General features: G+C 46.1%; 2 protein-coding genes across 2 annotated transcripts; one reads left to right on the top strand and one right to left on the bottom strand.

Moving 5' to 3' along the window:
* Positions 1-1716: 1716 nt before the first annotated feature.
* Positions 1717-3933, bottom strand: sowahab (sosondowah ankyrin repeat domain family member Ab). The gene has a single exon (XM_038796022.1). The coding sequence runs from the start codon at positions 3729-3731 to the stop codon at positions 1899-1901; it is 1833 nt and encodes a 610-aa protein (XP_038651950.1). The 5' UTR covers positions 3732-3933; the 3' UTR covers positions 1717-1898.
* Positions 3934-77339: 73406 nt separating this feature from the next.
* LOC119965355 (septin-8-A-like) lies at positions 77340-143865 on the top strand. Its single transcript, XM_038796014.1, has 10 exons — positions 77340-77486; positions 124132-124246; positions 127575-127770; positions 129262-129448; positions 131372-131533; positions 132050-132146; positions 132959-133127; positions 135170-135302; positions 136104-136294; positions 139138-143865. Exons 1-10 carry the CDS (start codon positions 77457-77459, stop codon positions 139139-139141), a joined length of 1284 nt encoding a protein of 427 aa, XP_038651942.1. The 5' UTR covers positions 77340-77456; the 3' UTR covers positions 139142-143865.
* Positions 143866-144179: the final 314 nt, after the last annotated feature.

Here is a 144179-nt window from a genome sequence, read left to right as displayed (position 1 = left end):
ACATGTTGGATTCTGCAATGAGTGACGAACCAACAATCATGATTACTCTGACAAGTAAAGAAGAATCTTTCAAATAGTGATGGCAATACGATGGAATTAGACACTAGGTTTGAAAGTGAGAAGCAATAGTCACAAACCAAGTTCACAAATTAAAGCAAACTTTGAAGGCATGTGAAATAATTTATCCACAGTAGTGGGTTGAACTATCAGCGGCATCAGCAGCGATGGTTCAATTCCCGTAACGGCTGAGGTTATTCATGAAGGCCCCACCTTCTCAACCTCGCTTGAGGCATGGTGACCCTCAGATTAAATAATAATAAATGCTTGTCACAAGTAGGCTTCAATGAAGTTACTGTAAAAAGCCCCTAGTCGCCACATTCCGCGCCTCTTCGGGGAGGTCGGTATGGGAATTGTACCCGCGTTGCTGGCCTTGTTCTGCATTACAAGCTGGCTGTTTAGCCCTCTGTGCTAAACCAGCCCCTAATGATCGCCAGTCAGCTCTCAAAAGGGGAGAACAGCCTATGGTCTTCTGTGACTGGCAACACTTTATTCAAAAATAGTATCCAGAATGACACAAAAGCAGTACAAAATAAAATTTCCACTGGTGAATTGTCCAATATATATCCTGCTTTGGGATTAAGGTACCTCCAAAATGACAGTTTACAGCAGAAAAACTGTATTAAATCAATGCTCCTTTGGAGAACTCAGTAATTCAACACAAGCCAGGTTGATCAGCGTTCCAGAACACTGACTCAAAGGGACCAGATTTATTCCCTCTCAACTCAGAATCACCATGAAAGCAATAACCTAATGGGTCAGGTGGTCCTCACACAAGTTCACAAGTGCTCTGTGCTGGTAGCAAAGGGTTTTTATCTGGTTAAACACAAACAGTTATTTCTGTACATGCTTAGGATCCATAAGCATGCGCTATTGCCAACTTGCACTAAGCTCCCTGGACCTGTGCAATGGACCAGTGAAAGTAAGCTGTGTTCCTAACGATAGAGAGCGTGCAGTTCATAATCAAATAAACAAAAATCTGCTGTGTGGATATCACTGTAACCTGAGCCGAAGATCTTTAAAATATATGAGGCTATGGGTTTTGCAAAACCCTTTAGTGAAAAGGCAATGGGCCGGCTGAGGGAAGAAGATTGAGGGCATGGGGACTTCTGCTCAGCATTATGGTCTCCCCAAACAAAAACTGCAGGGATGTAATCATTTGAAGATTCTGGGTTCCTGTCCAAAGCATCTTGGATACTCAACGCTGCTGCAAATGATTTTGGGGTAGGGAGCCCAGGTCATTATTCAGCTAAACATATAAATTTTAAATATGTCCTCCTCATTGTGGTTGGGTTTTCCATGGGGAGGGCAGTGTTTTATATAAATATAAATCCCCACAAGGAATGACAGGCCAGCAGTAAGATCACTCTGGATCTGAAAAACGCCCTGACCAAATTTATGGAGTTCAGAGATCACACATCAGAACTCATTCCGTGTGTTCTACTTGGACTAATCGGCAATCTGGGAGGCATGAAGCCCTCACCCCACCAAGCCATGGCTATAATGGCAGCCAGCTGAGGAAACAGCAGCCCCCTACCTTGGCTGCAGTCTGTGGGGCTATACTGCAACCCACCTGTAGTAACACCAAAATTCTGATACATGCCCCAATCTAGTAACATTTTTACATGTAAGAGATAATCAACTGACCACAAAAACGTCTACAAATGAAGTAGGTTTATTACAAGATGCTGCTGCGCATGAAGAACACAATAATAATTTTTAAACTTTTAGTTAGTGCATTAGATTACATTTTGACCCACATAATCACCCAAAGATCACCTATTAACACAGCACTAGAAGCAGCTGTCATCTGATCGACTTTACAAATGCCTAAAAAAAAATCAGAAAAACACTTCAGTCACAGGTCGGCGTTTCAGAACAATCTCTTCTTGCTCCTCTTCCTCTTCATTCAGTGAAGTGAAGTTCATGCGCATTTTAGTTCTTTTCTTGTGTCCAGTTGGAGCAGTAAAGAACTTACTTAGATTACTTGTTTTTTTCAATGATTTGGAAAACTCCTGGAAGCTCATGTCATCAGAGAATGCACCCAGAAGAGTGTTAGTGCTGCTCAGGATGGAAGATGCCACCTTTGACCCCCTTTTGTGAGGAATTGATTCAGTGTTGAAAGTCTCTGGGTCCCCTAGCAACTGCCTCACTTTGAAGGAATTATCCTTGTTTAGATAATGATATGGCCTCTTGCCACTATAATCCCTTAGAGTTGTTTTTGCTCCATATGTTTGCACCAGCTCAGCAATGATAGTCTCTTTGCCATGTATTGCAGCAATGTGCAAGGGAGTATAACCACCATATGCTTTGGAGTTGACATCCATCTTGATGCCATTTAGCTCAGCTGTGTTAATGATCCAACACATAATCTCACTGTTGCCAGACTTTGCTGCCCAGTGGATGACGGTGAAGCCAGACATGAAATCCTTCTTCTCGGCCAAATAACTGTCGCTCAACATCAGTCCCGACACTTGCGTCCAGTGGCCCAAGGCTGTTTTCACAATCCACTCGTGCTCAATAGGATCCAGAGGGACCTGGTCAGAGATACGAGCATCTTCGGCCAATTTCAAAAATCGAGAAACTCTCTTTAAATTAGGGGAGCTGGTTGGTTGATTCTCTGATGGTTGGCTCCTTTTCATTTTAGACGTCTTTGGGACATCTTGGTCATCTGAAACTATTGGGCACACATTCTTGATCGGAACGACATCTTCCAAACCTTTCTCCCCTGTATCTGGATGGTTGCTGTGACACATACCATATCTCCTGGAATCTGGAGGCAAGCGAAGGGGGTACATATATGGCTTGGGTTTTTGGGTTGGCGTAGTTGTTGGAAACTTTGGAGTGTTGATATCGCCATCACTGGACTTGGCCTCAAAGTTTCCGATCTTTTGTTCAAAACTTAGATTGCTGTCGTCCGTGGGGGAAGGGGAAAGAGAAGCCAGATGCTCACGTTGAGGAACAATGTCTGTGGCAACCTCACCATCAGCGCTGCCTGGAGCTGGTCCAGATGAGTCAAGACAGGCAGAGGTTGGAGCACCCTCACCAAATAGGCCCTCGTCAACAGGGACTTGTGGCTCCAAGGGGAGATTGTCCATGACCTGTTCAAGGCTACCACTCTTGGCAGGGTACAGACCGTGAAGTTCAGTCAACCTCTCCCACCCCTGCGCCTCTGAGGGGGGCCGTTTGGTAGGAGGGGGGTCATCCTCGGCTCCTCTCTGCTTTTCCAGAGGAGCTGGTAAGCCGCCCAGGGCTCTGACCTGAACGGGTGTCAGTGCAGAAGGGGCAGAATTCCTCCGAGCCCCCGGCTCAGGAAAGCCCCCCCTGGCCTGGCCAGCTTCCACCAAGTTGCCCAAACTCTCCACCTTCCCCAGCGCCGCGACCTTCCCTTCCTCTTTCTGCCGCCCTGCAGCCGGGGGGGAGGCGGTTGGCTGAGCGCTCACCAGGTGCTGCAGTTTTCTCTTCAACACCACAAACTTGACTCCTTCCTCTTCGCGCACCACGGCCGCGTTATTAATGAACCTTTTGAAGAGCTCCCGGGCTTCCCGCTTTCGCCCTTCATCGTTATGTGCCAACTCACTCCTGAAGTTCTGCAGTAGTTCCGAGTTCTTGACTTTGCCTCCAGCTTCCACTAGAAACTGAATCACAACCTCTTGGCTCAGAATTGGCTCCATTTGCCCTTCACCTGGACTGGGGGGAGGGGTGAAAAATTCCCAGTTACTCGGCTGCTCCCCACTTCTCTGTCATGTAAAAGGATTGTACTGCCCTGCTGACCAAAGCTACCATGAGACTGAGTTCATCGACACTGATCTTCCCTCCCTAGACCCCTGTCTTTCCTGCAGTACCTGTAATTTCCGGAACTGGACCTCATTTGTCAGAGAGTGATTATGACACATTACGTGCCAGTGGGAACCAAAGGGAGGAGACTTGCTTTGGAATAGGGCTCTGGGACTTGTAGTCCTGAAACGTTTAATTAAACAGAATAGGTGCGTTTCAAAACTTGTGATTGTTGTTGCCCCAATAACATTGTCGTCGTCGCCCCCCCCCCCCCCCCCCACTTTTACTAATAATTATTAGGGGGGAAACTGAATAGGCAATGGCAACAAAATTAAAACATAAAGGGTTGGACCTTTGCAGATGACTCTCTGGTTAACCCATGAAGGAAAACTCCAGATCATGTCAGTTCATTGCAAGATGAACGTCTGGAATTACAAAAGATAGCAGGGACCCACTGAAGGATGTGTGTGCACCACCATCAAAAGGGATCCACACCAACAGTTCTGCAATCAAACTTGTCAATAGGTAGATGCACAACCAGGCCTGTGGGTTCATCTTCAAAACAATCTTCAGAGGGGTTCACGTGATGTGAGTGCGGCAGTGGCTGTGTTTTCGCAAGCTCGGGCTCTACTCTTCGTTTAATCTTCTATTTTATCCTAAAGCACATTCAAGTATTATTTTTGGGGGGGGGGGGGGGGGGAGGAGGGGGGATATATGTCTTGCACTATGTCCCTGGATGATCCTGGTTGGAGTTTGGTGATGAGGAGGAGAGATAAATCAAAGATAATCCTCGCTTGATTGAGGCAGTCAGAGGTGGCTGGGGTGGGGCTCAGCTTGCAGTGATGGTTTCGCTGGTGAGCGGGCCTACATCTCGGTGGTACTGATGGCACCAGGATGATGGCTGCAATTGAGAATAAGGTTCCGGATGAGGATCTTGGATCCATGGTTCAGGTTTTTGGTGCTCATTTTGATGAACTGCAAGGTTTCCTTGAGTGAATGGCGGAAGTGCAGAAGAGAATCCTGGTGTTTGAAAGAGCAATTTCCCTGGTTGGGGCCCGCCTTTGGTCCTTAGAAACCCTGCTGCAAGGTGGGTCGTCTATCCTGACCAAGCCGGGAGTAGAGGCCGGACAGGGAGTGCTCATGAGCCCGGTCTCTTGCAAGAAGTGGGGGGCGAGTTTCCAACTGAGTTTGAAAATTGGCTGTCATGCTTTAGCAATCTTGATTTGGAGGTGCCTAACATCAGGTTTGACGGAGCACATTGTACCTGGTCTTCAAGCCGTGAGGTTGGTTGTGGTCCCTGACCACTGGTCTTATATTATCGTGTTCTCGATGCTCATCATGAGGGGTTGGAGGTGGCTGGTCATGTTGAGGCATCCCCCCTGATTGGGTCCAAGGTTTCTAGTTGCCTGGGCGTCAGGGCAACGGATTGGTGGTTCAACGATCCTGTCATGGCTTTGGTCTTTCCGAGCATCATTGATATTATCCTGCATTTCATCAATAATCCTGAACTTTACTCTCTTCAGATTATGCTGTTGGTTTCTTGTTGCCTTTTCTCCTAGCAAGGGTGTGCGATGTGTGAACTCGAGGGTGAGAGTTGTCTGTTTTAGAAAATGATATGTGACTGTGAAGTTTTGCTCCTTTTTTTATGTGCTGCAATCCTTGCCATTGTGCGAAGGGAGTGCATTTTAGACACCCCTTATCTCGTTTATAGGGAAGCTGAGCGGAGCCACGGTGGAGTGATGGGTGGTTGCTTGGTGTGGTGGTGGGGTTAGATAAGTCCCCACTTGGATTGAGAAAAGCCCGCAGTTAGAGCTAATTGCATCAGGTTTATATTTTGCATTTTGTTACTTTGAATTTTTAGAATCTGTGTTTATCTCCTTCAAAGTCCCATCCAGATCGTTCATCCTGGAGAGGATTGGGTTCCTTCTGGTTCTTCCTTGTGGTTGGTGTTTTTAGAGCTATTAGAGTAGGAGGAAATGAGTGGTGATGCATGCCGGGGTGTGGTCGATTAATCCATATTAAAATTATTGAAGTAAGAGTCTGTATGTTATGCTTCTACGCTGCTGGAACCTTTCTTTGGAGTAGTTTGCTGGAAGGAGTTAGGAGTTCTCCTCCAAGCGGTCTTATATAGTGGTTTCCTGAGCATCCTTCTCATTGTGGTTGGGTTTTCCATGGGGAGGGCAGTGTTTTTGTCTCTGTTGAGGCAGCAATGCTTCATCCCCTAGTATCTTTCTTGCAATGGCATAAAAAACGATGACTAATGTTCCTGAATTAATTTAAGCATTCCTCCCTTAGGGAGGTTCTTGTTCTCTTAATCTGGGTGAGCAGTGTGCCTTTATAAATTTTGTTCAGTGCTTTCCGGAGGATTGACCCTATTGTTCTGGGGAGGGAGGGGAGAATCGGCCCCTACCAAAGACGCCTAATTGTTGGATGCCTTGACGATTCTTCTGCTATTCAGTGGTGGGTCTTCCAGGTTGAGGCTGGTGTGATTTTGCTAGTATCAGTTGGGTTGGTGCACTGTCCTGGATATGGTCGGTGAGGTGCAGGGCCGGCAGGGTGGTAGGTCTTGGTGTGTGTTGGATGTCCTAGGGGCACAGACAGCTGTATGTTAGAGAATGTTGGACTAGACTAGGTCTTATGCTGTGGTTGATGTGGTGATTGTAGATCTGAGGAGATGCAATACAACTGAGCAAGCACTAGAGGGAGCACGGGAGAGCTATAAATACACAGGAACAGGAAGTGAGGACACACTTCACAGAAGGCAGAACTGGGAGCAGGACACAGACACACAGGCAGGCAGCATTTGAGGTAGCCGTAAGTTAAGCTCTGAAGACAGAACGAATTCACAATAAAGCATCTTCTCCAACTTTGAGACTACGAGCTTTATTAAGACACAAGGAACAACACATGGTACCAGCAGTGGCTTCAGACGCTTACTACAAGACAACTCAGCTGCAGACACAGAAAGACCAAAATGGCAAGAAAAACTCCTACTGGACATTCGACTTGGGAAGACATCGTTTATTTGAGGATGTGGCTTGGAACCCCACCTCAGCTGGACATGACAGGCAATGTAAGAAATGTCTGGAAAATGTTTAAACAAATGTTCAATTTTTATATCATAGCTAATGATGTAGCAGCAGCCTCAGACGAAATTAAAATAGCAATGCTCATCGCAGGACATGAAGATAGGAAAGTATATAATGGATTTAAATACTCAAAAGATGAAGACAGCAACAACTTACTAATAATACTAAAAAAAATTTGAAGAGTACTGTATGGAATTTGAACAGCACGGTATGCTCAGAGGCCAAACTGCACAGAGACTGAGTGATGCAAAACTCAAACTATCAAAATCAGAACAGAAAGGGTTCAGTCAAGAAATCGCGAGTGAAAAGTACAGATCAAAAAGAAGAAATAACTTGAATTTTACACAAAGCCAAAACACTGAAATCCAGTCCAGATCGAAAGGAAAAGGTAACTTACAACTTTCAGAAAGGAAAAACGCTGAAATCTGCGATAAAATGGCATCGGAGCACATATTACAGTGTCTGGCAGACAAAGAACTAAAATCTGCGTCTGCGCATGGGCAGGAAACAGAAGCCGCGCATGCGCAGTTTAAAAAAGTTTGTGTTGCTGATCGTTATGCGCATGCGCGGTGGACACAAAACCTCACAGTAAAGGAAGGTCGATTTGCGCATGCGCAATTGATTCCTACGCATGACGTCACAAGCGTCATGACATCTGAGCATCCGGACCACGCCTACTTAAAAGGGAAATGCCCGAAAATTGAAACCAAGATACTTAAAGCTGTAAAACCAAATTTTCTTGCCTCAGAACACAGAAAAACGCCTGAACTTAAACCAGCAGTTGAAAATAACTCTCACAACATCCTGGAAAAAGCAGTCTGCACCACCCAAAGTGAAGAGAACAAAAAGAAATCCGAAACAAAAAAAGATGATTTGTTTTTCGAAGAATACTACTCAGACATGGCTGAGTTATTCGGATATGCAAAAAAATGATGAAGACAACGATACCAAATCCGAAGCAAAAAGAGATGATTTGGTTTTCGAAGAATACCACTCAGACATGGCTGAGTTATTCGGATATGCTGATCACAGCATCAGCGACACGGTCGCAAAGCTCAACACGAATCTACTCATGGTAGATGAATCCAACACCATGGTGCCATGGCAGATCGTCGATACATTGGATGACAGCAATACCCAAGACGAAGGCAATGCCACACAGAGAGCACAGAAAGACTCCACAGAGAGAGCGATGACAGGCTCCACAGTGAGAGTGATGAAAGACTCCAAAAGGGAAACAAGCAAACACTCCCTGGCGAATACCATGCATGAACAAGACCATGAAGGTAAACCCGCCGTATCTGAGCAACTGCAAGCAGACTATGACAGTCTACAAAGCTCACATAATCAAGAAGAAGACAATGTACATCTACCCACTGCATGCGAAAACAGTGACAAGGTGATCACACTCGACATACAGGAGGTACAGGATCACAGCGAGACTGATAGTTCTCAGCTTGTCTGTACAGAAGCACAGAGTAGGGCCACCCAAGAGTCCAGAGAGACCACGCCAATAGAAACCATGCAGATTTTGAATTCAGAAGAGGAGCACCAAGAGTCCAGAGAGACCACGCCAATAGAAACCATCCAGATTTTTGCTCCAGAAGAGGAGCACCAAGAGTCCAGTGAGACCACGCCAATAGAAACCATGCAGATTTTGACTCCAGAAGAGGAGCGCCAAGAGTCCAGAGAGACCACGTCAATTGAAATCAGGAAGATTTTGACTCCGGAAGAGGAGCACCAAGAGTCCAGAGAGACCGCGTCAAATGAAATCGTGAAGAATTTGACTCCAGAAGAGGAGTACCAAGAAAACAAAGACGACAAATCAAATCCACCACAAATGACTGATGTCACCAGCATCAATGCAACATCAGATCATTCTCACCATTCTCGAGACGAAACGTTCAATGTAACAGATTCCACAAAGGACACTCGCACCAATAAGTGTGACAATGGCTCAAATTATCCACACGGGACACTCATTGAGCATAACAAGAAAAACAAAAGCCACAAGAAGCACAGCAGAAACGAGAACAACAACAGCAAGAACAAAAGCAACATGAAGCACGATAAGAACAACAAAAATCACAAGAAGCACTGCAGAAACAAGAACAAGCACAACGACAAAAACTACAAGAAGAACAACAAAACCAACAAGAAGCGTAACAAAGATAGCGACAACAACAAAGACAGAAACGACTAAAACAGCAACAAGAACAGCAACGAAAACAACAAAGACAGGAACGACACAAACAACAGCAATGAAACAACGACTTGTACAAAATGGTACAACTCTGCACATGAAGGACAATGCCACAGCACACTGCAAAACAATGACAAGACTACAAACATGCCTTGGGATGACAACGAATCACACAAAATCGCATCTGCTCCAGAACAAGCAAGCACACCAGCTTTCAAGGCAGATGACATACTAAATCGATACCACAAGCACAGAAAAAAGTACATGTCAGTCATCATCAGTGGTTCGACCATGCAAAAACTATGGGATGACGTATTGGTTACTTAAAATAACAAGAATACCGACAACATTCACAACGGAGTTGCAATATCAATATCACCACGTCAACAACAACAACAAAAGAAAAAACTCAGTGAACAAATTCATCAAGTTTGGACTCATAAATGTTTTTATTAAGATTGGACTCATAAATATAAATTGGCTTTGTAAAATATGCAATAGCACCATCTCTTGTATAGATACACATACCGTAAGTAATCTAACTGTTTTGTACAATTTTCTTTAACGATGTACAGAAAATATGTTAAAAAAAGGGGGGGATGTGGTGATTGTAGATCTGAGGAGATGCAATACAACTGAGCAAGCACTAGAGGGAGCACGGGGGAGCTATAAATACACAGGGACAGGAAGTGAGGACACACTTCACGGAAGGCAGAACTGGGAGCAGGACACAGACACACAGGCAGGCAGCATTTGAGGTAGCCGTAAGTTAAACTCTGAAGACAGAACAAATTCACAATAAAGCATCTTCTCCAACTTTGAGACTACGAGCTTTATTAAGACACAAGGAACAACACAGTTTATACCCTGTGGCCCCAATTTACTTGGGATGTCCCTTCTCGAAGGGCCTTATTAGGGACGTCTTGAGAGACTGTTTTCTTGTTGTGCTTGAATATCTTTGGTTTACTGACTCCTATGTGCACGAGGGCCTAGGGTTGAGCCAGTTCCTGTACTATGGTTGATATTCTGTTTCCCCCATTATGGCTGGGACGCTCCCATGTCTGAATGAGCAGCTTTTTCTCCTCTTCATAAGTTGGTGAGGGCATGCGCTGGAGGAATACAGATCCTTGGTTGTGTCCTAGTGTTCCTTTATCCTGTGACCTTCCGCTCCTGGTAGTTCTCCCATTGTTTTGTATCCTGTCTCAATCGGGTTATTGGAAGGCGCTGACATTGCTGACCATAATCTGAATTTATGTTCAAATATGTGAAATGATGATGGTTCTGTACTGGGCCTAAAGTTATAGTTATGTTTTGTTGTGTGGCATATGTGTAACATTCTCTTGGAACTTGATTAATAAAGGGATCAGGGGTTATGGAGAGAAGGCAGGAGAATGGGGATGAGAAACATATCAGACATGATTGAATGGCGGAGCAGAATCGGTGGGCTAAATGGCCTAATTCTGCTCCTATGTCTTATGGTCTAGAACTGGGGTTCTCACATATTTTCTTTGTATTTTTCCATTTTTGTCATGGTGGGCCTAAAGAATCCATGATTGGCTCCCACAGGGGTATAGATAGGTCTGGTATCTGAGGGCAGGAGGTTACAGTGTTTCATTGGTGCCTCTGGTGCTGCTGGAGTTAGGCAGACATGTGCTGGTGCGTACCAAAACATGGCATGAAATATGTATCCTGAACTCTCGTTGTTATTTCAAGAAATCACTGCGTGGAAGGATGCGTACTATTTTACCATGTTTACATGGCCTTATCCTCCTTGTTCTCTGATGTTGTATATAGAGCAGTGTTCTTCAAACTTTTTTTCTGCGGATCCATTTTTACCAACCGGCCAACCTTCGGAACACAACCCGGCCAACCTTCGCGACCCACACCGACTGACCTACGCGACCCACTATTTTCTCTTACCTTGTTTGCTGCTGACAAAAATGAAGGAAATGGTTTTGGGTCCCTTTGGCCCTCATACATGATCCTCCAATGGGACCTGTTGGATGAATGTGAAGCCTTCCTGTGTTGGGAAGTATGGAGCCTCCATCTGTCCAAAGTTCTGAATTTTTTTCCTGTAAAATATTATCAAATAAACCCCCCCTGAACTTGTAAAAAAAAAAATCAATAAAATGAGTAAAATAAATGAAAAAAATGAATAAAACCCCCCCCCGAACTTGTAAAAAAAAAAGAATAAAATGAATAAAATAAAATGAATAAACCCCCCCCTCTGGAACTTGTAAAAAAAATAAAATGAATAAAATAAATGAAAAAAATAAAAATTAAATGAATAAAATAAATGAATAAAAACCATTGCAGAACTTGTAAAACAAAAGCTGCAACTGTTAAAAAAAATAACGGTCGCTCTGCGCATGCGTACCCGATTACCGGCGCACATGCGCTGTGCGGCCGAATGTTTTCAACATGTTCGCGGAATGCGCATGCGTGCCAATCATCAAATGCGCATGTGCAATGGGGTCAAAACATTTTTTAAACATGTTCGCGGCCGCTTGCAGCCGGCGTTATGAAAAGCCGGCTGCTGCGCGGGGATTGCGCGGACAACGGCTCCGCGACCCTCCCGACACCGGCCCGCGGGTTGCGTCCCCGACTTTGAAGAACACTGATATAGAGGCACCAAGTTGTGTCAAATTATTGTACTGAACCAGCTATATTGCCGTTCTCCTGTTCCCGGGATACAATATCCATGTATATTGAGACATTTTTTCTCTTGCTGATGTGTACCATTCCTGTGGTTACGTTGCATTGTTTGTTAAAATGAAAGACCTCAATACAAATACTTTAAAAAAAAACAATTGCCTATGGGGATTCCACATTCAGCAGATAACATTCAAAACAAACAGGGTTCTTGGATTTCTGAGGATGAATCTTTAGCATTGTAACAAAAACATCAGAGTTTTTTTTAAAATTTAGATTAGCCAATTATTTTTTCTAATTAAGGGGCAATTTAGCATGGCCAATCCACCTACTCTGCACATTTTTGGGTTGTGGGGGCGAAACCCACGCAGACACGGGGAGAATGTGCAAACTCCACACGGACAGTGACCCAGAGCCGGGATCGAACCTGGGACCTCAGCGCCGTGAGGCGGTTATGCTAACCACTAGGCCACCGTGCTGCCCTAAAAACATCAGAGTTAAGCTTACCAAACACTTATTCACCCAGAGTGAGAATATTAGTATACAGGTTATGTGTGGGATCTTTACGTGGCAATAGATATAAATAAGACTGAAGCGTTCCAAAGATGTGATGCACGTTTCTGCACAAATTAGTATAGGAAATGCACCAGTGCACATCCTTGATGGGAATCACTACAGCAAAGGAAGGAGAAAAATAGACTGACCACATTTTACAAAATATGGAATAGACTGGTGAGAATTGACAGAAACACGGTCCTGGGGCGGAATTCTCTGCTCCCCATGTGGCGTGGGAGAATCGTGGGAGGGCCTCCCAACATTTTTTACGCCCCCCCTGGCGGAATGATCCTTCCCCCCCCCCCCCCCCCCCCCCCCCCCCCGCCGGCTCGGTAAAATCGCCGCTCGCCGTTTTAAAGAATTGAGAAGATTGTTGTCTCTAAATTAACAAATACTTCAACCAGTTTATTAGTAAAATGTTTTACCCAGGTGCCCTTATTTGCGAAATGAACAAAAGCCAAACACAGGTTCACGATTCAACCCAAATTTATTCACAAACAGAATAAACTAATTATACTCCCAAATTATCTCAAATATAATCTGCCCAGGATTCCAGTACTACCCGTGTCGATGAACTTGATTGAGCTACGGGTGCAATCCTCTAGCCTCAGTCATCTCAGGGCCCTCTTCTGTGAAGGTGGATGTCGCACGCCTCCTCTGCCCACTCTCTGGTCCGCTGTTGAGTCTTCTCTGCTGTCTTTGTCAAGTCTTTGCTGGGGAGGGTCTCTGGGGGTCTCTTCTTATCCCCCTCTTCGTGCCCTTCGAGATGTTTCTCTGGCCCTCAGCCAATGAGGTCACTGGGCAGGGGTTGCAATACCCAAGAGAGTTGTCGATTGCAAGTCTGAAAGACACCAAGAATTCCTCCAACCCGCCCCCCCCCCCCCCCCCCCCCAACCCCCAGAGTCCATCCTCAGGTGCATTGTCTGCACGTAACTTTATCCCATATACAGTAATGGCGGGATACCAAGATGCCGGAAAGTCTGGCTGCATCTTGGCAATCCACAACAATCGATCTATCTGAATGGAACCGATTATCTCCGATCTCCAGTTTACAGGACAAGCCCAGACTTGCCCTGGCTTGTCTGTGTATGCCCAGTATATTCGAACTTGGCTGTTTGAGTTCCCATCATGCCTTTCTATGGTTCTGACTCTTGTTTAAATTAAAATTTCCAATTCTGAATTAAAAGTGTCAGTTCTGTGTCAGGCCCAAGAGTCAGGTCGTTGGCCATTTTACCACAAGATTGTGCAATTGAAGCCAATAGCAAAGAAGCATTTATTAGGAAACTGGATAAGCACATGAGAGGGAAAGGAATGAAAAGTTATGGTGATGCAGCTTGGCAATGTAGTGTGGGAGGAGTTTTGTGTGGAGAATAAACACCAACAGACACTAGATGGGCTGAAAGGCCTGTTTCTGTGCTGTAATTTCTGTATATTTCAATAAAATGTTCATAGAATCATAGAATTTACAGTGCAGAAGGAGGCCATTCAGCCCGCCGGGTCTGCACCAGTCCTTGGAAAGAGCACCCCACTTAAACCCTTACCTTCACCTTATCCCCATAACCTTTTTTATTTGGACACTAAGATTAGCATGGCAAATCCACCTAATCTGCACATCTTTGGCCTGTGGGAGGAAACCGACGCAGACATGGGGAGAACACGCAGACTCTGCACAGTCAGTGACCCAATCAAACCTGGGACCCTGGAGCTGTAAAGCGACAGTGCTAACCATTGTGCTACTGTGGCGCCCTGTGTTAAATACATACCCATTATGGAAACTGCAACTGTATAACCAGATAGCATCTCTAAGAAGCAAAATATTGCTCAATTTTCACATTTAAAAAGTAACTGAAATCTAGAATATTTTCAGTGTGTGATTCCTCTTGGCAGCACGGTAGCATTGTGGATAGCACAATTGCTTCACAGCTCCAGGGTCCCAGGTTCGATTCCGACTTGGGTCACTGTCTGTGCGGAGTCTGCACATACTCCCCGTGTGTGCGTGGGTTTCCTCCGGGTGCTCCGGTTTCCTCCCACAGTCCAAAGATGTCCAGGTTAGGTGGATTGGCCATGCTAAATTGCCCTTAGTGTCCAAAATTGCCCTTAGTGTTGGGTGGGGTTACTGGGTTATGGGGATAGGGTGGAGGTGTTGACCTTGGGTAGGGTGCTCTTTCCAGGAGCTGGTGCAGACTCGATGGGCCGAATGGCCGCCTTCTGCACTGTAAATTCTAATTCTAATTCTCTCTCACCTCTAACAACATGAAAGAGCCTCATGGGCTTCTTTATCACTAAAATTAAAACCATCCATTCAGCCTCTGCTCCTTTCCCCTTCTCCTTGCCCACCTGGTCAAAGCTTCCCCAGGCTCCCACCTAATCTAAACCTGAATCCACATCTTCCTCCTGTATTTCCTGGAACTCCCCTCATACTACCTCATTGTTAATCTTGTCCATTTGATCCACCTCCCATTCCCTTGCTCCAATTCCTACTGAACAGTAGATCTTAAAAGCTCCTTTTTTGGCCCCCATGCTCACTGATGCTGTCAATGGTCCTTCTTACTTTCAAAACTTGCGTCAAAATCCACCTCCTCAAATAGCCCATTAAAAATCCTCTGTCCTGACAAACTACTGCCCCATACCCAAACTCCCTTTTGCTCTCCAATCTTTTTGAATGTATGGTCATCTCCTAAATAAGAATATAAGAACATAAGAACTAGGAGCAGGAGTAGGTCATCTGGCCCTTCGAGCCTGCTGCGCCATTCAATGAAATAATGGCTTTTGTGGACTCAACTCTACTTTCCCGCCCGAACACCATAACCCTTTATTCCTTTATTCTTCAAGAAGCTATCTATCTTTATCTTGAAAACATTTGATGAAGGAGCCTCAACTGCTTCACTGGACAGGGAATTCCATAGATTCACAACCCTTTGGGGGAAGAAGTTTCTCTTAAACTCAGTCCTAAATCTACTTCTTATTTTGAGGCTATGCCCCCGAGTTTTGCTTTCACCCACCAGTGGAAACAACCTACCCGCATCCATCCTATCTATTCCCTTCATAATTTTATATGTTTCTATAAGATACCCCTGCATCCTTCTAAATTCCAACTCGTACAGTCCCATTCTACTCAATCTCTCCTGATAATCCACCCCTTCAACTCTGAGATTAACCTAGTGAATCTCCTCTACACACGCCAGTACGTCCTTTCTCAGGTAAGGAGACCAAAACTGAACACAATACTCTAGGTATGGCCTCACTAACACCTTATACAGTTGTAACATAATCTCCCTAATCTTAAATTCCATCCGTCTAGCAATGAAGGACAAAACTCCATTTGCCTTCTTCAGCACCTATTGCACCTGGAAACCAACTTTTTTGCGGCTCATGCACTCGGGCACCCAGGACCCTCTGCAGAGCAGCATGTTTTAATATTTTACCATTTAAATAATAATCCCTTTTGCTGTTATTCCTACCAAAATGGATAACCTCACATTTGTCAACATTGTATTCCATCTGCCAGACCCTAGCCCATTCACTTAACCTATCCAAATCCCACTGCAAACTTCCAGTATCCTCTGCACTTTTTGTTTTACCACTCATCTTAGTGTTGTCTGTAAACTTGGACACATTGCACTTGGTCCCCAACTTCAAATCATCTATGTAAATTGTGAACAATTGTGGGCCCAACACTGATCCCTGAGGGACACCACTCGCTACTGATTGCCAACCGGAGAAACATCCATTAATCCCCACTCTTTGCTTTCTATTAATTAACCAATCCTCTATCCATGCTATTACTTTACCCTTAATGCCATGCATCATATCTTATGCAGCAACCTTTTGTGTGGCACCTTGTTAAAAACTTTCTGGAAATCCAGATATACCACATCCGTTGGCTCCCCATTGCCTACTGCACTGGTAATGTCCTCAAAAAATTCCACAAATTAGTTAGGCATGACCTGCCCTTTATGAACCCATGCAGCATCTGTCCAATGGAACAATTTCCATCCAGATGGCTCGCTATTTCTTCCTTGATGATAGATTCCAACATCTTACCTAGTACCGAAGTTAAGCTAACTGGCCTATAATTACCCGCTTTCTGCCTTATCCATATCCATCTTGCCTACAAACCAGGTTTATCTCCCTTCAACAGAACTGAAATAATGCTTATCTCATAGAATCACTACAGTGCAAAAGGAGGTCTATCAGCCCAGCGAGTCTGCACCGACCCTTCGAATGAGCCCATGTCCACTCCCCTGTCCACCCCGCCCTATCCCTGTAACCAAACCTGCATATCCCCTAAGGGGCAATTTATCATGCCCAATCCACCTAGCCAGCACATCTTTAGACTGTGGGAGGAAACCGGAGAACCCGGAGGAAACCCACATGGACACTGGGAGATCATATGAACTCCCCACAGATAGTCACCAAGGCCAGAATTGAACCCGGGTCCCTGGTGCTATCAGTGCTAACTATTGTGCCACCGTGTATCTACCTGAATCTCCCTGAACTTGTCTTCTCTCTCAATTAGTTTCATTCCAACAGTAGCCAACGTACCGTCACTCAGTTCTACCATTCCAACACCACCTCTCTCACCTCATTCATTGCCATGTGTTGTCAAAATGCACGTCTGACCCTTAGCAGAGTTGCAATTTCTTCCCATTAAATACTGAAAAGACCGCAGAAAATTTTGTATGTGCTCCACCGCAAACACCACATCCTCCCCATCAATAGCATTCACCCCCCCCTCCCCCAACTACCATCTCAGGTTGGAATCTCAGCCCATTCCTTGAGTTGAACATCTGGATCCAGACACTAAAATTACCTGCTTCCATCACTGTAACCTTTCCCTTAACCTCAGCCTTAATTTTGCTGAAACCCTCATAGATGCCTTTGTCACCTCCAGACTCAATTATTGCAATGATCTGCTCACCGGCTCTCATTTTACAACCTCTGCAAGCTTCAGCTCATCCAAAGCTCTGATGATTGTCTCCCATCTTTTATCATCCTACGCACGTGCCACTCCTACCCTTGTTGACCTACTTAGGTTCCCAGTTTCCTGTCCTGGCCTTGACTCCTGTCACTGTCATCTCTTGCAGCCCCTCAACCCCTACCACAAACTCTTATCTTTCTGATTCTCCCCCCCCCCCCCGCCCCCACCACAGACACACACACACACACACATTTATTTTTCTCCCTCTTGTGTTCATTTTCATGTTATTGCATCTTGGTGAAGTGGCTTGGGACATCTTTCTATATAGAGCTGCTGTATAGATACAAATGATTCTTTTCTTCACATTAAATACCAGCATATAAATTACACACACTGCCAGATTTGTTGCCTGGAACACTTGAATGTAACATATTTAACACAGGATTAGCCTTCATCTGCTCTCCTGTGATTATTGGATCATATCTTTAACCCACTCCTAAGCTCTACTTGAAGTTTCCTTGTAACTTTGTAATTTAATCAGCCACAGCAGATCATTTGCTACATTGTTGGTTTATTCTGACTGTATACACTCGCTGCACTTTTTTAATGCCAGCTAATATAAAAATGTATTGTAAAATATGGCATTGCTTTTTCTTTGTGCTATCAACTATTAAGCTCAACAATATTTGGAATACTATCTGTTGACTATGCTTGTAAGCGTCCAAAGATTTACACTTTATACTGTTGAAAGTGATATCACCAGGAATACACCATTTGCTATATAAAGTAAGCATTTGTAGTTTTATACAGTGGAATGTTTTTTGTTACTTTGCTGTTGATCTCAATTGCTTGGAATACATTTAAAATGAGATTAATTCCTGGAGATGTAAGATATTCAAGGTCAGTAATGATAAGTAGCTTGTTATCCTGCAGCAGATCATTATACTTATCTGAATTGGAACTGCAAGATTTGGAGGTCATAGTGCACAACAGCACAGTGAAATAAATTAAAGGACAATGCAATGCCTTCATGAAAAGATAGGATGAAAATACTCCCTTTCCACCTGTTGCCTTAGCTTATCTGCTGTTGAAATTTACATCTATGCCTTCGTAACCTTCAGACTCAAGTGTTCAATAAAAATCTGGAATTATGAAACTATTATCACAAATACCCTTTCGGGTAGTGTTTTTAAAATAATTTTTCCGGGGACCCATTTTTACTAACCGGCCAACCTTCGGGTTCCACTCCGGCCGACCTTCGTGACCCAGGCTGGCCGACCTTCACGACCCACGGAGGCTGACCTTCGCAGCCCACGCCAGCCTACCTTCGTGGCCCACACCGGCCGACATTCACGACCCATGGAAACTGACCTTCGCAACCCACGCCAGCCAACCTTCGCAACTCCACGAAGGCTGACCTTTGCAACCCCATGAAGGCTGACCTTTGCAACCCATGCAGGTCGACCTTAGTGACCCACGCTGGCCGACATTTGCGACTCACCATTTTCTCTTACCTTTAATGCGGGAGGTGAGCCTGCTTGGTCCTCATTTACTTGTTTGCTGCTGACAAAATGGAGGGTTCGCAATCGCGCCCAAAGCACGTAACATCAGCGTTCGGGGCGCGTGCCCTACTCTCTGTCTCGCTTCAGGCAGGAAGATTGCATTGAATTTTAAAATAAAATCTCCTGGGTCAGCACGCTGACGTCAGGAGGAGGTGGTGCTTCTCGCTGGGCTCCACGCATGTGCATTGATGAGCGGGCACGCATGCGCAGTGTGCCACATTTGGGTTGACTCTTAAATGCCTTCTCAAATTGCCTGGCAAGCCACTCAGTTGTGATGTTCTCTGTTGTGTCTATCAGGATGTCTTGAGAACATAGTGTTAATAAAGAACATCAAGCTGAGTTATTGAACAAAGCTGATTTATTTACACTACTAAATTAAGATTTTAACCAGTCAACAAGGAATACGTTATTAAATGAAACTATACGACATCTCTTACTACAGAACTCTATATTATGCAACTGATCTATCTCATGACGGAACACCTTCTCCCAGAATCCCAGGATTCACATGATATTTATATGACTGCTCCTTATCTCCATCTGGTGGTGATAAGTATTAACATCATATTGTTAACCCTTTAATCCCGATTTGGGATCACTGTCCATGTGGAGTTTGCATATTCTCCCCGTGTTTGCGTGGGTTTCACCCTCACTCCCCAAAAGATGTGCAGGATAGGTGGATTGGCCAAACTAAATTGTCCCTTAATTGGAAAAAAATAATTGGGTGCTCTAAACGTATTAAAAAATATATTATTAACCCTTAATTGGAAAAAATGAATTGGGTACTCTAAATTTATTTAAAAAAATATTATTAACCCTTTGTATTCCTTAAAATACACATATTGTTACATCAGTTAGGAATGGTTAATAAATGCTGGTCCAGTCCCACATCCCATGAATTAAGGGCGAAATTCTCCCAAAACGGGAAAAATCGTCAAACCGCCGTAAAACCCGGGCGGGTTTTACGGCATCGCGCCCCTTCCCGACGGGGGACCGATTCTGGTCCCCCGTCGGGGCTAGCAGCCCGACGTCGGAGGCCCCGACAAGTCGGGCTTAACGAAAATCGTTAAACCCGCTTGTCGGACTTAGCGCCGGCTGACGCGTCATATGACGTCAGCCGCGCATGCGCAGGTGGGAAGACGCCACCCGCGCATGCGCGGGTGACGTCATCGCGTTTTTGCGCGAAACCCGCGCATGCGCGGTCCGGGTTGCCCCTCAGCCGCCCCGCGTATTGATACTGCGGGGCGGCGGAAGGACAAATAGTGCGCGGGCATCGGGCCCGCTGCCCGCGATCGGTGGGCACCGATCGCGGGCCCATGGCACCCTTGGCACGGCCGTGGTACTGCCGTGCCAATCGGTGCCATGGTTATTTTTTTCCAGGTGGTCACGACGTTTTTACGAACGGCAGGACCAGGTGGGCGAAATTCTCCGCCCCCCACGACGGGTGGGAGAATAGCGGGAGGGCCTTCCCGACTTTTTTGACGCCCTCCCGCTATTCTCCCACCCCCCCGCCGAAATCCCGACACGAATCGCTGCCGCCGTTTTTTTACGGCCGGCAGCGATTCACAGCTGTTAGAAGGGCCGAAGTCCCAGCCCTTTACGACCTTTTTACGAACGGCAAACACACCTGGTCCTGCCGTTCGTAAAAACGTCGTGACCACCTGGAAAAAAATAACCATGGCACCGATTGGCACGGCAGTACCACGGCCGTGCCAAGGGTGCCATGGGCCCGCGATCGGTGCCCACCGATCGCGGGCAGCGGGCCCGATGCCCGCGCACTATTTGTCCTTCCGCCGCCCCGCAGTATCAATACGCGGGGCGGCTGAGGGGCAACCCGGACCGCGCATGCGCGGGTTTCGCGCAAAAACGCGATGACGTCACCCGCGCATGCGCGGGTGGCGTCTTCCCACCTGCGCATGCGCGGCTGACGTCATATGACGCGTCAGCCGGCGCTAAGTCCGACAAGCGGGTTTAACGATTTTCGTTAAGCCCGACTTGTCGGGGCCTCCGACGTCGGGCTGCTAGCCCCGACGGGGGACCAGAATCGGTCCCCCGTCGGGAAGGGGCGCGATGCCGTAAAACCCGCCCGGGTTTTACGGCGGTTTGACGATTTTTCCCGTTTTGGGAGAATTTCGCCCGGTGTGTTTGCCGTTCGTAAAAAGGTCGTAAAGGGCTGGGACTTCGGCCCTTCTAACAGCTGTGAATCGCTGCCGGCCGTAAAAAAACGGCGGCAGCGATTCGTGTCGGGATTTCGGCGGGGGGGTGGGAGAATAGCGGGAGGGCGTCAAAAAAGTCGGGAAGGCCCTCCCGCTATTCTCCCACCCGTCGTGGGGGGCGGAGAATTTCGCCCTAAGTTTTAAAAAGTCCCCCAAATTTTAAACTCTGCTGACTATATTCAATTGCTGTCCTATTTTGGCTTCCAAAGTCTTAAATTTTAAATGTTCATTCTATATAAATGCCTTCATGTCCTCACCCTCCCTGCAAGCTTCTCTCGCTCACTACAATCCTCTGAAAACTTTGTGATCCTCTAACTTGAAAGAGCTCATTATTCAACTCAATACATTATAAAGCCTACAAAAATTAACTAGAGAAAGGTAATAGATTCCAGAGAAGATTTTTTTTACCCCCAATAGGTCCTAATGCTCCAATGGGAGGAGATAAGGTCATAAGATATAGGAGCGGAATTAGACTATTTGGCCCATTGAGTCTGCTCTGCCACTCGATCATGGCTGATCTCATCCTGGCCTTAACTCCACCATCCTGCTCGTTCTCCATAACCCTTCAACCCATTACCAATTACAAATCTGTCTAACTCCTCCTTAAATTTACTCATTGTCCCAGCATCCATTGCACTCTGGGATAGCGAATTCCACAGATTCATAACTCTTTGGGAGAAGTAGTTTCTCCTCAACTCCATTTTAAATTTGGTACCTCTTATCCTAAGACTATCCTCTCGTTCAAGAATGCCCCACAAGAGGAAGCATCCACTCCACGTCCACTTTATCCATATTTTTTACCATTTTGTACACCTCAATTTGATCTCCCATCATTCTTCTAAACTCCAGAACGTATAGGCCTAAACTGTTAAATCTCTCTGCATACGACACACTCCTCATCGCTGGAATCAATCTTGTGAACCTCCTCTGAACTGCCTCCAATGGCACTACACTAGATGATTTTTAAAAGCAAAGATTCACCTTGGGATCGTCTAAGGTCTCCACTCCATCAAACCTCAAATAACTCACAAATTTCAGAGGACAAACTCCCAAACTAGAATTCAAATATAATTGACAACTGGATTGCCAGGGTTATATATATTTTTTTTACAGGGTTACAGAGTGATCACCCCAAAGATACAGGCTGTTGGCAGCCCAGGTCATTAATTCTCGTTGTCTTTCTCTTAAGCTACCAGATTCACAGGTCTAATTTCAGCTGCTCCAACACACCAGGACTACAACTGATGATACCAAATTCTAAAGCTGCTGTTGTTGTTCAACCCGCCTTCCATTCTTTGGGACAATCCTGATGTCAGGAATACGGTCGATAGATTATTGGTGAAGTTTTTTCTGGGTTGATAAAACAAGACAGGATGATAAGATTTTTTAACAGTATGTGTAAATTGGCATTACTGAGTCTATGAATTAGGATCTGCTGAAGAAAAAATAAAGTAAGATCAATTGTACACTTGAGATTCAATGAATCACTTTTGACGTATGGTTACTGTGGCTATGTAATCAAATGCAGCAGCCAATTGGTACACAACAATGTCCCCAAAATAAAACATTAGTTGAATTACCAGACAATCAGCTTTTGTTGGTTGCTAAGGATGGAATAATGTCCAGCATAAGAAGAAGGTGTCCAAGAGTAGAACTCCCTGTTCTTCAACTAGTATGAAATAGTATTTTATGTAGTATAGATATACTAGATTAGTTGTTTTGGGACTGAGCTCCTGACCTAGATGTTATAAATGCAAAATGAAATTATATGGAATCATTATGGCACAGAAGATGGCCATTCAGCCCAATCAAGTCCATGCCAGCACTCTGTAGTGCAGTTCAATCAGTCCCATTACCCTGTTCTTTCCCTGTAACCCTGCACATTTATTTCCCTCAGTGCCAGCATCGTTTTGAAATCATTGATCATCTGTGTTTCCACCACCTTCTTAGGCAGCAAGTTCCAGATCATTCCCACTCTCTGCATAAAAAGGTTCTCCCCACATCCCCCTGCATAAATGGAGTGGCAGAATTCAGGGTCACAGCCACTATTTGGTTACGGTAAGCTCCTAATGTCAGGGGAAGAGCTGTTCCAAGGACCAGTTGGCGGCTTTTCCACAGATTCGGGGATGGGAAATCAGAGCGAACAACAACCATGTGCAGATGCAACCAACCCCTAACATCTGGTTCAAACCAGGTTTGTGCCAGAAGCCTGGGAGCAAAGTGTCTCATAGTTAAACAATCGTGTGCAATTGTGACTGACCTGTAGGTGGGTAGGATGAAAGAAGAAAATACCTCAGCGAAGTAAGATTATTTACAGTCCTTTGAGTTTGTATTTATCTTCAAAGATTACCCCGAATGAATTTCCACACAATGTATAGTAGCAAGCTAGACTTGCTTTCATTCTGACATTTGTGATTACTTTTCTACACAATTCGTGTGATGTGTGTTAAATCAGGACTTTATTCAGTTAAACTTAGCTCACAAGGGTCATATTCATATGAACATACAAAGGATACGGCCATTCGACATCTTGTGGCTGCTCTGTCATTTAATAAGAGTATGGCTGATCTGATAATTGTGGTAGTCACCACTGATGTACATACTGTATATATATGGGTTTTACGGTACTACAGGTACGGGGGTAGATCCCTGCCTGCTGGCTCTGCCCAGTAGGCGGAGTATAAATATGTGTGCTCCCCGCACAGCAGCCATTTCGTCAGCTGCTGTATTATATCTCTGTGTAATAAAAACTCGATTACATTCTACTCTCGTCTCATCGTAATTGATAGTGCATCAATAGTTACCTCAATACTACATCCCACCTACTCCAATAACCTATCACCCCCTTGCTTACCAAGAATCTAGCCATCTCTGCCTTAAAAATATCCAAAGATATTCCAACACCTTTTCAGGAGGAGAGTTGCAAAGAGTCATAGCCCTCGAAGAGAAAATAATTCACCTTATCTCCATCTTAAATGGGCGACCAGACTTCCGGTTGCGGCTATGACCAGCTAAGTCGCACGTTTGGCTGCTCCTGCTACAAAGGTGTTTTCGGGCCGATTGGAGGGCCCCAACGGCGCTGTAAGGACAAATCCCGGTGGGGGAAGGCTCCCTGAAGAGAACCAGACCAACTTTATGGTCGGTACCCGGAGTGGGGTGGTAAAGAAAGCAACAGCAGCTCCCAAAAAAAAGCGGGGGAAGAAGACCAAAATGGCGGCCGGTGGCGCACCCGAGGAATGGAGGAAATGGGCGGAGGAGCAGCAGGCCGCTCTCCTGCGCTTCTTTACGGAGCTGAAAATGGAGCTCTTGGAGTCAATGAATGCGACGACCACCAGGCTGATGGGAGCCCAGGCGACCCAAGAGGCGTCGATTCGGGAGCTGCAACAGGAGATGACTGTGAGGGAGGAGGAGGCCACGGTCCTCGTGGGAAAGGTAGAGGTGCACGAGGCACTCCACCTGAAATGGCAGAGCCGTTTTGAGGAGCTGGATACCCGAATGAGGCGGAAGAACCTGAGGATCCTGGGCCTGGCAGAAGGCCTGGAGGGGTCAGACCTCCCGGGATATGTAGCAGAAATGCTGAGCTCCCTGATGGGGGCAGGGGCCGTCCCCTCGCCCCTGGAGCTGGAAGAGGCCTACAGGGTCATGGCTAGGAGGCCAAGAGCAAATGAGCCCCCGAGGGCGGTGCTGGTGCGGTTCCAGCGACTCAGCGACCGTGAGAGAGTGCTGGAGTGGGCCAAGAGGGAAAGGAGCAGCAAGTGGGAGAATTCGACGGTGAGGGTCTACCAGGACTGGAGTGCGGAGGTGGCAAAGCGGCGGGCCCGGTACAACCGGACGAAGGCGGTGCTACATGCAAAACGGATCAGGTTCGGAATGCTGCAGCCAGCGCGCTTGTGGGTCACCTACAGGAACCAACACCACTATTTTGAGTCCCCAGAGGAGGCGTGGGCCTTTGTACAGGAAGAGAAACTGGACTCGAATTAGACCCAGGGGATACTTGGCGGCCGTAGCCGCTCGGGTACTTTCAGCTGAATTCTCTGTTTGGATTTTGAACTCTTGCTGTGGTTTTTCTTCTGATGTTTTTTCCCCCTTTGCCAACTTCCCTTAGTTATTGTTATTGTGGTTATTCATGGTTATTTATGGTTATTTATGCTGTTTGGTAGAGGGCGACTGTTAAGTACATTGTTATTTGTTATTTATCTGTTATTTATAATGTTAAGTTGGGGAGGTGGGACGGGGGGGAGAGCAGATCGGGGATATGGGCCCCTAGGGGGGGTTCCTTTACAGGCATGGACGGGGATGGGGGTGGAGCTGAAGATGGCGGGGTGGGGTGTGGCAGGGCGAAAGCGCGGGCTTTCCTCTGTTTTCCCGCGCGCGGGGCAGAGGAGGGGGGAGGGGAGGAGTGCGGGGCGTGGCTAGCAATGGCGACCTTTCCCGCGCTGGAGCGGGGCCAGGGAGGAGTGGCAAGGGGGGGGAGGCCCCCCCCCCCCCGAGCCGGGGGGAGTCGGAGTGGGGCAGGAGCAGCCGGGTCAGCGTGAACCAGCTGACTTACGGGAGTACGATGGAGGGTACATCGCGGCTAGGAGGGGTCCTAGCCTGGGGGGGGGGGAGGGGGGTTAGGGAGGGACACCGGGTTGCTGCTGAAAAGACCAGAAACGGGAAGTGGAGGACTGGAGAGGTGGGGGGAGGGGGACATCGCCATGGGGAGCGGGTCAGAAGGGGAGGGTCGACCCGGGGCGAGCAGGGAACAGGACATGGCTAATCGGCAGGGGAAGGGGGCGGGTCGTCCCGCGACCCGGCTGATCACTTGGAACGTGAGGGGGTTGAATGGGCCGGTCAAGAGATCAAGGGTATTCTCACACCTGAAGGGACTGAAGGCTGATGTAGCAATGTTACAGGAGACCCATTTGAAGGTAGTGGACCAGGTTCGCCTGAGAAGGGGGTGGGTGGGACAGGTGTTCCACTCTGGATTGGACGCAAAGAACCGGGGGGTGGCGATTCTGGTGGGAAAGAGGGTGTCGTTCGTGGCGGAGGAGGTGGTGGCGGATAAGGAGGGTAGGTATGTGATGGTGAAGGGCAAGCTGCAGGGGGAGAAAGTGGTGATGGTCAACGTATATGCCCCGAACTGGGATGACGCGGGTTTTATGAGGCGCCTATTGGGCCTCATTCCGGGACTGGAGGCAGGGGGCTTGATCATGGGGGGGGACTTTAACACAGTGCTGGACCCCGGGCTAGACAGATCGAGCTCAAGGACCAATAGGAGGCCGGCAGCGGCAGAAGTGCTGAGGGGGTACATGGAGCAGATGGGAGGAGTAGACCCATGGAGGTTTGGTAGGCCGAGGGCGAGGGAGTATTCCTTTTTCTCCCACGTCCATAGAGTGTACTCCAGAATCGATTTCTTCGTGTTGAGCAGGGGGCTGATCCCGAGGGTACGGGAAGCTGAATACTCGGCCATTGCGATCTCTGATCATGCACCGCATTGGGTGGATGTGGAAATGGGGGAGGCGCGGGACCAGCGCCCGCTGTGGCGGCTGGATGTGGGGCTGTTAGCGGACGACGAGGTGTGTAAAAGGGTCCGGAAGAGCATTGAGAGCTATCTGGACTTGAATGACACGGGTGAGGTGCAGGTGGGGATGGTCTGGGAGGCCCTGAAGGCAGTGATCAGGGGAGAGCTGATCTCCATAAGGGCGCACAGAGAAAGAAAGGAGAGGCAGGAGAGGGAGAGGCTGGTGGGGGAGCTATTGGAAGTGGATAGGAGATATGCGGAGGCACCAGAGGAGGGGCTGCTGGAAGAACGGCGCAGCCTGCAGGTCAAGTTCGACCTGCTGACCACCAGGAAGGCAGAGACGCAGTGGAGAAGGGCACAGGGCGCGGTCTATGAGTATGGGGAAAAGGCGAGCAGGATGCTGGCACACCAGCTTCGCAAACGAGATGCGGCTAGGGAGATTGGGGGAGTGAAGGAGAGGGGCGGGAAGGTAGTGCAGAAGGGGCAAGAAGTGAACGGGGTCTTCAGGGATTTTTACAAGGAGTTGTATCGGTCTGAGCCGCCGACGAGGAGAGGGGGAATGGAGGACTTCCTAAACAAATTGAGGTTCCCAAGGGTCCAGGAGGGGCTGGTAGAAGGGCTGGGGGCGCCAATAGGGCTAGAGGAGCTAGTCAAGGGAATAGGTCAGATGCAAGCGGGGAAGGCGCCGGGGCCAGATGGGTTCCCGGTGGAATTCTATAAGAAAAATGTGGACTTGGTGGGACCGGTACTGGTACGAGCCTTTAATGAGGCGCGAGAGGGGGGGGTTCTGCCCCCGACAATGTCGCAGGCTCTGATCTCCCTGATATTGAAGCGGGATAAAGACCCCGTGCAGTGCGGGTCCTACAGGCCTATCTCGCTTCTGAACGTGGATGCCAAGTTGCTGGCAAAGATCCTGGCAGCTAGAATAGAGGATTGTGTGCCAGGGGTAATCCATGAGGACCAGACGGGGTTCGTGAAGGGGCGGCAGCTCAACACGAACGTGCGGAGATTGCTGAATGTAATTATGATGCCGGCAGTGGAGGGGGAGGCTGAGATAGTGGTAGCGCTGGACGCGGAGAAGGCATTCGATAGGGTGGAGTGGGAGTACCTGTGGGAGACGTTGGAACGGTTTGGGTTTGGGGAAGGGTTTATTAAGTGGGTGAAGTTGCTCTACTCGGCCCCGACGGCGAGTGTAGTGACAAACGGGAGGAGGTCGGAGTATTTCGGGCTCCACCGAGGGACCAGGCAGGGATGTCCCCTATCCCCCCTACTTTTCGCACTGGCGATTGAACCGCTGGCGATGGCACTGAGGGGTTCAGGGGGGTGGAGAGGACTGACTAGGGTAGGGGAGGAACATCGAGTATCGCTGTATGCGGATGATCTACTGCTGTACGTGGCAGACCCAGAAGGGGGAATGCCGGAGATAATGGAACTATTAGCAGAGTTTGGGGACTTTTCGGGGTACAAACTAAATTTGGGCAAAAGCGAGGTTTTTGTGATACACCCGGGGGACCAGGGAGAGGGTATTGGGAGACTCCCCTTCAAGCGAGCAGGAAAGAGCTTTAGGTACTTAGGGGTGCAGGTGGCAAGGAACTGGGGGACACTCCACAAGTTGAACTTTTCCAGGCTGGTGGAACAGATGGAGGAGGAATTTAAGAGGTGGGACATGGTACCGTTGTCGCTGGCGGGGAGGGTGCAGTCAATCAAAATGACGGTCCTCCCAAGGTTCTTGTTTTTATTTCAGTGCTTGCCCATCTTCCTCCCTAGGGCCTTCTTCAAAAAGGTGACGAGTAGCATCATGAGCTACGTGTGGGCGCATGGCACCCCAAGGGTGAGGAGGGTCTTTTTGGAGCGGAGTAGGGACAGTGGAGGGCTGGCACTGCCCAATCTTTCGGGGTACTACTGGGCGGCAAATGTGTCAATGGTGCGCAAGTGGATGATGGAAGGGGAGGGGGCAGCTTGGAAACGAATGGAGAGGGCGTCCTGTGGCAACACAAGCCTGGGGGCCCTAGTAACGGCACCATGGCCGCTCCCCCCCACGAGGTACACCACGAGCCCGGTGGTGGCGGCCACCCTCAAGATATGGGGGCAGTGGAGGCGACATAGGGGGGAAATGGGAGGTCTGTTGGCGGCGCCAATAAGAGGGAACCATAGATTCATCCCGGGGAACATCGACGGGGGATTTCAGAGCTGGTACAGGGTGGGCATACGGCAGCTGAAGGACCTGTTTATAGAGGGGAGGTTTGCGAGCCTGGGAGGGCTGGAGGAGAAGTTTGAGCTCCCCCCGGGAAACATGTTCAGATATTTACAAGTGAAGGCATTTGCTAGGCGGCAGGTGGAGGGGTTTCCCCTGCTCCCCAGTAAGGGGGCGAGTGATAGGGTGCTCTCGGGGGTCTGGGTCGGAGGGGGGAAGATATCAGACATCTACAAGATAATGCAGGAGGCGGAAGCAGCATCAGGGGAGGAGCTGAAAGCCAAGTGGGAAGGGGAGCTGGGAGAGCAGATAGAAGACGGGACGTGGGCGGATGCACTGGAGAAGGTCAACTCTTCCTCCTCGTGGGCGAGACTGAGCCTCATTCAATTTAAGGTGCTGCATAGAGCTCACATGACGGGGACAAGGATGAGCCGGTTCTTTGGGGGTGAGGACAGGTGTGTCAGATGTCTGGGAAGCCCAGCGAACCATGTGCATATGTTCTGGGCATGTCCGGTGCTGGAAGGGTTCTGGAAGGGGGTGGCAAGGACGGTGTCGAAGGTGGTGGGGTCCAGGGTTAAACCAGGATGGGGGCTTGCGATCTTTGGGGTCGGGGTAGAACCGGGGGTACAGGAGGCTAGGGAGGCCGGAATACTGGCCTTTGCGTCCCTAGTGGCTCGACGAAGGATATTAATTCAATGGAAGGACGCGAGGCCTCCAAGCGTTGAAACTTGGATTAACGATATGGCTAGCTATATTCAGCTAGAAAGGATCAAATTTGCCCTGAGAGGGTCGGTACAGGGATTCGCCAGGCGGTGGCAACCTTTCCTGGACTTTTTAGATCAGAGATAGACGTTTGGGGTCGTGGCAGCAGCAACCCGGGGGGGGGGGGGGGGGTGGGGGGAGGGAGGGGGGGGGCAGCAAGGGTCGTGGGGGGACATGCACGACTGTAACGCGGGCAAGTCTGCTCGCTGCTCATGTCTGAAACTGTAGGCTGCCTTGTTTGTTAAGGTTGCCTGGGGGGGGGGGGGGGGGGGGGGGGAGGACTGGTGCGCGCGAGAGGGCGGGCGAGGGAGGGACATTTGCCTAGAGGGATTGTGTTGTAAATAATTTAAAAATTAGTAGGGGTAAATGTCTGTATGGAAAAACTCTTTCAATAAAAATTATTTAAATGGGCGACCACTTATTTTTAAACAGTGACCCCTGGTTGTCGATTGTCCCACAAAGGGAAAGATCTTTTCCGCATCTAAACTGTCAATAATAATAATCTTTATTAGTGTCACAAGTAGGCTTACATTAACGCTCCAATGCAGTCACTGTGAAAATCCCCTAGTCGCTACACGGGTACACAGAAGGAGAATTCAGAATGTTAATTTCACCTAACAAGCACGTCTATTGGGGCATGTGGGAGGAAACCGGAGCACCCAGAGGAAACCCACGCAGACACAGGAAGAACATGCAGATTCCGCACAGACAGTGACCCAAGCCAGGAATCGAACCCGCGTCCCTGGCGCTCTGAAGCAACAGTGCTAACCACTGTGCTACCGTGTCAAAACCCCTCAGGATTTTATGGACATGATCTAATGGCCTCGGTGCGCCCCACTCAGTGACGGGACAAGGCTGTTAAAGGCCTCTCGGGTGATTTCCAATGCTCGGAATGCCTCGCGAGACGTCGCAATCTGGATCTCGCCCTCAATTGGTGAGGTCCCGATTAACTTATTTAAGTGAGTCATTAGGCTCATTTAAATACGTATATGCCGGATTCTTCTGAGGTCCGTAACTAACAGCCTCACCTGGGAGACCTCGCCACATAAACATGGACCAGGAGTAACAGCACTGGGGGCAGCTCCCAGACTATTGGAGGCCTCCAGGCGTTCAGGCTTTGGGCAGAGTAGTACCCAGGCACTCCCACTGGCACCCAAGCACTGCCAGCCTTGCACCATGGCACTGCCACCTGAGCACCCTGACAGTGCCAGGCTGGTAGGGGCACTGCCAGGGTGCCAGGCTAGCAGTGCCAAGGTGCCAGGTTGTTTGTGCCAGGGATTGGGCCTGAAGTTACCCTGCCCTTAAGAAATGGGGTTGGGACGGGCTTGAGGATCCCCTAAGAGGTATGTTGGAGCAGTGGAGTGGGTCTGATGGCACTGCGGAGGAGTGGGGGCGGGTTAAAGGATCAGGGTGGCATTTACAAATGGTGTCCCGATTCGCGAACTGCACTCACAAGCTCGTCAGTGTTGAAAATTAGGTAAGATCAGGGCAGCATGGTGGTGCAGTGGTTAGCATTGCTGCCTCACGGCGCCGAGGTCCCAGGTGTGATCCTGGGCCTGGGTCACTGTCCGTTTGGAGTTTGCACATTCGCCCCGTGTTTGCATGAGTTTTACCCCCATAACCCAAAGATGTGCAGGCTAGGTGGATTGGTCACGCTAAATTGCCCCTTAATTGGAAAAAATGAGTTGGGTACTCTAAATTTATTAAAAAAAAGAAAATTAGGTAAGTTCAGCCTCGGTGGGGTGTTCAAAACCGAACTCTGTTTTTTGCGCGATAAGTCACGCCTCCAAATGTTTCCGTCATGAATCTTCTTGCTGTTCTAACTCAAGCAGATACAAATCTAGCCTATCTATTCATTCACTGAACAGATATGCTGCACATTATGTAAGATTCAGACCATCCAACTTGTGGAACGGTGCTGTTAAAAAATTAATTGATAATTTGTGGGTTTGCAGTAAATGACCATTAGAGTTTAACTTTTACGATAAAGATCCACCTGGTTTACCAATGTCCTTTAGAGTAGTGAACCTGCTGTTCCTGCTTGATTTAGCCGACACGTGACTCCAGTTTCAAACTATATAATTGACTCATAATGCCCGAAGCTTAACCAGAGATCAATAATAATTACTACTTTGTCAATTTTGCCCACACTCCAGGAACAAATCAGAGCTATCAGAACATTAATTTTCGACCTTGGTTTAATTTTTCATCTGATGGATGAATGAATAATTAGTCACTAAATTAGTGGTGGACAGCTTGCAGCCCGGGGGACACATGTGGTCCATCTGGGTTCTGAGCGCAGCATTTTGCTCGGCCCGGGACATTTTGTTGACCGTTGCTTATGCGCAGGGTTGCTACATTCCATTGGTTTCCTTCCAGGTAGATTTTTCCTACCGGTATAACTGAAGTGATTCCTACATAAAGCCAGGGAAATTAAGTGAGGTGCATGCTGATTGCTCACAGCATTGACTGTGAGAGCCATGCACGCTAAATATTTGTGTTGTTTTTACCATTTGAAGTTGTTTTATTAATATATAAATGATTGAGCATTTTCTATAACTTGTTATGAAATATCCAATATGTATTTAATCTTATTCATGAGGTCGCAGTTAGTGGACAAGCCTGATTTCAATCTTGCTGCCCAATGAGACAAAGGAGGACCACTCATGCGGCCCACTCACTAGCTTAAATTATGACTCACCATCACTGCTCTCAATGTTCATTCACTTGAGAGGCACAATTACACCCTGTAGTTAAGTTACATGCAGCTGCAATTTCACAGCACAATAAGTACATTGTGTGCTACATGCTCCTGAGCTTATAAAACAGTGTATCCTTAACATAGAGTATGTACACCGTAGGAGATCTGTTTTTGTATCAGTCAACTGTGCATTTATTTCTAATGGTCTGATGAACCTGTGAGAACTGGGTGGCCAACTGGCGACCATGTGATCTTGTGTCCAATTGGATATTTTCCACTTAAACAAGTATTATTAATAGAAAATGATCTAATTTTAGATGCTGAATATCTTAGCTGTGGCTCCAGTCGTCATTGACTCCAAATGTCTTCAACCTTTTCCCAGGGAATATCCCAGTTCCTAGTTTATGTATCAGCCATGTGTATGCAGTATATCCCAGCAGGGATGACGCACAGGTATTATGAACCACGTTCTGAGGGTCTTTCTCGCCCAGGACCCCACTCTGCGTTGGGCAGTGGTCTCATAAAGCTCTGGGAAGCTCACAGAGGTCATGAAGGCTCCCTGGGAAATTAGCACACAGCTGCATACACTAGTTGAATGTTAAGGGAGTCACAAATGTAGTTGGCTGTTGCTAAGGAGCTCTAATGGTCACATGGGTGTAGTCAATGATACCTTGCACTTGTGGGAAACATGTTATGACCACAAAGCCCTCTGCCCTTGCAGCCTGGCTCTCAGAATCAGTTTTAAACTTTCTGAAATTGTAGGCCCTTCTGAATGGGCTATTGGTCACCTTCTGATGCATCTATGTGTTGCAGTCTGGTACATGCCACAATGTCCCCTGAAGAGTTCTGAAATGAGACCTGGTATAGAAATTCAGCAGCTTAGTCACCTTGAGAGTAAGTGGCAAGGGGTTCCCTCCACATCCATGGGCTTCAGGTCTTGTTGAAGGAGTGCACAGAGATCAATAACCACCTCCTGTGATAGTGTCACCTATCTCTGCATTCACTTTCAGATACTTGAAGATAGCTGGTGCAAATTCCGAACACATGCTGACGTGCTAATGCTTGTCAATGACGATGACGGCTGTGGTTGCCTTCGTCTTGACCAGTTGATGGCCTTGTGTTGTTGTTCGGCCCGGCCCTCTTCTGGTGAATTTTCTCCTCCTCCTCCTAATTTTTCAAAAGGATTGTGTGTATAAGATCCATCGTGAATCCGTAAAGTGAAATGTGGGAGGATGGAAATATCAGAGTATCTCTGGGTGGCCTTCATTCTTGAAGCAACTGCAGCTGACCAATCGCAATACTTGAGCCTCCCAAGGACCACACCCAGAATTCCTCCTAACCCACAACAGTCTCCTCTCACAAGAATCTGGGCTCCTACCAGCTCAAGCTATGTTAGCAGCGACGTCCACAACATTCTATGTCTTTGTCACCCTCAGTGCTTCCAATGTGGCCCTGCCACATTCAGCCAACCACCTCCCCCCTCCGTCTGTAAACCTCAAACATCCACCCATCACCGTTGAAACTCCCAACTGTGCCTTCTCTCAAACATCCCACAAACTCCCACCATCGCCCTTAACCCAGTGTCATTGACCCTCAACCTTCCATCTCACACGCTCGACCCTTCCGCCTCACCTTTGACCTGCCGAGTGTAATTCTGGAATCTCCCTCCTTCATCCTTGAACTGTTCATGGTAGCCCTCAACATGTCCTCAGACACCCTTGATCTGCTTGCCCTTACTCTTACACAGCCAACCCCACTCAGCTCACAGCCATGGTGCCAAGACAATTGACCCAGGGAGGCACTTTAGATGCAGTCTAGAGGCCAATAGGGATGTCCTATTACCCAAGGGTCCTGGAGGGTGCTGCCTGGGATGAAGTGGAAGCGGCCGTCAGCTCGGGCAGCGTGACGTGGAGGACAGGTCACGAGTGCCGCACGAAGGTCAACAACCTACACTGGGCCACACCTGTGAGTTGGCATCCCCAGCCCCTCCAAAACCTTCCCATCCCCCCAAGCCTCCCTTCACCCCCTCTACCCTCCCTTCACCACCCAACATTTTGTTTTCCCCTAACCTCTTACTTTATCCCTTCCAACCATTCCTTCATCCCCCCATTCCAATCCTTCCTCCCCCCCCCCCCCCCCCCCCCCCCCCCACCACCACCGCCAACCACAGTGAACCACACGTGCGGTTAATGATCCCTTCTCTGCGTCTCTGCAGGAGAAGCTGTCCCAAGTCCGTCGGGAGAGGTCCTAAACTGGCGGCGGTGTGCCGGACAAAAGACAAAGTTAAAGCGTTTGTAACCATCTTCAGTCAGAAGTGCCAAATGGATGACCTCTTCCTGAGGTCCCCAGCATCACAGCTGCCAGTCTTCAGCCGATTCAATTCACTGCACATAATATCAAGAAACAGCTGAAGGCACTGCATACTGCAAAGGCTGTGGGCCCTGACAACATTCTGGCAATAGTACTGAAGAGTTGTTCTCCAGAAGAAGCCCTTTCCCTAGCCAAGCTGCTCCAGTACAGCTTCAAGACTGGTATCTACCCAGTGATATGGAAAATTTCATAGAATTTACAATGCCGAAGGAGACCATTCGGCCCATCGAGTCTACACTGGCTCTTGGAGAGAGCACCCTACCGAAGCCCACATCTCCACCCTATCCCAATAACCCAGTAACCCAACCCAACACTAAGGGTAATTTTGGACACAAAGGGCAATTTATCAAGGCCAATCCACCTAACCTGCACATCTTTGGACTGGGGGAGGAAACCGGAGCATCTGGAGGAAACCCACGCACACACGAGGAGAACGTGCAAACTCTGCACAGACAGTGACCCAAGCCGGGAATCGGACCCTGGAGCTGTGAAGAAATTGTGCTAATCGCTATGCTACTGTGCTGCCCACAGGGGCCATCCTGTGAAAGAAATTGCCCAGGTATGTCCTGTGCACAAAGAGCTGGACAAATCCAACCCGGCCAGTTACAGCCTCATCAGTCTTCTTTCAATCAGCAGCGAAGTGATGGAAGCGGTTGGGCGACAGAGTAGCAATGGTAGTTGCTCAGCAATAACCTGCTCACTGACAAGCAGTTTGGGTTCCCTCAGGGCCACTCAGCTCTCCACCTCACTACAGCCTTGTCCAGACATGAACAAAAGAGCTGAGATCGTGAGGCGAGAGTGATTGCCCTTGACATCAAGGCAGCCTTTGACCGAGTGTGGCATCAATGAACCCTCACAACATTGGGTCCATAGGAGTCAGGGGGAATATGCCCGCAGCCAGTACTGGTCAACCATTCGGTCCATCTCTTGCTGGAAGACCGAGACCCCATTGGTGACGCCGAAGGGAAACCTAAGGAAGTGATAGAGGCGGCCAGTTGCTTCGAAGGCAGTGTATTGGCGGTCCTCCGGGCGGAAGGGGGGCTGGTGGTAGGCAGACTCCAAGTCTACTGTGGAAAGGACTCGATACTGCACAATCTGATTGACCATGTCAGATATGCGTGGGAGGGGTACGCATCGAGCTGCGTGTACCGATTTCTGGTCTGACTGCAGTCAATGACCATCCTGTGCTTCTCCCCAGTCTTCACGATCACTACTTGAGCTCTCCAGGGGCTGTTGCTGGCTTCAATGATCCACTCCCGCAGAAGCCGTTGGACCTCCGACCTGATGAAGGTCCTGTCCTGGGCACTGTACCGTCTGCTCCTCATGGCGACGGGCTTACGGTTTGGGGTGAGGTTCGCAAACAGGGAAGGTGGATCGACCTTAAAGGTCGTGAGGCCGCATACAGTGAGGGGGGGGCAGGGGTCCGCCGAATTTCAAAGTCAGGCTTTGGAGATGGCACTGAAAATTCAGGCCGAGCAACAGGGCAGCACAGAGGTGGGGGAGGACGTAGAGCCTGAAGTTGCTGAACTCTACGCCCTGGACGGTGAGGGTTGCGATACAGTAACCCCCCAATTTCCACGGAATGGGATCCGGAGGCCAGAGAGATTTTCCGGGTGACGGGGTGTACCGGGAGGGAGCAGCGCCTTACCGTAATCGGGTGGATGAAACTCTCTGTGCTCCGGGAGTCAAAGAGGCAGGTCGTCTCATGCCTGTTGATCTTCACCGTCGTCGTAGCGGTCGCGAGGTTGCGGGGCCAAGACTGATCCAGAGTGATGGAGGCGAGCTGCGGATGATGCTGGGAGATCCCGGGCTGATCAGCAGTGACGGAGGTAGCAGTAGGCGGCGAATGGCCAGACGAGCAGGGGTCCTGAGGCGCGGTCCAAAATGGCGCTAGAGATGGCGGCGCTCACAGGGGCGCACATCGCGGGCTTCATCAAAGATGGTGGTGCCCACAGGCCGCATGTGGCTTGCAGAGGGGAAGATGGCGGCGCCCCTGGGCCGCACGTGGGGGGTGTAGAAATGTCGGTCCTAGAAACAGCAGCGACCGACCTGGCCTGGCAAACGGAAACAAAGTGTTCTTTCTTCGCACACCCATTGCAGGTTGCGCTCCACGCTGGGCAGCGCTGCCTGGGGTGTTTGCTTTGTCTACAAAAATAGCACTTGGGCCCCCCAGGGTTGGCTGGCTGCCGCGTGGTGCAGGCTTGCAGTGAGCTGGAGTCGGCAGCTCACGATGCCCACGAGGGTGGCGCGCGGTCGGGGGTGTAGGTCTGCAGGTTATGGGAGGCCACTTCTAATGAATTAGCGAGCTGCCTAGTTCCTGCAAGATCGAGCGTATCCATTTCCAATACTCACTGGCAGACGTATGTAGACTTCATGCCTGTTACATAAGCGTCTCTAATTAAAAGTTCAGTGTGTTGGACTGCTGAAACTGACTGGCAGTCACAGTTCCTACTGAGGATCTGTAGGGCCCACACGAAATCGTCCAGAGTCTCTCCAGGGAGTTGCTGTCTCGTGGCCAGGAGGTGCCTGGCGTACACTTGAGTCACCGGTTTAACGTAATGTTCGTTCAGGAGCGTCATCGCTTTGGAGTAGGTGGGTGCATCCCGGATGAGGGGAAAAATGTCAGGGCTCACCCGTGAGTAGAGGACTTGGAGCTTCTGTGGGTCTGAGGGTTCTTCAGTGGCTGCTCTGAGGTAGCCTTTGAAACAGGCTAGCCAGTGGTCGAAGGTGGACGTGGTGTTGGCTGCGTGAGGGCTCAGCTGCAGGCGATCAGGCTTGATGAGATGTCCACCTTTTAAAATCTTGTTCAATAAATTGATGTACCGTCAATTACCATGAGACGAGAATGGTGGAACAATCGAGGCTTTATTGAACAAGATGTTGTGCCTCCTGTAGCTGGAACCAGAATTGCTGCAGCGCAGGAAAGCACACACTTTTATACGCCGTCTACTGGACGGAGCCAACAGGCAGGGATTTACCGTCATACCTGTAATATATGGGCAGTGCCATAATACATACAATAGACCACTGGTGGTGTTTACCACACCGATCATGACAAGCGCCCCCAACCCCCGGAACCTCACCCCTTAAGGCAGCACACAGGCTAAATCCCTCTCCTTCAAGTCCCTCATTTCCATATTCAAACAAAAGCCAAACATTTCACAATAAAACAACAATGAACAAGTACTTTAACACAGGCTATCATAAGCTCAGCTTGTTCGGGGACATTCTCTTCCAGTGAGAACTATTTAATTCAGCAGGTGGAGCCTCCACAGCAGAGGTAGCTTTGTTTTAACTTTCAGAAATTGGACTCTCAACTTGTAAAGGTGTATCTGTGCTTCTTGCTTCTTCAGTTCCCACTGGAACACAGCTTGGCCCTTCCTCAAGTTGACTTGTTTCTATACTTCTTTCACTCACAACAACATTACTGGCAGGTATAATCGGAGCAAGCTGCCCCTATGTGACTCCCTTTTTATCAACATCTAGGACCCAACTATGGCCAGTCCCAAAATGTTTTACATATGCTAGAACTAGATCATCTACTTAGAACGTCCTTTCAATTCTTGTTGAATTGTGATTCTTCTTTGAATACTTTACTTTGCCTCCCCACCAAATTGGGAAACGCCAAGTCCAACCTATTCCTCATATGCCGACCCGTCAGCATCTCGGCAGATCATGTTCAGTGATCATGTATGGCGTCATCTTATAGTGAACGAGAAAACATGCCAATTTTTGTCTGCCGAGATGCTGGTGGCTGCTTTTTCATGGCTGCCTTAAATGTTTTGTACAATCCTCACAGCGAGTCCATTCAATGAGGGGTGGTAAGGTGCGGTACATATATATTAATGCCATTTGATGACATAAAATGCTAGATCTTCTCGCTGGTAAACGCTGTTCCACTGTCTGAAACCAACACCTCTGGCAACCCATCGGTGGCAAAGCTTTTCCTTAACTTTTCCACTATTTCAAAAAAAGTTGTGTATTTAATTTCATAAATATCCAGCCATTATGAGTGTGCATCCACTATATGTATATATTATAGGTCCATTTATGGGTATGATGTCCACATGAAGTCTCACCCATGCCCAACCTGGCTATTCCTAAGGGTGCAACCGGGCCGCAAATGGTAACTTTTGTTGCACCTGGCATTGGTTGCACTGCTTAACCGTGCTCACTATGTCTGCATCTATCCCAGGCCACCAAACGTAGCTGCGAGCCAACCTTTTCATCTTGGATACACCTGGGTAAAAGCTGTGTAATTTCTCAAGTAACAACTTCCTGGCAGGCATGGGATGACTACCCTCACTCCCAACACAAGGACGCCACCTTCACAGCTCCGCTCATCCTTTCTTTTATGAAATTTTTTTTAGCTGTTCAAACATTCTATCGCAGGGGTGGGCAAACATTTCCGTGCAAGGGCCGCATTCAGAAATTCACAATTCACAAAGGGCCGCATAGTATATTAAGTAAAATAATTACTTCACCCGGTTATGATTCTGGGCGCCTCATATAGAACATAGAACAGTACAGCACAGAACAGGCCCTTCGGCCCTCGACTTTGTGCCAAGCAATGATCACCATACTCAAGTCAACGTATCCACCCTATACCAGTAGGTAACCCAACAGCCCCCCCACCCATTAACCTTGAAAAAAAAAAATTTAAAAAAAAAAAAAAAAAATGTTTTTCAAAAAAAATTTTTTTTTTTTTTTAATGACTTGGTGGGCCGCAGAAATACCTTTGGCGGGCCGCATGCGGCCCGCGGGCCGTAGTTTGCCCACCCCTGTTCTATCATATGAAAATGAAATGAATGAAAATCACTTATTGTCATGAGTAGACTTCAATGAAGTTACTGTGAAAAGCCCCTAGTCGCCACATTCCGGCACCTGTCCGGGCAGGCTGGTACAGCCTAAGGGACATATAACACCAGTCATGAAGAATTATGTTTGGATAATACAGGATCTCTTTGAGCTCAGTATTTGATCTGCTGTGCAGACACAGCTAATGCATCGGGAAAATTCAAGGCTAAGATCATTTCTTACGGCACTGCCCTGGGCAGCGTACTTTCCGGCAACAGGAGATGGCTCAAGGCATCTGCAATTGAAACGTGTGTCCCTGGCCAGTGTTGGAAGGTGTATTCACAGGTGGCCAACAATAAAGCCCAACTGTATCATTGCAGACACTATCTGAGGGATTGCCTTATCTTCTCTGAACAGTCTTAGTAAGAGTTTATGATCCATGATTACAGTAAAATGCCGTCCGTAAACATACTGGTGGAGTTTTTTTATCCTGAAAATGACAGTCAAACAACTCTATTGGGATCTGTGAGTATGCCTTCTCTGCATCTGTTAGGGTCCTTGAAGCGTAACCAACGGGCATTTCTGACCTGTCATTCATATTTTGTGACAGAGCAACTCCAATTCCATAAGGAGATGCATCACAAGTGAGTGTGATTTCTTTAGAAGGATCGAAGTGGACTAAAAGGCAGGTTGACTGCAGGGCTTGCTTCGCTTGTCTGAAGGCTTCTTTTTGCTGTACCTTCCAGTACCATCTTCAGTGTTTTTTTTAATAATGTCTTAATAGACAGTTTGAAATGAATCTCCCATCATAATTTACCAGTCCAAGGAAAGATTTTAGCTCGGATGTATTCTTTGGGGCTGGTGCTTCCTTAATGGCTCGAACCTTCTCTTCCATCAGATGCAATCCTGGTGCATCCACTCTAGAAATCCAAATACGTCACCTCACTCGTCTGAAAACTTTACAGGCTTACTCCAGCTTTCGAGAACCGTTTTAAACCCTCCTCCAGGTTAGTTATGTTCTCCTGTTCTGTGGCTCCAATGATTAGCACATCATCCAGATAGACGACTACCTTATGCAATAGGCTCTCCATTGTGCACTGAAAAATTTCACAAGTCGATGAGATTCCAAATGGGAATCTGGTGTACTGGTACAGGACCTTTTGTGTATTAATAGGCACATACGCAAAGGTATCGTCATCCAGCTCTAGTTTCTGTAACACATGACTCGTGTCTAAGTTGGTGTATAATAGACCCCCAACCAACTTTGCGAATAAGTCCTCTATTTAAGGTATATAGAGCGGGATTCTCCAATAATGGGGCTATGTCCCCACTCCAGTGTCAAAACATGGGCGAATCACTCTGGACTTTCCTGAAGAAAGTCTAGAGTGATTCTCCTACCTGAAGGGGGCTAGCAGGGCCCCGGAGTAATCCTTGCAGCTCCGGCTGCCGTTACGGGGCCCTGCTATTAGTTGTTCATAAGTTTTAGTATCAGGGTGTCTGGAGATGTCAAGCTCCTTATTAAATTGTAGGTTTGGGCACCACAGGCTGTTAGCAACCGTTATCCTCCCCTTCTCCTCCCCTCCCCCATTTTGTTTCATTTGAAAAAATATTGTGAGCGTTCGAAGCATCGAACCCAATCTTCTGAATTAGGGTCGAAGGGCTTGAATTTTCTGAAAAGAGGTATTGTTGTGCCTTATTGAGTCTTGAATGGACCTACTTTGAATGATTTGCTCACGGGTTCTGCTCTGTCTTTCTTGATCCTCGTCGCCAACGTAATAATTCAAGGATGGGCGATTACCAAGTTAAGTAACCAAACAAGCTATTTATTGTAAGGAATAAATTATGTACCGAGTACAAGAAATTCTCCTCCCGCACTGGAGGGATTCTATGGGACTACTTCGACACCAGTCCCAGACTAGCTGAGAAAACCCGTGCTCAGCTCCAGGATCCGTGCTCTCCGGCTCAATTGACCGATCGGTTCACATGACCCCAACAACTCCCCCACCCCATCCCCCTCCACCCCCGATACTACGCTTGATATTGCACTCACCTTTAACGCATGTTGTATTCAAAATTAGGACGGAACCTGGAAAATGCAGTCAGGAGGCAGCATTGTCGCAAGGGCAAATTAAAGTCCCTGTTTTCCATATTTCCAATAGACCAAAGAGAATCCAGACCATCTTTTAAAAAAAAAATCAATGAATAATCCACGGGATTATGACATTTTCCAGCAATTCTCGAACCAGAAAGAAAATGAGTTTTTACTTGTGGATTTTGTTTACTCTGGGGGGAGGTCCAGTGAGAGTATACTTTTAATGACCAAACAATTTCCATGTTATTTCAGGAAAAAATTACTTAGGAAACTATTCATAAAGCATCCCAAAAAACTTTAGTCAATGAGGTATTTCTGAAGTGTCGTCCCTGTCTTGATGCAGGAAATATGGCAGCCAACGTACAGACAGCCAGCGCCCATGAACAGAATTGTGATAACCTGTTTTGTTTTTGTGATGTTGATTACAGGATAAATATTGGCAAGGACACCCAGCTGACTCCTGCACTCTTCTTCAAAATAAAGCCTTTGGACCTTTTACATCATCCGAGAGGGCGGGTGGGACTCAGTTTAATGTCTGATTGGGAAATGGAGCACTCCGTCAATAGGTGCAGCCTACAATTGTGGGACAGTCGTAGGAGAGGGGATGCAAAAGCATACAGAGTTTGAGGAACAAAGAATTTAGCATGGAGGTAGAGGGCAGGGGTTGGTGAAGTTCTCATTATTATTATTAAGTACTGTGCTGGAAGAGGTAGAAACAGGCAGGTAGACCCATGAAGGGATTAATAATGAGAGTGAGATTAAAGTGTTGGGGGACTGAAAGCCATTGTAGGTCATTGAGAACAGGAGTGTTGGTGAGTGTGAAAAATCAATCAGAAATCACTTGACACAGCTACTTGTTTTATGCTATGATTGGTCATTTGAGTCAAATGGAAATAGGTGACAAATGTGTTCAGCATCTATTTTGAATCTGCTGATACAGCAGGGGGCAGTAATTCCCTGCCAGTATAGGTCCACTGAAAATGCCAGGCATACTTGGAACTTTTTTTGAAATTGATGAAAAATATTGGGTGGGATTCTCTGATCCTGAGGCTAAATGTTGACGCCGTCACCAGGCACCAGGATCAGCAATTCTGGCCCCTACAGGGGGCCAGCAGAGCACTGGAGTGGTTCACGCTGCTCCAGCTGCTGATCCGACCGTGGAATGGGCGCCGGGGGATACGCTTATGCGCAGTGGGTCCGGCGCGAACCCGCACATGCACAGTCCCACTGGTGCGATTTCCGCGCATGCGCGGTGTCTCCCTAGTCCGCTCCGGCCCAAACCCAATATGGCGCCGGAGTACAGGTGTCGACACGGACGAAAGGAGGTCGGGAGACAGAGAGGCCGGCCCGCCGATTGGTGGGTCCAGATCGTGGGCAAGGCCACATCGGAGGCCCCCTCCACCGGGGTCGGACCCCCCCCCCCACAGGCCGACCCCGGACCCTTCAATGGGGAGGTCCCGCTGGCTCAGAGCAGGTTAGAAGGGCGGCGGTGGGACTTGTTTTTTTTTACGGCCAATCGGCCCATACGGGCCGGAGAATCGCGGGGGGACGGGGGACGGGACGCGTAGAGCAGCCCCCGTCCGGCGCCGCGCCGACCACGCCGGCCCCAATGGCGCCGAATCTCCACCCCGTGGAGAATCACGCCTGGGGTCGAGACGGCGTGACGCGATTCGCGCAGCCCACCGCCAATTCTCCGACCTGGTGCGGGTTCGGAGAATCCCGCCCATTGGCTTGATGTCCTTTTATCAACAATAAATTTAAAGGAAAATGAGGACTATATCTGACAGCAGATAGCTGCAAATCACAAATTATTTCTGTTCTCTGGTACTGGAGCTTGTTTGTAATCATGTTTTTAGCATGTCCCCATCCAAGGTAAGGTAAAGCCACCATTGTCCCAGATGACCATAGGCTGCTTTCCCCTTGAAGGGAGGGAGCTGACTGGTGGTGATTTAACCTGAGGATCACCACACCTTAGGCGAGGGGCAAAGCTGTGAAGGTGGGCCTTCATGAATAACCTCAGCCAGTACAGGAATTGAACCTGCGCTGCTGGCCTTGCTCTGCATCACGACCACTGTCTAGTGAAGTGAGCTAAACCGGCCGCCTATCCATCATCCAAGGGCAAGATAAAGGGGGAGCAGCTGCACCTGCTCTGTCATTGCAGGTTTGTCGCTGTGAGTAAGAGTTGTCCCTAAATTTCTTAGCATTTTGTTCGCCTTTCAAACCTGCCTTTCAGCATTTCAGGACCTGATCTTCCCTGGAAGGTTCCCCTAAGGATTGTAGCACAGTGTTCCGCCATTGGCGAGGCACAGGTCCTCTGCTGATCTAAGGATTGCAGCAGTGTTCCGCCATTTGCAAGGCACAGGTCCTCTGCTGATCTAATAGGGATAGTATATTCAGCTGGTGCAAGCTTCTCTGAAGAGGAAAAGAGGTAATGGAGGGAGAGGTGATCAGGTGAGCTCGGGCAGCATCCCAACACAAGACCTATAAGATGAGAGGAAAAGGCTCAGTTGGTGCAGGGCCAGAGGGAGGCCAAAGCAGGAGGGATCTGGGTGACATTTCTCAATCAGCTACACACAGTTGCATCAAGCTGGTGATAGTCGCCATCTTTGGATACATTCACATTTTAATCCGCTACCAGAAGGACGAGGTGAGCCAGGTGGAGAGAGCATAAGGCATTGTTATGATGGCTGGGTTCCCCGCATCCATGTAGACATCACAGCCCCAGCAGGTGAGCCAGGAACTTTCAGAATGTGAAAGGGGTTCCACCTAATTAATGTTCAACTTGTATATGACAACAGATAAAGATTCTCCAAGTTTGTGCCTATTTCCCTGGGAGTTCACACGATGCTTACATCTTGCAACATTCACCAGTACCAAGGCTATTTGTGGTTCCTGCACGGTTGGATGGATGGCTCCTGGGTGACAAGGGCTTTCCTTTAAAGATATGGCTAATCATCCAAGAACTGAGGCCGAAAGATACAACAGGAGTCATGCCTTCACAAGGGCAGTGGTGGGGTGAACCATTGGCTGCTGAAGGTGCCTGGACCAATCTGGGGGAGCATTGAAGGATTTTCCAGACCATGTTTCCCTTATAGCTGTGGTATGCTGCACCCTGCACAATCTGGCTCAGGCAAGGTGGGACCCAGTGGAGGCTGACAAAAGTAAGGGAGCTCCATAGTCCCGAGAGGATGACTCCAGTGATGGGTCAGTGGAAGTGCCTGGGGAGACACAGGCTGAGGACCTAGAAGCCTATGATAGGAACCTTCAGGAAGGCAGGGACACCAAGTAGGCTTTGATCCTGTGAACCTTTAGCTAGACATCCAAGGCATCGATGCTTCCTTAAGTCAATGACATGGTTTCCTTTACAAACAATCATTAAATGAGATTCCAACCCAGAGCACCAGCATCAGACAACGCCATACCATTACAAGACTGTGCAGCATCTGGCACCAACTCAAACCATCTAACCAATGCAACCCATTAAAGTAAAAAAAAGTTTATATTACTTCACGCAAACAGAAAAAGAACAGACAAAGTTACCATCCCTAATAGAAACTTCAAAATAATGAACACAAATAATGTCACCAGTGACAAGTCCTGTTGTGCTCAAGGTGCTTTCAACTTACATCTGCAGCTGGTTCCCTCCCCCATCCCCCTCTGTGGCAGTGGCATTGGAAGCAATCTGCTAACTTGGGTCTTCTGGTGTCCACAATGACCTTGGCGGGCATCCTCTGACTGCCGGAACCCGGGAAGACTGCACTTGGGAGTGTGCATCGAGCCCCATGGGTGGGCACACCTCAATCATCGCAGCATCTTCAGATGCAGCGGCCACTGACAAAGGGGTGGAGGAGGACCTTGAGAGTAGCCCACCGAGCCAGAGGTTGTGCATTTGTGTTAAGGATCAATGCAGAACTCACACTCTGAGTGCTCCATGACAGAGACCATGGCATGCACATTCTCATGAATCGCCAGCATTCTGCTGAACATCCAGCATCTGCCACCTGATGGATGTCTCCAGATGCTCGTCATTGCCTTGGACTCAGCATGGTCCTGGTCTCCAGCAGTGCTCCCACTGTCAGCGCACTGGGACGTCTCGTCCTCTGCCAGCTCCTCACACAAGTGTGATGTGCCCTCATCGCTGTGCATTACCCACGCACCTACAACATAATGGCCATTGGCATGAGTATCTGTGCTCGTGCCTGGAACCAAGAGATGTTGTGATGCTAATGCAGATGTGATGTCATCCTCTGATCTTAACAGGGGGTCTTTGGGGTAGCTGACAGCTCATGTGGTTGGTGCTTCTGTGGAAGGAAGGCAGAAGATCAATAAATTCAATCATCATAGTCACTGTGCATGCTCGGTGGGCTGAGGAGACAATGGAGTGCTGTTGCATGGTGCCATCTACATTGGAGCTTCAATGGGCATTCTGGCTGCGACAGTTCAGTTTCTGGTGAGAGCGGAGGCAGTAATGTTTCAGTACCTGCTGAACGCACATCTGTGACCTGCAGTTTAACCTTCACCCGAGACCCCACCACACCACAACTGGAGGAGCGAACTGGCCTGAGGCACTCCAACTGCAGTGCATCGCTCTCATGCTTCATGAGGACTACCAGATTTGGCACTCTTCTACTTGTTCTTCGTTGCTCCTATGTTATGACTTCTCTTCTCCTGACAGGAAGTAATAGAAAGCCATCACCTTAGGGATTAATGGGTCCTTTTCAAATCGGCAGACAGTAACTAGTGAGGTACCACAGGGATCAGTGTTGGGACTCCAGCTATTCACATTAATGATTTGGATGAGGGAACAAAATGTAACATCTCAAAGTTTGCATATAATACCAAGTTAGGTGGGAGGGTGAACTGTGACGAGGATGCAGGGATCCTACAGCATATCTGGACAGGTTGGGTGAGTGGGCAAATCAATGGCAGATGCAGTATAATATGGATAAGTGTGAGGTTATTTATTTTGGAAGCAAAAACAGGAAGGCAGATTACTACCTGAATTGTTGTAAATTGGGAAAGGGGAGTGTGCAGCGGGACCTGGGTGCCTTTGTGCACCAGTTGCTGAAGGTAAGCATGCAGGTGCAGCAGGCGGTAAAGAAGGCTAATGGTATGTTGGCCTTCATTGTGAAAGGTTTCGAGTATCGAAGCAGGGATGTGTTGCTGCAATTATACAGGACCTTGGTCAGGCTGCACCTGGAGTATTGTGTGCAGTTTTGGTCTCCTTCTCTGAAGAAGGATGCTCTTGCTCTCGAGGGAGTGCAACGAAGGTTTACCAGACTGATTCCAGAGATGGCGGGACTGTCAAATGAGGAGATTGACTAGGTTGAGATTGTTCTCACTGGAGTTCAGAAGAATGAGGGGGGATTCTCATTGAGACTTATAAAATTATAACAGGACTAGACAGGGTAAATGCAGGGAGGATGTTACCAATGATGGGTGTGTCCAGAATCAGGGGTTACAGAATGAGGATTCAGGGTGAACCATTCCGGACAGATAAAAGGAGAATTTCTTCACCCAAGGAGTGGTGAGCTTGTGGAATTCATCATCACAGGAAGTGGTTGATGCGAAAACACTGAATATATTCAAGAGGTGGCTGGATATAGCACTTGGGGAGAATGGGATCAAAGGCTATGGGGAGAAAGCAGGAATAGGCTATTGAGTTGGATGATCAGCCATCATCGTGATGAATGGTGGAGCAGGCTCGAAGGGCCAAAAGGCCTCCTCCTGTTCCTATCTTCTATGTATCTATGAAACCAGAGCACCCGGAGGAATTGCGTTGCTGACCTTGCTGGGCCGAGCGCCGGGAAGCTCGTGCCAATTCCCACGTGCTACCACACTTCGAATTTTTTCCAGAGGATTGCGCCCTTTGTTACAGATGGTTGTCTTTGAGCAGACCTTCCTTCAAAGTAAGCTTTCAGATCCAGGTCTCTGTTTCCAGCCTGTAATGGTTTCACGGTAGATTCATTCATTCAAGTTCTCTGTGGGATCAGAAATATGGCAACCCACAGCTTCTCTGCAGAGAGAGAGAAGAGAGCACATGCTTGTCTCTGTGGGACAAGGTCTCAACTCTGCTTTCCTTAGGTCTCTGGAAATCATCCCACTCAGGCAGGATCCAATCACCACCTGTTACCCAGCACCAGCCAATCAATCAAACTGAGTCACAGCCCATCTCTCAGGTGCCGAAAAGTCTGAGTCTTGTTATCCAAAGAATTCTTGAATTCCTCCTTCTCTCTGCTGATTGATTTGCAGATACATGTCCATTAAACATCCGTGGATCAAAATGATCCACGCTAAAAAGAAAGGGGAATTAAGGGATTCAACAGGAAGGGCATTTACATATGACACGCCTCACCCTCCAGGGCATTGAGCTCAATCAAGCTGGCATCCCAGCAGGTTTCAGTGCTATTTGGCATACATACTCAGACCCCTGACCACACAGAGGAACGGGCACACAACTTCACAGGTACACGTCACCTCTGCACCTACCTTCGCCAGCTAGCAAAGATCATTGCCCCTTTTGTGGCACTAAGTGCACATTCAGCTCACCATGTCATGCCCACTGACCTGGCGGTGACCTCTGCCCAGGCTTTTTTGGTCAGGTGGGGTGGCCTTCTCTTGCCATCCCTGGGCATGAGAATTTTTCACTTGGCACTGCCCTGTACTAGGATGTCCTGGTACCTATCAGAGAAACATCCATGGATCAAAATGATCCACGCTAAAGCGTTGTAGCATTGGGGCAGCACGGTAGCATTGTGGATAGCACAATCGCTTCACAGCTCCAGGGTCCCAGGTTCGATTCAGGCTTGGGTCACTGTCTGTGTGGAGTCTGCACATCCCCCAGTGTGTGCGTGGGTTTCCTCCGGGTGCTCCAGTTTCCTCCCACAGTCTAATGATGTGCAGGTTAGGTGGATTGGCCAGGATAAATTGCACTTAGTGTCCAAAATTGCCCTCCTAACCTCTCCGCTCACACCCGATCACTCCCCTTCCAGCGATTGCCCCTATGATCACTTTCCAAAAATGCATTGTCTCCCCTCCGTTGCACCACCCCACCCCATTTCTAATCTCCTCCAGCCCCATAACCTTCAGATATCTGTGCTCCACTAATTCTAGCCCCTTGACCATTCCTGATTCTAATTGCTAGCTGAGGACAAGTTTGCTGACGACACAACCATAGTGGGTTGGATCTCGAACAACGACGAGTCAGAATACAGGAGGGAGATAGAGAACCTAGTGGAGAGGTGCAACGACAACAATCTATCCCTCAATGCCAGCAAAACTAAAGAGCTGGTCATTGACTTCAGGTAGCAAAGTACTGTACACACCCCTGTCAGCATCAACACGGCCGAGGTGGAGATGGTTAGCAGTTTCAAATTCCTAGGGGTGCACATCACCAAAAATCTGTCCTGGTTCACCCAGGTCGACGCTACCACCAAGAAAGCACAACAGCACATATACTTCCTCAGGAAACTAAGGATATTCGGCATGTCCACACCCACTCTTAACAACTTTTACAGATTCACCACAGATGCAAGAACAGCTTTTTTCCCGCTGTTACCAGGCCCCTAAAGGACCCTCTTATGGACTGACCTCATTAACACTACACCCCTGTATACTTCACCTGATGCTGGTGTCTATGTATTTACATTGTGTACCTTGTGTTGCCCGATTATGTATTTTCTTTTTATTTTCTTTTATTTTCATGTACTAAATGATCTGTTTGAGTTGCTCGAAGAAAAATACTTTTCACAGCACCTCGGTACACGTGACAATAAACAAATCCAAATCCAACAACTTTTAAATCCAGCCTTTTGGCCAAATTTTGATCACCTCCCCCGATAAGTGTTTTGGCATCAAATTTTGTCAGCTTCTGTTTCTATGAAATGCACTGAGACTTTTCACTACATTAAAGGCACTATGGCAAATTGTTCCCTGTTGTTATTTCTGCTGCTTATAATTGATCTATTTTACACTTTCTTTAATAAGGACACTGAGTAAAATAAGAACAAAGTTTTATTTACACAAACGATATATACACTACCCGGTAGATATCTCTCTGGTCGGTGCCTTACTGGCCGACCTTATACACATTGGTTAATTGAGATACCTCGTCCCTAGTGGGGGAGCTTGTACTCTGCAAGGAGCACAGGGAAGACAAGCATTCCCACTCCATAGGTCCCACGCGGGATATTACACTTACCTGTGACAATATGTAGAGCCTGAAAAATTATCGACAAAAACATACTCTATTTCTTCTCACTTTGTTCATACATTGCAAATCAATCTAAGAAACAAAGCCATTCATGGCTGGCTTCCTAAGCAGAACTACTTTTATCATTCCCAATTGCCACCTTATGGGAAGCTAGGAGTATTTAGGTTTAATATTTAGTGCCTAGTGTAATATGCCATGTCCTTTTGCTGTATTCAGTTGAGTATATGGTTCAAAAAGAAAAATGTATTCTTTTCTCAGAGTTACAAAGCCAATGCACAGAGTGGACAGGGCAAGCCTTTAATCCATTTCCTTACTTGCTCCAAAAATCAATTCAAATTCAAACTGAATCCAATTCGTGGTCCCCACAGAAGAGACAGACTAGATCCAAGATGACAAGAACAGAGATTCCACCTGATCTCGCATTTGATCTTAGTCCAAAGACCGAGCATATGGGCAGGGATTCTCCGACCCCACGCCGGGTTGGAGAATAGCCAGGGGGGTGCTCGAATCGCGTCACGTTGCCACGACGCCGGCTCGCCGATTCTCCGGTGCCAATTCTCGGATGCCCGCCGGATCGCCACCGCGCCGGTCCGGGGCCGTTGAAAGTGCCCTTAGCACTTCTCCGGGCCTCGACGGGCCGAGTTCGGCTGAGTCCCGCGGGCGTGGGTTATGTATGGTCCTGCCTGGCGGGACCTCAGAGATCTGTCTGCGGGGACCGGCCTGGTGGTGGGGTGGGGGGATCCGACCCAGGGGGGACCTCCACGGTGGCCTGGCCTGTGAGTGGGGCCTACCAATTGGCGGGCGGGCTAGTTCCAATGGGCCTATATTCCTCCGCGCCGGGCCCCTGTAGGGCTCCGCCATATTGCCCGGGGACCGGTGCGGAGACGGGAACCCACGCGCATGCGCAAACTCGTGCCGGCCGTGGCGCGCCGGCTTTCGGGCGTCGGAGCTGTGGACACCACTCCAGTGCCGTACTAGCCCCCTAGGAAGGGGTGAATACCTGCCACTTGAGGCCCGTTGACGCCAGAGTGGCTCGCGCCGCTTTTTACGTCGGCGTCAGAACTTGGCCACGGGATTGGAGAATCCTGGCCTTTTTTATTTCCGGTATACTTTATTCGCAAAATATCTGAAAGATCATTGCAAACATTTCAAAGTGGCCATCACACAAAGTGCAATAATATTCAGGTTCTCTGCATTCATCATGTTGCACTTATGAAGTGGAGAGCTGCATAGATTTACATGGAATCGACAACTTAGCAGAAGTAATGCGAGACGACCTGAACCTCGGTCCAAAGTTTTCCAGTTCGTCACTAATAATAAATTTAAACAGCAATGGGATGGCACTGGGCAAACATTGAGGGAAAAGATAGAATAACTTTTTTAAATGTGAACTACAATGATTAACAGTCAGTGTGTATTTCAAAAGAGAAAATCTTGCTTGACCAAAGTTATTAAATTTGAGGAAATAAGAGTAAATGTAACTTATCTGGATTTTCAAAAAGCCTTTGAAAAGTTGCCCCATAATAGACTAATGAATAAGGCCAGAGAATGTGGAGTCAGGCTACAAGCGGTAGAATGGACTGCTAGCTGGCTTCAAGACAAAAAGCAGTGTGGGAATAAAGAAAATCAAAGGAAATCAAAAGCACAAATAGAATTTTTTAAGGTCATGACTGAGTGACATTTCTTCCGATAAGGAGAGAAAATAGGAAGATAATCTCTGACAGCTGGGTAGTGAAGGAAGTGTCTCATTAATCACATTTGTAAAAGATATAATGAGAAGAGATCACTGTCCTTAAAGATACTGAATAAGTTTAATATGATTTTCCTGAAAGAGTTTTTTGTGCGCATTATAAGACATTCTCATTTCAAGGGCGCGATTCTCCAAAATGGAGACTAAGTGTTCGCGCTGTCGTGAACGTCGTCGCGTTTCATGACGGCGCGAAACGGGCGCAGGGACAAGGGGGCCAGCATGACGCTGGAGCCGTTCATGCCGCTCCAGCCTCCCTTCCCAGCGCAGTTGCGATGCGCCAACCCGCCCATGCGCAAGGGACTTCCTCTGTGCGCCGGCTCCAACGCAACATGGCGTGGGGATTCAGGGGCCGGCCGCGCAACAAAGTAGGCCCAGTGGGGGAGGGGGGGGAGGGAGAGGCCGGCCCACCGATTGGTGGGCCCCGATCGCGGGCCAGACACCATCGAGGCCGCCCCGGTGACGAAGCCCCCCTCCATCCCCCACAGGATTCTCCGCACCTTGGAGAATCGCGCGCTGGCGTGGCGCGGTTACGCCGATTCTCAGGCCTGGCGCAGGGCTGGGAGAATCGCGCCCCAAGTATCTGGGCTGATTTCTTTTTCAGGTTTTGTGTGGGGGAGCGAGGGTGGGCAATTGATAAAGGCAACGGGCGGGATTCCCCCTTTTGGGTACTACGTCCCCACGCCCCCCGGAAAACGGCCGAGAATCACTCCGGACTTTTTACTTGACAGTCCAGGTTGATTCTCCTTTTTTCCAGGGGGCTAGCAGGGCCCTGGCATTCATCCCACGGCTCTGGCTGTCGGAGAGGGCCCTGCTGTACAGACAGCACGGCTGCGTATGCGCCCGTCGGCCAAAAACGGGTTCGCGCATGCGCCCGGTGGCCAACCTTGACGCGGGCGCCGCCGACATGGCAGAGCCACACAGCGGGTCCACGCGAAGGAAGGTAGGTCCCTCCCAGATCGTTATGGCCCGCCGATCGGTGGCCCCTGATCGCGGTCCTGGCCACCGCTGAGGCCCCCCCCGAAGTCAGATTACCCCCGCCCCCCCACCAGAACCGCCACCACGACCGCAGGTCCCAGCTCCCACCGGGTGGTACCACATGTAAACCACGCCGGTGGGTGGTCGACCAGTCGGCCACGTGCGTGACACTGGCGGATCCGTGGAGAATTGCGGAAGCACCATTGCGCCTGATTTCCGGCATGAATGCGCCGGGGGCGATTCCAGTGTGGCGGGATGGATAATCTCGCCTAACATCTATGATTCCACTACAAAGAGTGAAGAAGGAAATATTCTGCTCTAATGTTAATATCAAATGCTTATAGGTCACATAGATGGGCAATATTCCTTGACCAACCTTATGATCTTTTGAGATAACAGAGAGAGTTAGGCAGTAAATGTGGTGGACAGTAGATGTGGTTTATCTGGATATTCAACAGACATTCAACAAAATTGGATTTGGATTTGGATTTGGATTGTGTTTATTGTCACGTGTACCGAGGTACAATGAAAAGTATTCTAATAGTCTAATAGTCAGTGAAAAATAGTCGAATGAATAATGTCAGAGAATGTGGAGTCGGAAAGATGTGGTTGGAATAATAACTAGCTGGCTTCAAGGCAGAAAGTAGAGAATGGAAGTAAAGGGTAGTTACACAGAGTGGCAGAAGGTGGAAAAAGTAGTGATCCACATGGATCTGTATTGGGACCATTGCAGTTCATAATCTACGTAAACAATTGAGGCAGGATTTCCCAGCCCTTCTTGCCGACTACATTGCCCAGTAGCGGGACGGGCAAGCCATGTAAATTGCCATTGAGTTCGGCAGAACCAGAAGATACTGCTGTCGTCCAATGGTGAGCTGCCTCGCCGTGGGAAGGGCCATCGTGGATGGATGGGTAATTCCTGCCTTGGACTCTGGAATCAAAATTGCAATTTCTCAATTAGTGGATGACACTAAATTTTGGGGGGTGGAGGTACAAATAGTAAATAATGTAGGGTGTGCAACAAATTACAGCAGCATATTAATAAATTTGCAGAATGGGCAAGTAACTGGTAAATGGAGTTTAGTAGATAAATGTGAGAATGTGCATTTTGGTATGAAGAATAGGGAGATCACCTATCACTTGAAAGGTGAAACTCTAGGTCAGGTATGTAGTGATATGTATAATGTAGGGAGTGTAAGGGGTTAAAAAGATGATGTTCATGTCACTCAACATTAGATGGCACCACAGAATAGTCATATAAATATACTGTGACTCCTGGGATTCTGGCAGAAGGTGGTAGTGGCAGGTTGAGATAGGATGTTCATTGTATTAGAGAGAGATTAGACAGCACAGTTAGATTTTATAGATATCTGTAGCATAGATTTAATACTGTTATTTTCTTCGCTATTACTTAGTACGGCGTGCAAATCATTTAAAGTCGCGAAAATAAACCAGCTTTGTTTGAAATACATAACTTGATGTTCTTTGTCAGCACTACAACTTTTAGCCATCTTGAAGGACTCAACAGAGGGCATCACAGAGTAGAGGAACAGAGCAATCTCACAGTACAATATACTGTTACAACACCCTGGGCTAGTGCGTGGTCAATTTCAGCTCCACTTGGCCCAGAGTCTCAACACAGGTGAAATTAGATTTTATATTAATACTCATGGCTTTGATGGAGTTAATTTGACTGCCGTCACAAGGTTCATAAAATTTAAACACAAGTAACCTTTTTTTATTATTAACAGTAATTATAATTAAATAGGTAAAAAAAAACAACTGGCTATCCACTATCTGATTCCCAACACCCCTTGGGTTAGAAACACTTTCTAACTTCCCCCACTTTCCACACACACACAGACAAACAACACAGAGGGAAAAGAGTGGTTGAGAGGGAAAGAAAATATATTGTTTTTAAATGTATTTTATTCAAAACATGCATAAAAAACAGCAACATATACAAAAACATACTCTACAAACTCACAGACCACAGTTAGTACAATGTTTTCCATTTTTACGCCCTCCCCGCCCGCAATGAACAGTTCCTCAAACATTGTCATGAACAACCCCCACCGTGTCACGAAGCTCTCCGCCGACCCCCTCAGCTCAAGTTTAATCTTTTCCAGCCAAAGAAACTTGTACAAGTCCCCCAGCCAGGCCGCCACCCGTTGGTGGTGTATCCATCCTCAAATTTAGCAAAATCCTTTGCCAGGAAATTAGAGATGCGAAGACCACAACATCGGCCCCCTTCCCCTCCAGCAGTTCCGGCACATCCGATACCCCAAAAATCACCACCATTGGGTCCGGCCTGACCGCCCGTTTCTCCAATAAGATGTACTCCGGCAACCTGGGAAATGTACTTCACTCCTTTCGCGCAAAGTCCCTCACCTGAATATATCTAAATTCACTCCCCCTCAGCAACTCAAACTTCTCCCGCAATTTATCCAGATCGGCAAACTTCCCTTCCAAGCACAAGTCTCTCGCCCTCACCAGCCCCGCCTCCCTCCACTTCCCATACACCCCATCCATCTCCCGGGGCTTAAACCTATGGTTCCCGCACAGCACTGTCAACACCGCCATCCCCTCCAACTTAAAGTGTCTCCGCAGCTTATTCCACACCCTCACCTTCGACTGTATCACCGGGCTCCCATATACATCCCCGGAGCTAATGGCAGTGGAGCCATCTCCATGGCCCTCAGACTGGAACCCCTGCAGGACTCCTCCTCCATCTTGACCCACTCTCCCCACCACCCCCAATCGCCTCACCTTTTCTACATTCGCTGCCCAATGGTAGTGCAGCAGGTTCGGGAGTGCCAATCAACCTTTCTGCCTCTGCCACTGTCGAAAGGCCCTCTTTACCCTTGGCACCTTCCCCGTCCATATAAGCTCCAAAATCACTGTCTCCAGTTTCCGGAAGAAGTCCTGAGGGAGAAAGATCAGGAGGGTTTGGAAAACAAACAGGAATCTTGGCAGCACATTGAACTTTAAATCCTGCATTCTCCCTGCCAGTGTCAGGTGTAATGTGTCCCATCTCTTAAAATCCCCCTTAATCTCCTCTACCAATGTTGTCAAATTCCACCTGTGCATCGTTGCCCATTCCCTGAATCCCCAAAAACCTGAACCTTTCCCTCGTTACTTTAAATGGCAACACCATCAAGATGGTCCCCTGCCCTGCCGCATTCACCGGAAACACCTCATTCTTCCCGACATTTAACTTATACCCAGAGAAGGCCACAAACCTCTCCAATATTCCCATGATCCCACCCATACTTCCAGTGGGTCCGACACAAAAAACAATAGGCCATCCGTGTAAAATGACACCCAGTCCTCCCTGCTCCACCTCATAATCCTCTGCCACTCCACTGACCCCCTAAGGGCCATCGCCATGGTTCAATCGCCAGCGCGAACAATGGTAACATCGGTCACCTGTCTTGTTCCCCTGTACAGTCCAAAACTTTGTGAACGCATCTTATTTGTATGTACATTTGTCACTGGGGCTACATACAACAGATGCACCCATGCCACAAACATTGATCCAAACCCAAACCCAACCAAGATCACAAATAAATACCTCCACTCCCCCCGATCAAATGCCTTCTCTGCATCCATAGAGACAATAACCTCCGGCACCCACTCCACTGACGGACTCATAACCACATTTAACAGCCTCCTGATGTTACTAGCGAGCTGCCTGCCCTTTACAAAGCACATTTGATCCTCAGTGACCACCCCAGCACACACCCCTCCATCCTTCCCGCCACTAAATTAGCCAGCACTTTGAAGTCTTTGTTCATCAAAGAAATGGGCCGATACGACCCACCCTCCAACGGATCCTTCCCCTTCTTTGGGATTAATGTGATCGACGCCTGTGTCAGTGTCTCTGGCAGCCTTCTCCAACACCTCACTAAACATCCCCAACAAATGCGGTCCTAAATCTGCCGCAAACGCTTTCTAAAACTCCGTCGGAAAGCCATCCGGCCCTGGAGCCTTCCCTGACTTCATCCCCCTAATGCTGTCAATCATCTCCCCCAGCCCCAGCAGCTCCTCCGATGTCTGCCTCCTCTCTTCCTCCAACCTTGGAAACTCCAACCCATCTAAAAACCATCCCATATCCCCTTCCTCTCCACCCAGCCGGTCCTGTACCGCTTCTCATAATAACCCCTGAACACCAAAATTTATTCTCCCGTTATCACTGTCCGTGTGGAGTTTGCACATTCTCCCCGTGTCTGCGTGGGTTTCACCCCCACAACCCAAAGATGTGCAGGTTAGGTGGATTGGCCATGCTAAATTGCCCCTTAGTTGGAAAAAAAATAATTGAGTACTCTAAAAAAATTTTTTAAATATTCTCCCCGGCTCTGACACTACCTCCCACTTCTCTGTTTGCACCCTTCAAATTTCCCTGGATGCAGCCTGCCTCTGCAGCTTGTGGGCCAGCATACGTCTCTCCATATTCATATTGCACCCCCCTCACTCTCGTAGCTGCCCCACTGCCCTTCCCGTCGACAACTTATCGACCTGCCCTTGCAACCTCTTCCTCTCCACCAACAGCTCTTTAGTGGGAGCCCCCCCGGGTTTCTCTCTTCCAGCGACCGTCTATGTTCCTCCCTTCTCCTCCTGTCCCTGTGTGCCTTGAACGAGATAATCTTTCCTCTGACCACCGCCTTCAACGCTTCCCAGGCTGTGGTAGCGACACCTCCCTGTTCTGATTGATCTCCACGGAATCCCCAATCACCGACCTCACTTTTTCACAAAACCCCTTATCTGCCAAAATACATGAATCCAGCCTCCATCCTGGCCTCTGCACTTGCCCCGAGCTAAGCCTCACCTCCAGCCAATGCAGCACGTGGTCCGAAATCACAATTTCCGTATACTCCGCCCCCACCACCCCCATAAAAACCGCTCGACTCACCACAAAGAAATTAATTCTCGAATACGCCTTACCTGAGGAGTACTTCCTCCCTCCGGGTTCCTGAATCTCCATGGATCAACCATTCCACTACGTTCCATAAACCCTCCCGACTCTTTGATCATCCTCAATCTTCCCATTGACTTGGGCCCGACCTGTCCACCCTCAGATTGGATTGGATTTGTTTATTATCACGTGTACCAAGGTACAGTGAAAAGTATTTTTCTGTGAGCAGATCCTCAGATCATTAAGTACATGAAAAGAAAAGGAAATAAAATAAAATACACAATAGGGCAACACAAGGTACACAATGAGACTACATAACACCGGCATTGGGTGAAGCATACAGGGGTGTAGTATTAATCAGGTCAGTCCATAAGAGGGTCATTTAGGAGTTTGGTAACAGCGGGGAAGAAGCACATTTTGAGTCTGTTCATGCGTGTTCTCAGACTTTTGTATCTCCTGCCCGGTGGGAGAAGTTGGAAGAGAGAGTAGGCCGGGTGGGAGGGTTCTTTAAAATCTCCACTCATAATCAACTGGTGCGTATCTAAATCTGGAATCGTTCCTAGTAAACCCTTCACAATCCCCACATCATCCCGAATCGGCGAAAAACATTGACTAGCACCACCGGTGACCCCACCAGCACTGCACTCACTATCACATATCCACCCCCTGGTTCCGCACTTCCTTGGTCCCCGCAAGCCCTATCCTTTTGTTCAACAAAATGGCCATCCATCTCGACTTCGAGTCAAACCCCGAGTTAAATACCTGTCACACCCATCCCTTCCTCAACCTAACCTGATCCTTCACCCAGAGGTGCATCTCCTGTAAAAAGATTACCTCCGCCTTCAAACTCCTCAGGTGTCAGACCTCTTAATCAGCCCATTTAACCCACGGACGATCCACATTACGATTCTTTCGTATTCTTATGCCTCCACTCCCCTTGCCTCCAGCTCTACCTCCTCTAATACCACCATTTACCGGGCTCATCCAAGATGGCCTCCTTCTCAACCCATGATAACACTCAGTCTGCAACTCTGCCACGTCACGATCCCCCCTCCTCACTCGTCCCCACCTCCCTTCTCCCCCTCCCCCTAGAGGTAAAGAAAATATAATAAAATAAAGGGATAAGGATCTGTGATTCAGATGGATGTCTTCCAGTTGGTTTCTTTCTCAAGGTCAGGCCTTCAATTGGGTACTTTTGTTTCCTTCAGTTTGTAATGGTCTTCACTTCAGACTCACAGAATCAGCAGGTAACCAACTGCAAAGAGAGGGGGAAAACACAACTCCTCTTCCTTAGAGGGTCAAGAGGCTTCTGGCAGGTTCTCTGAAAAAAAAACCTGGCAGGAACCAATTGGTGACTGTTGTCAGGAAGAACGCTGTCCCTTGCCAGTTAGCCAATTGAACAGACTTCCTCCAAAACCGTTTCCCAAGATTCACTTGATGCCGGCGAGTCTGGTTTCTCCTCTCCAAAATACAAAGCCTAGGAACACACTGTCCTGTCTTCTGCTTAAAGGCATATTCCGATGATGGATCCATGGACCAAAAATATTTTTAAAAGAAGAAATGGGAACAAAGGAAATAAACTGGAAGGTCTCTTTCACTACTAATCACTAAAAGCTGCGCCACAGATTGGAAAGGACATTTGAAAAGCAAACCAAGCACAACGTTTTATTTCTGGAAGGATCCAATTGAAAAGTTGGAAGTTATGCTAAACTCAGGATCAAATTTGGTTAGACCACACTTAAGAGTACTCTGTATAGTTCTGGTCACCATATGATAGAAAGGATATAGAGGCCCTGGAGAGGGTGCAGAGAAGATTTACAAGGATAATACCAGAAATGTGGTGGATTTACTTCAGGAAAAGATTGGCAGGTTGGGTCTCTTCTCTCTTGAAAGAAAAAGGCTGAAGAGTGACCTATTAGAGGTTATTAAAATTATTTAATGTCTTAATAGTGTATACAGAGAGACTGTTTCCTCTTGTGGGGAAGAGCATAGCTAAAGATCATCAATATAAGAAAGTCACCAAGAAATCCAATAGGGAATTCAGAAGGAACTTCTTCACCAAAAACTGGGACAATGTGAAACCTACTACAGGGAGTGATTGAAGTGAATAGTAAAGATGCAATCAAGGAGAAACGAGACAGGCATATGAGGGAGAAGGGTATAGAGGGTTATGGTGATAGATTCGGATGAGGAACGATTAGAGGAAGCTTGAATGGCACATAAACACAGCATTGACTGGCTGCACCCAATCGTCTATTTCTGTATCATGTATCACATGTAACAAAAAAGCTCAAAGCTGGTCTCGTTTCACTTGGCCAGTGAGTGATGCAGTCTTGACTTTTACTCACAAGTTTATAATTAGGTACTGATGTCAAGCCTGCATCGACAGTATAACAATATCATGAGATGCCCTTTGTGCATGTTTTCCATCTGTGGAGTTTTAAAGAAAATATACGGCTCATGAAAATAAGGGGCAAAGTTTAACTGCATCAATACCCTGGATAGCTTACTGAAGCCTACTTTACAACAGAAATTGACAGTAGCATCGCTAGACCTGTGAAAGCAATTGGAAGTGCAGTATTCAAAAGGCATTGAAGGTTACTGAGTGAGCTAACAGAACTGAACATGTTATGGTGAGATACAAAAGAAATACAGAACATTATGAAATGGTTGAAGTTATGAGCACATTGTGGAATGATTGTCTAACCATTTGGGATACACGGCATGAAGAATGAGGGTACAGTGAAGGGTCACTGAATTGGTCCCTGGGATGAAGGGTTGCCCTATGATGAGAGGCTGAATAAAATGTGCCTTTATTCTCTGGAATGTAGAAGAATGGTGATTTTATTGACATATATAAGATTCTGAGGCGGCTTGATAGGGTAGATGCTGAGAGATTATTTCTGCTGGACAGTAATGTAAAATAGTCTCAGGATAATGGGTGATCATTTAAGACTGAGATGAGGAGAAATTACTTCACTCAAAGGGTTGTGGATTTTTTAAATTCTTTACCCCAGAGGGTTGTGGATGCTCCATCACTGAACACATTTAAGGCTGGGATAGACGGACCTTTGGCCTCTCTGGGAATAAAAGAATATGGGGACTGAGTGGGAAAGTGGAGTTTAAGCCCATGGTCATATAGAATGACACAGCAGGCTCAACAGGCCAGGTGGTCCATTCTTGCCCCATTTACTGTGTTCTGGAGGGTGTCATGGTGCAAGGGGTCAGGCGATAACATGGACGGGTTAGAGACACAACGCAGACAACCGTAAGTCCATATCTAATTAATAGACAATTTATAGATTAATACATGCAAGGGAACAAAGCTAAGTACAAAATAGTTCAGCCATTTTCAAACTCAAGGTCGCGTCTCAGGAGGGTGGCGGGGCTATGCGTCTCGGTGTTCCAAATCATGGGGCCATGCATTGCGATGTTCCTGGTTGCGGGAAGTAATGCCCAATGTGCGACTGGTTTTTAAAAATGCCGGCCGTGATCGGCTTTCAGAATGCCGGCCGTTCTGTGCATGTGTGCCCCCTCAGCAGTGCGCAGGCCTGGAGCCCAGTGGTGCAGAACACCTTCTCCTGACGACAGCGCGCTGATCGAGGTGCAGATTTTTTTTTAAATCGCTGGAGTCTTTCTGCCTGGAGCAACATCAGAGAGCAGGTCACGTGCCCTGTACACTAACATCATGTGTTCTGGCCGCATGAGAGAGGTTCCTCCATTTTGCAGCTGCCAGCAATGCTGGTGTAAATTCCAGGGTCTCTGGTGAACAACTCTTGAAGAAGAAGCTGAAACAGGAACAAAGCAGCATAATGATAATCCTCGAGATGTGGGTTTATTAATTGTGCCACTGCAAATCAGGATTCAAAATTCATGTTTGTCATATTCAGAGGATTACTGGCAAATGAAAGTTAAAGATCCTCAAAACTTCAAGGACATTTCAAGACTAAGTGTGGTGAGTTTGAGGACTGACATGTTGATTTTTTTCAACGGATGCAGTGAGATCTTAAATCATCAGCTGAAGTCATTACCAGAAATGTAACATTGAATGACAAAGCGAGTGAAATCGTGAGGACCGAGCAGGTTCATCTGTCACATTAAAGGCAAGTGAAAAACATTGTAATGTTATACACGAAACGGGTTTAGGTTACTGATGCAGATTCTCCAAAATCCCGGCCTAGTGTTGACGCCGATGTAAACACTAGAGTATTTCAAGCCGGCGTCAACGGGCCTCCTGGTCCAGCGATTCAGTGGCCCTCAGTGGGCCAGCACGGCGCCGGAATGCTCCATGCAGCTCCGGCGTGAATACGCAGCCCTGCATTGCCGCCGCTGGCCTGCGCATGCGCACGACGGCCATCTCCGCGGGGGCCTGGATGCTTTGGTGCCCCCCCCCCCCCCCGGAGTCTGCCCCCCCCACCAGGATGGCCACCCTAATCATCTTTCAGCCTTTTCCAGGGGATTTGGAATTATTGCCATTTTCATCATTATCACCATTACTTTCATCTTCCAAATTGCTCTGCTTTTCACAATGAGTTTTTCTGGGCTTTTAACTCGCCGCCTTTTGTTTTTCTGTAGGTAGCCATGTTGATTTTCCTCTGCCTGTTTCTCAGATGTTCTTTATCTTGGGCGTTTCCATTTACCATCAGAAAAGCTTTCCTCTTCTTCACTTAGCTCAGATTCCTGACAGTCAGAATCACTCTCCTGCTCAGTAGTATTTTCATTACTTACTATTCTCAGGGTCATCGTCATAGTCATCACTGGGGGGCATTCCCATACCGGCTGAAATTATTCATGAAGGCCCCCCTCTTCTTCTCAACCTTGCCCCTTACCTGAGGTATGGTGACCCTCTGGTTTAATCACCACCAGTCAGCTCTCCCCCTCAAAGGGGAAACAGCCTATGGTCATCTCAGGCGATGACGACTGACACAAAACAGGTTACCAATGCAGGCTCTCACCCAGCCCACAGCCCAAGCTCCAAAATGGGTTTGCAGACCAGCCCTGGTCACCGTCTACAATACAAATAGCAGGGAACCCACACAGAAATTCACTGGCCCGCATCCGTAATCCGCAATGCACACAGCAAATGGGACAGAGCAAGCAATCCACTACACTCCTGGCCCCCACCCCAAAGCTTCTCTCATACTCTGGCTTGGGGATCCACTAATGTAGCCTGTGTTACAGCTGAACTTCATATCCCAGATTAATGTGGCCTCACTTCCGGCTTGAAGATCACCAGTGCTGGTGGCCATTTTGTGTGAGGCCTGGCTGCACTTGGCAGTCATGTTGCTTGAGCGATAGCACCCGGCGGATACTTTCTCAACATAGGACCAGTGTTAAAGATCTCAGTAGGGTCAAAGGAAGTTTAATGAAGTACTGCTGCCTTGTTCGGCATTACACACCAGCTGTTTAGTCCACTGTGCTAAACCAGCACCTGAAAGCCCCTTGTCGCCACATTCCGGCGACTGTTCGGGGAGGCTGGTACGGAAATTGAACCGTGCTGCTGGCCTGCCTTGGTCTGCTTTAAAAGCCAGCGATTTAGCCCAGTGTGCTAAACCAGCCCCTAATAACATTAGCTTATTGTCACAAGTAGGCTTCAGTGAAGTTACTGTGAAAAGCCCCTAGTCGCCACATTCCGGTGCCTGTACAGGGAGGCTGATGCGGGAATTGAACCCACGCTGCTGCCTTGTTCGGCATTACACACCAGCTGTTTAGCCCACTGTGCTAAACCAGCCCCTAAAAGTCCCTAGTCGCCACATTCCAGCACCTGTTCGGGGAGGCTGGTACGGGAATTGAACCGTGCTGCTGGCCTGCTTTAAAAGCCAGCGATTTAGCCCAGTGTGCTAAACCAGCCCCTTCCTTCTAGGACCCCCACAAATCACCCCCTAAACCTCACGGAGGCCCCAACTTACCTGACCTACCCACCCTTCAAACCCCCACATCACTGTCATTTCATGGGGGCATGGTCCCTCTTGCCCCTGACCCTTAGCAGTGAGACCCTGACACTCTTGCACTGCCACCCTGGCATCTGATGGCTTGGCAGTGCCTCCGGGCACCTTGGCAGTGCCAGGGTGGCAATGCCAAGATGCAACTGGGCATTGCCAAGGTGCCCACATTCCGGGGAAGGGCCAGGGAGCCACCCAGCACTTACCCTGATCAGCCTGGTGTCTCCGGTGGCCCGGGAGACCCGCCCGGGTGCCGTTCTGCCTGGTTCATGCTTGTGTGGACCAGCACTGATTAGCCTCGTTTGGGATGCCAAAGAATTGAAGGAGGCTGTTGGATCCCACGCAGGTAGGTCGGAAGTAGGTTTACGACCAACTTCCGTGAGCATCATTTGGTCCCGCCCATTTGGAGCGGGGTTTAACGCTGACGTCTTGCGGGACTTCAGAGAATCCCGGGAGGCTCAGAGCCTGTCTGGATGCTCGCTGCAAGCCTCTCCCGGCATTCTCTGGCCGCATTGTGCTAAGCGACAGCACAAAGCGGCTGGAGAATCGCTACCTTTTGGCAATATAGAGCTTGAGGTCTGGATTTTTCCTATGAATGTCTGACAACGTTCCTTTTTGGACCAGGTTCATCACCTTTCCCATCACTGTATAGGTTCTTGTGTATCTTTGAACTTGCGATGAAGTCACAGGTACATATCCACGCCTGAGAAATACAAAATATTGACAGAATTTTCTTCAGGGTCATGCTTAACTTGTAACGACAATCGTGACAAAGTATCAGCATTTGGACACTACTCTGACTTCTGATATTGGATATCGTAAGTGTGCGTCGACAATATCAATGACAATCTTTGCAATCTACTAGTTGCCAAAGAAGATATACCTTTATATGCGCAAAGATAAGGGTCGCCGATCCATCAAAAGAGTAAAATGACGCCCATAAAGGTAATTAACATAACATAGAATTTACAGTGCAGAAGGAGGCCATTCGGCCCATCGAGTCAGCACTGGCTCTTGGAAAGAGCACCCTACCCAAGGTCAACACCTCCACCCTATCCCCATAACCCAGTAACCCCACCCAACACTAAGGGCAATTTTGGACACCAAGGGCAATTTATCATGGCCAATGCACCTAACCTGCACATCTTTGGACTGTGGGAGGAAACCGGAGCACCCGGAGGAAACCCACACACACACGGTGAGGATGTGCAGACTCCGCACAAACAGTGACCCAAGCCGGAATCGAACCTGGAACCCTGGAGCTGTGAAGCAATTATGCTATCCACAATGCTACCGTGCTGCCCGTGGAACCTTCTTACACTGAACATCATACGCTAAGCTTCTTTTTCTAGATGAGCATAATTCATTTCTGCGCTAGTAAGAATGCGTGAAGGGTGGGGAGTGTAGGTCAGGTAAGTTGGGGCCTCCGGGGGGTTTAGGGGGTGATTTTTGGGGGTCCTAGAAGGAAAGGGGTGCCGTAAGGGGGCTTGGGGGGCTTGAAGAGGGGGACCCCCAGGACCACATAGCGGGTGTTCTCAATTGGGGGGGGGGGGGTGTGGTGTCATGTGAGAGTACCTTTATGAAACGGGAGTTTAAGAAATGTACCTTTAAGAAATGAGTGTTTATCAGTGGTGTCAGAGTGTGGGTGGAGCTGGGCTGTCTGTCAGCTTTTTAACTTTCGTTTTAGGCTGTTTGCTGCAAGGTGTGTTTTTGTTTTGTTTTCAGTGTTGGAGCTGAAGCCAGAAAGAGCAGGTGTACTGTTGCTCTCTCTGCCATGAAAAGACTATCTCTTGATCATTTGGTGAATTCAGACTTACAAATGTTCTCAGTAGTGAATGTAAACCTTTTTTTTTATAAATGTTTTTATTCAGTTTTCGTATTTTATATTGAACAAATTACAAATTGTTAGGAGAGAGAAAAAAAAAAACAAACAAAACAAACACGCAAAAATTAACATACATATTTACAGGTAAGCATCTTCGTAGTAGTAACTGCGCCCCCCCCCCCCCCCCCCCCCCCCCCCCCCCCCCCCCCTCAACATGTTTATTTAGCTTGGTTTTGGGCCTTAGCTAGCCATCGAACCCCCGTAACGAACCTGTAGCCCCCCCCCCTCCCGCTACCTTCCCCCGACTATTCTTCCTCTTGTACATTGGCCACAAATAGGTCCCGGAACAGTTGCATGAATGGCTCCCACGTTCTGTGGAAGCCGTCGTCCGACCCTCGGATGGCAAATTTGATTTTCTCCATTTGGAGAGATTCCGAGAGGTCGGACAGCCAGTCCGCAGCTCTGGGCGGTGCTGCTGACCGCCAGCCAAACAGGATTCTACGGCGGGCGATCAGGGAGGCAAAGGCAAGGGCATCCGCCCTCCTCCCCAGGAATAGATCTGGCTGTTCTGAAACCCCGAAGACCGCCACTATCGGGCATGGCTCCACCCTCACTCCCACCACTTTGGACATTACCTCGAAGAAGGCTGTCCAGTACTCCACGAGTCTGGGGCAGGACCAGAACATGTGGGCGTGGTTGGCCGGGCCTCTTTGGCACCGTTCACATCTGTCTTCCACCTCCGGGAAGAACCTACTCATACGGGTTCTTGTTAAGTGGGCTCTATGTACCACTTTTAGTTGCGTCAGGCTGAGCCTTGCGCACGTGGAGGTGGAGTTGACCCTATGCAGTGCTTCGCTCCAGAGTCCCCACCCGATCTCCATCCCCAGGTCGTCCTCCCATTTCCTCCTTGTAGCGTCCAGTACGGTGTCGTCCCTATCTACCAGTCGGTCATACATGTCACTACAGTTCCCTTTCTCTAGGATACTTGCGTCCAGTAGGTCTTCCAGTAGTGTCTGTCGTGGCGGTTGTGGGTACGTCCTTGTCTCCTTTCGTAGGAAGTTTTTGAGCTGCAGGTACCGTAGCTCGTTCCCCCCAGCTAGCTGAAATTTCTCTGTCAGTTCGTCCAGTGTTGCGATCCTGTCGTCCGTGTATAGGTCCCTGACTGTCAGTGTCCCCCCGTCCTGCCTCCACCTTTTGAAGGTGGCGTCGGTCAGTGCTGGTTTGAACCTATGGTTGTTGCAGATGGGAGCCCTGTTCGACATTTTGGTCAGGCCAAGTTGCTGCCGCAGTTGGTTCCAGGATTGGAGGGTGGCTGTCACCACTGGGCTGCTGGAGTGTTTTTTGGGTGGGGATGGGAGTGCTGCCGTGGCGAGGGCCCGGAGGGAGGTTCCCATGCAGGAGGCCTCCTCCGCACGCACCCACTCAGCTTCTGGCTCCTGGATCCATCCCCTTACTCGCTCGGCTGTTGCTGCCCAGTGGTAGAATTGTAGATTCGGGAGGGCTAACCCTCCCCTGGTTTTTGTTTTTTGTAAGACCTTCTTTGGGATCCTAGCATTTTTACCCCCCCATACGAACGCCATGATGAGTTTGTCCAGCGCTTTGAAAAAGGCCTTGGGGATGTAGATCGGAATGGATCTAAACAGGAAGAGGAACCTGGGCAGTACGTTCATTTTGATCGTCTGAACTCTCCCCGCGAGGGAGAGCGGGAGTGTGTTCCATCTTTGCAGGTCCTTTTTAACTTCCTCCGTCAGGCTGGTGAGGTTCCATTTGTGGATCCCTTTCCAGTCATGGGCTATTTGGATCCCCAGGTAGCGGAATTTATGTCGGGCTTGTTTGAACGGCAGCCCCTTTAGTGCTGCCCCCCCCCCCCCCCCCCCCCCCCCCTTGCGGGTGTAATGGGAAGATCTCACTTTTGCTCATGTTGAGTTTGTAGCCCGAGAAGGCTCCAAACTCTTTCAGGAGCGCGATGATTCCGTCCATGCTGCTTTGTGGGTCCGAGATATAGAGGAGCAGATCATCCGCATAGAGTGAGACTCTGTGCTCTCTACCTCCCCTTCGGATCCCCCTCCAATTTTTTGCTGCCCTGAGCGCGATTGCTAGCGGTTCGATTGCTAGTGCGAACAGCAGCGGGGACAGTGGGCATCCTTGTCTGGTGCCCCTGTGCAGCTGGAAGTATTGGGAGTTGGTATTGTTGGTCTGTACACTCGCCATGGGAGCGTTGTACAGGAGCTTTACCCAAGCTGTGAACCCTGTTCCAAGCCCGAACCGCTCCAGTACCTCTATGAGGTATATCCATTCGACTCTGTCGAAGGCCTTTTCTGCGTCCAGGGAGACGATCACCTCTTGTGTTCTCTCCCCGGAGGGGGTCATTATCACGTTCAGCAGGCGCCTGATGTTCGCGGTCAGCTGTCTACCTTTGACAAAGCCCGTCTGGTCCTCTGTGACCACCTCAGGTACACAGTCTTCTAGCCTTTTGGCTAGGATTTTGGCCAGTATTTTGGCGTCTGCATTCAGCAGAGATATGGGTCTGTATGACCCACATTCCGTTGGGTCTTTGTCTTTCTTAGGTATCAGCGAGATTGAGGCCTGTGCTAACGTAGGTGGCAACGTGCCCCTAGCTAGCGAGTCTGTGAACATCTCCCGCATGTGCGGGGCCAGCGCTGTCGCAAATTTTTTGTAGAAGTCCGCCGGGAATCCGTCCGGTCCCGGCGCCTTCCCCGCCTGCATGGAGCTAATGCTCTCCATGATCTCTCCCAGTGCTAGTGGTGCTTCCAGATCCCGTTTTCTGCCCTCTCCCACAACTGGTATGTTCAGTCCGTCAAGAAACCGGTTCATCCCAGCCTTCCCCGTTGGGGGCTCTGAGGTGTACAGCTCTTGGTAGAAGGCCTTGAAGGTTTTGTTAATCTTCTCTGGTTCTGTTTCCAACGTGCCTCTGGTATCTCTGATTTGCGCAATTTCTCTGCTGGCTGCCTGCTTTCTCAGCTGGTGGGCCAACAGGCGGCTGGCTTTGTCTCCGTGTTCGTATAGGGCCCCGCGTGCCTGGCGGAGTTGGTGTACTGCTTTCCTGGTGGAGAGCAGGTCAAAGTTCCTTTGTAATTCTTTTCTCTCCGCCAGGAGTTCTACAGTCGGGGCCTCGGAGTATTTATGGTCTACCTCCAGTATGGAGTCGACCAGCTTCTGCCTAGCCACCCTTTCCTCCCTATCTCTTTGCGCTTTGTAGGCTATGATTTCCCCTCTTAGTACGGCCTTAAGCGCTTCCCAGAACGTGGAGGGTGAGACCTCCCCGTTTTGGTTGATCTCAGTGTACTCCGCTATGGCCTGCGCTATCCTTTCGCTGAAGGCCTTGTCAGCTAGTAAGGCACCGTCCAACCTCCATTTGGGGCGCTGGGCCCTTCCCGTCTCTAGCCGCACATCCATGTAGTGTGGAGCGTGGTCTGATATCACAATTGCGGAGTATTCCACCTTGTCTATCTCTGGAAGCACCGTTTTCCCCACCACAAAGAAGTCAATTCTGGTGTACACGTTGTGTACTGGGGAGAAGAAAGAGAATTCTTTCTCCCCCGGGTGGGCGAATCTCCAGGGGTCTACTGCTCCCATCTGCTCCATATAGTGGCTGAGTTCTCTTGCCATGTTTGAGGTTTTCCCCGTTCTGGGGTTTGATCTGTCCGTCGTTGGGTCCTGTACACAGTTGAAGTCCCCCCCCATGATTAGTCGGTGCGTCGCTATGTCCGGGATTTCTGCCATGGTCTTTTGGATGAAGCTCGTGTCGTCCCAGTTGGGCGCGTACACGTTAACTAGAACTACCGGCGCCCCATCCAGGGCCCCGCTGACCATGACATACCGTCCCCCTGGGTCCGTAACCGTCTTTGTCGCCCTAAACATTGTCCTCTTGCCAATCAGGATCGCCACCCCCCTGGCCCTTGCCCCATAACAGGAATGATAGGTTTGTCCCACCCAGCCCTTTCTTACCCGCAGTTGGTCCTGCTCCCTCAAGTGCGTCTCTTGGAGGAAGACTATGTCGGCCCTCATGTTTCTAAGGTGGGTGAGGACTCTAGATCTCTTCACTGGGCCGTTAAGTCCCCTTACGTTCCAGGTGACTATTCTGGTGGGGGGCTTCTGCCCCCTTGCTCCTGTGGGGTTAACCATATTTGTCCGGTGGACGCGCCCCTGCCCTCTGGGGTTTCCCTATGTTAGGGGGCCGTCCAGGATGTCCACTATCACTGCTCTCCCCATGCGGTCGGGTCCCTGCGCTCCGGGGTTCCCCCTTGTCCCGGGGACACCCGCCATGGCCGTCCACTTTGTGTCCGCCACGCGGGTAGTCCCCTGCACTCCGGGGGGCCCCTTCACCCACAGACCGTACTGGGTGGGTGCTTGCAGCAGTTCCCTGTTTCGAGCCCTTGTCTGTGGCACTTTGTGGCCCTATTCCCTTACTGGCCTCTTTTGTCCCTTCGTCCCTGCGTTTCCCCTCCCTGGTCTCTCGCCCCCCGGGTGCCCCCCCCCCCCCCCCCCCCCCCCCCCGCTCTATCCCTTTCGGGATACCCCTGTGTACCCCTCCATTGCCCCTCTCTCCCCCATTCCTGTCCCCATTTGCTCTCCCACCTTTGATGGGTGATCCCCCCCCTCCCCTGCCTGGCGCCTTCCCCCCTGTTGGGGGTGCGCTGCGGCCCTGCTCTGTTGCGCGCCCCCTTCGCTAGCTTTCCTGCTAGCACGGTGGCTCCCCTCTCGGAGGTTGCTGTCCCGCTTCCCCTCTCCCCTCTCCAGTACTCCCGTTCCCTCGTGCCGGGGCCTGGCCTCCCACCTGGAGCGGGCCCTAGGGCATTGGGTTGTTTTCCGTTCTGGGTGTTCCTGCCAGGGGGGAGGGGGCTGGCTTTGCCTCGCCCCTCCCCACCCCCCCGTCGGCATGACGTGTCTAGTGAATGTAAACCTAATGTGCTTCTGTTAAAAGGTGTTTCTTTTGTTTTCTGGATGTTGTTTGGGAAGTCATTAAGGATTACTTAATGTTGTATTCTTTGGGGGTTGTATTTGAATTGATGGTTGCTAAGATGTTCACTGTATGTTTTAAAAAGGTTAACTTGAGTTCATAGAATAAACATTGTTTTGTTTTAAAAAATACTTTTCCATTTCTGCTGTACCACACCTGTAGAGTGGGCCACATGTTCCCCATACCACAATCTATTAAAAGTTGTGGTTCAGGTGAACTCCATGTTACACTTTGGGTTTCTCTGAACACTGGCCCATAACAGCGGGGTAGCGTCCATGTGTGTGGGGGTGACATTACGCATGGGTGGGGGACCCACAAGCTTACTTGAAGATCGGGGCATCCTTTACAATTGGCAGCCCAATTTCCGAGTTCAGCTCCCCACTCCTAAAACAAAATTCCAAATGTGAGCTAAACCGGCGAGAAACTCCCCAGGACCCAAAAAGGTGAGTAAGCATCATTGAATAGCGGTGGGGAACTTGCCGGCAGAGCTGGCGGGAAATTCCCTGAAAAACCCACCATAAATTAACTTAGAAATTTTGGGGGAGAATCGCGCCCAAAGACATGCGATGACAGTGCAGAATGGAGTTTTGTTGTGGGGAATCCGTGTGATTATTCCTCTGTGCTTGCCTTGTAACGTTCTTGACCAACTGTATGAGGATGAGGGACATCCTGGTGTGGTTAGGATGAAGGAATTGGCAGGCATTTATTTTTGGTGGCCAAGATTAGATGCTCATATTGAAGAAAGTAGGGCAATGACCTGTGCAAAATCAAAGAATACTCCACCATTACATCCATGGGAATGGCCAGTACAGCCATGGCAGCGAATACACATTGATTATGCTGGTCCACTGCAGGGTCACATTTTCTTATGATTGTGGGCTCACACTCAAAATGGCCAGGAGTCACGATAATGAAGTCAAAAACTGAGCAGACCATTGAGAAATGACAAAATATTCGCAAAATTTGGAATACCAGAGAAGATTATTAGTGATAAACGTATGCAATTTACTTCAAAGGAGTTTGAGGACCACTTAAAAGGGAACGGTATACACCACATCAAGTCAGCATCATATCATCCGGCATCGAACGGATTGGCTGAACGTTTTGTGCAATCATCAAATCATTCTATCAAAGCGTTGAAAGGCCAGGGAACATTAGCAAGAAGGGGAAACAAATTCCTAATGTCTTACAGGAACATTACATCCTGTGACACAAAGTTCATCGGCAATGCTTTTTAAAAAATAAATATAGAAGACCCAATTATTTTTTTCCAATTATGGGGCAATTTTGTGTGGCCAATTCACCAACCCTGCACATCTTTAGGGCGTGGGGGTGAGACCCACACAGACACGGGGAGAATGTGCAAACACAAGGACAGTGACCCAGGCTGAGATCGAACTCGGGTCCTCGGCGCTGTGAAGCAGAGGTGCTAACCACTGCGTCACCGTGGCGCCCAGTTCACCAGCAATGCTGTTGTTCAAGAGAAAACTACGAACATAGTTTGATTTGTTAACTCCACCTAATACTTCAGAGACTGTCAAACGACAACGACAAGCACAAATTGCTCGGAGAGAGAAAAACTATAAAAAGTGAGTACTGTATTCAACCAAGGAGAGAGAGTGTTAGTTTGAAGCTATACCACAAACACGAAATGGATACCTGCTATGATCCAATGAAGACTGGTCCAAAATCACACATTGTACAAGCAGATGATTAAAGAAATTGATGACATCATGCTGATCAATTACTTGCTGCACAAAGTGAGTTTGCAGAAACTTCTCAAGAAGTCCTTCCCTTGGAAAATCTAGAGAGCTATACTTCGGAACAAAGACCAGAAAGAGTCACGAATTCACATTCTGTTTCTGAAGACTTTTCAATACCTGTAGCCACAAATATTTGATGCGACCATCAATTCACGCGAAACAGAGAGTAGATGTAAACTGTGGCTTTAATCAACTAGAACAGAGCCTGCCTGTGACTGATCTGCTAGAGAGAGCCGCCTACAGAGCTGCTGCTCTTTATACCTCTGCTCAAGGGATGGAGCCAGGGGCAGAGCCCACAAGGGCACCAACATGATACATCCTATGCAATATCGTACAATGGTCCATAGGTGAAGTCCACATGGGCAACAGTGTGATACAAAGTAATACATGGTGAATGGTTAATACAATACGTTCACCACAATATTGAAATAATTACCCAATAACTACCAGCTACAGAAACGAAAGAGGACACTTCCGAGGTTTCAAGTAGCCAAGTTCAAGATCGCCAAATTCTACCAAAAAGGAATAAACGTTCACCACAGAGAGACTGTCTTATTGAATTGTATCTATGTACAGAAATAGTGCACAGTGGATCTGTTGTACATATTTAATCGCTGTCATCACACCAACGAAGTAAAAGGGGAGGGGTGTTATATATCAGAGAACACATTCCTGCTGGTTAAATGTCACGTGATGTGTGGTGACATCAGCAGATTGTTTGCTTTCGGCCGATCACCATTTTGATTGTATGAGCAACACCTCTTAACGAACGACTCATCGTGTTTTACAAGAATCCAGAGTGTAGGCACCTCCTCAACTTTTCTCTTTGCAGCAACAAAGAAATATACCAGCGCCCAACATCACTGACCCACTATTGAAGAAGGTGAACCTCCTGAAAAAGGTGGATCTCCAGGAACATACTGAGGCTGGAATGTGGACCCCCTCCAGGACACTGAATCTGGAAGGTTTACCTGTAGATGCTCTCCCCACCCACAGCTGCGGTGTTCCAGGGTCCAGGGTTGCCGCTGGCCTCTATCCTGAAATTTGGAGGCAGTCCCAGGCATTTTTCAAGTGAGCCCCGAAATCTGCACAGCACGTTGTTCCAAACATGTTTCACACCGGCATGTTTTACCGCTGGCACCGTGGAGGATCAGGCATGGCTAATTGGACCATTATTGCATTCCATTAGCGGGATGCAAGCGAGTTTCACACCGACCTCCAGCAGGATTCCTGATCCGCCATGGCAGGCACCAGTGGAAGATCCCGTTGTAAATTCACACCGTTTCAAAACGATTTTTAGGCTTCCTGCGGAAATGTCCCCTGCCCAACATTAAAACTGTCAGTGGCCACTTGGAGAATTCCATCCAATTAATTGGCCTCTCAAGTATTAATCATTTTCAAAATTGTGAGTAGTTGTAGCTATCCTTTGGAATAGTTCAGCTCAGCTTTGTGAAACAATACTGGTGGCACAGCAGTATTGGCACAATTTAGGTTCTTACTTTTTTGTATTCACGATTAGCCATTTTCTATTGCATTCTTTTTTTTTGGTTTTCTTTGTTTGATTTTAAAAATCATTATCCAGTGTATTGCGTTATAAATAGAAAGATCTATTTGTAAATTCAGTAACATTTTCCCAGTGTATTCTCAGGCCTCAGGTTCGATTCCGGCTTCGGTCACTGTCTGTGCGGAGTCTAGACATTCTCCCCGTGTCTGCGTGGGTTTCCTCCAGGTGCTCCGGTTTCCTCCCACAAGTCCCGAAAGATGTGCTGTTAGGTGAATTGGCCATTCTGAATTCTCCCTCGGTGTACCTGAAAAGGTGCCGGAATGTGGCGACCAGGGGCTTTTCACAGTAACTTCATTGCAGTGTTAATTGGTCACAAGCCAGGGAGCCACCCAGCACTTACCCTGATCAGCCTGGTGTCTCCGGTGGCCCGGGAGACCCGCCCGGGTGCCGTTCTGCCTGGTTCATGCTTGTGTGGACCAGCACTGATTAGCCTCGTTTGGGATGCCAAAGAATTGAAGGAGGCTGTTGGATCCCACGCAGGTAGGTCGGAAGTAGGTTTACGACCAACTTCCGTGAGCATCATTTGGTCCCGCCCATTTGGAGCGGGGTTTGACGCTGACGTCTTGCGGGACTTCAGAGAATCCCGGGAGGCTCAGAGCCTGTCTGGATGCTCGCTGCAAGCCTCTCCCGGCATTCTCTGGCCGCATTGTGCTAAGCGACAGCACAAAGCGGCTGGAGAATCTCTACCTTCTGGCAGTATAGAGCTTGAGGTCTGGATTTTTCCTATGAATGTCTGACAACGTTCCTTTTTGGACCACTTTCCTACTTGTGACCATAAAGATTATTTTATATTTCTCTCAGAACATAGTTTCTCTGCTCTGCAGGCCACAGATTGGACTGTATTAGATAGTTCTTCTACGTGTTGGTTCCTGTCTCTGGCACTCAGTTCACCAGCTCTTCTAGGTTGTGGTTACTGCCTCTGGGTAAGCCAATTCATCCAACATTAAGACACAAATCACTCAAAACCAGCTCTGCTGAGCAGGACATGTCAGCCGTGTGCCTGACACCAGACTCCCAAACCTACTACTGTACTTAGAATTTGCTTGTGGCAGGAAACCCCCAGGAGGACATTGGAAATGCTTTAGGGATGCCCTAAAAGCTTGCATGAAGATGTCAGTAGATATAACCCACCAACTCATGGGAAATGGAGTTTGTGGAGAAATGGAGAAGGCTCATTTGGGAAGGCATCGAACACATCAAGAAAGTTCATCCGGGGTACACAAAGATGAAGTCAAGGTATCGGAGGAAGTGAACAAACTTCCATCAACCCATCTACCCAACCCATCAAGCACCACTTTCCCTGTGTATGGCAGAGTCTGCAGATTGTGCATTGAACTTAATCCGTCATTTCAGAACTAATTTTTAGGTATGCCTGATGCTGCTCCTGGCAAGCCCACCTGTATTCTTCATTGAACCAGGGTTGATTCCCCAGGCTTGGTGGTAATGGTAGGAGTGGGGGAATGTGGTGAATGCATTCACCTAATGCACGTATGATACTGTAACCTATGACCTATGACCTGGAAGTGGTGATACGAGCTGCTTCCAGGTACTGTACTGTAACCCCGGTGGGCTCTGCCTCTGGCTCCGCCCTCACCGGGGCCATATATAGACCGGCCGCCTGTGGGTGGCATTCATCTGTACAACCGACTCTGGCTAGGTGTGGTAAACCACCGTTGCACCTTTATTAGGTGATGTATGGTAGGACCTGTACTACAGGTACAACGGCAGTCCCTGCCTGCTGGCTCCACCTAGTAGGCGGAGTATAAATATCTGTGTCCTCCGTCCAGCAGCCATTTTTCCAGCTGCTGTGGGAGGCCACACATCTTAGAGCAATAAAGCCTCCGTTGTATTCAACTCTCATCTTTGTGCAATTGATCGTGCATCACTAGGCAAGTTCATGATTAATAAAGCCTAATGTTCACTCGCTCTCTCTACCTCTCGGTGAATTGAAGGTATATCAGGGCTATTCCAGGACCATTAAGTTACAGATTGTGGTTGAGTACAATTCTGATCCTGATAGCCCACAGCGCCTCAGTTACCCAGTCTTAGCTGCGAGATCTGTTTGGAATCTATCCCATTTAGTGTGGTGGTAGCACCACATAACATGATAGAGGGTATCCTTAATGTGAAGGTGGGACTTTATCTCCCCAAGGACTGTGCAATGGTTACTACTGTCATGGACAGATGCACCTGTGACATGCAGGTTGGTGAGAACGAGATCAAGTATGTTTTTCCCTCACCGCCTGCCACAGACCCAGTTTAGCAGCGATGTCCTTTAGGACTCAGCCAGCTTGGTCAGTAGTGGTATTACTGAACTATTCTTCGTGATGGACATTGAAGTCCCCCACTCAGAATACATTCTGTGCCCTTGCCACCCTCAGTGCTTCTTCCAAGTGGTGTTCAATATGGATGAATACTGATTCAATGGGTGGGGTGCAGGGGTTATGTGGTGATCAGCAGGAGGTTTCCTTGCCCGCATTTGACCTGATACCATAAGACTTTGTGGGGTCTGGAGTAATGGTGTGGATTCCCCGGGCAACTCGCTACCCACTGAATACCACTATGCTGCCACTTCTGCTGGGTCTGTCCTGTCAGTGGGACAGGACATACTCGCTACGCACTGCATACCAATATGCTGGCACCTCTGCTGGGTCTGTCCTGTCAGTGGGACAGGACATACTCGCTACGCACTGCATACCAATATGCTGCCACCTATGCTGGGTCTGTCCTGTCAGTGGGACAGGACATACTCACTACGCACTGCATACCAATATGCTGCCACCTATGCTGTTTCCGTCCTGTCAGTGGAATAGGACATACCCAGGGATGGTGATGTGGTATCTGGGACATCGTACAGTATGATTCCGTGAGTATAGACTATGCCAGGCTGTTGCATGATTTCTCTGTGAGACAGCTCTCCCAACTGAACCAGCTTTTATCGAGATGCTTCTTTCACTCGTGTTTAACAAATTGTTTTAAAATTCAACATTAAAAGTATTGCTTTTTAAAATCCCTTCTCCGGGAGAAAGCATAGCTAAAAATCCTAAAACGTGACAACCCCTGCACTGGAGTGATTTATTTTCCACAGCAGCTGACTTTCCCTTGTGACTGAGAATAATACTTGCATGAGATTGTAAGGGTGTGGTGTGTAGTATATGGGAATAATATACACAGGATTGCAGTGAGACCACGTAGTGCTGCCCAGGCAATGAGAACACGTGACCTGCACCTGGGGGTCAATCTCGTGTTGGGTAGAGCCTTGTGCTCTTTGGTGTACATAGTTCTTGTAGTCAATACGTACATGCAGTTATCCTACTCAAGACTTCATTAAGACCTACCAAACCATGGTGCAGTAGTAACCAAGGCCCCTGTTGTGACTCCATCCCCCTTCACCTGAGACTTTGCATTGTTTGAGGGAGGTAACAAATGTTCCCAATCTGAGATGAGTTGAATCCTATAACTAAAAGGTGAATAGGTAGTATGCTGCTGTGCTTCGTCCTCCAATACCCTGGCAAACGTATATTTTAAATTAAACCCATCATTACAAAAAATATACAGCCCTGAAAATACACTCATTTCGCGTTCACGAAAGCCTTAAAAACATTGCCGCATTTCTCTGTCGGTGTACTTGCAAACTGGGAAAACCATTTCGTGCACTTTACATCCCGACCCATTCCTCAAATATCTGAGATGGAAACTTCCCCCTCGTTGAACTACAAATCCCAGAGTCTCCTGCGGCGCTGGAAGAAACCATTACACATTCGGGGACCTTCTTGCTAGTTCAGCCCGTGTAAAGAAAGGGAATCTGAGCGTTGCTGTTCTCGGAATTGTTGCCAATGCCTGTAACCGTATCAAAGGTATTTTGTACATGGGTTGCATGCACCCGTCCTAAAGGTAGTGTTCAGTCTCTGATTCCCTTTTACACCCTCCACCCCTCTTGCGGAATGGTGTCCGCTGGGGAACTTTGGCGGGGGCGGGGGCCGGGAGGGTTGTCCATGTTGACCGAGCTGGGAAGGCGGCAGCCGGCGGAGACATACAGTGGAAACCCTCGGCATCGCAGTTCGTTTACTGAACTCAAATGGAGGCGAATGAAACAGAGCAGCTGCCGGTGAGTAACCAGGGGTTGGGGAAATTAGCAACGCTTGGCACTGTCGGATCGATTTTAATCTCTGCGGCACTTTTACGGGTTGTATTTTTTTTGAGGCGAAAAGGGTGGGTTGTACAATTCCCCGCTCGGCTGGGCTGCTTGTTGTGAAGCTGTCACCGAGCGGCCGCCCTTTGTTGTGTCTGCTGGAGCCTCGCCGCGGATACATTGTTGCAGTCTTGCAGACATAAAGTGTGCAGTGGATACAATTTGTTCCATCGCCTTCTTCATTCAGTTCATTCTCAAAAAAAGAATCACCTCCTCCAAAAAAAACATTTTATGAATTAATCTATAAATAAAACTCTTTGACAACCAGTCCTCTTTTCCACTCCCCTCCTCCCTCCAAAAAGTCACTCTAGATGAATTTGCTTCCAACCCGCCGTAGCCACGGCGTTCCGGCACAATCTCAGTGAGAAGCCGGGGAATGTTCCTGTGTCTTTGACATGCTGCGTTATGCCCCCCCACCCAAAATCCACCTCAGCAGGTGTTCGTTCGCTCGCTTAAGGTCCTCTCATCCACCAGGCTGATGCCCCCTCGGGTGGGAAATTCTGCAGTCAACCCAATGTTTTAAGTGCTTCTGCAGGGAGCTATTCCCCTCCCCTCCGCAGCTGCAATTTAACTCTCTCCATCTTGAATCAGATTGTCATTTTATAAACACAGTTCTACTTGTTTATGTGCCGTCGCATCCAATGCTCGACTTTCAAACTTTCCTCAATAAATAGCAGTTACACTGCCTGACTGGGAGGTTGAAACTGCCTTTAGCTCTCTGGCAAACACTCATGGGACCCTGCAAAAATCGAAAGTTGAGCACACACCGTGCCTCGTAATGTTCCCTCCTGATTAAATGACAATTTAATTTACTGCTATTGATAATAAATAAATGATGGCGCCCCTTTTGACCTCCGTTCTCTCTCTTCCCCCCCCCCCCCGGACTGCTTCTGAGACGGACGTGGTTTGTGAATGATGTGAAAAGGCTGATTGTATTTGTATAGCACCTTTAACCTCATGATCATCGTCAGATTACAGTTGACACCCAGCCACCGGGGACATTAGGACAGATGACCAGAAGCTTTAACAAAGAGATGGGTTTCAAGGAGCCTCTTTTTAAGGCGAGATAGGACGAGAGTTAGAGGAAGGGAACCTCCGAGCTTTGAGCCTCGGTAGCATCGGCGCCATTGGCTGAATGTTTAAAGTCGCGGATCTTGGCCATGCTGGGCTCTGATATAATTGGTATTTGCCTTCCTCATCCCCACCCTAAGCCATGCCCCACACTCCCTTAACATAAACCCCTCTCATTGCCATGGTATCAAGCTATAGTTATTTTTATTTTCAAAACAAGTTAAGTCTTATTTCATTATAGAGCAATCTATTGCCACCTGGGTAGCACAGTGGCACAGTAGTTAGCACTGCTGTCTCACAGCGCTAGGGACCTGGGTGACTGTGTGAAGTTTTCACTTTCTCCCCATGTCTACGTGGGTTTCCTCTGGGTGCCCCTGTTTCCTCCCACGGTCATAGAATGTACGGGTTAGGTGGATTGACTATGATTTTTTTTTAAAAATTGGCCCTTGATGTTCAGGGATGTGCTCTTTCAGAGGATCGGTGCAGACTCACTGGGCCGAATGGCCTCCTTCTGCACTGTTGGGATTCTCTAACTTGGCCATCGCCCTCATTCCAGTTCCTCATTCAAGTTCAATTTTAAACTACTCCACTATCTATTTGCCCTACCTATTTGCTGCAATTTACTCCAGTCCCATCTCCTATCACATCTCATCTCAAGGAAGTTCCATCTCTGACTTTTGCCTTTTATATTCCCCCTCCCAAGCCCTTCATTCCACTATTGGCAGCCATGCTATTCTGCTGTCAAAGCCTGAAGCTTTGACACGCTTTCCCTAAATCTCTCCACCATTCTCTCTTCCTTTTAAGATCCTCTTTAAAACCTACATCTTTAAGCAAGTTCACCTATCCCAATGTCTTCTGCTTAGATTTGGTGTTACATTTTGTTAAAATATGCCTCAGTAACGAATCATAGGATATGAAATGAAAATCGCTTATTGTCACGAGTAGGCTTCAGTGAAGTTACTGTGAAAAGCCCCATTGCTACATTGAAATTGCTATATAAATGCAAGTTGTTTTTTTTAACCCCTCCAGCAGCAATTTTTTGTTGACTTGAATCATACTCTATATGAAATTTCTTCCCTAAGTCCCTTCTCCTCCATATTCTTTTTAATCTCATTGTGCCCTATCTAACCTCTCCCTTCATGGATCAGAAGGTGTTTTCTTAATCCGTAAAGCAGTTTGGGGATTTTAAAGAGAAAAATGCAATTTCTGTTGAGCTGCAGCCCGAGGGATTCAAAGTGCAACTCAAAAAACTCTTTGCCACAATGAAAAGTGGTTTTGGGTGAATATCAATGGAAAGGTGGCTGTAACTTATATTATTGAGCATATTGAAGCCCTGAGGTATGATATGCCTCTCGCGGAGAGTGGTTTGAATGGTAAAAGAGTGTAGTCTGATGTCAGCCTCAAGAAGATTGCATGTAGAATATTGCATACCTGGGAGTGGATTGCAGGCTGTAATATCATGTTGGCTTGTATGTAAACTGATACATACTTAGAAGTTAATGACTGGATATTATTGCGATTTGAGGAGGTGCAAGGTTTGCGTCAACCTGATTCTAGAAAGGGCAATTCTATGGAAAGGTGAAGGGAATTTGTTGTTTTCTTTGAAAGCAGAATTTAGGTTATCCAAAATTTACCCACCCCCCCCCCCCCAATATTTTGAGAGAGATTGCAGAAGCGATTCAGAAGTGTTCAGCAATTTAAAAAGAAAGTAGGCTGCCTCAGTTGTAAGGAGAAGGAAGGTTCCAGATTTGATGCCTCGTCTGTTGGCAAACCTCATAGGGAGCAAGGTTGGTCTTGATGCCCTGTGTTAGGGAGGAATTGGTCTCACCTGATCTCGGCGACCTCTGCAAGTTATGAATGCTAGATGAGTACATATTGAGCTCATCTCTGATACTCCCTTGGCTGTGGTGGCCTTGATCTGTGGTGGTCTTGATCTGTGGTGGTCTTCCAGCTGACGCCTAAATCTGAAAAGTGGCCATTTGAGATGGGTCTCCAAGGCAGCCCAGGGCCCTTGGGACCATACCCCAAAGAGGTGGTTCTTTCATGAAGGAAGAAAACAGGCAATGGAAGTACCCAGTGTCCTACAAAAAAGTGGGGTAAAAATCAAAGTGGGACAGAGCTGTTATGCGTACGGTAATAAAGTTGTGGGGATTGATTACCAAGGAAGGCTATTCGAAATGTATAGTACATGATGTATTCTTGGGAAAGAAAGGATTGATGGATTTGTGAGGAGGAACTAAGTATGTGTTTAAAGATGTTTGATATTAGTCTGAGGGGGATGCATTTGTGCTGTGGATGCTTGAAGCACCGATCTTGTGTAGCCAGTAATAACCCAGTAAGAAGTCTTACAACACCAGGTTAAAGTCCAACAGGTTTGTTTCAAACACGAGCTTTCGGAGCACGGCTCCTTCTTCAGGTGAATGGAAAGGCTTGTTCCAGAAATGTTTATATAACCCAGTAATAACCCAGGTATAACCCTGCGGGATTCACGGCCAGTGCCCAAGTAAATCTGTCTTTTACTGGGTCCCCTTATTTATCTTCATTGGCAAGGGGGGAGGTTTACTTTAGGAATGTGTATGCTTTTTGAATCAGTGGTGAAAATAGCCCACCCTTTGATATAAAAGTAAGGTGGAGATGTTTTCCCATCTTTCTAATTTGTCAACAAATTCAATTGAAATATGATACGTTGAAATACTGACTGACCTTTGCCCTTGATGTCAAGTCAAATATGGTTTGACATCAAGCGTAGGCACAGTGGATGAAGGCCTCGTGCTGTAATGAATCATCAGTTAATTTTTTGTCTTGCCAATCAGTCATGATTGTGTTTGCAAGTGCCATGTGCAATTTATTTGCTGTTGGATGCCTTTTCAGTCAGTGTCTGAGCCCCAAATTCAAGGAGCTATTCTGTAGCCCCTCATGTGCGTTCAGATTGCAGACTTGCACTGCAAAGTGTGAATTATTCCAGGTGGTGAAACCCTCTAATTTAGTGACTGAATATTTTAATTACAATCTGTTTGCTTTATTAATATTCTTTCCCCTGGAATTTTGGATAGTAACACATCTGATTATAATTATCCCCCACGCCCTACCCATTCCATGATCAATAGACAAACAATATGGCCAATCAGATCAGTGAACAACAGAAAGTATTGCCGTGACTCAGTAATTATAATGCAACTCTGAAGCATTTGTAATTAAAGTAGCAAAATGGTAAAATCTCACGGTGGTACAGTGGCTAGCATTGCTGCATCACGCCGCTGAGGACCCAGGTTCGATCTCAACCCCGAGTCACTGTCCGTGTGGAGTTTGCACATTTTGCCTTGTCTGCGTGGGTTTCAACCCCTCAATCCAAAGATTTGCAGGTTAGGTGGTTTGGCCACACTAAATTGCGCCGTAATTGGAAAAAATAACTGGGTACCTAAATTTTTTTTTTAAATGGGGGGGTCAAATTTGTGCATAATTCACTATGCAATTCAAATGATCACGATGCAATGTAATTTGTTGTGGAGAGGCATATGTGGCCAATACGTTTATTGGCCATTGCATTAATCTGGATAACCAAAATAACATTTATCTTTGTTTGGTGCAGGGTGATTAGCTCTGATGGTTAGAGAGCGGTGCGAATAATGCCACGTTCGTGGGTTGGATCCCCATACTGGCCAACAACAATAATGAAATGAAATGAAAATTGCTTATTGTCACGAGTAGGCTTCAATGAAGTTACTGTGAAAAGCCCCTAGTCGCCACATTCCGACGCCTGTTCGGGGAGGCTGGTACGGGAATTGAACCGTGCTGCTGGCCTGCCTTGGTCTGCTTTAAAAGCCAGTGATCTGGCCCAGTGTGCTAAAATAAACTTGGTGCATGTGGAGAGACATATGTGGCCAATAAGTTTATTGGTCATTGCATTAATTTGGATAAATAAAATAACATTTGTATTCATTTGGTGCAGGGTGATTAGCTCCGATGGTTATAGCGCAGTGCTAATAATGCCACGTTCGCGGGTTGGATCCCCATACTGGCCAACAACAATAAGTGTCTTAAAATAAACTTGGTGCATGTTATGTTCAGTTCCAATCACTTCACTCTCGTGTTAGGCTGTTTACAAGAAGGTGTCGCAGCGCAGAGTCTCTTCCTGACTCTTGGAACATATCTGTATTAATTTGGTGTTCTTCAGCCTATTTTGTAGGTAATTTTTCTTTAACCTCTTTTACAGAGGAAAGTAAGTTTGGAAAATGCTGCACTGATTCTTCATATTGAAGAAATTAACATACGCCTCAAAACTGTATTATCATCACTAACATGGAGAGCATTAAGCCTGATGCTTCTTCCTTGATTTCACCACTGAGGAGAATCTCTGTTAATCCTGGAATTGTTCCACGGAAAACACAGCTGTAACTTCAGATGGCTGCGAACTACTAGATTCTGAGAAACCACACTGCAGGCTGGTATGTCACTGTTGCCAACTGGTTATATGGTTTTCTGGATCCTGTAGCTCTTAGGCCTATAAATTTATGACACTTGTGCCTTCCTAAGAAGCTGCATTAGTGTACTTCCATCTTGTTGTCACTGGTCTAGCAAGGAACATGAGCCAAACCAAGGCTCTCAATGATAGCAATTAAAATTGGCTTTGTTAACTGAAATACCAAGGAATTAATTTTACTATAAAAGCTTACATTTTTAATAGAAAGTATTCTTTGCACTTTCACAATATACTTACAGGAGGAAGGCTATTTGGCCCATCTTGGTTCATTTACCTGGAAAGGTACTATTTTCTCCTTTCTCCCGCAACACTTTTTTCAATTCCTGTATCTAATTGTTGATGACCTTCTTTCCCTATTAAGTTCGCCTTCTCCCCCAATCCTCAGGCTAATACCATTTCTCCACCAAGAGGCTGAGTAGGCAGTATATTCCTGGATCTCCTACTATGTTAGCTCACTCGATTTTTTTGTTGTTGTTTTTACACTCTTTCCTTTGAGAAGTGTCACTTTATCACTCGGGGCTACACGGTGGCAGAAGGTTTGGAACTGCTGCCTCACAGCGCCAGGGACCCGGATTCGGTTCCCACCTCGCGTGATTGTCTGTGTGGAGTTTGTACGTGCTCCTCGTGTGTGCATGGGCTTTCTCTGGGTGCTCCGGTTTCCTCCCAAAGTCCAAAGATGTGCAGGTTAGATGGATTGGCCATGCTAAATTGACCCCTAGTGTCCAAAAGGTTAGGTGGGGTTACATGGTTACAGGGGATTTGGCCTAGGTTGGGAGGATCAGTGCAAACACCATGGGCCGAATGGCCTCTTTCTGCACTGTAGGGATTCTATGACATGTGGCTGTTCCAGAATAATTGAAATTTCCATGTGGCAAAATCGTAGAATATGAATGAGTATTGTACCTTCATGCTATAGGAAATACCACATTGGTCTCAAGTTTTAATTTTTGTCAACAATGGAATAGTATTTGGAGATGTGACTGGCTTTTAAATAATAAGTCTTGCAAGTAGATTTTCTTACCATTTCAAATTTGACCTTGTCTGCTCTCCAGTATGTTAACTTGGTGATATTGAATTGTGCTTAACTATATAGGCGTGATTTAACAGGACAGAAAAAGAGTCCTGTTTTGGGCATGTTTAGCAGGGTGTTTCTCAGTGCCTGCAACGCCGAGAAAGACATTGCTATTTAGTGGCACATAGCCGTTTCTTTTGGCCTCGGTGAGGAATGCCCCATTGAGGCCGCACTTACAATCATTTCCTGTACTGATGAGCTCAGCCCGCAGGAAGAGTATTCGCGTATTGGGGAGCCATTTTTAAATGCCGCCCCGCTCTATCAACCCCCACCACGGCAGTGACAAGGTGTCAGCAGGAGACCAACCACGGGTCAGTCTCTTAATGGCCTGGGATACACCTCCAGGTGCCATTACGCCTGGTCCACGTTTGTGTGGACCAGAGTTAAAACAGTGCCATGGTGAGGTCTCCCAGGTGAGGCCGTCAGTTTCTGAGCCTCAGGAGAATACGGCACAGACATATTTAAATGAACCATGGCTCATTTAAATATGTGGATGAGATCCAGATCGCGAAACCTTGAGAGATTTCATTTAATCTCATGAGGCATTTCGAGCATTGCGAGATTCGAACACCCTCACCATGTCACTAAGTTGGGTGCAATGAGGAGATCAAATCGTGCGTATGTCTGCCTCTTCTTAGCTTGCCACAGTGAATAATTCTTTAGCTGTATAGAGAGCACGTAAAACAGATGGTGTTTCCAAAGTTAAAATGGATAAAACATATCTGTGATGTCAGACGAAGTCTGTATTTAATATTTAATAAGTTTATTCTATGTGTTGAATGTTCTGAGGCAGACCTTTATACATAATAAATATTCGTAGAATATAGCTTATTGCAACATTAGTGAAAACACAGCTTCAAGAATGATGGGTACTTGGACATAATAATGCAGGCAATCTGGCTCAGATGATCATATAGTGTTCTGGCAGCCCCATAATCCTCCCTTTCTAATAGGAAGTAGAATGGTTTGACCATTACTGTGTTGGCATCTGACTGTCAACAAGAACAACTTAGTATATTAAAGTAGCTACATAAATATAAAACACCCAAGCACTTTACAGGAGCATTATAAAACAAAATATGAGCTACATGCGATATTAATCAGCTGACCAAAACCTTGATCAAAGAAGTAGATTTTAAGGAGTATCTTAAAGGAGGAAAGGGAGGTGGAGAAGTGGTGAGATGTATTCCAGGGCTTGAAGCCTAGGCAGTTGAAGGCCTGGCCGCCAAGGGTGGAGTGATGAAAATCAGGGATGCGCAGAAAGGGCTGGAATTAAAGGAGTGCCGGTATTGTGAAGTTGTGTGGTTGAAGGAGGTAACAGAGACTGGGAAGGAGTGAGGCCGTGGACTGATTTGCAAACAGGTATGAGAAGTCTAAAATCAAGACGTATATTGACTGAGAACCAAAATAGGTCAATGGCCACAGGGGTAATAAGTTTCACTGGGGGTGGGAGAATGGTGCCCACAGTAATTAACCAACTCCTGACTGGGAACCAAGTCATTGGGTGGGATTGTTGTTTATTTTACCGATGAGGCAATTTGGCCTTTCAGCCACAAGAAGGACAAGAAACATGGCACTGAAACTGTCAAATAATCTCTTTTTCATCTAAACGACATCAGTGGTTTGGACTAAATTACTTGCAAGAAATAATTTTGCTGTTTGATGGCTATACAATCTTCACTGCGAGCCATATCAGCTTCTGCATAGTGAGCTATGGCCACTTAACAAGCACATCTGATCTGACTGAAGAAACTCATTTTATGTTTTGCTGCATTCCTTTACCTATAGCGTCAAACGTTTGCGTGAAGTCCCACCACCTATCAGATCACATTCAAGATAAGTGTCAATTTGGATCATTGGAATGTTATTTAAGATTTGAACTTGGAAGATAAAAACATTGCATACAGTGATAAAGTTCCCCTAAGTGTCAGATGTGGAGCCTTCCTTCAGTGAAACAAAACCCAAAGCTTGGTTTTGTAAAAGGAAATGCGTCAAAAAGGAAACGTGTTGATCATATTTTAAGAACTCTGAATCGAACAGGTTTTACCTTTGAACTTATTTATAAAATATTCCATTGATGCACAGTGTTGAGAGATATTAACATGAAAAGGCTAAGTGAGGAAATATTGAGAACAATGTTTGAATGATTCTTCCCAAATAACTGATGACCAAATAACTGATGACCAATGCTGAGAGGAATGGTTCTGGAGCTATTTGGGGATGGGGGGAGTTGAGAAAAACAGCATGGTTCCCAGAACCAGAGTTAGATTTTGATTAGTTAAACCGTTCAGACACTACATGCACAATTAAAAATGATACAAGTGATTTATGGTTTCATAAAGATCAGGTTCTTAAACTAATTATGCAGATAATGACTGGATCTTCCTGCCCACTGGAGAAACCCACATTAGTGGGATTGGAAAATCCCACCCAATTGTTTTATGAATTTCTTTGATTATTTATCCCCTTCTTGCTTTGACAGGGTTTGGTTCCCATCCATGCAACTGAGTGTCAGAAAACCATTTGATATAACTTGTTCTCACCGAGCTATCAGCATAAGTCACTGGTTAGTAATCAGATAAGTCACTGGTTCATAATCAGAAGTAGGAACCTGAGTCAGTTAATTCCTTCCCAGTCCAGCAGTGCTGAAGCCAATGGCTGAAGTTTGGGCTCTGTAGAGGGCGGAAATAGAGGCGTACAAGGTCCAAAATACCAGTGCTGGTTGATATGCTGGTTAACTGAACCATTCCCAGCACCTGCCATTTTCTTGTTGGGGTTGGCTTGGGGTGGGTAAAATTAGCTCGCCAACCATGAGGTGTGTAGCCAATTAGACTTGTTAAGACAGAAACACATTTTTACAGATGCTGGAAATTTGAAATGAAATAAAACAGAAAATGCTGAAAAAACACAGCAGGCCAGATAGTATTTCTGGGGGGAAAAAAGTGAACTATTCAGGTTTGTGACCTTTCATTATTAAGAGCCTTGTTAACCACACTTAAAGTAGGTCAACTGGGATATTTTTGATCTCCAGTTGCCCAACCTAATAGAGGGATGTGGGGCAGGTCTGGGGGCTAGCACTCCTGGCAGGCTTACAGGCTCGATCTGTCTGGGTGCAGTCAAAGCTCGGCCTTTAAAGGGATGACAGCCCCACACAACCCATCCCCAGCCACACACTGTTTTCACAGTAGTGGCCTGGTTGCTGTATCCGTTTTTAAATTTAAAGTAACAGATGGTGAGAGGGTGCCTTCACGTAAAGCGCCCCCTCAACTTCAGACTGCTGCTCCTCTCAAGCCAGGTGCCTCCAGCTTTGAGAGCCATCCTGCTGCTCTTTATTGGACAGAGAATCTGTCTTCATTGACAATTAAAGGGAGACCTCCATGAAAATTCCAATGAGTGTTTCCTTTCAGGGACAGGTTCGAGTCCCAGAAATGGTCATAACTTCTGTTTCCTGCCCCGAGGAAATATCCAGCCCCAATTGTCAAACCTCTACTTCTATCCTTGTTCATTTTATCTATTTTAGCAAAGCTTTGGAATTTAGATTTAGATTTATTGTCACGTGTACCGAGGTACAGTGAAAAGTATCTGCGTACAGTCCAGGCAAATCGTTCCATACATGAAAAACATAGGACATATGATAAATACACAATGTAAATACATAGACATTCCATGAAGCATAAGGAGTATAGTGCTACAACAGTAGCGAAGATGAGTAGAGAGATCAGTTCAGTCCATAATAGGATATTCAGGAGTCTGGTAAGAGTGGGGAAGAAGCTGTTTTTGAATCTGTTGGTGCTTGTCCTCAGACTTTTGTGTCTTCTAACCTTCCTAATCTGGTTAGATAAACTACTCACCAGTTAAATTTGCCATGAGGGAGGTGCTCCTGACATCTTGCCTTTACCATGCAGGCTCATTCTGAAGCTGCTGTATAAACCTGCTCAGCAAAAAGTGTACAAAAGCACACATTGCCACTAGACTGTAGCTACTGGACCAATCGAGCAAACATGGTTTTGCTTACTCTTCCATTGCTCAATATATCAGTGAGTGTCTGTAGTGAAGGCTATTAATTTTGATGGTCTTTTGCTATGTTTGCTCTGCAAATACAATTTTCCTTCCCTAATAATGGACTATAGAAAAGATGACAATTCTCCGCTTCCAACAGATAGAAAGCTGATGATTGATTTTCTTGTTAAGAGTTTTATAAGGTAACACCAGAATTAACACTTATAAGAACTTAACAAGCAGGAGCATTGAATGCTTCAAGCTTGTTTCTTTTATTCTTTCAAGGGCTGCAAGCATCCCTGGGAAGGCCAGCATTTGTTGCCCATCCCTAATTGCTCTTGAGAATCTGCCTTCTTGAACCCCCACCAGTCCATCTCCTGTATGTATACCCTAAAATGCAGTTAGGAAGGGAGTTCCCGGTTCCTGACCTAATGACTAGTGATCACAAAGTTCCAAATCAGTGTGCAGAGTGTGTGGCTTAGAGGGGAATTTGCAGTTGGAGTTCCCATACACCTGCTGCCCTTGGTTCTCCAGGTAGTAGATGTGACAGCTTTGTAAGATGCTATTGAAGAAAGTTAGAATGTTGTGGTGCATTTTGTAGATGGTACATGCTCCTGCCACGGTGCGTCAATGGTGGATGGAATAAATGTTTAAGGTGGTGAGTGGGGCGCCAATTGAGCAGGTTGCTTTGTTCTGAGTTATGGTGAGCTTCTTGAGTTGTTACAGCTGTACTCAACCTGGAATGTAGAGGCTATTCCATCACACTTCTGACTTGTGCCTTGTAGATGGTGGACAGGTTTTGGAGTGTCAGGAGGTAAGTTAAACACCATAGAATTACCACCCTCCGACCTGCTCTTGTAACCGCAGTATTTATGTGACTGGTCTAGTTCAGCCTCTGGTCGATGGTATTCCCCAGAACGCTGTTTTTGAGAGATTTAACAATGCAATTGAATGTTAAGGTGAGATGGTTAGATTCCCTCTTGTCAGAGGTGGTCAATGCCTGGCATGAATGTTGCTTGCCAATTATCAGCCTAGGCCTGAATGTTATTCAAATCTTTCTGCATATGGACACTGACTGTGTCAATATCTGATGAGTTTCAAATGGTGCTGAGCATCAGCGAAAATCCCACTTCTGACTTTATGATGCAGGGATGGCCACTGATGAGTGGGGAGAAGTGGGTTTCGGTTTGTGGGACACTGGTATCAGTACTAGTGGGAGGGACTGCATCTGAACCATGCTGGGACCAGTGCTCATGCAAACCACATAACTAGGGAAATAAAGGGGGCTTTAAATGAAGTGTCCGGGGAGTGCTTTGGGGACAGTTCTGGAGAAGTGATATGTAGAGTTACAAAGCAAAAGAATATGGCAGCTATTTAGTTAATGATACCCAGAGTGTGGCAGGAAGGGACAGAGGGAAACCAACAAAAACAGAAGCAAATAGGGTCAATTGAGGGGGGGGGGGGGGGGTTAAAAAGGCAAAATTAATGACTCTTCACTTAAGTACATACAGAATTCTATTCTCTGAGGCAGAGAACTGTGAATGAAGATTAAAGTCACCAATTATTAAAATACAGCCTTTTTTACATGCCTTCATTATCTCGCAATTTATTCTCCATCATACAATATAACTATTATACGTGTGTGTGTGTACACCATGAAAAGCTGAGGCCCAGTACAAATCCCTAGGGAACAGCACACCATATTTGAATCTCGGCTCATTCCATTTCCCTGTTCACCAACTCTTTTCCCCTCCTCACCCCTGCGCCATGTGCTGCTGACTACCTCCAGCCTAGTACATCTTTTGTGTACTTGTTAAATGATCCTACAGTTAACAATGCTGGAAATTTACTGTTTTTCTGGCAAAATTGACATTGGTGGAACTTGACCCTAAAAAAACCATTTCATCAAATTGAAATTTGATTTATTCAGCCAAAATAACCCTGCTTTTGATAATACACCAGGACCATATGTTGGGTGGCAGTCTCATCCCTCTTTTTAATAAGTCATGTAGAAAATCTGGCAACCAATTAGCGCATAGGAAGTATCATATCATTTGATTTCCTGTTTAGTGACACTAGTTGAGTGATGAATGTTGATCAGAACACCAGGAAGAACTTTCTTGCACTTCAAACGACATCTTTTGAATCTTCTGGGGAGGGCAGATGGGTTGTCATTCTAATGTCTCATTCAAATGACAGCACCTCCAACAGTGCAGCATTACCACATGACTACAGTGGAGTATCAGGCTAGATAACGTGCTTAAATCTCTAGAAAGGATTTTGTACCCACAGCCTTCTGACTCAGAGGAGCATTGTCACTGAGGAATCCATGGTGATTCTCTGAGCACTGTGGTCACTGTCATCATGATTACTTTCCCATGATGCTGCAGCACTTCTGTTGCAAAGCCTGGTGTATACCTTGTTTCATGGGAAGGGGCTTTATTAAGTGATATTTTTGCTAAATTCCTCTGAGTCAGATGCTTCTGATAAGTATCACATTATTTGGTCGTAGGATGTTGCATAGAATTATGGCACAGAAGTTGGGCATTTAACCCCTCCCATCCGTACTGACAGAGAAAGGGCTACTCAACCTAATCTCCCTTTCCAGCTCCTGGCCTGTAGCCACGTGGATGATGGCACTTCAGCTGCGCATCTTCCTGATTTTTAAGTACAATGAGCATCTCTTTAAGGCAGTCAGTTTCAGATCCACACCAGCACGAGGCTGATAAGATTTTTCCTCCACAGCTTTCTAATTCTTCCACCAATTACTTTAAATCCATGCCTTGGAGTTATAGATCACACTGCCAACTAAAATATTGATGAACAATAAATGTATCTTCCACTCTATCTAGAGTCTCTCAAATGGTCATTGGATAGGCATATGGACGATAAAGGAAGAGTGTAGAGGGACTTTAGAAGGGTATCACAGGACGGTGCAACATCGTGGGCCGAAGGGCCTGTACTGCGCTGTTATGTTCTATGTTCTCATAATTGTATGCACCTCAATTAAGTTTCATTTCCCCCCCCCCCCCCCCCCCCCCGCATTCCAAAGAAAACAACTCCAGTTGTAACATCCCTGCTCTTGTAATCTGTGTCTCAGCTATTAAAGGAAACTATCCCATTTACCACTTCCCAGGATCCCAGAAACCTTTTTTGAATAAATAAGAACAGGAGTAGGCCGTCTGGCACCTCGAGCCTGCTCCACCATTCAATAGGATCATGGCTGATCTTCTACACATCCACTTTCCTCCCCTTTCTCCGTAATACTTGATCCCCTTACTGATCAATGATCTATCTATCTTAGCCTTAAATATTTGCAAGAACTTACCCTCACAGTTCTATGACAAGGAGTTCCAAAGACACTCAATGCTCAGAAGAAATTCCTCCTCATCCCCATCTTAAATTGGCACCCCTTTATTCTGAGACTGTACCCTCTGGCCCTCGACTCGCCCATGAGGGGAAATATTGTCTCAGCTTTTGCCCAGTCAAGCCCCTTAAGAATCCTATATGTTTCAATGAAATCACCTCTAATTCTTCTGAATTCCAATGAGTAGGGTCCCAACCTGTTTAACTTTTGCTCATAAGACAATCCTTCCATACCGTGGATCATTCTAGTGTACCTTCTCTGAACTGCCTCCAATGAAATAATATCTTTCCTTCAATAAGGGGGCCAAAACTGCTCACAGTACTCCAGATGTGGTCTCACCAGTACATTGTACAATTGCAGAAAACTTCGCTATTCTTATACTTCAACCCCCTTGAAATAACATTCTATTAGCCTTCCCGATTACCTTTAGTTTAAAAAAAAATTTTTATTTCACAAGTAGCCTTACATTAACACTGCAATTAAATTACTGCGAAAAGCCCCTTGTTGCCATATTCGGCGCCTGTTCGGGTACACAGTGGGAGAATTTAAAATGTCCAATTCACCTAACAGCACATCTTTCGGGACTTGTGGGAGGAAACCGGAGCACCCGGAGGAAACCCACACAGAAATGGGGAGAACATGCAGATTCCACACAGACAGTGACCCAAGCCGGGAATCATACCTGGGACCCTGGAGCTGTGAAGCAATGGTGCTACCCACTGTGCTACCATGCTGCTACTGTGTGCTAGCTTTCGGTGTTCATTACACAAGTAACGGCAAGTCCCTTTGTGTTGCAGTTTTCTGCATTTTTTCACCATTTAAATAATGTTCTCCCTTCCAAAATGAACAACTTCACATATTCTCACATTTGACAACTTTTTTGTCCACTTACTTAACCCATCAATATTTATTTGCAAACTATTTGTATCCCTCTCTCAACTTGCCGTTCCATCTTTTTTTGTGCCACCTGCAATTGTGGCTACAATACATTTGCTTCCTTCCTACAAGTCATTAAAATATATTGTAAACATTTGCGGCTCCAGCACGGATCCCTGTGGGACCCAACTAGTCACAGGTCACCAACCTGAAAAAGAACCCTTATCCCCACTTGCCCATTAGCCAATTTTCTATACACTACCTCCAACACCATGTGCTCTTATCTTATGGCATAATCCTTTGTGAGTTACCTTGTCAAACACTTTCTGGAAGTCCAAATAGAACACATCTACTGGTTCCCCTCTATCCACTCTGGCTGAGACTTCTCGAAAAGCTCTAATAAATTAGCCAGACACCATTTCCCTTTCATGAAGCCATGCTGACTCTGCTTGATTAGATTATGATTTTCCAAATGTGCTGCTATTACTACCTTAATAATCAATTCAAATATTTTCCAACAGTAGATGTTAGGCTAGTTACCCATGTTTTGCCTCCCCATTTGAATAGGGCTGTCACATTGGCAGTTTTCCAATCCTCTGGTACTTCTCCAGAATCAAGGATTTTTGTAAAATTACAACCAATGAATCCACTATCTTTGTAGTTACCTTTAGGGTCCTAGGATGCAAGCCATCAGGGCCAGGAGACCTAACTGCCTTTAGCCCCATTAGTTTGTCTAATGTTACTTCTCTAGTGATGGTGATGGTATTTAATTCCTCCTTCATGCTCTTTAGTATTAATGGGATGTTCAAAGTATTGTCCACCGTAAAGACTGATTACTTTTCCAGTCAGTCTTCCAAGTGGGACCTTGTAAAAAGCGTTGCTAACATCTATGTGGATGATATCAAACATGCTATCCTCATTGGCCCTCCTTGTTACAAATATTCAATCAATTTAGTCAGATACAGCCTTCCTGTAACCAATCCCATTCTGTCTGCCTCTAGTTTTTCAAAATAAATTTAGAGTACCCAATTATTTTTTTCAATTAAGGGGCAATTTAGTGTGGCCAATCCACCTACCCTGCACATCTTTGGGTTGTGGCGGTAAAACTCGTGTAGACACGGGGAGAAAGTGCAACTAAGTGCAAACTCCACACAGACAGTGACCCAGGTCCTCGGCGCCTTATGCAGCAGTGCTAACCACTGCACCGTCGTTCCACCTTATGTCTGTCTCTAGTTGGCCTTTCCAAGTGATGATTAACATTGTCCTTCAGCAATTTAATTTGTCCACCACCAATGTTCGGCCGACTAATTTGTAATTACTCCAATTTTTCCTATTTTAAACAACGGTGCAATATTAGCAGCCCTACAGTCCCCTGGCAGCGCACCTATAGCCACAGTAAATTGGAAAAATGATGGTCAGAGCATTGATTTTGCCTTCATTTCTCATCCCAACAGCTTGATATACTTTTCACCTGGGCCTGGCGATTTTATCTATTTTCTTTAATATTTCCTCCCTCACATTACTCATCCCATTCAATATTTCACATTCTTCCTGCTTTTTTTAAAAACGCATTTTATTCAAACTTGTATCAAAGTAGGTTACAGCAAATAAACACCCTGGGAAACATTCTTCCCAACAATCAACTATACAGTTTGTACAGATTTTTCACCTTTTTCACCCCTCCCCATCACAACCCCCCTGCGACAAACAGCTCCTCAAAACGGTCACAAACATCCCCCACCTTTTCTCAAACTCCCCTGCTGAGCCCCATAACTCCTACTTTATCTTCTCTAACCATAGGAAGTCATACAGGTAACCCAACCATGCTGCTACCCCCGGTGGCGATGCCGACCGCCACTCCAGCAAAATTCGTCGCCATGCAATCAGAGAGGCGAAGGCCAAGACATCAGCCGTCCTCCTCTCCATGAGCTCTGGCTTCTCTGAAACCCAAATATCGCCACCAAAGGACGCGGGGCCACTCCCTCCTCCACTATCCTGGCTAAGACCGCGAACACTCCTGCCCAGAATCTTCCCATTATTTTACAACCCCAAAACATATGCGCATGATTCGCTGGCCTCCGCCCACATCTTTCACACTCATCTGCTACCCCCTGAAAGAACCCACTCATTCTCGCCCGAGTCATATGCACCCTGTGTACCACCTTAAACTGTATCAGTCTCATCCTTGCACAAGAGGAGGTCCTGTTTACCCTTCGCAGTGCCTCATTCCATACTCTCCAATTGATCTCCATTCCCAATTCCGCTTCCCATTTCTCCTTGATCTTCACCACCCGCTCTCCTCCCTGCTCCCCCAGCCACTTATATATATCCCCAATTCCTCCCTCCCCTGCCATCCGGAAGCAGCAGTCGCACCAGCAGGGTGTATCCTGGCAATCGAGGGAACCCCTTCCAGACCTTTTGTGCAAAGTCCCTAACCTGTAGATACCTGAGCTCACTACCCCTCGGCAGCTCTACCCGCTCCCTTAGCTCTTCCAGACTGGCGAACCCTCCCTCCAAATACAAATCCCTCACCTTGACCAGCCCCACTTCCCTTCACCTCCTGTATACACTATCCATCTCCCCCGGCTCAAACCCATGATTCTCGCACAGCGGCGTTAGCACCGACATTCCTTCCACCCTAAAATGCCTCCTCAGCTGATTCCATATCTTCACCGTGGACTGCACCACTGGGCTCCTTGAATACCTACTCTGAGCCTTTGACAATGCTGCCGTCACCATAGCCCTCAAACTAGACCCCTTACAAGATTCCTCCTCCATCCTAACCCACTCAACCCTTTCTCCTTTCCACCACTGCCGCACCTTGTCCACATTCGCCGCCCAATAATAAAGAAGTAAGTTTGGCAATGCCAACCCCCCCCCCCCCCCCCCCCCCCCCCCCCCCCCCCGCTGCCTCTGGCTCTGTAACAGGGTCCTCCCCACCCTCGCCACCTTCCCCGCCCACATAAAGTCAGAGATGATTGTGTCCACTTTCCGAAAAAAGGCCTTTGGTATAAAGATCGCGAGAGCCTGAAAGATAAACAGGAAACTCGGCAGAATATTCATTTTCACCACTTGGACCCTCCCCACCAACATTAAGTGCAGTTTAATCCACATCTTAAGAACCTCCCTGGCCTCCTCCACCAGCTTTGTTAAGTTCCACTTATGGAGCCCCGTCCACTCCCTCGCTACCTGAATCCCCTAAGTACCTAAACTTATCCCTCGCTCTTCCTGCTTAACTACAATGTCGGCATTGCTCCCCTCTTTTATGAAGACCAATGTAAATTCTGTCTTTCCATTCTAACACAGGGTCATTTTTGTTTTGGGTCGAGTTGAACCTACTCTTTCCTGATTGCCCTCATGGTTTTTATGTATTTATAAAACCTGCTAGATTTTTCTTGATTTTTATCCCCTCTCTTTGCTTTCCTAATGTCCTTTTAAATTTTACCCCTGCACATTCTATACTCCTTCAGACTTTCTGTTGTACTGTATTCCATATTTGCACAAACTATTTCTCTCTCTCTTTCTCTCTCTCTCTCTCCTTGAATGCCTTCCACTGCTCTGCTACTGATCTACCTTCATGCAGCTGTCCCCAGTCCACTTTTGGTAAATCATATCTCCACTTAATAAAATTGGTCTTTCACTGATTGAGGACTTTTTACTTCTCCGCTACCTTTGTCCTTTTCCTTAACTTCACAAAATTTTGATCATTATCACCAAATGCTCTCCTCCTGATGCCTCTTCCAGTTTCATTCCCTGAAACTAAAACCACAACTAATGGGCTTGCTGAGTGCAAACCTGAATCCATTTGATGAATTCTGTGCCTTCTGCGTTTGGCATTGATTCTATTCTAGTTAATATTGGAGTAGTTGAATTCCCCATCTCTATCAACCTTGCACTTCTCAAAAATCTACTGTCTCCTGTGACTATGGGTGTATCAAGTTCTGCATCAAGAGGCAGATAGTCTCTCACGTGGACCCAAAGTAGCAGAACTTACTTACCACTTCCAGTGGGGTGTTATTTAGTGTGATCAAGGCAGCGATATGACACTCGTGATCATGGTTTGCTTAATGCTTACAGTAAGGAAAATAAGTTGTGGGCATGGGAGAGACTATTTGTGCATCTTTGAATGAGCGACCAGCACAATATCATCAGTGTAGAGGGTTCTATGATCAAGACATGCTGTGTTATCATCCTTATTTTTAGTCTGGACAGTAAAGCTTGCTGTCTGACATAGTACAGTATGCAGGTAATCTCCTGCCATATCCACAGGGAAGGCACAGGAAGAGGAGAGTGGAAAAGAAAATACCAGAGTGGGATGATAGGACACAATCCAGTCTGGCTACATTCTTCACTCAGAAAGGCATAGGGGAAGCATGCTGCCATTGGCCAACACCTGAAATGTGCATGGGGCAACACCCAAGCTGACTCTTATGACCACAATGCTGCTTTGAGGCCTGTGTTCTCAGTGCTTTGTTCAAAGTCTATGAAACCTGGGTGACATACAGCTTTCAATAAAGAAAGGTCTACCTCTTTCACTTTCGCTGTTTGTGTTTCATTCTGGACAATTCCTGGGAGGATAACATCAAGAATGTGGCAGTCACCTCAAAGTCAAAGCTCCCAGGTATGTTGTCAGCCATTTAAGCAGGGGCGACTTCACTACTTTGGGCATGTTTGCAGGATGGAAGATGGTTACACATCTTTTGATTTTTTTTTTGTCTCGCGAGGTAGCCCTTGCCAATTGACTAGTAAGACACCCAAAGGTGTGCTTCATAGATTCTTGCATGCATAAGAGAAAACCCTACACCTCAATTTTCACACCTGGGATACACCAGCAAAGAACAGAGGAAAATGGCAACATCACCTATTGGCCAGTCTGGGCCATCATGATAATTACTGGCTGCTGCGGCTTGGAAACAGGCACCAATACTGAAAACAACTCCCAATGACACCTGATAACTTTGTGTGTGGCATATGTGACAGTAGCTGCTCCTTATGGCTTGGCCTCTGCCTCCTTGGGCATCAGTAAATGTGCGCCATATGAAGCTACGCCATCTCCAATGGATTTTATTTGCTGCACGTCCATCATCTTATGCAGGTGAAAGAATGCTGATGAGGACTCCTGACTATTTGGGGATCGAGAGTATACTCCCAACAGTCTGATTGCCCTGTTTGTGTTCTTTCAGTTCAACCCATTTGGCTTCATTCAATGATCATTCTTACATATACCTGTATTTCACAGCTGCAATTGCTTCTTTAGCTGCCTAATGCTGCCAAAGCTGCTCTTTGATAGTCTGGCATGGTGTGATATCAGCCACATCGAGAAAAATTACCGCGGATGCTGGAATCTGAAACCAAAGAGAAAATGCTGGAAAATCTCAGCTGTCTGGCAGTACCTGTAGGAAGAGAAAAGAGCTAACGTTTCGAGTCCAGGTGACCCTTTGTCAAAACTAAAAGACATAGAAAGTGAGAAATATTTATACTGTGGGGTGTGGGAATGAAAGATGAGTCATAGCGACAGAAACCAAGGGAACAGAGTGCTAATGGCAGTCCCAGAGCAAACAAAAGGTATGAAAGGCTAAACAGTAGAGAAACTAAAATCAAATGGTAAACTGTGACAGATGTAGATGTGGGGGAGGGAGGGAACATGGGTAGGGGAAGATGGAAGTAAAGGGGAGAAAAGGTAAAGAACGGGAAATACGATAGGGGGGGGAATATATATAAAGAAAGACATTAAAGAAATAAAATGTAAAAGACAGTTAAAATGAAATGGAATGGAAACAAAGGGGTCGAGGTGGGGTAGAGCTAATCATCTGAAGTTTATGAATTCAATGTTGAGACCGGAAAGCTGTAGCGTGCCTAACTGGAAGATAAGATGCTGTACTTCCAGTTTGCATTGAGGGTCACTGGAACATTGCAGCAGGCTGAGGACAGACATGTGGGCATGGAGCAGGGTCTTGTGTTAAATTGGTGAGCACCTGGAAGATCAGAGTCCTGAATGCGCACAGACCACGATCACCCAGTCTGCGTTTGGTCTCTCCGATATAGAGGAGACCACATTGGGAGCAGCGAATGCAATAGACCGAATTGAAAGAGGTGCAAGTGAAACGCTGCTTAACCTGGAATGAGTGTTTTGGGCCTGGGATGTTAAGCATGGAAGAGGTAAAGGGGCAGGTGTTACACCTTTGCGATTATATGGGAAGGTGCCATGGATGATGGGAGAGATATTGGGTATGGTGGAGGAATGGGCTAGATTATCTCCGAGGAAATGGTCTCTGTGGAATGCTGACAGAGGGAGTGAAGGGAAAATGTGTTTGGTGGTGGCATCACGCTGGAGTTGGCAAAAATGGAGGAGGCTTTCAACCCAGCTGGTGAGGTGAAATGTGAGAACGAGGGGGACTCTATCCTTGTCCTGGGAGGGAGGGGGCGAGGGTAGTGGCGCGGAAGATGGACTGCACACTGTTGAGGGCCCTGTCAACAACTGTAGGTGGGAAGTCATGGTTGAGGAAGAAGCAACATATTTTTGAAGCACCATTTGGAAAGTGGCATCATAGGAACAAATGCGACGGAAGCAAAGGATCTGAGAGATAGGGATGGAGTCCTTATAGGGTGTAGGGTGCAAAAAGCTGTAGTCCAGATAGCTATGGGCGTCAGTGGGCTTGTAATGGAAATGAGTAGATTGTCTGTTGCCAGAAATGGAGACAGCAAGGTCAAGGAAGGGAAGTGACAGATGGAATAAGTGAAAGTGATGGAGGAGTGGAAACTGGAAGCAAATTTTTCCAGGTCCGGATGGGAGCATGAATGAAGCAGCACCAAAATAGTCATCAATGTACCGGTAAAGGAGTTGTGGGAGGGGACCCGGGTAGGCCTGGAACAAGGAATGTTCCACATACCCCATAAAAAGGCAAGCATAGCTAGGATCCATGTGGCTACCTATTGCTACACCTTTGATTTGGAGAAAGTGGAATGCGTTAAAGCAGAAGTTGTTGAGAGATAAAGTTCAGGCAGGCGGAGGAGAGTGGTGGATGGGAATTGTCCAGGCCTCGTTTTGAGAAAGAAGCAAAGAGCTCTCAGGCCATTCCGGTATTATAAATGAAGCCTTATTATCTAATGCCATAAAAGTGTTTTACGGGACATTTAGCTGTCAATTACAGCACTTTGTGCATAATTGCCACATTTTAATCATTCTATAGCAGCTTGGAATCAAGAAAGGAACTGTCAGCTGTTCTATTGGGTCCAGGGCCAATGTTGCCTGTGATTTATGGGGTTAAAGTTCTGGTCACAAGTGATGAAAGGTAATGTGTTACATTTGTGTTGAGGCTCAGCTAATGTAGCCTCATTCCTTCTAAGCGGATCATTTGACAATCCTAGAAATATATGAAAAAGAATAGGCTATTCAGCTCGGCAAGCCTGTTCCATCCATTCAGTTATATCATGGCTAATCTCTGTTTGAACTTCACGTATGCAAATTTATTCCATATGCATTGATATCCTTGCCTAATAAAATCTTTATTTTTAAATTTAGGGTACCCGATTGCTTTTTTTATCTCCCCAATGAAGTGACAGTTTAGTGTGGCCAATTCACCCACGTTGCACATCTTTGGGTTGTGGGGGCGAGACCCACGCAGACACGGGAGGAATGTGCAAACTCCACACGAAGAGTGACCCGGGGACGGATCGAACCCGGGTCCTCGGCGTCGTGAGGCAGCAGTGCTAACCACCGGGCCACCCCCTAATACAATCTTGTTCACTTCAGTCTTTATTTAACCCTCAGCACCCACCGCCTTCTGGGAAAGGAAATTCTTCACCTGTTTGCAAAAAATGCCTCTTTGTTTGTTTCATTTCTAAATGGCATCACTCTCATTTTATGATTATGTTCTCAAATCAGTTTGCTAATGCTGTTGGTTATTTCTTCAAGGTCAGCAAGTGAATTTAGTGACGGGCTTTTGGCATTTGTCATTATACGACATGCTGCTAAGAAAATGGGAATATAGAAAGCTGTGATTTTCTTGAACACTTTGCCCTGTAGGTTATTGGCCTTTCTTCACTTCTAGTTATACTTCAGAATTTGGGGGGAAATGAGCGGTTACTAATGTTTGACAGAAAATCATATCAAGATTAATTTGATTGTGAACGTTGGTAATTAATATGGGAGAACCTTGAGGGGAGTTTTTTTTAAATGTCTATTAACTGCCTCATTAAGTTGAAACCGAAGATCAGTCATGACCGTATTACATGGCAGAGCAAGCTCGATAGACTCCTCCTGCTCCTTTTTCTATGTTCCTAGGATTATCACGGTTTATTACGGAAGACCGTTTCTCTCATAATCTAACAATCTTTCTTATTGTCACAAGTAGGCTTACATTAACACTGCAATGAAGTTACTGGGAAAATCCCCATGTCTCCACACTTCGGCGCTTTGGGTTTCTACTTCACGCTATACGCCACATGCTAATCCCACTAACAAAATGCCACAGAGTCAACCTGCCCTTGGACATCTGGCAATAATGCCCTTGACCTGATTTCTAGGAGACGCATGTGCAAGGAGAGATGTCTAACCTGCTTTATTCATTGCTCTCTTTCCCCCACTTCATCGTTCAAAATATTTGGCTTTCATTCTGCAGTCGCACCTTGACTGATGCAACCTTAAGATTTTAGAGTCTAAGGTAATTGTCAGCTTCACTGCCTGTGTGGTAATCTAGTGGAATGACCCACCCGATTTTCAGTCCCTTGAAAGGAATAGAACAATCAGTTGGATACCAGAACAGGCACGGATGATACATTCTGCCAGTTTCCCATCCGGACCCAGGTAATTTAGAAAAAGGCATCCTCTTAATCTGTTGCACGTAGCACAACAGTGATGCAATATGCTGGGACACTAAACCACTCAGAACATCATCCAAATGTGCTCTGTGATTTGATAAACCTGGATTATGAAAGTGCTTTTAAGTTTCTGACAGAAAACAATTTTTTCTTACTGTTACTAATTGAAAGAAGAATCACTACACAGGATGTTATGTGCATTTTAAATGAATCTTGATCCAAACAAATCAGTCTTACTTAATTATGAAAGCATTGTGAAATTCTTGGGAGTGGGGGAGTTTGCTCCTTAAAATTTCTGTACTCTGGTGTCATTTCTGACCAGCAGTGCTCTATATTTAACCACAGGGTGCTGCAGAAATTACAGCCTGGGGTGACTGAGGTGACACATTGGTTAGCACTGCTGCCCCACAGCGCAGGGACCTTCGTTCAATTCTGGCCTTCGGTGACTGTATGGAGTTTACACGTTCTCCCCATGTCTGCGTGGTTTTCCTCCAGGTGCTCCAGTTTCCTCCCACAGTCTATAGATGTGCAGGCTAAGTGGATTGGTCATGGTAAATTGCCCCTTAGTGCCCAAAAGTTCAGTGGGGTTGCAGGGATAGGGATGGGGGGGGGGGGGGGGGGGGGGGGGGGTGGGTGAGCCTACATGGGCTGCTCTTTGAGAGGATCGGTGCAGACTTGATGGGCCGAATGGCCTCCTCCTGCACTTTAGGGATGCTATGATGCTATGATTTTTCTTTCTTCAAGCAATTTGGCTGGGCATTGTGTATAGAATTATTTTTATAACATTGTATCACCATGGGCAGAATTCTCCGCAAGGCCCGACGCCGCCGTGAAACCCAGAGAGGTTCATGACGGCATCGGAGGCCGCTCTTGGCCCCCTATTCTTTATCTCTTCGGGGGGGGGGGGGGGGGGGGGGCGTAAATCTCGGCCGCCAGGAATGATGCGGCCGGCGCACCTAATGCCGTCAGCCGTGCATGCGCTGACCGCACATGCGTGGTTGCCGTCTTCCCCTCCGCTGCCCCACAAGACATGGCGGCTTGGTCTTGCGGGGCGGCGGAGGGGAAAGAGTGCGTCCTTTTGAGACGCCGGTCCGACAATCAGTGGGCACCGATCGCAGGCCAGTCCCCTCCCGAGCACGGTCGTGGTGCTTACTCCCCTCTCTGCCCCTGACAAGCCACAAACCAGGTATTGGCGCCATGTTCACGCCAGCAGCGACCAGGTGTGGTTGCTGCCGGCGTGAACCGGTCAGGAACGGCAGGCCGCTCGGCCCATCCGGGTCGGAGAAAACGGCGGCCTGCGATTCTCCGAACGCGTGTCCAAAAACGCGACACGCCATTTTGGGTGGGTGGGGTGGGGGGGGGGGGGGGGGGGTGGGAGAATCGCGGGGGGTGCCAGAGCGGCCCTCCCGCGATTCTCCCTCCCGGCTTGGGAGCGGAGAATCGCGCCCCATATATTGGAACTCCAGCATGCTTTCTGTCATCTGCTATGCTGTCTGTAGGATATTTTGACTTTAGCTTTGTTCTGCCTCCCCTTTTTCCGGATGTTAACTCTCTCATTGCACTCTTGTCAGAATTGCTTGGTTCACTGTGGCGGCCTTCAGCAAACCAATGCCTACGCCACCAAAATGGTGGCGTGAACAGTCAATCGGCAAGTATGAAAGATATTCTACCCCCCCTTCCACTGCCCACCCTACCTGCCCCTGCATCCACCATTCACCTGAGAAACTAACAGGCAGCCTGTTTAGAGGTCACTGTTAATTCCTCTTGGAGATGTGAATGCCGAGCCTCTTGGCACAGATCACAAAAAAAAATCTGTTAAAATTATTTATTGATTTGTCTGTTGGGGGTATTCGTCCCTTGAGAATTCTATCTCCCTTTTGCACAGAGACTGTAAAAGCCGACACATTTTCTGAAAGATGATCTTAATGTCGCAAAATTACGTCCATTTTTAAAGTTGCCTATTCATAATTAAGGCTCTATAGCTCCCTAACTCATTAGTTACTGGTGTGTGTTCTAATTGGGCCCATTAGCCGATTTGTTCGATACTGGAGGCCGATTGGGGCGAATATTTATCTTTAAATTAGCTCGGGGGGAACATCACCTCACTGCTATGATTTTTAAAAAATATATAATGTCCTGTCTCTGGTTATAGATGATTATTTTGTGAATCCCAGCAGACGCTTCTGTTTCGTGGTGGCATCAGATGATATGCTATGTCGACAAAGTACCTATTATGTTGGTCATGTCATAATTTTGCGCTTTGCATCACTTCTATATATGCATTTGATTTTATCAACAATACAGTAAAACAAGCAGAATTTGCATGTGATCTTGGACTCTTTATGCAGAAAAGACTGTCATGGACCCTTCCCATCAACTGTATCTTGACCCCCTTCTCTTACCTGGTATGAAATGTCCTCTAATTGTTTCACTATTTGTGCTTTTTGGGGCTCCTTTTTAAAAAAAAAAGAATTTGGATTTTAAACGCATTCTTTTGAAAGCCTTGTAACCTATACATTCATAGCATTTTAGAGCACAGAGGAGGCCAATGGCCTTTGTGCCTGTGCTGGTTCACTGAAGGAACTATTTAGTCTTTTTTCCCATACTTTTCTTTTTAAAAAAAGAACATTTTTCAAATGTTTTATCAACTTCCTGTCTAAAATTCCCACCACTGCTACTAGTGGGACATTCCGTGACCTAACAATCTCTTTTCCTTGCTCTTTTAGCTGTATGCTGACATATTTGTCAAACTGCCGAGAGAGCTGTAATTGTATCAGATGTTCTTTTCCTGCACTTACGTTTGAGTGAAAAATTATAGACCATTAGGGGAGTGCAGACATCAAGAAAAATGGCGCCAAATCCCAACTCAATGATATATGCTCTGCAGCTTCGGGCGGAATGCTACAGTGTTATGCCATTTGGTTGTATTTAAATTGATGTAAATTCATGCAAATCAGGAACACGCCCTTTCTGGGCATAAACCCGATTACATCACGGGCAGGGGCAGGGAAGTTCTTAAGCAGATGTCTTGCTGGCACAAATATCATTGGCGCAAATCCAGTTTTGTCCCTCTCGCGAGATTTAGTGGCCATGCTGGGATTTGTGCCTACAGCTAACGTGCCAGCAAAATCTCGCCCTTTGCTTTCTGATAGTTTTTCATTGGTACTGACCTTAATCAACCAGATTTTACCCCTCATTTCACCAAAACAAGTTTTACCTTGCTAAAGTGCTGTCTGAAGTGTGACACGAGGGGCTGGTTTAGCACAGTGGGCAAAACAGCTGGCTTGTAATGCAGAACAAGGCATCAGCGCGGGTTCAATTCCCGTACCAGCCTTCCCGAACAGGTGCCGGAATGTGGCGACTAGGGGCTTTTCACAGTAACTTCATTGAAGCCTACTTGTGACAATAAGCGATTCTTATTATTATTCCTTAACGATATGTTCTGGGTACATTTCAACATTTTATAAAATACAGTTTGCGGTCAATGGAATGAATTTATTAGTGATATAATGTGTTACGATTTTTTTCCCGTTAAGTTTGGAAAATTTGAATTCCCCGTGACCAACTTACAGGAATTGCACAGAATTTCAAGTTTTAATAATTTCACTGTAACAAACCAGCTAAAATCAGACTGGACATGCCTTAGGAGGCAAATAACCTCTAAACTACAGAAAATGGTAGCTCTTGAATCCAGTCTTAACACTATTGAGAACCCCCACACCGCATTTACACTTCAGATCTCGCTCTGCCAAATTGCAGTCTTTACATGACCCAATCCAAGGTTACTCCTCACTTTCAATGGGCTAATCTCTCCCGGTTTTGCCAAGATGTAACATACAGCATTCATCAAAAACCGTTTCCCTCCAATCTTCCATGAAATCACAAACAAACTTTCAGCAGTATAACCGACTCCCAGTGATTTTTCTGCCTGGCCTCACTGGGGCAAATCCTCCAGTGTTCTTCCAGTGAAAATTGCTGCAGCTGCTTTCTGTTTAACCAGCTGTCAAACTTTCCTCCACATTCTCCCTGGTAGCTAACAAGTGTGCACAGCCTTTTCTCTCTGCAGTCTGCAACAACTACTGTTACCTCTCTCTCTTCCTGTTCAAGACTCTGAAATAGAGGGTGGGATTCTCTTGGGCCGGGGCCTGGCCGGAGAATCCCTATAACCAGCGCGAATCGCGCCCCGACGCCGGCACGAGCGGAGAATCGGTGGCATTGGCGCCGGCGTGGTTGGCACGGCGCCGGTCGGGGGCCGCTCTACGTGGCCGGCCCGCCGATTCTGGGCCCGGGATGGGCCAAGCGACCGTCGTAAAAATGACGAGTCCCGCTGGTGCCGTCCACACCTGCTCTCAGCTGGCGGGACCTCGGCGTTGAAGGTGGTGGTGTTGGGGGTGGGGGAGTGGAGAGAAGGGTGGGTCCGACCTCACGGGGGGGCACCGATGGGGCCTGGCCTGCGATCGGGGCCTATCGATCGATGGGCCGGCCTCTCTGTCTGGGGGCCTCGTTTCTTCTGCGCCAGCCCCTGTAGTCCTGCGCCATGATGCTGTTGAAGGAAGCTACTGCGCAGTGGCACCGCCACCAACATGCACATGCGCAGTGGCACCGGTACCAATGCACGCATGTGCGGATCCAGCGGCGCCCAGTTCGCGCTGGGTTCAGCAGTTGGAGTGGCGTGAACCGCTCCAGTGCCATGCAGGGGGCCAGAATTGCTGATCCTGAGGCTGTGTTCTCGGCGTCAGCACTTAGCCTCAGGATCACAGAATCCCGCCCAAAAAGTGTGCAATAGCAAGGACATCCCCTCTCCCTTTGTGTTCCGGTGTTAAACTTGACACATGGATTTCAATTTAATCTAACCTAAACCCCAATCCCAATGGCAACCACACCGCTTGGGTTGAGAGTTGGGAAGAACTTGCAGAAGATCACTTGACTTTCTTCATTGCTCCAGTTTACCTTAAAACTAGGGTAAAGAAGTAGTCCAACACATAATTACCATATAACCTTACCATATAACAAATGATTTGTGGTTACACTTCAAAAATGTCTGTCATTGCCACTTTTTATGGAGCTTGTAAAGGAGTGTGACTAATTGGAGATGTACAGATCTCAATGGCTGCACTCCATTGTGTAAAAAAAAACTCCACGAAAAGGAGACCAAAGCCACCATAGTCTCACAAAAATATGGAGTGGGGGCCACATAATTCCACTTTTTTGTAGCAACTGGGTTTATATATTCTGTAGCAAATTCCAATTTAACGGTGAAATTGAGAAAGTGTGATGTATAATGGCCATCCTCTCCAGAGAGGGGGGAGATAACTAAGACAAAAAACGAAAATACTGGAAATACTCAGCAGGTTTGGCAGCATTTTGCAGAGAGAAACAGCGAGAAATAGTTCATGTTTGTGACCTTTCACTGGAATTGGGAGAAGTTAGAAATGTAATAGATTTTCAGCTGCGCAATGTTGTCGAGGACGCAGCAGGCCACCCCGATGTGGGAGACTCTCCTAGCGCAATGCTGGAGAGCCCCTCCAGACCAGTCCATGCACCTGCACCACATCCTCAGGACAACAATGCACCACTCTATCACGCCCCTGGTCGAGACATGTAGCCAGTCTCCGCGTCGGTCTGTGGCCTCTGATAGGTGACATCAGTCATGACCCCTGTTGCCGAGGAGGCAACCCCTCACCCGGGGGTGCGCCTCAAAGGTGTTGGGAACCGTCGAGTGTGCCAGGACAACACCTGGGTTACGGACGCAGATGTGCATGATGTGCATCTTGTGGTCACACACCAATTGCACGTTCATGGAGTGGTACCCCTTTCGGTTTGTGAAGACCACCTCCTCGTAGGGAGATATGCGTCCCGTCAATCACCCCCTGGACCTGGGGAATCCTGTCAATGATGGTGGACCCTGCTGCCCGGGCATCCTGGTGAGTTTGTTCCACATCGAACCTGAGCTATTGTGCCGAACAGGCAGTCAGGACCTCCAAGCTGCCAGCAGGTGCTACCTGGTTATGGGTGGGGACTGATGTTGCTGGAGTGGTGGGATTGGGCGGGGGTGGGGGAGTGGAGTGGGTGCACCTATACGTCCAGTGTAGCTCTAGCAACCACGGTGGGCAGTCAGTGGGATGTGCAACAAGGTAGTTACTTTGCTGGCCGCGGCAATGGCGGTGGCCTGTGTCTAGACACCCCGGTCCCGGGGCTCACAGTGCACCTGGGCCCATACCCTGGTCACCCATTACTCCCCTCCAGCCCTATGAACATGATCTACCTCCACTGTCTCCCTCAGCAGCCACTGCACCTGTTTCCCGTTTTTGTTTTAAACCACAAGTGAACCTCGCCGTCGGTAATTCCTCCTGGCCGAGGTGGAACATCATGGGAGCCCTGGGCAATAATGGGATGGGCCTGTTAATGATATGTCAATGGCATTTAATGTACATGCAGCGTAGAATGCATTTGCGCCACTGTCAAGGCACCGAAGCATGGCCTTCCATCGGACACTCGGCACATGCCTCAATTTTCGGCTGAGAGTGATTTTCCACCCATCACACTTCCCGAACAGCGAATCCCGCCCAAAGGATTCCTAATGCAAGGCCTAATGGGATGACTAAGGAAACAAAAGATGTGTCTAGAGAAGGTATGAATGGTAAGATAGCTGTCTTCTGAATGGAAAGTAAAGGAAATCAAAGAAATGGGAGAATAATACCAAACCAGTAAAGAAACATGAAACAAAATGGGGCAGAGGTTATGATGCAAAATTGTTAAAAGTAACCAGTCCAAAGACAAGGGGCTGGATTCTCCGTCCCGCGCGCCACAACTGCCCCGACCCTTCGGCGGGATTCTCTGTTACGCCGGCCGGTCAATGGGGTTACCCATTGTGGGGCAGCCCCATGCCGTCGGGAAACCCCCGGTTGCCAGCAAAATGGAGAATACCGCCGGCGGAAAATCCCGCCCAAGGTGCTGGTTCTCAAGCATGCACTGAGCTTCATTGAAATACATCTTGTCAAGGATGGTAAGGAAACTGGGTGGAGAACTAAGCTTCCTGTCACCTATCATTCTGGGCCATGCTTGTGGACTTGTCGAGACAATTAAACTAGTTGAAAGTGCTTTTATTTTAAATTAAATTGCTGACCTTCAAGTCAGTGTTCTTCAAACTCGGGGGCGCGACCCGCGGGTGGGTCACGGGCGGGTGTCGGGAGGGTCGCAAAGCCATCCTTCACGGCGCTCCCGATCGCGCGAATCATCCGCTGCAAGCAGCCTTCAAAATGGCTGTGAACATATTTTTAACAATCGGCCGCATTGCGCATGTGCATGCCCGATCATCGGTGCGCATGCGCAAAACTATATAGGTTTAAAAGCCGGCTGCTGCAGAGACACAGAAGATTTTTTTACCTAATCTATCTAATCTTCCTGCCTAAAGGGAGGCAGAGGGCAGGTCACCCCCCAAACGTCGACGTCACGTACTTTGGGCGGGATTGCGATTCCTCCATTTTGTTAGCAGCAAACAAGCAATAGACAGTAAAATTTAAAATGGATCGTTTTGTTACAAGGAAGAAAAGACCAGAGACACAAATAGGACAGGATCTCGCAACTAAACCTGCTGAAGAGAGTGGCTCAGGAGAATCCACAGCAGGACAAAGCAGTGTTGGTGTGAGCTGTTCAGGAGGGCCCACACGAGGACAAAGCAGTGTTGATGTGAGCTCCAGGGTCTCTGGTGAACAGCCCATTAAGAAACTGAAATCAGGCACAAAGCATTATAAAGGCGATTTTTTAAGGTATGGATTTATTAATTGTGCCAATGCAAATCAGGATGCAAGGCCCATGTGCGTTATATGCAGGGAAGTGCTGGCAAATGAAAGTTTTTAAAACCCTCAAAACTTCAAAGGCATTTGAAAACATGGCGAGTTCGAGGACAAACCTCTTGATTTTTTTCAAAGGATGCAACGAGAACTTAAATCGTCAGCTGAAGTCCTCAGCAGAAATGTTACATTGAACAACAAAGTACAATTAGCCTCTTATATGCTAGCTTACCGTGTAGCTAAAGAGAAAATGCCTCGCACTATAGCAGAGAGATTAATTCTCCCTGCAGCATTAGATATAGTTTGTACGGTCATAGATGAGAGGTTCGTTGAAAAAGTGAAATGAATCCCACTTAGTGATAGCACAGTGCATCGCCGAATTTCTGATATTGCTGAGGATTTAGAAGCCCAGATTATTTCTCATTTAAAATCAGCGCAGGCATTCTCAATACAACTGGATGAAAGTACAGACATTTCAGATTGTGCAACCGTGCTAGTATACGTTAGGTATGTTTGGCACAATGAATTTGTTGAAGATTTGCTGTGCTACCTGACTTTAGCAACCCACACAAATGGCGCAGAAATTTTTGAATTTTGAATAGTTTTGTGGTTGGAAAGTGCCGACTCGACTGGGGTAATTGCAGAGGAATCACAAGTGATGGGCTAGGGTGGCGCCAGAGTGGTTTGCTCCCCGCCGACTGGCATGGAAGGCCTTTGGCGCCAGGCCTGCGAGAGCCCGCGCATGCGCGGAGGCGTCAGTGGCTGCTGACGTCATCCCTGCGCATGCGCGGGGTGGGGGTCACCTATACGTTGGCCATCGCGGAGGCTGACACGGCCGACGCGTAGGAAAAGAATGCCCCCATGGCACAGGCCCGCCCGCGGATCGGTGGGCCCTGATCACGAGCCTGGCCACTGTGGGGGCACCTCCCGGGCCAGATCGCTTCGCCCCCCTGACCCCGAGGACCCCGGAGCCTGCCCGCGCTGCCAGGTCCCGTCGGTAAGGGACCTACTCCAATTCACTCCGGCGGGACTGGCAAAAAACGGGCGGGACTTCAGCCCATCACGGCCGGAGAATTCGGGCAGCCCCGGGGCCCATTGAGTCGCGCCGGTCCCTGCCATTCTCCGAGGCAGGTGGCGCGATTCACGCCTCGCCGACATTTGGGGGGTCGGAGAATTCAGAGGACGGCCAGAGTGGGAATCACGCCGACCCCCGCCGATTCTCCGACCCGGCGGGTTTTGGAGAATCTTGCCCTCTGTGTTCCAATATGGGGGTTGAGCGCGCACATTTATTGTTCCACACAGAAGTACGTTGGCTGTCAAAGGGTCGGGTGCTACTCCGAGTTTACAAACTGAGGTACAAAATCCACCATTTCCTCCTCGAAATTGTCCCCTCTGGCTGATTCGTTTGCTGATGAAACTTGGATGCTAGCAATGTCTTACCTTGCAGATATCTTTTCAATTCTAAATGAACTGAACCTCAAATTGCAAGGGAAGGATGATGATTGCTTTTGCCACTCTGACGAAATCAAAGTTTTCCAAAAGATTTTGAAAGTTTGACAATTGCGAGTGCGAAGCCAAAACTACGACATGTTTCCCACACTGCTCCGACACATTGAAGAAAACAGCATTAGTAAGGAAACTGTAAATGGATTGGCAAGCCTTATTGAGTTGCATCTGGCTGCCCTAATCGACAATTTTGGTCGCTACTTTCCAGAGGAGAAGTTTAAGATTCTGAGAGCGAGGAGGTGGGTGAAAAATCCCTTTTGAGTTTCAGACCCCAGAATCAGTTCTTAACTTGCAGCTGACTCCTAAAGAAGAAATTGAGCTTGTGCGTCTCAGCTGTGACAGCATATTAAAAACACGGCACAAGTCAATGAGGCTGTCAGCATTCTGGAGTAGCATCTCTGAGGAGTATCCAGAGCTGAGTAAAACAAGCATTTTGTTGCTCTTGCCCTTCACAACGACCTACACGTGCGAGGTTGGATTTTCCGTCCTAACAAAGATGAAGACGCCACAAAGGAACCGGCTGAATCCTTCACCCGATATGCGCAAAGCCCTGTCTTCCTGTGACCCGGATTGGAGTGAGATCGTGAGGACCAAGCAGGCTCACCTCTTGCATTAACGGTAAGCGAAAATGGTGGGCCGCGAGGGTCGGCCAGAGTGGGCCACGAAGGTCGGCCGGGTTGGGTCAGGAAGGTTGGCCGGTTGGTAAAAATGGGTCCCCGGAAAAAAAGTTTGAAGAACACTGCCTTAAGCGATGGATGTCAGTATTTGCTAAGTAATTCGCAACCCCAGCCCTGCATCTGATCCAATTGATGGTATCGGTGGGACAAATAGATGGCATTTAAATTGATGATGCCCTAAAACTAAAAATCTCTCATAATGAACAGGCAATTCTTTTGCGGAATTGGTTCCAAAGTAGTTCCTCAATGTGGCCAGATTGCCCGAACTCTGCAATACAGTATGTTTTCTTCATATCAGTGTGGGGGAATAATTTTGTGCATGTGCAAGATTTTGTGCGTGCAGTTGCTGGACTGCAGCTGTGGTGACTTCAGTTACTCAGCAATGCCCTTCCCTGATGCCAAGAAAATGTCTTTATAGGCAAACTGCACTTCTGGCTCACAAGGTTGGACTGACTCTACATTTTGCTTGGCTATATTGTGGGAGAATATATGGTAATTTTGATTTCAAGTATTGTATTTGTCATCCCTCCCAAAATATGGTTCGAAAATATTTCCACTGACAGGCAGGAGGCATAACACCTTTTGATCTTCCTCTCCTGCAACCTTTAAAAGCCTGTTACGTCAGCTCTGAACGTTAAGAGCTACTGAAATGAAGAGGTCCATCTGTAAGTGGGGTTGACGAGATTTCTTTTACACCTAGACATGCTACTATTTCAGAAGTTTGTTATCAAGGCGGCATGGTGACGCAGGACCCAGGTTCAATCCCAGCCCCGGGTCACTGTCCGTGTGGAGTTTGCACATTCTTCCCGTGTCTGTGTGGGTCTTACCCCCACAACCCAAAGACTGGATTGGATTTATTTATCGTCACATGTGCCGAGGTACAGTGAAAAGTATTTTTCTGCATGCAGCTCAAACAGATCATTTAGTACATGGGGAAAAAAAAAAACAATGTAATAGGGCAACACAAGGTGCACAGTGTAAATACATAGACACAGACATTGGGTGAACCATACAGCAGTGCAGTATTAGTCAGGTCAGTCCATAAGAGGGTTGTTTAGGAGTCTGGTAACAGCGGGGAAGAAGCTGTTTTTGAATCTGTTCGTGTGAGTTCTCAGACTTTTGAATCTCCTGCCCGTTGGAAGAGTGAGTGAGCCGAGTAGGAGGGGCCTCTGATTATGCTGCCCGCTTTCCCCAGGTAGCGGGCGGTGTAGATGGAATCAATGGATGGGAGACGGATTCTTGTGATGGACTAGGCAGTGTTCACGACTCTGGAGTTTCTTGCGGTCTTGGGCCGAGCAGTTGCCATACCAGGCTGTGATGCAACCAGATAGGATGCTTTCTATGATGTACCTGTGAAAGTTGGTAAGAGTCAGTGTGGCAAGACAAGTGGATTGGCTATGCTAAATTGCCCCTTAATTGGAAAAACAGTAATTGGGTAATCTAGATTTATATTAAAAAATAGGTTAATTATCGAGCCACTTGTATGTGAGGACGGGCAGGTAAAGGTCTGTGTCTCTTCATGTTAACAGACGAAACACTTCCACTTACTTATCCATTGTCCTGACCATAATGCAAAATTTGACGTTAACTGCATTGAAATCAGCAGCGATCAATATTGGGTGAATGTCTTTTTAATTTTGCAATATTTTTTCAAGTGTAAGCATTCTACCAGACAAAATGCTTGAAAATAGAGTTAAGAATAAATCGGAGGAAGAGGAAATGGGATGCTTCTGAACCATGTTGCTGAATGATAAACATGCTGCAGCCAACTGGCGGTTATTTGATATAAACAATATTGGGCAGAGGATGATGGGAGTGTCTTGTACTAAAAGCTGCCTCATCAGCCAAAGCAGAAACTGGCTAGAAGGCAACACTGTGATACTATAGTTTCTTTTTGAACGATTGACAAATTAAAATACTTCTTTGTAAAGACTGCTGCCACATTGTGCATTGCATACATTGAAACCTTATTCATACAGGTATCAGCTGTTAGTATTTGATTTAATTTGTGAACCAGTTGAAATGACGTTATTACCCTTCAGCGTATTACTTGTTCGCTGGTGTCTACACGTGATGTCTGCAAACCCCCTTTGTCAAAGCTAAAGGGGAGAGATGGGAGTCATGTGACATGACTCCTAGCTGGGAGAACCAATTTTACGGTATTGCTGTACTGCAAATCAGTCTGCCATCTTCCATCCACTAAACAGCACAAAGAGGTTTGAATGCGTTCCTCCATCGACACCGTTTCCAGTGAAAGATCTGAACTTCTGTACCGTCGGCCGCAAGATTAATTCATCTCTCCCCATGCCTATCTTATGGAAGTCAAGTCCACTGGAAAAGGGCATTATCCAGCATCAGTTAAACCTGCTGACTTGTGAAGGAATACGCCCTTGGACTTTGATTCTGGACTCAATAATTTTGTACATTGTGGTCTTTGCCCTATAAATCTTTCTTTTTCTATTCCTCATTTATTACATGAATGCACAGGAGGGCTATGTAATGCCCCCCCCCCCCCATTTATTTGAGCGTGTGCGATTAAGGTTGACGCTATCTCGAGTTTGCTGTGGGGTTATTAACAGAAATTGGATCATAGCAAAGCTAGCAGGTTGAGAAATACGACATTGTTTACAAAGGGAGAATTCAAAATCCAAACGCCTTTCTGTTTATAGATGGGAGGCGAGAGGCTAAACCAGTTATGTTTAAATTAAATCCCTCCATTGGGAGGGATTCTCCATTGTGCCAGCAGCGCAACCACGCCCAGGCATTTCCCGACGGTGTGGGGTTGCCCACAATGGGAAATCCCATTGGCCGGCTGGCGAGATGGAAAATCCCTCTGCCGGCGGGAGTGGGGGCAGAGAATACCGCCTAAGATGTTTACTCCCAGACCACCTCCATGTAGCAGTTCAAAAGCACAAAGCAAGATAATAGGGGACCAAAGGAAGGTGAAAGGGTCCGTTTATGAAGATTATAGGCCAACCCAGCAAACTTCAAATCCTCTTTAATAAAATTACATAGTGGATAGACCCTCTGACATTGCAGCAAAAAGGCAGCACTAACTTCATTCATATTATTTTCTGGGTTCAGCAATCGTCCAGTTGGGTTTAATTATTCGGAAGAGTTAAGCACCGTGACTAACTGTCCAGAATAAAGCTAAATTGCTATCCAGTTAGGATAATTGAATTGACTTGGAAGGAAATTGGAAAAAGATCTAACACCTGGGTACAGGCGTGCTGTGGTCTGATGCTAATGTAATGAAAAAAAGATGTCATTGAGCCCTTGTCATTCTGTCTGGAAGAGCCACCGTCTCAAATTTATTCTGCATGTGTTCCAAGAACTAAGAGACCAGCTGCGAGTACCCATAGTACAATGAATGATGTTAGAGTGATGCATAAAGTGTGCTGAACAATGGTCGCCCTTATTTTCTTCGAACAACAAGGGGATTTTCTTTTTTTTCCTCCTCCTTTTTTGAGGTTGCCTGTACAGCAAGAATGGCTGAAACTAAAAACTGGCAATTAGGGTTTCAGCATTCCTATTCTTGATCCTAAAGGTGAAAAGATCAACTTGGCAACTAATGTTGAATTCCACTCCCTCACTGGCCTTGCGTACTATTTTTAGTTCAAACTATCCATAGCCTGTAATCCCACCAGTTTGATTGCTGCCAGTTATATAATTGCACAGGCTACAATGAATTTCCTTTGCACTATATTGTCCACTCCTCCATAACAGTAGCTGCAGTTAATGGGACATGGGGCATTTTATGGTGCACAAAAAAAGTTTTGAATTTATTTTGATGCAAGTGCACATCACTCCTTCCCCTTGCCTACCCAACACTAAAGTTAATGCTTGAATTAAACAAAATGAAATATGATTTAATGTACTTGACTGTTAGGAACTCCGACCACTGACACTTCACTGGCAGTGCACAAACATGTGCTCTCATGGAATAGTGTCATGCACGTGATTTCCTAATCTTGCAGTGGCATGGGGCAGCTGGGGGAGGAAAGATTGAATAAGCGAGTGTAAGAATGCTCTGCACAGAAATGTAAATGGGTGCGATCGAATTACCTTGTCGCGCTCAACTCGGTGGTGCAACGAGGCCGTAAAATTTTGCGAAGGTCCCTTGTGATTGGAACGCCTCACGAGATCGAATGATATCTTACGAGACGTTGTGATCTGGATCTTGCCCCAGCTGGGAGAGATCCAGATTTACATAAGTGAGCCATTAAACTCATTTTAGTATGTCGGCGCCCAATTCTCCTGATGCCCTGAACGGCACGGTAACACAGTGGTTAGCACGCCGCCAGGGATCCGGGTTCGGTTCCTGCTTGGATCACTCTCTGTGCGGAGTCTGCATGTTCGCCCTGTGTCTCCAGGTGCTCTGGTTTCCTACTGAAAGACGTGTTTGTTAGGTAATTTGGACATGCTAAATTCTCCCTCCGTGTACGCGAACAGCTGACGGAGTGTGGCAACTAGGGGATTTTCACAGCAACTTCATTGCAGTGTTAATATAAGCCTACATGTGACAGAATAGAGATTATTACAAACAGCTGCACCTGGGAGACCTCACCATGGTGCCGTTTAACACTGGTTCACACAAACGTGGATCAGGTTTAACCGGACCTGGGGGCATCTCCCAGACCATCGGAGGCCCCCAGCTGGCCGGGCTCTGTCAGGGTGGTACCCGCCGCTCCAGCCACCTGGGCATCTTGGACCTGAGCTCCTCAGTACAGGAAGTGAGGTAAGTGTGGCCTCAGTGGGACATTCCTGACCAAGGCCAAAAAGAACACCGAGTCAAGTTTGATAGCGGGGTCGTTTTCTGCGCTGTAGACACTAAGAACACCCTGCTAAACTCACCCTTAAAAGGGCTCTGTTTTTTGTGCATGACTGAGTATCTGGATGTGTGCCCAATTTTTTTTTCCAATTAAGGGGCAATTTGGTGTGGCCAATCACCTACCCTGCACATTTTTCTGGGCGTGAGACCCATGCAGACACTGGAAGAATGTGCAAACTCCAGGCGAACAGTGACTCGGGTCTTCGGAACCATGAGGCAGCAGTGCTAACCACGGTGCCGCTCTGAGCGCCTGAATTTGGAGCAGATTTGGTAGAGTTCTCATGGTCATGTTATTGTTTCTTATGATTGGCAGGAGGAATATTTGGGATATAACAGAGGGTCAAGAAAATAGAAGGGGATGTGGAGATGAGGGAAATGTTGCATACTTCTAAAGAAGGAGATGAGATCACTTTGGACTCCGAAATTGCACCTTCTAAGCACTGCTATTCATGTTCATTATAGAAATGCTTTATATTCTAGGCTCTTCTAATGAGTTGGAATTCATTTATGTATTGGTAAGCTGATTATAATTAGTATTGCAGCAAACGGACCCGATCACAACTTTCAAAGTTCAGGGGGTGTTTTTCTCCGGCAGGCACGCAGAGACAGATGGACACGTGCACCATTTATTCTCGGCACTGCATTGGCACAGGATTAAACCAGTCCTCAGCTAAAAGCTATAGCATATTGTTGTCTGCAACAGTTCCTCGGATGTTGTGGTTAGCAGTTTGCTTTTGTGCAAGTCAGTATTTCCTTGGGGCTAATGCAAATCAAGCGAGGCTTGTTTTGAGTCAAAATAGATTGACTTTTTGATTTAAGACTTCAAGTGTAGGATAAACAGATGACTGTTATCAGTTTAAACAATTTTTGCTTTTACCTTTTGGAAGAAAATTGTTTCTTCAAAAGGTATTCCTGAATGATCTTGGGAACAAGTGATTAACAAGAAGCCAGGAGCCTGAAAGTGAACTACACCCAGCTTTCCCATATAGAAATACTAACTCCATTGTCATCTAAGTAACTAGAGACATTTTAATATAGCATGCTATGTATGACTGTTTAATTTGTGCTTGCTCTGCTGAAGAGTTTGAACAAGAGGTTTCCTGTGGGTGTACAGAACAGTGATCATGAGCTGGTGTCAGAATGACTTGGGTTTTCCGTCCGGCTAGTCAAACTCCCTTTGACCAGAAGCTGTTACTAAATAAGGTGGCCTCAGTTGAATAGAGCAATGTTGATTCCAAGAGCTAGGTCTGACTGGATCTTCTGTTAAACTCTTTCCCCCCACCCCGCCTGTCTCTCACTTCTATGTTTGTATCTATCCAAGGATTAAAATGTTGTACTTGTTCTCTGAGATTTCATTATAGACGTGGTAAACACATTTTGGATGTTGAAGAATGATTGTGAAAGATTTGATGTATCTCATCCAGTTAGGAAAAAAATGATATTTAAAATTAGGCAACAATTATTGCCTCTTTGCAACAGGTTTGTGTGATGAATGGGGGGCTTTCAGATGTAGTGTATTATAGGCGTTTGGTGCAGTAAGGATTAAAAGCCTGGGTTAGTGTGCATATGACTGCTGCAGTCATGTTTTAAAATAAATCCTAGTTTGAAAGACAACTAAGCTTTTGGGAGCCAGGGGTGAAATTAAGCAATCCTAAAAGCTTAGGCTAATGCAGTTTTGTTTGAATTATGGGGATTCCCTTTAGTTACTTACATTTCAGCTTGGTAAGATGATGTCGTTACTGGGCAGAGCTGAAGTTATCAGGCATTTTGCATAAAGCAGGTGAGTGGAATTCTCGATGCTGTGGAGTTTGCCCTCTGCAGTTCATTTAAAGCTATGACATATGGGCAGTCTTTCACAGCAGTTCAGACTTGTCTGAGAACAAAGGGAGCTGAAACAAAGGGAGCAGGAGTTATCTTCTGAAGAGATACAGCCAGAGTTTCTGCATGGTTCTGGCAGGGTTCAGAGCTTTTATTTAAAGCAGTTTGTGCCACTGATGCCTCTCTCTCAAAGAACATCTTGGCATAGCAGGTATTACTAAGTGCTAATGGTATTTAAAGTGGATTGAGAGTGGAGATAGTTTTTCTTGTTTTTTTGAGTGGGAAATAAAGATAGCAGTTAAGGGTATTGTATTCACTGTATTGAGTAGCATTGTTTATAGGGTGATTGTAAGTTATTTTCTCATGTGAAGTTAAAAATATTTTAATACTGTGTTAGTAATAGAGTTTGTTTTAAAATACCATATCCCTATTTCTTCGTGAAATCATTCCTGGAGTGAGTTATCAAGATAGAATATAACTGTAATTTATGTTCCTGCTTCTTTCCATAACTCTATTTTTAAACCTTAGTTGGATATCTGCCGTTGGTGTATAATACCTGCAACCTAATGTAAGAGCTTATATCGGGACCTAGGTTTTAAAAGTCTGTTTCTATAGAGAGCTCCCACTCCCTGAACAGAGGTCTGTAACAAGGGGCAGGTCGGTAACAGAGTGCCACAGATTTAAAGTAATGAGTCAAATTATTAGAGGGAAATTGAGTATCTTCACCCAGAGGGTGTTTGGGATCTCTCTTCGTGGAAGTATGGTCGAGGCAGAAACCTGCATCATATTTTAAGCAACCTGGATATGCACTTGAAGTGCCTTAACCTACAGGGCAATGGACCAAGTGTTGGAAAGTGTATCTGGCTGGCTGGACAGCTCTTTTATGGCCCGCATGGGTACAATTGGCCAAATGGCGCTGTGCAGCAAATTATCTATGAGAGACCAGTTTACAATTTTGAAATCCTTCAACTAAACCTACATAACCATGAATCCCAATTGCTTGAATTTTGTGAATCAATAAACAAGGGTGAGCTGTTAATGATGTGCACCAGCACTGCGAACATATTTTAGGCAGAGATGTGAGTACACGGTGAGCAGCTTTTTTGATGTGTGATCCATGGCTCTCCTCTTTCTCAACGTTAACTTGCAAAATCTGGCCAGTTCTACAAAGCTTAGCGAGCCAGGTTCGAGTTGGGAACTGACAGACTTTCCTTCCATTGGAACTGTTCTACTTTGTTGTCCTGTTTATTATGATCAGCTCGGAAGCGTTGCTTTTCTTGAGTCTGATTCTGCCAGGCTAGAAGCTTCTGTAATATTTTAGTGACTCAGTATTGAAACAACCATTGTTTAGATTACACACTAGGCTCTGTTACAATTATCCCTTGGCCTTGGGCAACAATATTCAATTTTGAAGGCAGATGCTTTGCTGGTGACACCTACCCAATTCAAAACAGAGTCTGTGTTCCTTTTGTGTACTAGTCTCAGCAAATATGTTGTGGATCTGTGGACAACAGATGTTGGGTTTTCTGATACTCCGTTGTAATAATATTCTTTATTGTCACAAGTAGGTTTACATTAACACTGCCATGAAGTTACTGTGAAAAGCCCCTAGTCACCAAATTCCAGCGCCTGTTCGGGTACACAGAGGGAGAATTCAGAATGTCCAATTCACCTAACAAGCACGGTTTTCGGGACTTGTGGGAGGAAACCAGAGCACCCGGAAACCGGAGCACCCGGAAGAAACCCACGCAGACACAGGGAGAACATGCAGACTCCACACAGTGACCCAAGCTGGGCATCAAACCTAGGACCCTGGCGCTGTGAAGCAACAGTGCTAACCATTGTGCTATTGTGCCTCCGATTGTTGATTTCAACCTATCTCTATTTAGATTTCTATTACTTTCTGTTGAACCTGGTCTCTTTCAGGTTTGCACCTACCCAAACATTCCACTTCCTGCAGCCTCCTTCTCCCCATACCAAAGTAGAATTGATTTGTGTTGTACACATTGGATCTGAACATCGTCTTTAGTCAGGCCAAGCTGACCATTAATAGGTCCAAGCAGCATGTGGTTGAGGGGGTTCTTCAACCTGACTGTCTGCTTTTAACCTTGAGCATGGTCTGTGATCTCTTAAAACATTGAACATGAATCTTCCTGACTGCCAGCGGGGAATGAATGAGTTCAAATGTTTGGTAAATCATTTAAGCTGGAGGAGACGGCATTGTAATTGTAAACGGTATCACAGTTTATTCCTGTAAGCTGACCTCAGACCGCTTGACATTCAGAGTGCGCCTTTACCTAAAACAGGATCTAGATAAAACTGGTAAGGCCCAGAGTCAGATTTAGCACCCACGTAACTGCATTCGATATTCATGTGCTTTTGTTTTAGGTAGATTGAAGACTATGCATTCGATCAGGCTATAAACCAAAAGACCAATTTATTTAATAAATCAACTAGTTTACAGTGTTTAGTACAAATAGTATATTTATAAAATATACAGACATTAGAATTATTTTCTGTTAAAATAGCCATGACTAATTTCATAATTCATAAGCTAAAATTGATCCTTGAACCATAAGCCGGTCACCTATGTTGTGGAATGTCACCTCCGAGTCTTTGCGAAACACATTAGTTCTGACTTTGACCTGAATAATTTGGCTTCCTGCACGATGCTCCAATAAGCCGACAATTAACAGACTCCTGACCAGAAAGCTGTTTGACAAAGGGACCAGGGAAATAAATGACAAACGGTCCCTCCTCTCGAAGACCTAGCCATGTCATCACCTTGGATGCAGCGGCTAGTCAAGCCCAAAAGAAGCTCAGGATGGTTCTCGTAACCTGTTTGTGTAATCTGTGACAGCTGGAAATCGCACGTTATCCCGGCTGCTGTCAGAGAAGCTTGACATCTTTGACTCTGCATTTCACAGATTTTAGCATATCAAATTCACTCGATAGGTGTAGGCCACATGCATGTAGTAATGTGTTGTTCTCACCCCATACCATATATTCCTGTAGCAATCAGAAAGCACTAGCAGTATTAATGTGTTATTTTCATCCCACTCCATATATTCCTTTTAGCATTCAGAAAGCACTAGCAGTAACTAATGCTAACAGCAATATCGGTAGATCCCTGGTGGACTGCCCACTTATGTTTCACGTGTAATATAATCCAAGTTAAATACACACCAGCTACATTAGTTTTGATTGAAAGTTCACAACTTAAATTAATCCACTTTCTCCAGAGATGTCATTCATTCTCCAATTTAAAAGATCTTTTTGAATCTTTTAAATTAAAAATTGAAGTATTTGACCTGTTTTCAGCATTAACTGATGCACCACTCTGTGATGCAAAGGCCTGTAGTATTGTATTGAAATGTACTGTAACTTTTGTAAAAGGATGTCAATATTTACTGCGTTAATTCTATGTTTTAGTAAGGGATGGGATGAATTCGGTAATTAGGTTGGTCTATTGGTCAAGACGATAGTGTAAGCAATTAAAAATAAAGCCAGTATTACGTTTTGATGATGCTTCAGTTAAATTATCTCCAGGGAGTTAGGTGATGCTATGTACAGTGTTGTAAAATCTAATGTAAAACTCAGGGTAGATTAACGGGGTGGCACAGTTGCCGCACAGCTCCAGGGACCCAGGTTCAATTCTGGCCTTGGGTGACTGTGTGGAGTGTGCACTTTCTACCTGTATCTGTGTGGGTTTCCTCCGGGTGCTCCGGTTTCCTCCCATAGTCCAAAGATGTGCAGGTTGGGTAGATTGGCCATGCTAAATTGCCCCTTAGTGTCCAAAAGGTTGGGTGAGGTTATTGGGTTATGGGGTTAGGGTGGAGCTGTGGGCGTAAATAGAGTGCTCTTTCCAAGGGCCGATGCGGACTCAATGGGCCAAATGGCCGCCTTCTGCACTGTAGGAATTCTATGATTCTAACCCCAGAAGTCAAAATTTATTCTAACAAATCTTGTACATGAATTACATATTCATATTTACTTTTCCATCAACTAATGCAGGGTGATTTATAACCCATCACCACGCTGTTTTACAAAGGTAATTTTAATCTACCCTTATCTTCACAATTTAAGAAGCCTTTGTCATCACTTTTCTAAAGATGACGGATCTGCAACAATTTACTGATTAACATTGTGTTTTAATTGTTCATCATTTCTTTATCCTCCCCCCGCCCCCCCCTTTGCCCTGGCGAATAATTCATTTTTCTGTGGAATTTGGATGAATTTTGTAACGAGAGCCCCGATCTACCACAGTCTTAATGCCGGGCACTGACTCGCATCAGCCCAGCTATCTGATCAAATCAGCGGCATGTTTTCTGCTGTACTAATGATCATTGAGATAAGCTCTAGAATGTGCTGAGGAATTAACTTCAAAATTAAATATTTGGATGGATGGATTTGTTTATTGTTACGTGTACCGAGGTACAGTGAAATGTATTTTTCTGCGAACAGCACAAACAGATGGTTTAGTATATGATAAGAAAAGAAAATACATAATAGGGCAACATAAGGTACACAATGTAAATGTATAGACACCGATATCGGGTGAAGCATACAGGAGTGCAGTATTAATCAGGTCAGTCCATAAGAGGGTTATTAGATGGCATGAGGTGTCAATCAAAGTAAGAGTCACTTTTTTTGTTCATCGGTCGTAAGAGTAGTTTAGGGGAGGAGAAGCAAAGGTGGCAGGTGGCTTCGTTTCTTTAGCAGAGAGAGTAGTGGAGTGCAAGCCAGCCTTTTGGGTATGGCTGAAAAGCAGCAATGGTGGAAACAAAACCATTCCTTCCCTGTCCTGCCTGCCAAACATCAATGTTACAAAGAAGAAGTGTTCCAGTAGCGTGACAGATTATTACCTTTTTTGGTCAAGAAGGCACCAGTTGAATTGTAATTCCTGCTCCTGTTCATCCTAGACTTCCCCAGTTATAATAATAATCTTTATTAATGTCACAAGTAGGCTTACATTACTACTGCAATGAAGTTACTGTGAAAACCCCCAGTCGCCACACTCTGCCTGTTCGGGTACACAGAGGGAGAATTCAAAATGTCCAATTCATCTAACAAGTACGTCTTTCAGGCAAACCAATGGCAGATGCAGTATAATTTGGATAAGTGTGAGGTTATTCATTTTGGAAGCAAAAACAGGAAGGCAGATTACTACCTGAATGGTTGCAAATTGATAGAGGGGAGTGTGCAGCGGGACCTGGGTGTCCTTGTGCACCATTCGCTGAAGGTAAGCATGCAGGTGCAGAAGGCGGTAAAGAAGGCGAATGGTATGTTGGCCTTCATTGCAAGAGATTTCGAATATAGAAGCAGAGATGTGTTGCTGCATTTATACAGGGCCTTGGTGAGGCCACACCTGTAGTATTGTGTGCAGTTTTGGTCTCCTTCTCTGAGGAAGGATGTTCTTGCTCTCGAGGGAGTGCAACGAAGGTTTACCTGATTCCAGGGATGGCGGGACTGTCATATGAGGAGAGATTGACCAGGTTGGGATTGTTCTCGCTGGAGTTAAGAAGAATGAGGTGGGCTTTCGTAGAGACTTATAAAATTCTACCAGGACTAGACAGAGTAGATACAGGGAAGATGTTACCAATGATCCTTGTGTCCAGAACCAGGGGTCGCAGTCTGAGGATTCAGGGTAAAACATTTCGGACAGACATAAGGAGACATTTCTTCACAGAGTGGTAAGCCTGTGGAATTCATTACCACAGGAAGTAGTTGATGCTAAAACTTTGAATATATTCAAGAGGTGGCTGGATATAGCACTTGGGGAGAATGGGATCAAAGGCTATGGGGAGAAAGCAGGATTAGGCTATTGAGTTGGATGATTAGCCATGATCGTGATGAATGGTGGAGCAGACTCGAAGGGCCAAAAGGCCTCCTCCTGCTCCTATCTTCTATGTATCTATGAAACCAGAGCACCCGGAGGAAACTCGCGCAGACGTGGGAAGAACGTGCAAACTCCACACAGACAGTGACCCAAGCCGGGAGTCGAACCTGGATCCCTGGTGCTGTGAGGCAACAGTGCTAACCACTGTGCTCCCCATTGAGTTTACTAAACACTGCCAGTTGGGTGCAATATACTGGGAGGTGGAAAAGATATTGTAAGGAGGGGAGAAAGTGAAGATGCCCTGTAGGTGCATGGTGCATTACTCACTTTGTTAAGCATTCATGCAATATTTGCTCTATTTCTGTAATGTATATTTCTCTGATGTATATCATGTTTCTTCCTTTGCAACCAGGAGGCGGAGAAGCGTAACCTTAGCCTTGGTGGTCATGTGGGTTTCGACAGTCTCCCCGATCAATTAGTCAGCAAATCTGTATCACAAGGCTTCTGTTTCAACATTCTTTGTGTAGGTAAGTACTGTATTGGCATTGCATGAAAGGTACCACCTTGGCCTGGGCTGTGGCGTACAATAACTGGTGCAGGCCTGTCAGTTAGTTGAAATTATTCAATTTGGATTTAAGAATTGTGGCACTTTGAATCATTTGTTGGGTCAATGCACTTTGGGAGGTTGTCCTGGTTTGAACTGAATCAATTGTTGCCAGCGAGGTAGCCACGGGTGACACGAGTTAAACTAGTCAAGTAGAAGAAAAATCAACTTTGGTTCCTGCTTATTGTTCTCTAATGAACCATTGTGAAAATGCAGTGTCTGTGTTGTGCGTGTCTGTGTTCTGTGTGTGTGAGATTGTAGCTGAGCATCAGTGGACGCCATCAAAGGCAGTATAAAATACTGCCAAAAATGCATTTAATTTTGATGTTTTATGCTCTATCTTGTCTCCGTGTATTTAAATGTGTGTGGTCTGATCAACCTTTTTAGTTTGCAAATCAGCTCTATTTTTATCCATAAATTCGGCAGCACGGTAGCACACGCGGCTAGCACTGTGGCTTCACAGCGCCAGGGGCCCAGGTTTGATTCCCTGCTGGGTCACTGTTTGTGCGGAGTCTGCACGTTCTCCCAGTACCTGCGTGGGTTTCCTCCGGGTGCTTGTTTCCTCCCACAGTCCAAAGAGGTGCAGGTTAGGTGGATTGGCCATGCTAAATTGCCCTTAGTGTCCAAAAAGGTTAGATGGGGTTATTGGGTTATGGGGATAGGGTGGAAGTGAGGGTTTAAGTGGGTCGGTGCAGACTCGATGGGCCAAATGGCCTCCTTCTGCACTGTATGTTCTATGTATCTATGTAACGATTTAAATTTTGACGTGTCTTTAATTTGAACTAATGTTGAATATTTGGCTTACTGTTCTGATTTTTGCCAATCTAGCGTAATGTGATCCAAGGGGATTATGAAATGCCTGTAGAGATTTTAAAATAATGCAAAGTTTTAAATTTAAGTTGTACTTTTCACCCTTTTTTAAAGTTGGCTCACTCTCCTATCTTTTTTAAAAGAATTTGTGGATTCCTTGGTATTGCATTCCAATGGCTAATTTTCATGTGTTGTAAAATATTTGTTTGTGCCTTCCAGAGTCAGCTAATAGCTGTATCACATAGCCCAAGTTTACCTTCATATGTGCACTTTCAACAGTAGCTGCTAAGTAATAATTGGCAGTGGGGATCCAAGGTTAATTTTCCTTAACCTCAACCCCCCACATTTTAGAAACTCCGAACATTGAGGGCCGAAGGGCCTGTTCTGTGCTGTACTGTTCTAAGTCTAAGTCTAAATATTAAGTGCCTCACCTTTACTTCAGCTAAGATTAGCAATCTAACTAAAGACCAACTGTCAAATTTGAGACCTTCTGAAAGAATACCACACCATGTGATAAATTGTTCATTTTTTTTCATTCGTTCTTGGGATTTGGGCGTCGCTGGCTGGGCCAGCATTTGTTGCCCATCCCTAATTGCCCTTGAACTTAGTGGTTTGCTAGTTAAGAGTCAACCACATTGCTGTGTGGATCTGGAGACACATGTGGGCCAGACCGGGTAGATTTCTTTCCCTGAAGGACATTAGAGAACCAGATTGTTTTTAAATAATAATAATCTTTATTGTCACAAGTAGGCTGAAACTGCAATGATGTTATTGTGAAAAGCCACTAGCCGCCACATTCCAGCTCCTGTTTGTGTACAGAGGGAGAATTCAGAATGTTCAATTCACCTAACAAGCACGTCTTTTGGGATTTGTGGGAGGAAACCGGAGCACCCGGAGGAAACCCACGGAGACAAGGAAGAATGTACAAATTCTGCACAGACAGTGACCCAAGCCGGGAATCGAACCTGGGACTCTGGTGCTGTGAAGCAGCAGTGCTAACCACTATGCTACCGTGCGGCCTATGACCATCGACAATGGTGATGGTCATATTAGACTTTTGATTCCAGGGGCGAAATTCTCCCCTACCCGGCGGGGCGGGGCTGTTCCGGCATAGCGGAGTGGCGCCACCACTCCGGCGTCTGGCCTCCCCAAAGGTACGGAATTCTCCGCACCTTTAGGGGCTAGGCCCGTGCCGGAGTGGCTCCCGCTCCACCGACTGGCGCCAACGGCCTTTGGCGCCATGCCAATCGGCGTCGGGGCTGGCCGAAAGGCCTTCGCCGGTCGGCGTGAGTCCGCGCATGCGCCGGAGCGTCAGCGGCCGCTGACATCACCACCTGCGCATGCACGGTGGAGAGGGTCTCTTCCGCCTCCGCCATGGTGGAGGCCGTGGCGGCGGCGGAAGAAAAAGAGTGCCCCCACGGCACAAGCCCGCCCGCTGATCGGTGGGTCCCGATCGCGGGCCAGGCCACCGTGGGGGCACACCCCGGGGTCCGCTCGCACCGCCTGCTCCCGCCGGCACAGAGGTGGTTTAAACCACGTCGGCGGGAGAGGCCTGACAGCGGCGGGACTTCGGCCCATCGCAGGCCGGAGAATCGCTGCGGGGCGCCCGCCGAACAGCGGGGCGCGATTCCCGCCCCCGCAGATTCCCGGGTGGCGGAGAATTCCGGCCACGGCGGGGGCGGGATCGACATTGCGGGGGGTCAGAGAATTCCGTCCCAGATTTTTATTGAATTCAAATTTCACCAACTGCCCTGGTGGGATTCGAATTCGGATCCCTAGTGCATTACTCTGGATTACTAGTCCAGTGACAATACCACTACACCACTGCATCCCCACAGCACACAATTTTACATTGTCTGCCCTGGCCACAAATAATCACTTGAGACATGTGAAAGCACAAAAAGGGACTGAATTACAGAGTGATTTAAGGCGATTCTTATCTGCATTATTACTTTCCTTTTTGTCCAACTTCCCATCGCCTCATCTTATCCCACTCCACCCAATCTTGCCTCTCCTTACTCCATCTAATCACGCAGTGAGTTCTGATCCTCTGCCCTATTATAATACTTTGTAGCAGTTTGGTGCAACTCAGTGGCTTACCGGGACATTTCAGAGGACAGTTAAGACTCCACTAGGTTGGTGTGGGTTTGAAGGCTGGGCCAGACCAGTAAGGGCATTTCCTAAAATATATTAGTGAATCAAATGGGTTTTTACAAGAATTTGGTAGATTCCTGGTGACCACCACTGATATATTTTTATTACAGTTTTATTTAATTAACTTAAATTTAAACTCCCCAGCCGCAGTGGTGGGTTTTGAACCCTTGTATCTTGATCATTAACCCACATCGTTGGATTACTGGTCCAGCATCATGACTATTGTGCTATCGTACCTAAGGCATTATTATTGTCAAATGTTTAACTGATTTCTCTTGCTTCCTTAGGAGAAACTGGTATAGGTAAATCAACGTTAATGAACACTCTGTTCAACACAATGTTTGAAAGTGAGGAGGCTACTCACTATGAGCCAGGTGTTCGTTTAAAGCCACAAAGTTACAGTTTGAAGGAGACCAATGTAGACCTTAAACTGACTGTGGTTAATACAGTGGGATTTGGTGACCAAGTTAATAAAGAGCAAAGGTACGTTCTTGAAATGAGCATGTATATAATTATGTTTCATTTTTATTTTCTCCCATGTTGACTTGCATGTTCAGTTTTTAAGGTATTTTTGAACCCCCCCCCCCCCCCCCCCCCCCACACACACACACACACTTTTCAAAACACTGCACGCCAACTTCTCACCAGGTTATTGGCTACGAAATTTGCGGATGTTTTTCCTTCCTCTCCTCTCGCCCAACACTCCAACATCTCCTGTACATTGAAGAATCTGCCACTTGCAATTATTTTGCATCATGTATATTCCATTTTAAAATGGGTTTCACCATCTTTGTACTAATGTCAAGTGAGCCCGTCCTACAAAACTGACCACCAGAATGTAGGAAAAGCAATAATTCATTTTTTTCTTTACGGGGCTGAGGAGGGATTTTGTGGAGCTATGCTCTGATATATTTGTAAATTTCAATTGCATGATCATTAGGGGCTGGTTTAGCTCACAAGGCTAAATCGCTGGCTTATAAAGCAGACCAAGCAGGCCAGCAGCACGGTTCGATTCCCGTACCAGCCTCCCCGGACAGGCGCCGGAATGTGGCGACTAGGGGCTTTTCACAGTAACTTCATTGAAGCCTACTCGTGACAATAAGCGATTTCCATTTCATTTTAGATTGCAGTCAGGAGCAAGAGCCCTGGCTGCTTTTGCTCCCACTAACATAGAATGTTGAGTCCGTCATAGTGCCTCTGACCACAGCATTTGCTGAAATCAGCTACCCCTCAGCATACAACAAGGATGAAATGTGCGTTTTTTGTGGTGTATGTCACTCGGTTTCCCACTGAACAAAATCAGTGATCTGTGGAATAGTCCAATAATTCAGTTTGTAAAAGTGAGAAGGTAAGATAATGGAAGACTTCTATATGTACTTACCCTGGGGTTTTCTTTGCAGTACTGAGCTTCCTGTTTCTTTAGTGCTCCAGGCTATAAACAATTCAAGCTTCTTGGGTATGGAAGCAGAGACTCTTGGAGGGAAGTAAATTCAATAGATGCTTTTTTATTTTGTATGTTAACTGATAGATTCTACTTGACCCTGGGGACTAGCTCCGTATCAGTAAACTCTTGACCATATTTTTATGACATTGCAAAAGAATATCAGAAAATGCAATAACTGAGAACAAATAAAAGTTAGGTTATTGCTGTTTATTTTTTTAAAAATGTAATATTGTTTAAAACTTACATTGTGTAAACAAGATTAAATGTTGTACCATAAAATTGATCACTAATATAATTGAGTAACTATCTGAAAATTATTTTTATTGTAGTGTTAACCATTGTCGTATAAAATGTTCATCTTTGGAATGGTGAACAGAGGGACTGTCTAGCTTTGATGGGTAGCATAAGCTTTAATGCATATTTCGGGACTGGAAAGATCCTTTTTTTTTAAAGATTCTGACACATGAGGTAGCTTAACAAAACCTATGAGCAACAGCACTTCCAGGAGTTCATCTGTTTTTATTCTTCAGCTATAAACCTGTCGTTGACTACATCGATGCACAGTTTGAGAATTACCTTCAGGAGGAATTGAAGATCAAGCGTTCACTGCATGATTTTCATGACACGAGAATTCACGTCTGCCTGTACTTCATTGCTCCCACTGGTCATTGTCTCAAATCATTGGATTTAGTAACAATGAAAAAACTGGACAGCAAGGTATCAATGATCAGTTATGTAAAATTAATGATTTTCTGTTATCACTTTGCAAGCTGCATGGAAACCTGTGTGGCTTTTCTTTTATTTTGCCAGCATGGACGTGAGGGGCCAAATGGCATCATTCTTTGCTGTACCATTCTTTGATATGATTCTCTTCTATGGTAATAAGTGTTACAGATGAATGCCTTATTAAAATTTGAATTTCTCCCCACCCAACACTCAACCATTTTTCATTAAAATAACGTCTTAATTCCAATACATTAATTCCAAAATCTATAGTTTACGTTCCTAACATCTGTCAGGTTTAGTTCTGGGAAGTTCACAAGCTGTACAGCTCCAGTGAAGCAGACTCGTGTTTTTCATTTCTATTTATTTTCCCTTTCTCCAGTAACAAACTTGTGGCATTCATTTTGAAATTCCTAATTTATTGGTTATCCCAAAATCATATGAATTCAACCCATCTGAAGCAATAGGCAAAATGTGAATTTGAGATGGGAGGGAAGAAGATCATCATCTCCGAGATGAGAATTCAATTTCGCTGCTGAGGTAGACATTGATGTTGCATTGAGTTTATGTGAAATGCTCAAAGCTAAATTCTAATTGTTGTAAATTACAATCCTGAAGTTCTGAGTTATTTTTAATCCTATTGTGATGCCTTCATAACTCTGCCTTCAATGCAATGAAACTGTAGAAAAATCTAAAAGGTGCTTCACTTGAAATTGAGACCTTTCTGACGTGGTTTCTTTTTCCTTCCTTTTCCCCGCCTAAAATAAACAGACTGATGACTGGCACATCCAGGGGCAATGGAAAGTTACACTGGCTTTACAAGATGCTTTCCAATTTAAATGTACTCATTATAATTTAAGCAATTATTGCAATTTACAGGCATGTTGCTTATTTGTGAATCAAAGAATGAAGGCCCAAAATGAATAGAACACCTAGCAAGTTTCTGACTCTTTTTGGCAATATGCTAGTAATTGAATCTGTGGACAATAATCCCTTTCTTCAAGGGGAGATGGTAAACTTAATGCCTCAGTCACTGTGACACGCAGTGAAAGCAGAGACAGATTTCTGGTGAGCTGGGAACACAAAACCGGTCTGATCAACAAGGAGCAGTCATATTACAATGTGTCGTGTGTGGTGAAATCACATTTAACAACTGGATTGTCAGATTGATTTTTTTTCTGAGGGGAAATGTGTTTACGAAGGCTTTCTGGGAAAGAAAGCGCTTGATTTTTGAGTGGTTGCTTTTTCCTCGTTTCATATTTCGTGTTTTGCATTGCAATCCATTTCTGCAGCTGCCTGTCCTTCTGTTCTGAAGAGGGGGGTCAAATGGACTCAAAACGTTAACTCTGTTTCTCCTTCCATACAAGCTGCTAGACCGAAGTCTTTCCAGCATTTTTTTGTTTTTATTGAGCCTCTCCTTTTGTTCTGATTAGATTATTTGCAGCAAAAATGCCCCATCATTCCATTCACTGATTAATGATTTGTTGTTTTATAAAAGTGGCTGGACATTCAAATGCCAGAAATATTGTGTGAAGTTGATTAATATCGCAAGATTGAGAGCACAGTTTTTTTTTCCCCCCAAATATTCTGTAACAAAAGAAATGAATGTGTTATATGTGGCAATGGTATTATTGAATGTTGCTACCGCTATTTGTTTTGCTTGTTCAAGGATTGTTTTATCAGGAAGGTAATTATTGCCCATGTTACAATTCTATTCTCTCCACATATGGAGCGGTAAACAAACCCGTTTTAGCAACTGTTGAACAGCAATATTTAGTTGAAGTCTCTGAAATCTAAGTTGGTTGGGAGGGGAAATTGTAAAATTCGAAAGTCTCAAAATCTGTTCAGTTATGGTTTTGCCACGCTGCACGAAGGTTGTTCATCTTTCTCAACTAAATTTTTCTTTTATAATTGTAGGTAAACATTATTCCTATTGTAGCCAAAGCTGACACAATTTCTAAAAGTGAGTTGCACAAATTTAAGATAAAGATAATGAGTGAACTAGTCAGCAATGGTGTTCAGATCTACCAGTTTCCAACAGATGATGATGCAGTGGCAGAGATCAACTCGACAATGAATGTAAGTACCTGAACTTCTTGCAGGCACACGTTGTACTTCCCAGGCTTCTGTTTCTCCTATAGGCTGTAAGATGGGAGTTACTGGGGCCCGATGGCTCAACATGCTAAAGTACCTTTTTGCCTTTCGAGTTTTAAATTGCCTCTTCCTGTTGCCGCTAAAGGCTTTAAGTGCATTCAGTTTGAGCTAGCTGCAAGTTTCACTTGGGTGCAACGCAGAATTTGATATTTTTTAGAGATAGTTTGTAGTGTCGTTCAGAGGTGCTACAATGGCAGCACATAGAAGTGGAAATATCGCAACTGTATCTACATATCTACAGCAGCATATAGGTTTCTCAATCACAATTAGCACCTTGTACTATATTGATCATGATTAAAGTGCTCCCTGATGTTTTTCTACCATTGTAGTCAACCACATCACCTAGCCTATCGTAAATTATTTAACGTAAATGATCTGTTGATTTGCAATAGAACAGAGGGCATAATTCTTAAAGGTCTGTCTTTCTCCGCACGCACACAGGCCCATCTTCCATTTGCAGTTGTTGGCAGTATGGAAGAGGTGAAGGTGGGAAATAAACTGGTGAAGGCTCGACAGTACCCCTGGGGTGTTGTTCAAGGTAGGTGGAGGTTTTGTCAAATTGCTGTGAGGACCTGGTTCATAATGTGTAGATAATAGAGATAAGTGTCCTCACTCAGATGCAGCAAATTATACATGTAAGGGGACTGGTGTAATGGTGCAGTTGCTATTGTCCGAGTTAGTTTCTTCTGTATTCGTATGTTGCAACCTCATTCAATATCTGAAGGAAGAGGTTACTGTTGCTTTTTCTGTTATGTCGTGGAAAACCTGCAGTGCAGAAGGAGGCCATTCAGCCCATTGGGTTTGCACCAACCCTCTGAAAGATCATCCTACTTGGGTCCAATTCCTCGCCCTATCCCCCTACCCCCACCTAGGGGCAATTTAGCATAGCTTATCCACCTAACCTGTACATTTTTGGACTGTGGGAGAAAACCGGAGCACCCGGAGACACGGGAAGAATGTGCAAACTCCACACCAGACAGTCACCCGAGGTTGGAATTGAACCGAGGTCTTTGGTGCTGTGAAGCAGCAGTGCTAACCACTGTGCCACCATGCCGCCCCAATCTTACCATAAAACTCCAAAGAAAAATAAAAAGTGATACTTAATAATTATTTCAAAGTAAACAAGCTTTGTATTTGTACTATATTTAATGATAAATTGGATGGCAGTGCCTCACTAATTTATTAGGTAAACTGCAAATTCTACGCAGTCTGTCCATTGAGTGTATAATATGAATATGTAAGATGTTTCATTATTTAACATGGATATCCTTGATGAGTACAAAAAATCACCACTAATTGAAATAGCTGCTCAAATGTTAGTTACATTAGGCGTACTTGTTATTTTTACAGTTGAAAATGAAAATCATTGTGACTTTGTGAAGCTGAGGGAAATGCTGATTCGTGTTAATATGGAAGACCTCCGCGAGCAAACACACACCCGACACTATGAGTTGTATCGGCGATGCAAGCTGGAGGAGATGGGATTCAAAGACACTGACCCTGATAGCAAACCATTCAGGTTGGAATATTCAGATCAATATTGGTCGAAACATAATCACTGATGCAGCCTCTTTTAGAATCGGGCATCTAGGTTTATGATTTACATTTGGGAAAATGCATATTTATTAGATGGAAATTAAGGTCAACAGAAATTCTGCATAAATTCCTAGTAGCTCTTGGCATGACAAATAGATAGAAAACTCTTGCAAAATAGAACATTCATCTTTGTTGCCTCTTCAATGTAAAACACAGTTAAATTCCATTCGCTAAATGTGAATGGTCTGGAGACGAGCTGATTTCTGTTTTCCTGTAGTCAAATCACTGGTTCTTTGGCTGAGTGTCAACCTGTCTAGATTCTGTGAGGAAATATGACCCAATGTCACTTTACTTTTGTCCCGGAATAGAAAGGGATTTTATTACATGATCCACTCTGAAGCAATTTGTATTGTTGCAATTACTGGGTCATGTGTATAATCTTATCCATCGCCTCACATTCCAAAAGTGATGTTGCTTAATCTAATATGAAAATAAAATGTTGCAAAACCAAAAGCAGCAAGAAACTCTAAATATATCAAGTAGTAGTTCACTGTTCAAATTTAAATCCAGTTCCATGCTGTTGAAAGAATTCGATCTTTCTCAAAGCTGCAGGCAAATGTAACCCTTGAAATTATAACTCTTGCAGTCTTGCATGATGTCACGTTTTTGTTGCGTTAATCATATGGCATTCTATTTACTTAGTGGAGTAAGACTATTCTGATTTTTGCAGGACACTGGTAGGATTGTTCTATTGCAACTGATTTATTTGCTACTGTGCAAACGGCATTCTTCTAGAGGGCATGGCAGTGCTGCAATGTGGTGGGAGTGAGTGAAGACTAGTGACCAATAATGCAATGCTTTGCACAACAATGAGTGATGGTGGTACCAAATTCCAGACGAATATCAATGAGATTGTAGAACATAGTGGACTAAACTTTAACTTTGTTTCCAAGGCAAATTCCAATGTTTAATTTGCATAATTTGTTTGTGCCGTATGTCTCAAGTTTCTTTTTTTAAGAACACTATTAACTGAAGTTGAGAAGTGTCTTTTTGATTATTAGCCGAAATGAGACGTGGCAAAGCTATTGATATTCAATCATGTCGGTGCTGTGGAATCATGCTGACAGGTTGGCGGATATCATTCTCACCAATCTCAGCTGGACTATGGGTGTTTCGCGGTATGCAAGGAAGGAGCACGCCATGACCATCTGGTGCACCTCACAACAGCTACTTTGAAAGAGATTTAGAAGTTGGTTAGCCAACAAACTTTTTGAGCTGCAATTTTGTGTGTGGGCTGGGAGGGTGGACAAGCCAATATTACTTGGTCTTCATTGTTATAAAAATGTGGAAAAGGCAAAAAGTAGTTGTTATTGAAGTTGTTGAGTGAAGGTCTGACCCTCCGCCCTTGCCTTACTATGCGTACTAAATATTGTAATTGCCAGATTGCATCAAGCTGGAGCATTAACTTGTTTTTTTTAATCACCGTCATTTTCTTAGCTGGTGGCTTAGAAATTTAGTTGTGTCCAAGATGAAGCAGGACTTGTTAAAGAGGGTAGCACAATGGTTTAATGCACAATCCTTTCTGTTGTGAGATCAGTATCCAAATCCAGGAATAGGGGATGCAAATCTCCCTTTCTTCTGACTATATGGGGTCACTATATCTAGTGCGAATGCAACGCTTGAAAGACCTCCTGGAATCCTGTAACTGAGTTCAAATTGTAAATTTCTTTCACATAGGTCACTTATTTAATGGAAGCATTAATATTAATTGAATTAGATGGTGTTCTTTTGAGGTGCACTATTGGGGTAATGTGATAGTATTGTTACGCCTCTACCCAAGTTTTACCTGATCTGCAAGTGCTTGGAGCAGACTCAATGCCAGAAGTGAAAAATGTTTCATTCCCTTTCAATACAGTGCTTCCAAATGATACACACAACACAGCAGAGGAAAACAAATCTGAATTGATTGCTGTTAAACTGATCTGCTTAATGTATGTAATTTTAAACGCATTGCACTGGGTTCAGCCTACAGGAAACCTATGAAGCTAAGAGGAATGAATTCATGAGTGAACTGCAGAAGAAGGAGGAAGAGATGAGGCAAATGTTTGTCATGAGAGTTAAAGAGACTGAGACGGATCTGAAAGAGAAAGAGAAGGAGGTGAGCCTTTTTTTCCTGGAATGTGAAATTAGTTAGATTTTGTAAACTGCCTTACTGAAATTGTAAACTTTATTTCTGTTTGTTTCCTGTTGAGATCCCACAGACTCTACATAACAGTAAGAAAATAAGGCCGTCAGGCATTGCATTAATACTCAAGTTTTGGTATTTGTAATGAAATGGAATCTCGGGTCAGAATCTTGTGGAATTAAAGATTCAATTCGTCATAAAATTTGACATTAAGCAAATATACAATGAGTTCTTCATAAGTGGTTATGAACTTAGTGCACTGTTTAAAAATTCAGTTATACTTTAGCAAGGTGTCACTTTTTTAGGTAGCCTGAATAACTGTATCAAAGTGTAAGAAAGGAAGTTTTGACCAGTTCATTGATTTTTAAGGATTCTGGCCTGTGGAGACTTCAATAGCACATCCCAAAGTGTAGCAGAAAACCTGGACAATAACATGATTTCCAGGTTCAGCACTTGTACAGGAATTATGAGTTGCTATAAGTTTCACCATTGCAACAGCAGGCGTTGATAGCTTTGCTGTGATTACATATGCAACTTTGTACCAGTATGTTGAAAATAACATTTGGAATTTAAAGTTTGCAGAGTTCTTGCACCATCCATATATGGAGAGGGAAATTTCATCTTGTGTTACTTGAATTATTGGACAACATAGCCCATGATAAATGAAGGGCAACAGTTAATATAATGACAACCCTGTGTTTCCTAAAAGAAATAAATGACTTCAGCTGGATATTAAATTTTTGCTTGCATTACACTTCTGGCTGTGTATTACAGCTCCACGATCAGTTTGATTTGCTGAAGAAAACACACCAGGAAGAGAAGAAAAAGTTAGAGGAGAAGCGAAGAGAATTGGAAGAAGAGATGAACGCATTTAACCGTAGGAGAATGGCGGCGCAGACTCTGCAGGGTCAATCTTTCCAGGCTACAGGTCAACAGCCAGTCAAGAAAGACAAAGATAGAAAAAAGTAAGCTGGTTTAACTAGCTATCTATGGCTAAGTGCATAAAGTGAAATTTTCTTCAGAGTATTTACTGAGCGAGACTGCGAATATTGACAATTGAAGCTTGCTCCTCTCTCTACCACAAAAGTTGCAACTAATCCTACTCTGTGGTGTCTGCATTGAATATTATGTTGACAAGCATGCCCTCGTGCATCAGTCACCTAATTGGAATATATGCTCTGTGTTTAAATCTGAATAAGCTAATGGCCCCACACCTCAGTCAATCCCTGAACTTTTGCTGTTTCCTGTACCAGGTCACCGTTACAAGGCAAAAGCAGTTGGGGCACCTGCTTGTGTTGTATAAACCTGAAGTTCTCTATTCCTTAATGGATTGTAAGCTTGGACATGGTAGCTCAAAAGTGCAGGTGGCACGGAAGTAACTAAGCTCAAAATTGTGCATGGTCTTCAGAATAATGGACTGAACCGAGAGATAAATAGATTGTGTAACAAATTGTTTCAGTGAATTGGACCAAGTTACCATCTGTTTGAACATGAACATGTTCAAGGGGCTAGTTTAGCACAGGGCTAAATAGCTGGCTTTTAAAGCAGACCAAGGCAGGTCAGCAGCGTGGGTTCAATTCCCATTCCAGCCTTCCCGAACAAGTGCCAGAATGTGGCGACGAGGGGATTTTCACAGTAACCTCATTTGAAGCCTACTTGTGACAATAAGCGATTTTCATTTCATTTTCAAAATAGATGCTCCGATGAGTGGATTTGACCTTTTGCAAGTCTATCCACCATGTTAGATAGACTCAAACAAAAACTCAGAGACTGGAATTCTCCAGCCGTTGGGATTCCCCGTTCCCGCTGGCAGCGCACCCCCGCCCATGGGTTTCCTGGTGGCGTTGGGTGGCTTGAACAGGAAATTCCGTCACATCTGAAGTTTAGTGGTGTTGTCACCTTGACTCTATTATACTTTCTATTGGTACAGGTTTTGTGCATCAATTACTTCCTTAAGGGGAATATTTTTATTGTTCAAATGCAGTCAAACTTTATGTGCTGAAGTGAGCTATTGCTTAAGGCTGGCTTTAGTCAATGTCACATCTACAAACCCAAGTGATGGATTTTTAGATTATAAAAACAGAATTTGAACCTTCGAGCCATAGAATCATAGAATTCCTAGAGTGCAGAGGAGGAATTTGCCCATCGAGTCTGCACTGACCCTCTGAATATGCTGGAAATATTCATCAAGTTAGTTATGATGGTAGGTCATTGACCTTAAACATTCGCAGACTTATTTGATAACAATTGGGAAAGGTTTGTGGGTGGGGGGGGGGGTCCTTGTTCACTGGTCGGAGAACTGGCAGGGAACCTCTGTCGGTTCCATGGGAGCAGTTCAATAGAATGAAGTGCCCTCGGGTACCTAAGTAGCCACCGTTGGTCCTTCCACATGATTGCGGAGCCCAGTGGAGATGGAGATTCTCGGTGGCAGAAGTCCCACCTGCCAGTCTGAGACCGGCAGAAGCTCATCATCGTCAGCACCAGCAGGAGAGGGGGCACCTGGCAGCAATGCCTGTTCCAAAGGCCCAGGAATGTCATGGTATTCCAGACCGAAGTTGAGTGAGAGTTGAATGGGGTTGCTGGGAGAGTGAGATGTCGGTAGTCCGAAGCAAGAGCAGGGGGTTGGTTTTAAGCTGCCCTCCCCTTTCTAGTGCCAGGTCGGTCCCTCAAATTGGGCACAGTTTACAGGGCTGCGATCCACTGGTGCAAAAAAGACACGCAGCTGCAGCTCACATTAAATCCCTGATGCACCAGTATATTGTGATGGCCTCGGGGATATGGCATTAATGAGCCTACTGAGTCTAATTGACATCCTGCTGCCGGCAGCCGGAAATCCCACATCAGCCCCTTCCACCCTCCAACATAATCAGGGGAAGCGCTCCCATCAACAGGAGACTGATGCAAAGCTTCTCCCGCAGTTAGATGGGCCAGGCTGTCATGGTTCTTGCCACGGTGGGCTGCCTTAAATCCAGCCCTTTAACTCTGTTTCTCTCTCCAGAAATGCTGCCTAAACGGAATATGTCCAGCATTTTCTGTTTTTATTTCCAATTTTCAGCATCAGTATTTAGCTTGTGTGCTGGTTTTTCAAACTGAGCTCACCAAATCAAAGAGCAAGACCAATCTTTACTGCAGAGTCCATCCATTCCATATGTTTCTCATTATGTATTTGATGGTTCCATTATAAACTTAAATCAGATGGTAGCATTCGCTTTGGGGTTAGATGGTTGTGGTTTCACGTTCCATTTTCTCTCCTTGCCTCCTCTCTCTCTCTCTCTCTCTGCCTCCTTTCTCTGTTACATTTTACACTGTTGTCTTTTCTTTCTTTCCCCTCCCACTTCCTTTCTCTCTTCTGTCTCTCACATTCCCTGTATTTTCTCACTTGCGTTCTGCCCACCTGAACAACAACTTGTTAAAACTGCTACAAAGCTATAATGAAACCTCCCAAGGCATTTCACAGGAGTACTACAAAATAAAATTTGTCGCCAAGCCCCATTAAGACAGCTGGCAGGAGGCTTGCTCAAAGAAGTAGGTTTCAAAATGTCTTAAAGGGGAAGAGGAAGATGGAAAGTTGAAGAGGTTTATAGAGAGAGTACAATGTGGGAGGCCAGCCAGGATTACATTGGAATAACCAGGTCTAGAGATAACAATGGCTTGGGAATGAAGCTTCCACAGCAGACGAGTTGAGGCAGATGTGGAGTTGCCGATATCTCTCTGATCGAAATCAGTTTGATTTGCTGAAGAAAACAGCTCATTTATTATTTGCTTCATCCTATATGATTTCTAATTTTTGTTTTGTTTTCTCTTTCAGTTAAAGCTTCATGCACATTTAAACCTATCAGTATGGGATTATGTCTTGTGACCTTAATAACACATAGTTACAATCCAAAAAAAAGGTCACTTTCCTCCTAACTTCCCCAGTCCTGCTCCACCACAAAATGGACAACAAACATTCCATGTCAAAGCTCAGCAGAAAGGGCCAACATCAAGACCTGTGAAACCCTGTTTGGATGATCATTGCATGAATTTTGTTACTTCCACATGTTTCATGGCTGTTATAAATCCTAATGTCATTCTGATTCAGTCTGACACGTATCCAGTATGTTGAAATGAACGGTTCAGTTTTATTTTCCAAAGAGCCATTTTTAAAGGAACATTTAATGGAACATTGATATAGAATATATATATTTGAAATATTTTATAAGGGTCTTTAGTTTTAAAAAAGGATAAGCACATCAGTGTCATATGACATAATTTATAAAATATGTATGCAGCAACCAAAAAATTGTTTTCTCAAGCTTTAGGATTTTAACCTTGCACTAAAGAATATATGCAAGATGGAGACCAAACCAAGCTTCATAATGTTTTATAGATTTGATTTTATTAAAAATGAAGGATGTTCTTGAACCTTAAAGTCAGCTCTTGGGGAAAGTTGAAATATGCAATTTTGTGCCAAATTATTCAGCCCTGATTCTTAACTTCGAGAGTGAGAAATAGTTCTAGCTTTATATTCCGAAATGGGATCTTCTTTTTAAAAAATGGACAACTCTTGCATTTCCTCATCTACTGTTTGTTGGATGCTCAATTTATCACCTGTGGTATTTTAGAGTTGCACACACTATCAGATGAGACAGGAGCTACTAAGATGTGGAGAATTATCCATTTTTGGGTGGTGGGGGGGTTGGGGTTAGTGTGGGGAGAAGGGACAATATGGTTTTCAATCCACAGGAAACGCCTGGTTGCGTTTAATATTAATTCATCTTGTGTTTAATGGCTTTGTTACTGCAGGATTATGTGTTGACCATGTGGCAGAGGTGCTCGTCTTGTGTCACTTGACCTTTCACTCCCTGGAGCAAAGTCTTGTATTTTGCACTTAATATAAGGATGGGTTAAATGGGCACATCAGTATAGCAAAGAGTACTTATGTGTTTTGTTTTTGAAACAGTGAAAGTAATAATATTGTAAATATCTTGCTTTACACACACACTTTGGAAACCCTCCACACTTCAGCAGCTAAACTGTGGAATGAGCCCACTGGGTGATACAGGTGGTGGGTAGAATTCACCTCACATTGGGAGCTATCTTCTAGTTTCTTTGTGCATCATTTTATTTTTAGTAAATTGGGTTAATCGGTATAGCAGTAACTGAGGTGCCGCAAGTGTATCACACTCCCTCTTTCTGGCTGGATCACTCGATTGTGTTTTTTTCCTCCTGTTTCAGTTTTGAAATGGGAGATTTTACCAAAGGGGTGTTTAAAAGGGATTGTTTAAGAAGCAAAAATAGATCATTTGAGGAATGATGTAATGTACTGGCCAAAGTTGAATGAAGTGTTCCTTGTAAGGAAAATAGTATGATCAAATTTTATAGGTTGGCTAAATCTTTGCATGAAATGATTGCAGTTTCAGATGACATCAAAAATTGGGTTATTTTTCCTGTGAGAAATGGAATTTCTTTAGTTGAATGATATTATGAAGGGTTGTTTGAATTGACTTTTAAAGTGGGCACAAGGATAGATTTTGGTTTTGAAATTTGTCTTAAAATGTCCTTGCTCTGAAATTGCTCCAGATTGCACAGTGAATATATCAAGGCTGAAAGGGTAAATTTGTGGTAGTCACTTAACAAATTGAGATAAAAAATATTTTAAACCAAAGTTTTATTTTGATGCCTGGGTCATCCTCAGAGCTGTCTAATGACTTATTTTTAAAACGGAGAGCAAATAAGCTTCCAGTGCTTGTCTAGTATGTAATTTAATACATTTCTGCAGGAAATAACACTCTTTGCTGCATACGCTTGAATGCATAACCAAATCAACAGTAGTGTATTCCCAAATTGAGCAGGCATTCTAATTTCTCCATTCAATGTCCGTAAATGCAATGGATTTGCACTAGTTAATAAGATGGGGAGGGGTCCGGGGTAGTGTGCTTTATAGGTATTATATCCCATCTTTTCTCAGCTCCATGCATTTCCAGAAACTGGAAATTGTATGAAGGCTACAAAAAAGACTTCACAGTTGTGTCTCCTTGAGGGAAGTATTCACCAGCACTTGTATGCCTTGCGTTCATATCTGAATAAACGCAAAAGCTTATGATTTGAGATGCCAAACACTTTGGGATAAATCATGCTCTTTCTTTACTGTCCTAGCCTGTGGTACCAGGAGACATGATTAATCATTTAGAAATATGTATTCCTAATTGGTGGACTTAGGATTTTGTGTTGAAGGAGTTCTATTATGGATATTACATCACTGTGCTTTAAATTAGAGCTTTGGTGGGCAGCACGGTGGTGCAGTGGGTTAGCCCCGCTGCCTCACGGCGCCGAGGTCCCAGGTTCGATCCTGGCTCTGGGTCACTGTCCGTGTGGAGTTTGCACATTCTCCCTGTGTTTGCGTGGGTTTCACCCCCACAACCCAAAGATGTGGAAGCGAGGTGGATTGACCATGCTAAATTGCCCCTTAATTGGAAAAAAAATTGGGTATTCTAAATTTAAATTAAAAAAATTAAAGCTTTGGGACTTTGCAAATGCAATGTTTTCTTACGATAGGCCACACCAAAAATTAATTTGGCAACAATTCTAGCTTGGGTGTGAATAGAAGTATCCACTTTAACTGGACAATACCAGCAGAGTTGTGCTGTATGCCTTTCCATTTCAGTTTGAGTTTGCAATGTTGAAAAAAGGCTTTGGGTCGCTTACTATTTTACTGCAATACTTGTTGTGTCATTAATTTCTTCAATGCAAGAGCAAGGTATTTAAACCACAATAAAGAGGTACTTCATTAAATGTAAAATGAATCTCTTGCACATACAAAGCTGTGAGATCCTTTTTTATAAATGGCCTATTTCTCCATTATTTCTGTTAAATCATAAATATCATTCAGAAGGAACACAGATTGCTGAATAATCTTTTTATTTTTATTCATCGCTCCTAAACTACTTGGGGATTAGTTGCGCTAAAATATTTATCTTAGTTTAAAAAATGAAAAGTCAGAGTGGACTGACATGCCACCTTCTGGCAGAAGAAGGAAGAATTTTGATTCACATTTGCGGTTCACCTCATGCTGATGTCGAGAAATGGTGTTGTAGGAAGTAGAGAGTGAGACCGGGTACATATCAAGAATGAGGGGGAAAGTCAGCAAGGAAGTCCCCCAAAGCAGGTAATTCACCTCATGGTGGCTAATTATAAAGCAGTACTGGCAGAAGCCTTGAGTGTGTCTTGTTTGTTTACCTGATGTTTTGGACCATGAATGCAGAAGTGGTGACATCTGGTGGCTGTAAATATCTGCTCCATTCCTTGCTATGGAATGGTTCTCCAATGAGTTGGAAGAGTTAGCATGAAGATGCTGAGATCTCCTTGCTGAAAATAGAATTAAACTCAACTGAGGTGGCCTCTTCTCTTCTAGTTAACTAGCTGTTCTTACTCGCAGCTGAAGGATAGCCTCTTGCTTAGAGGTATCGTCATGGTTACTGGCTTTAATCCCTCTTGAACTCTACCTCAGTCTGATTGAATGCTTTCAGCAGAATCGGCATTCTAAGAGAAAATCAGACTGGAGCGGGGGGAGAAGACATGGTAAACAGGTGCTATCTAACTTGTGACATTTTAAATCTGTCAGCCATTGTGTCGCACTGATCTGCTTGTTTGAAGCTGAACCAAATATTTTATACCTTCAGTTTTTGTTTCGGCTTCAGATATTCCACTTTCCAAGTTCCACCTGGGTTTATTGAGTTTTGGGGGGGGTCTAAATGATCTTCAGTTTGAAATTCATAGAAAAAAGGATATTGTAGCTTTAATATCTGCCATATACAAATGTACACCGTGTATTGTCTTTTTTGGAGGTGGAGAGTTATTTTTAATGAATGAGATTCATTTTAAGGTGTCATTTCTCATTGTGTCATTGGACCAAGCTATTCTAAAACCCATTATAGAGAAACGTTCTTATCAAGGATGCTTGCTTGAAATCCATAAAATATTTATGAATTATATAATTTTTTTTATTAAATAGACATTGAGCAATGAATTGTTCTAAAACATTTTGCGTACAATACAATTGCTAATATTACCACTTGAAACTGTATCACTCCATAGTATTCCAGTTCATTGTAATTTTTTCATTTTTACCTTTTTTTGTTTGGTGTACTTTTGTAATACTTTGGTTATTTTCAGTCACTGTAATTCTGTGTACCTGTTCATTTGCTCAGGTCATGTGCTTTTGTGGAACTTTTATACATTGTTTGTACTTGAACAACCCTTCTTATTGTTCATTGTGTGACAGTATTGCACTGACATCTACCATTGACTATTGTCGTTTTAATTAGATTCTAACATTTCAATTAGTTATCCATTTTACTCCAGTATATTGTGCCCATCCTTAATTTTATGACTCGGTTAAAAACTGATCTGCATACACCAAAATCAGAACGGTTATTTCTGCGTTGGATTAGCATGCGTTGTCCTTTTAAATGTCCTGGGTTTTTATTTTTCATTATTTGCTTCATACTGACTGTTTATCATTAAATGTTAATAAATCATTTGTTTTTAAGATTTATTTTGCTTGTCTCCATCTCGTGTTTGGTGTCCATCTTCTGGAGATTAAAATGGAGGAGAGGGGAAACTGCTTCAAGAGGGTATGAATCACAGACCGGCATCTTCGGTAATCACATTGAAGATGACTAACATGAGAGCATTTCCTGCTATTGTGACCTTTACCATGAGTAAAAAGACTATTTACTCATTGTACTGTACAGATTCTGTGTGCCTGTACAGTTCTTTCATGTGTAGTGTAAAAGTAAATATGAAAATAGTGTGTAGGATATGAACTTCTTGTTCACAAACCTTACTTCCTGTTACAATTTTAGTGTT

The sequence above is a fragment of the Scyliorhinus canicula genome, chromosome 4 (genome assembly GCF_902713615.1).
Source record: "Scyliorhinus canicula chromosome 4, sScyCan1.1, whole genome shotgun sequence".
Lineage (NCBI taxonomy): Eukaryota > Metazoa > Chordata > Chondrichthyes > Carcharhiniformes > Scyliorhinidae > Scyliorhinus > Scyliorhinus canicula.
Note: the sequence above shows the minus strand (reverse complement) of the source record. Positions and strands in the feature narration are given on the sequence as shown.

Bases quoted from the DNA above. Each gene is read 5' to 3' on its own strand.
- LOC119965355 (XM_038796014.1), top strand. From the start codon at position 77,457: ATGGAGGCGAATGAAACAGAGCAGCTGCCG. The intron at 129,449-131,371 runs GTATCAATGATC...TTATAATTGTAG, and splicing joins TGAAAAAACTGGACAGCAAG to GTAAACATTATTCCTATTGT. The intron at 135,303-136,103 runs GTGAGCCTTTTT...TGTGTATTACAG, and splicing joins TGAAAGAGAAAGAGAAGGAG to CTCCACGATCAGTTTGATTT.
- sowahab (XM_038796022.1), bottom strand. From the start codon at position 3,731: ATGGAGCCAATTCTGAGCCAAGAGGTTGTGATTCAGTTTCTAGTGGAA.